The 144179-nt window shown below is 39.0% G+C and overlaps 3 protein-coding genes across 4 annotated transcripts; 1 reads left to right on the forward strand and 2 right to left on the reverse strand.

The window, feature by feature from the left end:
* Positions 1–16125: 16125 nt before the first annotated feature.
* ODAPH (odontogenesis associated phosphoprotein) lies at positions 16126–24713 on the forward strand. Its single transcript, XM_039230991.1, has 3 exons — positions 16126–16192; positions 23954–24092; positions 24237–24713. Exons 1-3 carry the CDS (start codon positions 16126–16128, stop codon positions 24331–24333), a joined length of 303 nt encoding a protein of 100 aa, XP_039086922.1. The 3' UTR covers positions 24334–24713.
* Positions 24714–39945: 15232 nt separating this feature from the next.
* Positions 39946–92045, reverse strand: CDKL2 (cyclin dependent kinase like 2). Its single transcript, XM_039231015.1, has 14 exons — positions 91623–92045; positions 88990–89189; positions 68597–68791; positions 66671–66849; positions 64608–64720; positions 63232–63371; positions 54421–54509; positions 52062–52197; positions 50669–50967; positions 49982–50075; positions 47083–47206; positions 46453–46559; positions 43400–43488; positions 39946–42087 (listed from the first exon to the last, which is right to left on the reverse strand). Exons 2-13 carry the CDS (start codon positions 89155–89157, stop codon positions 43423–43425), a joined length of 1710 nt encoding a protein of 569 aa, XP_039086946.1. The 5' UTR covers positions 89158–89189; positions 91623–92045; the 3' UTR covers positions 39946–42087; positions 43400–43422.
* A 12356-nt stretch (positions 92046–104401) lies between these two features.
* Positions 104402–133525, reverse strand: G3BP2 (G3BP stress granule assembly factor 2). 2 transcript variants are annotated; one of them, XM_039230944.1, is made up of 12 exons: positions 133145–133525; positions 121814–121932; positions 119246–119327; positions 118336–118509; positions 117320–117410; positions 116371–116473; positions 115672–115852; positions 114596–114694; positions 109787–109889; positions 108468–108596; positions 107805–107923; positions 104402–107320 (listed from the first exon to the last, which is right to left on the reverse strand). In XM_039230944.1, the coding sequence occupies exons 2-12, from the start codon at positions 121906–121908 to the stop codon at positions 107048–107050; spliced, it is 1449 nt and encodes a 482-aa protein (XP_039086875.1). In that variant the 5' UTR covers positions 121909–121932; positions 133145–133525; the 3' UTR covers positions 104402–107047. The 2 variants fall into 2 exon arrangements, with proteins under 2 accessions (XP_039086875.1, XP_039086877.1); XM_039230946.1 differs by lacking the exon at positions 114596–114694 and having other exon boundaries at positions 133145–133389.
* Between the last annotated feature and the right edge of the window lie 10654 nt (positions 133526–144179).

Below are 144179 nucleotides of genomic sequence, written 5' to 3' on the forward strand. Positions count from 1 at the left end.
ACCTGGACCAAGTTCCTGAACCTCTCTGAGCATTTACAAAGTAGACAGTTAAGGCTTTCGTCACCCAGTTGTGGAGAGAATTTTATTTCATTGTGTGTGAAGCATAAAACACACAATGAGCTTTCCATACATTGTTTTTCTTTCTTTAAATCCCATGCCAGAAGCATGGAAAAAGGAGATAAGAACAGGAAGGCAGGCAAAAGCAAGAAGGGAAATGCATTTAGCAGGGAAGGGTCGGGATACAGTCAATTGTGTGCCTTAAATACCTTTCCTCTCTGTGGGGGCTCAAAAGCAGGTAAAGAACACTGCCCTGCTGAGAGAGAAAACTTAATTCATCATTCTCTCCATCCTCCCACCTCAACCCTGAAAAGCCATTTAATCCAGATTAGATATGCTTCATTTATTCATTTGTTCATTCAGTTTCATAAAGCATCCTGTGCTATTTAAAATATGGTTCACAGACCAGTATAAGGAGTTTGCAAAGAATGTAAATCAACTAAGCCACGGAGCACACTGTTTGTTTAACTTTTTTTTCATAGGAAGACTTTTTTTTCCATGAATGGAGCAATTTCAGTGGTTGACATTCTGGAACAAGTGGCTTATCTCATGCTGTACCAGTAAAGAGTTCCCAGGCTGGCTACTTTGAGTAGCACTATCTCAGGTATCAGGCACTAACTAGTCTTTGAACTAATCTTAGTTCCTTTGTGGTAGTTGGCAGCAAAGGAGTCTCCAACACATTCTTGTCAGATAATAAATTTCCCAAATCCTTGTGGCAGAGCTTGTGCACTTGAAAGATAATAATCACATCTGACTCAGCGGACCTGGCCTCATGCTTTTTAAAATAGAAGTGTTTTATTAAACAGAGATAGCGAAGTGTACAGGCTGTGCAGGATGCTAACCACAAATACAGATGATGAGCGCCTTGTGGAGAAGGACATTCAGCTACAGACTTGCCAGCAAAGCGTCCTCAACAGACCAATTAAACTGAACGGTGCTGGTGCTTATGAAAGAGGTAGATTTTATAATGGTACACAGTGTGGCCAGGCTGCACAGCCGAAGGAAATTACCTGAAATCCTTAGGATTTCAAAAACTGTTTTGTCTGCCGTTCTCACCATGACACTTAAGAATAGAGAGTATCTTACGGAGATGTACCTTTCACCTTTCTGTGGCCATCACCATTATTTGGCCATATTTTGTTGAAAAGATGGGAAACAGTTTTAACCAGCAATAAGATAGGGCTGTCCAAAGGCTCACACTTACCAAGGCCCCATAAGGACTGGGAAATTTTAGAGGGAAATGAAAATGTATTCTACAATATAAATCTCAAAACAGTTTCCGCAAGTTATTTTTAAATGTACCTTACAGCAAAGAGACTCTACATGTGTCCAAAGACAGCTATGAGAATTTTTCAAGGGCAAAAAATGTAAAGCAACTCAAACTCCATCAAGTGGTGATAAACTCCATCAAGTGGTGATAAACTGTGGTATACCCATGCGATGCAGTAAGAAGCAACAATCGAAAAGAGATCAATCCGTGTATTGGAAAGAAAAGGCACGCTTTAAGTGAAAAGAAATAAATGGCAACTCAAAATATTATCCCATTTACATAAAATTTTTTGAAACCCTCCTACAAAAGTTTCTAAGTGTGTGTAAACATATAGAATCAAAAGATATATGTCACACTGTTAAACGTGGTTACTTCTAGAGAGGGGAGCATAGACTTCCTGTGAAACACAAAGAGAAAAGGGGAAGAGGAAGGAAAAAAGGAAGGGAAAGAGAATTATAACAACAGCATTCTACAAATGAAAATCAACACCATTTCGTCTCTGAAAAACTGGGGGCTGGTTGTTACCAACTCTCATCATCTCCTAGAGACATTGGCGAAAGTTGAATCCAAGTCTTGAATTACTACCACTTCCTGTGCCACCTGGGTATTTCAAAGCACTCTCTCAAACCCCTACCAGCTTAACTACTGAGATTTACAGAAACCACTGTCTGGGTAGGTGTGGTTACAAGATTTTAGTTAGCCTGCCTATGACTGGTCACCTTGCAGAACCCTAAAAAAACATATAATGCCTTCATCCCCTGTCAGAAACTTCCAGACAAGCTTTCCAAAGGACTCAGTGTCTCAGAAAACTAAAACACAAGATTGCAGAGTTGGATATCTGAGAAGTATTGCAGTCTCACAGAGCTTTTCACAATTTTCATAAATCTTCGGATTTTTTGCCTTTTCTTTGTCTTGTTTCAGATCTCCAGATTCTAGAGGAAATGTTTGTCCGAGGCAGAAAATTATTATTTTGCAGTAATAATGATAGCTAACATTTACAAGGTGCCAATTTCTATTCGAAGTGCTTAAAAGTCATTAATTTCTTTAACCTCCCAACAACCCAATGAGGTAGATACCATTATTTTCATTTTATTTATTTTTATTTTATTTTAGAGAGAGAGCATGGAAGTGGGGGAGAGAGTCTGAGAGAGAAAGAGAGAGAATCTCCATGCTCAGCCTGGAGCCCAACCCAGGGCTCAATTGATCCCACAACCCTGGGATCATGACCCAAGTTGAGATCAAGAGTCGGTTGCTCAACTGACTGAGCCACCCAGGCGCCCCTATTCTCACTTTATAGGTGAGGAAATTAAACAGAAAATTTAGGTACCTTGCCCAGGGTCTCACAGCTCATATGATACATATTTTCATCACTATACAAAGAGACACGTTGTCAACCCTGATCTGTAACACCAAGCCCAGGGATTCCAATTTACTAAATGTTGAATTACTGTTATACATTCACAGCCCTGCAGGCTCGGCTTCAGTCATTTTGTGCAGAAGCTCCAACTGGGGCATTTAGAAGCTGAAAGATAAAATGCGAACTCATTCCGTGTCTGAAGCTGGGGAAAGCCCAGAGTTACTCATCACCACAATCTGCATGTGTCTGATGCTACTGCCAAGCATAAACAAGGTGGCTGAGCACTCAGGGTGAAGTCACCTTATCACACACATAGGCAAGACACTCAAGCATCCATGCTTTTTGCCTGCGCAGGAGTCTGTCTAGTCCCCTGGTGTCTCTCAGCTCTCAGGAAGAATGCATCAAATGCTTAATACGTTGGTCCTAGTCTCTGTCAGTGCCTTACCAACTACTAGAACAGAGAAAATTTTCTACTCTGTGTCTACTTCTATCGTTTGTTAATATCTCTTCTTTCCTAGCAACACTAGGCTTAAAATAGAATCTTTATTCCACATGTGCTTTGCTACTGTGAGACGATGTTCATGTTCGTTATATTTCAGAATTTTAGCAAACCACATGCAGTACACTGTATGGTCTCAGGTACAGCCAGACCCAGGGGTTCAAATGATGTCCTTATAATCTGGTATCTCTCCATTCTGTTCTATCAAGCAGGCTCGCCCTTCAGGTAGGCATATCTGTTCCCAACTTCAGGTTCAAAGGCAAGATGTGTGCCTCTTTTCCAGCGGCTCATACAAAAGTCCCAGGATTGATTTTAACTGGGGCTGGTTGATTTGGCTTGAGTCCAATGCCCATCCCACAACAATTGCTGTGGCCATAGGCATGCTGTGCTGTGATTGGCAGGCATAGGTTACAGACAATCCAGGAGACAGAAGAGTAATGTTAGTTCCGTAGAGGGAACTCAGAAGAATTGGGATGATTCTGGGCTGAGCAAGCAAAACAAGGCAATAGAGCTCAGAGCAGAGCATGGGCTCTGAGAGGTGTAGTGATAGGGACGTCACCTCAGAGTGAAGATTTTTGTGTTAGTAAATCTCTTTGTGTACAGCTGTCCACCAGGACAAAGGGGAATGGTATATAAATATTTTGGTCAATGTGATGACTGGGGTGGATAAGGCTACCCCTAAATACACAATTTGGCAGGGCACCGGGTGACTCAGTCAGTTAAGCATCAGACTTCAGCTCAGGTCAGCATCTGAGCCCCATGTTGGGCTCTGTGCTGACCACTCTGACTCTGGAGCCTGCTATGGATTATGTGTCTCCCTCTCTCTGCCTCTCTCTCTCTCAAAAATAAATAAACATTTTAAAAAAATACACAATTTGGCTAAATGAATTTGGCAAACAGAATCATTTTATCATTGTATTTAGCACCAAAATTAGATTCTCTTCCTGGTCTCGTGACAGAATCATTCTCTTCCTGTGCACTAGTCATTTGCATTCATTCATTCATATGCTCACGCATTCATGCAGCCCAGAAGAATCTTCTAAGTATCTGCCACATAGAAAGGACTCAGGCTCACCCTCAAATAAGTGACACCCTTGGAAGGTGAATCTTCTAAGCAGATTCTTTTTTTTTTTTTAATTTTTTTAATGTTTTATTTATTTCTAGGAGAGAGAGAGAGAGAGAGCGTGAGCAGGGGAGGGTCAGAGAGAGAGGGAGTCACAGACTCTGAAACAGGCTCCAGGCTCTGAGCTGGCAGTCAGCACAGAGCCCGACGCGGGGCTCGAACCCACGAACCGCGAGATCACGACCTAAGCGAAAGTCGGATGCTTAACAGACTAAGCCACCCAGGCGCCCCGAATCTTCTAAGCAGATTCTAATTGTTCTCTCCCTATGGACTGTCCCTCTGCCCACTAGTCCTGTGAAGTAGGTCCACAGTGCTTTCAACATTTCTGAGAAAATCAACGAACATTTAAACAGGGTGATTTTTTTTTTAACTTTTTATAATGGAAAGCTCCAAACAAAAGTAGAGTATAATGAACTCAAATGCATTCGTCATCCAACTTCAATGATTATTAAACATGGGCGATCTTATTCTATCCATACCCCCACTCACTTCCCATCCTCTCGATTATTTGGAAGTAAATCCCAGACAGCATCTAATCTGTAAATTTATCGGCATCTGTCTCTAAAAGTTAAGGATTCTTTTTTTTTTAACAAAGTCATTTATCATCACATCTACAATAATCCCTTAATATCATCAAATACACAGTTCGCATCCCTAATTGTCTTTTATTAACTTGCATATTTGAAACAGGACCCAGATAAAATCCCTACATTGTAATTGGTTTGTATGTCTCTTCTACCTCTTTTTATTTATTTAATTTCCCTTGAAAAGCAATTGTTTTAACAAATGAGTCTTTGTCCTGCACTACACGGGTGAATTTCAAGGGTACTGTCACAAGGCTTTCACATCGATAAATGGACAGCCAGGTGTCAGAGCACACTTAGCCCAGGGACTAAGAACAAGAGCTCTGGAGCCTGGGTTTCTCTTGTGGGTCTGCCACTTATTAGTCACATGACTTAACCTCCCTGTGCCTCAGTTTTCTCATCTTTAAAGTGGGGGTGATGATAGTACCTATCTCATTGGATTGATTTAAGGATTTAATGACTTGATGTATGTACAATGATTATAACAGTGATGCTTAAAATACAGTGAATAATAGACAGATGAGGAAACTGAGGGTCATTGAGGCCGTGAGGTCCAAGCTCTTACAGCTAAGTGGGGGCAGGGCAGGGACTAAAACACAGATTTATCCCACTGATTTAATATTGTTTCAAACCACTGATACACGGAGGCTCTGTCGTATAGTGGGCATGACTCTAACCCTGACCAGGAGTTTATTGCCATTCTGTCGTTAAAGCACCAGGATGACGCCAGGAAATCTGTCCAGGACTGTCTCCTGCCCTGCAAAACGCAGGAGCTGGAGATAGGCCTGCCGCGCCTCAGGAGAAATCCCAGCAGAAGACCCCGCGGCCAGGCGAGCGGGGGAGCCAGGCGAGCGGGGGAGCCAGGCGAGCGGGGGAGCCAGGCGAGCGGGGGAGCCAGGCGAGCGGGGGAGCCAGGCGAGCGGGGGAGCCAGGCGAGCGGGGGAGCCAGGCGAGCGGGGGAGCCGTGCGGGCCGCCACAGAGGAGCACCGTCACGTCAGTGCCAAACACAGAACCTTGAGATCCCGCACAGGAACATCTGTCCCGCTCCTGACAGAGAACCCTGAGGCACCCCAGGCCTCTGGGAGATAATCCTCACAGCTACTCCCTCCGCTGACTCAGGAGGCAGGCCCGGCCCGGCCGCGCCCCGTGCTACCCGACACACGGAATCCGGGCGGCGCTGCTCTCCTAGTGGCGGCCTCCTGGGTTCCTGGCCGCGCCGTGTGAGGGGGAGGTCTCTCCCTGCCAGCGTCAGCGGTTTCTGCAAGCGGCAGGCAGCCTCGCCGGACACAACTGCAGCTCGCCGTTGCTTCTCCCAGGCCGCCCGGGAAAACAGGCCCGTTAGCACAACAGGACTTGCAGAGATGAGCGACGCCAGGCGCCACCGGCCCATTCCCCTGGCGGACATCCTGCTGGGTCCCTGAAAGGTCCTACAAGCCGTAGATGGTCAACTAGAAGAGGCCAGCTTCGTGAACACTGCTGGTCCAAACTGCTGGGATGGGGTGTTTCCCCTCTCAGACTGCCGGCTTTCGCTTCAATTAATGTAGAGGCATGGAAGGCTGGTTTATACCGTCTCCGTTTGAGCATCTAAAACCAAAAACTGGGGCACGTGGGTGGCTCAGTCGGTTAGGCGTCCGACTTCGGCTCAGGGCATGATGTCACCGCTCAGGAGTTCAAGCCCCATCTCCGGCTCTGTGCTGACAGCTGGGAGCCTAGAGCCTGCTTCAGATCCTGTCTCTGACTCCCTGCCCCTGGCCTGCTCGCTCGCTCTCTCTCTCCCTCTCCCTCTCTCTCAAATATAAAACAAAACAAAATTTAAACTAAAAACCACATTTGTTGTATCCAAACACATATCTTCAGAGTTTGAACTCCTTAAAATTCTAAGCACGTTTTTAAACCACCAAGAAAGAGGGCAAGAGAGACTGAATGAGGAGCAAAGCAGGACAGTCACCACCAGGAGAGTATCCCCAAAATAAAGAGTTTCGGCCTCAGATAAAAGAAAGGCTGTCCTGAGCCAGGGAGGGGTTGCTCTCCTCATGGGCATCTGTCCGAAGTACGTGTGTTAGAAGCAGTGCAACGCTCACAGACTAGCCTGAAGTTCCTAAAGTTCTGCCACACATCTCTGGTCAAGGAGCACTTGGCTATGCCTTTCATTATCCACAAACACCAAGGTTCTTCTTAAGAGAATTTGATGTAAGTCTCTTGCTGTGTGCATGACCCCTAAACCTGACCAAGCGGCATGTATGCACGTGACAGTGCAAGAGAGAATATGGGTGTGTGTTGGTCAGCGTTCTCTGGAGAAACAGAACAAATAGGATGTGTTTGAATAGAGGGGAAGGTTTACTTTGAGGAAGTGGCGCACATAATTATGGAAGCAAACCCAAATTCTGCAGGGTGGACTGGCAGGCTGGAGACCTAGGGAGGAGCCGATCCTACAGTCCACGTCCCAGGGCCGGCTGCTGCAGAGTCGCCTCTTGCTCTGGCTCAGGGAAGGCCGGTCTTTTGACCTGTTCAGGCCTTCAACCATTTGGATGAGGCTCATTCACAGTATGTGGGAAATCTGCTTTACTCAAAATCCACCCATGTTAACGTTCATCTCATCCAAAAACATCCTCACAGAATCGTTATTTGACCAAACAGCTGGGCACCATGTCCTAGCCAGATTGACACGTGAAAGTATCACCACCTCACAGCGTGCAAGTGGGAAGAAAAAGGAAAGAGGCGCCCGGGTGGCTCAGCTGGTTGACCGTCTGACTTCAGCCCAGGTTATGATCTTGCGGTTCGTGGGTTAGAGCCCCACATTGGGCTCTGTGCTGACAGCTCAGAGCCTGGAGCCTGCTTCAGATTCTGTGTCTCCCTAACCCACACTCTGTCTCTCTCTCTCAAAAATGAATAAATATTTTAAAAAGAAGAAGAAGAAGAAAGAAAAAGGAGATTAAATTCCCCTGAGCCCAGAGCCAAAAAGCAGGGCATGGCAGACAGCTGAGACCCTGGGCAAAGCCACCTTCCTGCCCTTCCCTCCTCCCCCAACAGGGCCTTGCAAGACAACAAGGTGCACGAACACCTGTACACAAGCAGAGGCCCTTCTCCCCAGACTCTAGCATGTATCCCAAAACAGTTTACTGAATGCTCACTATATGCCAGGCACTGTAGCTCCAAATAAAATCAAGGCTCAGTTCTTCTGTATACTTAAAAACGGTTAAAATGGCGGAGCACCTGGGTAGCTCAGTCGGGTAAGCAGCCGACTCTTGATTTCAGCTCAGGTCATGATCTCACGGTTCATGAGTTCAAGCCCTGCGCCGGTCTCTGCACTGGGGGTGCAGAGCCTGCTTGGGACTCTCTCTTTCTGCCCTTCCCTGGCTCTCTCTCTCTCTCTCTCAAAATGAATAAATACATTTTTTTAAAAAATGGTTAAAATGGTAATTTTTATGTTGTCTATTTTATCACAATTAAAAGGGAAGAAAAAGACTGAGTTCTTGCCATCAAGGGTCTCAAAGTCCAGAGAGAGAGAGAGTGCGAGGACAGATACAAGGCACCATGTCAGTGTAGGGGGTTACCCTTGGTAAGACAGGGCAGCCGGAGAAGTCAGAGCCCACACGGAACAGAAACTACACCTCGCTCATCCGCTCAGCCTGTCCTTTCTCTCCCCTCTGAGCAGAGCTGCTTTGGACACACCGCCAATCAGGCTGCAAGGCAGATGCTTCTTGGTACCCAGATATGAAGATCTCACTTCTCCAGTCCTGCAGCTTCAAGGTGCCACTCCACATGCTAATAACTTGTCTTACGTTAGGTGCTCACAAAAGTACAAGTGTATTTTTACTCACCTGATTTTTTCATTATGGAGGAAGCAATATTATAATAACTTTATAAAATTCCACTACAGTCTCACCACCTGATCACACCGAACCTCAGCAGTCAAACGCTCAGACCAAAACTAGGGTGTTATCTAGGACTCTGGTGTCTCTCACTACCTCCTTCCAATCTGCCAGCAGATCTTGTCAAGTCTACATTCAAAACATGTCCAGAATCTTCTGATTTTGTTCCTCTCCACCCCAGTCTGGGTCACCATCGTCTCCTCCTTATGCTTCTGCTATTCCATTCTCCTTTGCCCCCCGATGGCCTATCCTCCACACAGTAGCCACAGCTGTCCTTTCAAGTGTAAGATCATGACATGCCTCTCTGCACAATCTTCCAATGGCTTCCTGGTTCCCTCAGGGACATGATCTGGCCTCCATTACTCCTGGAGATCATCCCCTAGTCTGCCCCAGCTACAATGGCCTCCTTGCGGTTGTATATTACATGCCATGCCTACTTCTGTCTCAGGCCCTTTGTGCTGGCTGTACCCTCTGCCTGATACACTCCCCTCCAGATACCTACATGGATAATTCCCTACCTCCCTCAAGCCCTTGTTCAAACATCATCTTCTACTTAAAACTGCAATACTCTCCAAATTTCCTACCCTGATTTTCTTTTGTTTTTCTGTAGCACGTATTACAGACTCTTCTAAACATTCTAATGTATTCTAACATGTTATCTAATGTACCCCCTTTGCTATGCTTGTGGTATATGCTGTCTCCATCCCACTAGAATGTTAACTCAAGGAGAGCAGGTAGTTTTGTTTCTTTTGCTCACAGATGTATCCCAAGCCCCCGGAATGGTGTCTGACGCCCAGTGGGCACCCAATAAACAGTTGTTGAGTGAATAATTAGAGCAAAGTACACATTCTCAAAAAAACACTCCCCAGCCCCAAATGTCCTGCTTCTCTGGGCTCCAAACCAGGGAAGGAAGTGACCTGAGAGACTTTCCTCTAAAAATTTCGCAAAACCTTCTTAGACTAATGCTTCTTCTGTGACAACACATGTCACTGCAGTGTATTTAGAAACTTCTTCTCAGGGCAGCCTAGACACAGACACTGGACAGAATGAAATCGGCAAGCGAGTCCCTCTTGGGACATTTGGTTGGAACAAGTTCACATGCCAAGATGTGGCTGAACTGTATGACCCCCCCCCAGTCACCAACAGTCATTTCCTGACACCATTCCCCCCAAAGCATTGAAAATATGACTGTATTTGTAGCAGCCTCTGACATTTAGTAACAGAGAGTTGTTCTCTTATTTTTCGCAGGAACATCAATTAGCCTGTGCCTGTTAACAGACATTCTGTTTAAGGGACACATACTGGAGACGGACTGTGGGGTGGGAAGGTCATGTGACACCGTAGGTGTAGTCGACGCAAATCAAGGTGTCCCAGGCCCTATTATCTCCACCTCTGTTCTTCTAGTAACTGCTCCCACTTTCCCTTCCCCAGCCAGCTGACCCAGACTGGGCCAAACAGAATTCTTCCTGGGGTTATTTCTAAGTGGTACTGACAGGGGAGAGCCTTCTTCCTCACAGACCGTTAAGCCAGAAGGATATAAAACAAAAGAATCCATTAAAGTGAAAATATTAATCCATTAATGAATTAGTGAGCAAATAAATGAATGGGTTATTAAAGTAATGTAAGCATATTGAATTAGAAGAAATAACAAAAAATAAAAATTAGAAGAATTTTGATGTCAGGAAAGTTCTAGTTCTGAATCTCAACCTTACCATTTAATATCTTTGAGTCTTTGAGAAAGAAATATAACTCCTCTTGAGTCCTACGTCACCTCCTCATAAAGTTTGTTACTATAACACTAAACAAACAACCAACAACAAACCACCTAACACAAACCAAGCTACGGGGGCCCTTCTCTTCAACTCAGCGTGTTGCGGAAACCTGAAATCAGATTCATGTTCCCAAAGCTCAATGAGTCAATCTCTGATCACTGGGTTTAATTCACAGAAAGCTTTATTACCAGAAGGGCAGCCCAACAAGAAGGCAGGGAATCAGTCCCAAGTCTGCCTTGCCCTGCTAAGCTTAGGAACAGTTATGTCTGATTAGCAAATGATGTGGTGGTTAGGGCAGGAACTGGATGGGCCTTGAAACTCCTCCAGGAGGTCTTGAAACTCCTCGAGGTGACACGCTGTCCTCAGTGTCCTGGCACCATCCAGGGGTCCTAGTCCCTTACCTGTTAACCTCACATCTACCATCCGTTCTGCAAGACAGACGTTATCAACCTGCACCCCATGCCTGGTCCCTGTAATTAACCTCAGGAAGCAGAACAAAAGGACAAGCTTAATACTTCTTACAAGGTGGTGAAGGAACGTACCCACGTGCAGTGCGTGAGGTTACCACGGAGGGAGAAACTAGAAAAGATACAAGCGAAAAACATACCTAGGTGCAAGTGGGTCTACAAGAGTGATGTAAAGCCAGGATAGCTTTTTTTTTTTTTTTTTAATTTTTTTTATAGTTTATTTATTTTTGAGAGACAGAGAGAGACAGAGCATGAACAGGGTAGGGGCGGAGAGAGATGGGGACACAGAATCCAAAGCAGGCTCCAGGCTCCAAGCTGACAGCACAGAGCCCAACACGGGGCTCGAACTCACAAACTGTGAGATCATGACCTGAGCCAAAGTCAGATGCTCAACTGACTGAGCCACCCAGGCCCCCTCATGATAGCTTTCTTGACATTGAGATTGGACATCAGAATCTCACTGATTAGCCTTCAACTAAATGAGAAAGTGGTCATTTACGGATTTTTAATGTATATGACTGCTAAGATAATTACCAAAAGTACTGCATTTGAAATAAGCTTCCAGAAATATTTCCTTTTTGGGGGCACTTGGGTGGCTCAGTCGGTTGAATGTCCAACTCTTGATTTTGGCTCAGGTCATGACCCCACAGTCATGAGATCAAACCCCAGGTTGGGCTCTGCACTAGGTGTGGAGTCTGTTTAAGATTCTCTTTTTCTCTCTCTCTCTCTCTCTCCCTGTACCCTTCTGCATCCCTACCCCTGCTAAAAAAAGAAAGAAAGAAACATTTCCTTTTTTAAGGCAAATAAAGATTTTTTGCAAATTAATCTAATCTCACAACAGCTTCACTGATTTTCTGATTATTGAACACTAGGTTCCCCTCAATATATAGCATGCCAATAAGTAAGATATGGCAAACTTACTAACTCTATACATCACCAATGAAGAAGTAAGTTAGAATTTTATGTGAAATAAGAATTCAATGAGAGTTTTAAAAATCTGTTCCTTTTAATCTATTAGCTATAGGGCACTATTAGAGATCTCATTGAGGTCCTTAGTTTTGGCCTCCTGACCTTGTAGTTGTAGTCTTTAAGCAAGAGGACTGTAGGCTTACCCCATCTTTCTAGGTATCCATTAAAGAATGTCTGTTTTAGTATTGGCTGCAGAAAAGTTTGAAAAATTAAACTGGTGAGGAAAGGCAGAGCCCAAACTTTTCAACCCTACTTCAACTGCATGCGCTTTAGCACAAGTGCAACTTAGTTGTATCAAGGAGAGGGTGTTACCTGGCTCCTTGTGAACATACTCCTTTCTAGTTCTCCAATTGGCTTTGACCAAAGGGAGAAAATTGATTTTGCAGGTTAACAAGAGTGTGACTGATTTTGCAACTGATTTGATCACCCGGTGTGGACAGAAAGTCTTCCTCTTAGTACATCTGTGTTTCCATTCCAGTGTTCTTTTTATCCTGAAACGTGTTCCTCCTTTGTGGCAAGTGTCGAAAGGCTCAAGGAAGTAGTCAGCACACTTCCACACGAGGTGGCTCTAAACGTTATTTATTTATTTTTTTAACAGCAGCATTATTGGCATTTGGGGCCAGAGACTACTTCGTTCTGGGGGACTGTGACAAAAATGTCTCTAAACATTTCCAAATGTACTCTGGGAGAGGGGGGAGCAAACTCCCCTCCAGATGAGAACCACCAACCTATAGAGATATTTTCATTGCTTACTTCCTTGGAAGAGCAAGACAGAGCTGAGAATTAGAAGCAGAGCGCTATGCCTGGAGTGGGATCTAAGTTAGAGATTGATGGGAGATGGAATAAAATCATTGATTAAAATAAATCAGTAATACAATGTTGAATATTCACCTAAAGTCTTTGGATTTTGTTTTTTAGGCAACAGAGTATCATGAAAGGATGTTTAGAAAGTGGTATAATTAGATTTTCATTTTAAGAACATTTTCTTGATCTTCGAAAGAGAGGAGATTGAAAAGACAATAGCTGTCACAAAGCTCGGACATGATAACTATGTGAGATAAGCCTTCAAGGTGGAAAGGAAGTACCAGCCCTGCCTGCGGATCCCACTGGCATCAAGGCTCAAAGGACAGATAATGCTCACTTCCCATGTTTGCTTTCAGATGCTCTTCAGTTTCCATATCAACATCATCATGCGCAGCTTCCCTTGCAGGGCACCGTCTCAGAATATTCCCACTTTATACATCCTGAGTTTTTTTGGGTTTTTTAGTCTTATTTGCCATGGGTGCTAGCATGTACCACTCCTCTTCTTTGCCTGTTTTCTCTTCACACGGGTTTACACTTTCAAAGGAACATGGGAGAATCTGATCCGTGCCACCCCCAGGGCAGACGACGTAGGCGGGGAGCTCAGCCCCATTTACATAAATATCTTTTGAGTCTCCCAGAAAATATAAAATAAATTTGGGGTCTGGTGGTTAGATCCCATGCATTCGGAATTAATATCTTCTCAAAGAGAAAGGGGCAGAGTCAAAAGCCAATGTCACCCTCTCTACAGGGTGTTCCTGGTGGGCAGGAAACCCACCCAAAGGGAATAATAATCTATAGTGTAGGGCACTACCTGAGACCTCAGTTGATTGTTTGGTAGACAAATTTACTTTTGGCTTCTTCTCTCACACCACGTCTCTTTCATTTTGTTTTACATTATCAGCAGAACAAAGTTTTGTTTGTTATATACATGAAAAAAACGTTTTGTTCCTTTTAAAGCTCCATCTCTTTATAAATCTCAGGACAATAGATGCAAACAGAAGAAACAATTGCACCATTTTGCTTTTGTTATTTATTTCATCAACACTTAAACTGAAAGCTCATCAGAAATCCAACAGAGAAAAGAATCAGAAGAAATAATACAAATCTCCATCAACTAAAAGTTTGCTTAAATAATTTAAGTAAATCCACAAAGAAGAACAGTGGGCAGTAGTTAGAGATTACATGGATCTCATTTTATTGGCATGGTAATGTGTCTTCAATGCAGGGGATAAAGTAGTATATGATGTGGGGCTGCAAGTGAATGGTCAAGAAAGATTTCTTGAAATCTTTACAGTGCAAAGAGTACTTTTATTATAGCACAGGGAGAGGACCCCGGGGCAGAAGGGTGAAGCTGCTTGGTGCTCAAGGGGGAGGGGACGTGTAGGGAGTATAAGACCATTAATGTCTTCTTCGAATTTCTACTCATAAAGCTACTTTCACAAGATTTCTCTGGTGCTTATCATTCAGCTTGATATTAACTATCAGGGAAATTTACAAACAGTCATGAGTCATTGATCCTTATCGGAACAATGCAAGCTATCAGTCAGCTTTCTGGGCTAAAGGTGAACATTTTTCTGCTTCAGTCCCTCATCAGTATATGTAATACCCAACCCGCTGATGTAAAATTACAGATTTCTCTGCTTCATCGCCTCCAGTACTTCCTCTCTCTTAATACTCAAAACCCTTTATTGTTATCCCTCAGTATTTAATGTCCCTGCCTGATCATAAGCTCCATGAGAGCAGAACCCTGTTTAGCCCCAGCACCTACACCCAGTGTCTGCCACATGATACATGATCAATAGAGAGAGAGCTACCCAATCAGTGTGTCTATGACCTGCTTCCTTTCCAAATTGTCCATTTAATCATCTGTCTTAGAATTTTGCCTAGGATCCTCATCAGGCCCGTGGAATTTGCCATTTTCTAGTTTGTGAGTATCTGCATTCTTCCTCAGCTTTGGTCCTCAGTTTGCATGAGCTCCCCAGATAGATTATTAGCCCTTGGAAGCCAGGGACTGTGTTCTGTTTTGTTCTTTCTTCAATGCCCAGGAAAATGTTCTCAGAGCGGAGGCCTGTTGAGTGACTGAATGAGTAGACAACTATTAGCTCCTAAGAGAACAAATTAAAAACTGGAGTCATTATCATTTACTAACAACCCTAACGACTCCCTTTCATGGGCCAGGCACTGTGGTCAGAGCTTCAGGTCAGTTACCGCTTCTATCCATCACCACTCTGAGGGATATACGACAAGGCCCATTTTACACAGGAGGCACCCGCGGCTCCTGAGTCTCAGGGACCCACCCACATAGGAAAAGACGGCATCAAGATTGAAGCCAGTTTTCCCAGCTCAAGAACCATGCTCTTACTCATGGTGCCCATCCCTTCCCATCCCTCCTAGACAAACAGAACTCTTCTCTCAGGAAACAAACCAGGCACAGAGGTATTATGTCCATCATAGGGATAATATAATGAATCAGAAGGAGCCCTGGAAGGACAATGCACTGAGTTCATCTACCAAAATAGCCATGTTTGGGGGCGCCTGAGTGGCTCGGTCAGTTGAGCATCTGACTTCAGCTCAGGACATGATCTCACAGCTCGGGAGTTCGAGCCCTGCATCAGGCTCTGTGCTGACAGCTCAGAGTCTGGAGCCTGCTTCAGATTCTGTGACTCCTTCTCTCTCTGTCCCTCGCCTGCTCATGCTCTGTCTCTCTCTCTCTATATGTGTGTCTCTTTCTCTCTCTCAAAATAAATAAACATTAAATTTTAAAAAATAGTCATGTTTGTGTAGACAGTGACTGTGATGGTTACTGGAGGAGACAGTTTTCTGACACTGCCGCCCTTGGCTTCTGGACAAAAGCAGAGAAGAAAGAGCCATAATCTCTGACTCAAGGCCTGTGAACAGCCTCTTCAAGCCATCTGGGTCAGGAAGACTTTGGACAATGCCTTCCCTATCTTGTTTGGCTTTTTTAAGTAAGTTAACCATGCAGAGGCAAGCACTGCTGAGTATTCACTAAATAGATTCTTCCTCTTGCCCAGAGAGACCCATAGAGCAAGCAAAGAGAGGGCACAAAAGACAGAGAAATTGGAGGGAATTAAAAGGTTAGTGAGGGTGTGGTTGTCCTCAATTTGACTCCAAAGGACAGAGGAATGCCGTTTGGCTGTCATTCCAAGAAGCTTCTGGTTGATAAATACTGTCTGGTATTTCCTTGCTGATTTCTTACCCTCACACCACAGGCCCTGATCCCTGTGGTCCACTGAGCAAATGCAAATTACCTGAATCATGCTGCCGGTGACTCAACGGCTCCCCTTTAAAGCAACCTGAGTTCGGGGCAGTGACTGCTCAGGGTGAAAGCCATGGCTCACAAACTCTGCTTCTCCTTCTGGCTATTGGTCTGCTGGGTGGTGGTAGCTGTGGCGGAAGGTAAGGGTTTTGTTCTTATTCTATTGTGGGTCCCTAATTGGTAACTTGTGTGAAAAGGCAAGATTTGGCTTCATAACTATACATATCCATGAACTGGAAATAATTTTGTCCGCTCCCATCAGCCTGTGTGGTTAAGAAGAAAGAGGCTAAGTGTTGTCATCATCTGAAGACCTTGGTCTTAGTCTCAGCCCTAACTATGTGACTTTAGACATACTTAGCCTTTTTAACATCAGTCTCCTCATATCTGAAGTGACAGTATTAGTAATTATTTTTGTGGGGGTTATAAGGACAAAATGAGCTTTCGTTCCAAAAAGTTCTTCAAGCTCAAAACGCTATACATTACTAGTTGTATTGTAAAGCTAACAGTTTCCACCCTGAATTATGGCAGTGTCCACCTCTTGCTATCCCCAGCAGCACAGTAATTTGCACATGGTGGCTGTTTAATCTCTGTCTCTTAATTGCTTTAATTAATCACATCAAGGCAGCTGCATCTCGGTGCTACCGAAGTGGGTATAGCTTTCTCTAGGATCATATTACATTCTGCTTCTCCACTGCTCCTATTCTCTTTCCTTTCCCCCCATTATAAGATTTCCCAGGTGGCCTGAGCTTTAAAATTGGTTTGCAAACCCCTGGGGAAAAGAGAGAAAAGGCTAGGGGAAAAGAGGAGAAAGGGGAAGGAGAGAAGGAGATGCTGGGGAACCTGGGTCTAATGTTGTTTCACAAGTCACCTTAGTTCTACAACTAGATACTGTTCAGGGAGGCGAGACCCAGAATCAAACCGACCTCCCTGAGAGCTCTGCAGGGGCTCAGCCAGACCCCAGTCATCTCCCTTCCCCCAAAGCTCACATACAGAGGAGAGGGGCAGAGACCCCCGGGCTGGGGGTGAGATCACGGGAGATCACTTGCCCAGCCCCTGCATGAATTCTGGCAATCAGAAGGCTAGGGGTCATCACAAATAACACCTGCCCCGTTCCCAAGACCAGACCCCCACGTACCACCTGTTGAATATGACATCTAAAAGAGGCATCGTAAACCAGAACTGGCCACCTACCTGACATCTTCTTTACAGAAAGTGAACTACTCTTCAGGAAACTTTGTAAATAGATAGCTGAACAAGTTATAATGAGGTTCTAGGTGTGTTCACATCTAAAAATGCACCAATTAGGGTCGCCTGGGTGGCTCAGTCGGTTAAGCGGCCAACTTCAGCTCAGGTCATGATCTCACAGTTCATGGGTTCGAGCCCCTGGAGCCTGCTTCGGATTCTGTGTCTCCCTCTCTCTCTGCTCCTCCCCCACTCGCACTCTCTGTGTCTCTCTCAAAAAACTAAATAAACATTTTTTCAAAAAGCACCAATTAAAATGTGAGATCTGACTTCTGAATTTGACTTACGCTTCCCCACCCACTCTCCCTCAGACTGGCATCAAAAGTCCTTCAAATGCAGCTTCGCTCTATCCACGCAGCCCTGGCTCCAGCCCGCCGCTTGCCTGTCTATGCCATGGCTCTGCCCTGTGTGGGTGTCCAAACCCACCCTGCCCTCACCTGTTTATTGCATGATGCCATATAAATGTAGCTATGGTATTACTCCACAAAGGCTTTTTCAAGATGCATAATTTAAAGGGGCACTGGGGTGGCTCAGTCGGTTAATTGTCCTACTCTGGGTTTCAGCTCAGGTCATGATTTCATGGTTCGTGAAGTCGAGCCCCACATCAGGTACTATGCTGACAGTGCAGAGCCTGCTTGGGATTCTCTCTCTCTCTCTCTCTCTCTCTCTCTCACTCTCGCTCTAGCTCTCGCTCTCACTCTCGCTCTCTCTCTACCCCTCCCCTGCTCGCATGCATGCTCTCTCTCTCTCAAAAATAAATTTTAAAAGAGAGACACAAAATTTAAAAATTGCTCTCTCTCTCTGACATCTCTAAATTCTTATAGCAGTTTGTACATTATCCATGGCATGTACCGCATTCCGCTCTGTAGTACAGACCCACGTATTTGTCGCACTTCTCCAGTGCAGGCCCTGTGTCTTCATTATCTCTGCATTTGTCACAACACCTAACACAGTAACCTGCACACTGTTGAAATGACTGGCTTTATAGCACAGAATTGAAATAGGCCTTTGTGACACTTTCTGGGCTCCAAATTCTTTCCCTGTAGACTCTGAGATTTTTCCAAAAGAGCCAGTCATTCTGTGAGTCTACAAAATAAACTGAGTTGCGGTTATTGTGAGTAAAATCAGCAAAGGACTTATATTCCTTTCTAGTTCAACTCTGAAAGCACATGAGAATTTTTCTATGACTCCATGGGTCTTATAAAGGAAGAACTGCATACTTAAACATTATGTATGAAGTTTACTTCTCTTAAAAATCAGTAAAGTTCATTACAAACCAGCTATTATCTGCCCAAATAACCACAGACTACAGGTAATTGTTTTGTTGGTTTTTTGTTTTTTTTTTTTAAGAAAAAGGACTTCTCATCCTTACTTTTTAAAAAAAGTACTAGTTGTTGGTATGCTATGAATTTCATGTCTAGACTATAATAAACCCACTCAAAATTGATATCCAAACTTCAGGCGATACTTTAGCTTGATTTTTTATTATACTCTAATTTTAAATGTGAGTTATTATGGCAATTTTTTCTGGGACTGAAATTAAATACGAACTTCATAAAAATCTACAGAGAGAAACCCTCAACATCTGTCTGACAATTCATTCAATTTATCGACTATGTACTGGGCCCCCCTCTAAGCCAGATATATTGTAGGTGCTAAGGACAGAGCTATGACCAACAGAATCAACAGTCTTTGTTTTCATCAAGGTCCCATTCTAATAACATCTGTACCCTTTAGTCCTATCAGTAGCACACAGATTTTATATATAAAGTATAACCAGATGAGCCCAAGAAAGTGGGCCTTGTGATATAGAATCCTTCCATGATATCCAAGATTAATAATAACTGTAGACAATAAAGTATTTGTAAAAAAAAAAAAAGATTAATAATAACTGTAGCTAACACCAACTAAATGCAGACCGTGTGTCAGACATGTTCTGAACACTTTACATTTCTTATTTCAGATAATGCCACAGGCCAATTAGATAGGTAGAATTATTTTTTCCATTTTATAAGGAAAAGGACACTCAGAAAAAGTTAAGGAACCTGTCAATGGTCATACAGTTATTCAGCGGCAGGGCTCAGGGAGCCTAGTTTTAGAGTCTATGCTTTGAAACACTATGGTCTTCTGCCTTGTACAATGTTTTCAATCTACATTTATATTTTTAATGTTTATTTATTTATTTTTGAGAGGGGAGTGAACAGAGAGAGAGGGACACAGAATCCCAAGCAGGCTCCATGCTGTCAACACAGAGACCCATGAGGGACTCGAACCCAAGAACTGTGAGATCATGACCTAAGCCTAAACCAAGAGTCAGACGGGTAACCGACTGAGCCACCCAGGCACCCTTCAATCCGTATTTAAACATTTGACTTACTCTGGTCTGATTAAGGTCACAGAAGGGCTCTCATCTTTGACATTCAGTACCTTTGGTGGCATGTCTGTATGTTGCATATTGAGAAAGATTTATGTATGGTGATTTCATTATCCCTGAGAGGTGGGGAGATGGTAACTTTTGCAATTATAGAAACAGATTTCTCTCAATCAACTCATTTCCACAGCAGGCACTGTGCTAGGGATGAGGAGATGTGGTCTACAGGTTGGTCATGTGGATGGTCCAGTGGAGGAGGAATATAACCACAGAATAGTAATCACATGACTGATGAGTATTCTGAAAGTGGACTCCCAGGGTGGTATGGAAGCATAGTGCCAAGGGTCTTAAGCCAGCCTCCAGGGTAGGGAAGACCTCCCTGAGGAAATGAGGCATGAAATCTGCGTAGGAGTAAGCCAGCCCAAGAGGACAGGAAATGGTGCTTAAGCATCTGGAACCAGCTTGTTAAAAGCCCAGGCCCAGTAATGACTTTTGCCAAAGTAGTTTTTCTGGAGTAGAGAAAGCACAGTCAGGTTCCAGTAGATTAAATATGGAGGGCAGGGTGGGGTGCATGTTGGAACCGTGTAGATGTCTCTTTGAAGTGAAACAGGAACCAGAGAAGTTCATGGCAGATCACTGAAGTTTTCTTTTTGAAATGCAGCTAAGTAGTCTACTTACAAAGGTAGAGAGGCTTTTGAAGAGAATTCTTCAAATGAATGACGAAGAATGAGAATTTTGAAGGGGCTTTCAGAAGAGTGTCAAAGGCTGGTGTTAGCTCAGCCAAAGTTGGAGACAGTGAATGGCATCAATCTCCTCACGCAAATGTGTGGTGTTAACCTGTACAGTTTCCCAAATCAATCCCTATGCTTCCCATATTTTAGAACCATAGGGACCCTTGTGCTAGTCAACCAGTGACCTGAAATAGTCATCATGTGCCTAGTTTGCCCGAAGAATGTGGTTTTACATGGTCCTGCCCACATTCTTGGGTTGGTTACTGGAACAAGCTTGTATCTTGATCTGGAGCCCTTGGAAATTCCCAGAAGAGAGCTGGACAGCACAGAATCAGAGAAAAGTTGCCTAGCAGGCTCTAACAGCCCCTAGTCAGCAGGAGGGTTTGGAGAATAATCTCAGGTTTGAGAAATGAGATGAGCACAGGGGTGGGTGGTTGATTTCTTGTTAACGCTGGAATATAGCATACTGAGTGGTAGAGCTCAGGCCTATCTAAGTCTGGTCTAATAACAAAATGTAAAGATGGAGCTTATGAGGAAAGCTAGTTTCTGGCACCTGGGTGGCTCAGTTAGTTGAGCATCTGACCTTGATTTTAGCTCAGGTCATGATCCCAGGGTCATGGGATAGAGCCCTGACTCAGCTTCTGCACTGAGTGTGGAGCCTGCTTAAGTTTCTTTCTCTCTTTCCCTCTGCCCCTCTCCCTGGCTCACGTGTGTACATGCGTGCTCTCTCTCTCTCAAAAAATAAAATAAATCTTTATTATTTAAAAAAAGTTTTTTTAATCTTTATTTTTGAGAGAGAGAGAGAATAAGAGCTTAAGCAGAGGACAGACGGAGAGAGAGGGAGACACAGAATCTGAAGCAGATTCTAGGCTCTGAGCTATCAGCACAGAGACCAATGCAGAGCTAAAACCCACAAACCTTGAGATCATGCCTGAGCCAAAGTCAGGTGCTTAACTGACTGAACCACCCAGGTGCTCCTAAAATAAATCTTGAAAGAAAAAGGAGGAGGAGGAGGAGGAGGAGGAGGAAGGGGAAGCTAGCTTCTCCACTACTGACTGGATTCTCTGCAGAAAGCTTTCATGTTACAAAGATTCAGAACTGATCTAATTGTGTAGGAGGAAAGAATGAGTGATGTGGGATTTAAACATCTTTTGTGGTTTTGAAACATCTTAATCTAGTTTCAGTCATAGGATTTCAATACTCAGTAGCCTGGGTGGGAATGGAAGAAACGGTCAGTGTTTCATTCAAGGAGCAGATACCCATTCAAGGTAGCTTAAGAAAAGAGTAGAGTAGGGGCACCTCACTCAGTTGGTTGGGCATCTGACTCTTGATTTTGGCTCAGGTCATGAACTAACCATCATGAGATCCAGCTCTGTTTAGGATACTTTCTCTCTCTTTCTCTCAGTGTCTCTCTCTATCTTTCCCCCCCTCCCCCAAGTACATGCACATGCTTTCCCTCCTTCTCTCTCAAAATAAATAAACTTTAAAAAGGGCACCTGGGGGGCTCAGTTGGTTGAGCATCTGTCTTCAGCTCAAGTCATGATCTCACACCTGATGAGTTTGAGCCCCAGGTCAGACTTTGTGCTGACAGCTCAGAGCCTGGAGCCTACTTCATATTCTGTGTCTCCTTCTCTCTCCACCCCTCCCCTGCTCACACTCTGCCTCTCTCTCTCTCTCTCAAAAATAAATACACGTTTTTTAAAAATTTTAAAAAGAGTGGGAGGAGTGATTATTATAAGAATATCTCCAAGAACCTTAAACATAGCCAGGCTTCAGAGGGATCAGCCCTAGAGAGTCAAGAACCAAGGCTACTCTTACCACCCACTCTGTTACCACATGGTCACTTGTATCTCTTTCTCTAACCACTTTACATCTTCTGTGGAAAGACTGGCTTCTCTGTTTACTCATCATTCAAGTGGCCAAACAAAACTTAACACACCAATCCCTGTCCTATACCTTCCACTAACATCTTCCACTAACTGTGTCTCTTTGTTTAAATCCTCAAATGAGAATCTGATTGGTCACTGACCAGCCAATGAATGAGCTGAGTGTCTATCAGCCAGTCAAACAGGCATAGCCAAAGATATGTAGGACTGACCTTTCCAGGGATTGTGGGTAAAACAGAATCTCCAGAAGGGGCTATAAACACAGGCAAGCAATAGGTGTACACAACCTGTACCCTACACAACCAGGAAATTTGAATTCAGTTGTTCTAAAGGTAAGCGGAATCCAGCTCTTTTCAAGTGCCTCAGTACTTTCAACTTCCTGTGGGAAATTTGTTTCTCCACAATTTACACCTAGCAGCCCTTTCCAGACCTGTATTGACAAGTTTCTAAGAAAGTGAGAGAATAATCTTCTGAAGAGAAGCTTACTTTTTCATAGCCAATTCAACTGGATGATACAGAGAAGAGTCTTCTCTGTAGAGAAAACCTTGACAGTTGAGCTTGACCTAAATTTCTTCTCAGAAACTAATTTCATCCTGGTTCTTAGTACTTGCTCCCCTGCTGTGTGTAGATGCCCTCCCGCCTTCCTCTTTAGGGAATGAGTTCACTGCTAGCAGAAGTGAAGCAGATCTCCTGGATGAATAGCCTTCAGGGGAGGGGAGGAGCCAGTTAACATTAATTTTCTTAACATTAATTTTAATGTTGATGGAGGTACAGACTGATCACATTTTACATATACACATATATGTATGTCTGTATGTATATAAACATGTATGTACATATATGTCTTGTAAACATAAATGTGTGTGTGTGTGTATCTCCATAAGCACATAACAACCATTTGGAACAAGATCAAAAGAATTCTACTTTAAAAAAAAAATAATAATAAATAATAAATATAGAATTCTACCGTTTCCACAAAATAACACCTACCCTAACCCTAAATTAATTACTGAAACATTTTTTTAACCATAGATGAAAACTCCTTGTTCTTGAACTTTATACAGTGGAATCTTACAATATGGGCTCTTTTGTGTCTAACTCCTTTTGCTCAGCGTAATAACTGTGGGATGTCTCCACGTCCCATGAATATATATATAACAAAAAAGTCTTCTTTTTTCTTGCTCCCTTTCACTGTATACACATGGTTTGTTTAACCACCCTCCTATTGATGGACACTTGTACTGTTTCCAAGCTTAAAAGCTATTATGAATAAGGCCTAAGAAGGGGGGGTGGGCAGCTGACTGGCTCAGTTGGAAGAGCATCTGACTCTCAGTCCCAGGGTCATGAGTTCAAGGCCCATGTTGGACGTGGAGGCTGCTTTAAAAAAACAGTAATAATATGAGTATGAACAAGGCCTCTATGAACATTCATGAAGTAGTCTTTTGAAGACATATGCACTCATTTCTCTTGGGTAAATTCCCCAGAGTAGGACTGCTGGGTCATGAAGTGTGTTCATGTTTCATTCTGTTGGATCTTGGCAGTTTTTTTCAAACAAGTTTGGAGATCTCTCTGTTTCTCTCTCCCAATCCTTCTGCCCTGCCGCCACCTGAAATATCTCCCTTCTGCTTCCGTTATCGGCCCATTTCCTGACTTGTACCCTTCTCCCCACAGGACAAAAGGCAGTCGCCACTCCTCTTGGAGGCTCACAAGATAATGGAGGACCTACAGACTGTGAGATCTTTACGCTCACCCCTCCACCCACCATAAGGAACCCGGTGACAAGGATCCAGCTCGTGCCAAAGACACCCAAGTGTCCCTTTCATTCTTTTCCACGACGAGGGCCTAGAGTCCACATTAGGTTTCCAAACAGACCTTTCTTTCCTCGGAAGTGTATCCGCCGTTTTCAGTTTCGTCCGTTTTTTTGGCCGTATGGTCGCCTTACTCATCATTACAGGTATTTTCCCAGAAGAAGGCTGTGGAGGGGAAGCTCCTCTGAGGAAAGCAGAGAGAAAAGAGAAGCCCCGAACATGCTGATGCAAAAGAGAGTATAAAAAGATTCCTGCTTTCTTTTTCCAAACTAAAATGACTGGACTTAAAGATGAAATATCTTAAACACGACGGACTAGAAGTCGTTCTTCATGCTGCATGGGAGATATTGGCTTAGAGGTTATTCGTTTGCAAAACAGGAGTGACAACTACATTACTCTTATCCCCAACTTTTTTAAGATCACAGGATATTCATCCAAATAAAATCCTAAAATGGGTAGTTCCAAGAATTCCTGTGCAGACTGAGATGCCAGAAGAATCAGCTGGTCTCTTCTAAATTAAAGTGAAAGCATTTAAACAAATTGATATAAACCGAAGGAAGACATTAATGACACCCTTTTTATTCACAGGAGAACTTACAGAGCACAGTGCATTTATAAAGTGAACTGTGAAGGAAATTATAGAAAACTGAAAGTTTAATTTTATTCTTATTCTCTGTTTGGCAATGGTATAGACTAGTGGCTATTTATTCATTTATTTTTTACCATATTTTTTTTTACCGTATATATTTCAGATGTACAATATCATGATTCCACATTTGTATATATTGCAAAATGATCACAATAAGTCCAGTTAACAACCATTCCATACACAGTTACAATTTTTTTTCTTAAGATGAGAACTTTCAAGATCCACTCAGTTTTCTAACGACGACAATAAAAGAATTATAATCATTAAAGCAAAACAAAGTTATGGGGCATCTGACTAAGATAATACCTTGAAGATATCATAAACTAAATTACCTAACTTAAAAAGCTACTTTTTAATTGTAATAGCTAGTTACTTTAATGTTGACTTTTTAAGCAACCAGTTAAAATTAGTTTGATAAGTATCTCACTGTTTCTCACCTTATCGTCATATGGATACTAGCTTAAATTACTTATTACTTATTTCCCCTAGAACTTTCAATCGGGTTCCAAGCTCAAAGTCTGATTAAAAGTGTACATGGATGATTTCACTCATATGTGGAATTTAAGAAACACAACAGATGAACAGAGGGAGGCAAACCATAAGAGACAAATACAGAGAACAAACGGAGAGTTGCTGGAGGGGTGTTGGGGGGGATGGGCTAAATGGGTGATGGGCGTTAAGGAGGGCACTTGTTGGGATGAGCACTGGGCGTTACATGCAAGTAATGAATCTACTAAATAAATCTACTAACATAATTCTACTCCTGAAACCATTATTACACTATATGTTAACTAACTTGGATTTAAATAAATTAAATATTTTTTTTCAAAGTTTACCTGGATGTTCTTGTAACTCTAGAGCTCCACAGACATAAGTTACATCAACTATAGGAAGCTGAGGGTGCAACAGAAGCTAACAAATCCCACCCATCTCATTCTTTGGGCATTACTGGAGCCATTCTGTGAAATACTGCCTCCTGTCTGCGCCACTCACCTTGCCTGTAACATCGGAACCCGGCTTTTGCCTATGTGGTCAGGGGCTTATCCCCGTTCCTCCCGAGAATGGCATGCAAAAGTTGCTGTCCCTGCCACTGCTTTTACAAAGGGAAAAAAGGAACATAACGACATAAGGTCGCTGGGAGTGTTGGCTGGGAAATGGAGAGACAGAGAAAATCATCATGCTGTTCCTCTTTGCTAGGTGAAAAGACAAAAAGGAATAAAAATATTTTCTTCACTCACTTCTTAGCAAATTTTCTTATAAGAACAGATACTTGCTTCAAAATGACAAGCTTGCATAAAACCTGTATTTGAGGGGTGCCTGGATGGCTCCATCCGTTAAGCATCTGACTTCAGCTCAGGTCTTGATCTCACAGTTTGTGGGTCCAAGCCCCGTGTCAGGCTCAGTGCTGACAGCTCAGAGCCTGGAGCCTGCTTCAGATTCTGTGTGTCTCTCTCTCCCTCCCCTGCTCATGCCGTCTCTCTTTCAAAAATAAATAAAATTTAAAAAAAATTAAACAAATAACTGTATTTGAAATCCTAAGAAACTCTGTATTTTGTAATAAACTTGCTCTCTCATTTGCTTTCTTTTTTGATTCATGGGGCATAACCAGAAAACGGCCAACCTGGGGCAAACCTGAAGACAGGTAAACATTTGTGTTTGAATCTTACCTCCCTTTCTGGATCCTCTATTTCAGCGCTCTATCACAGCGCGCTCCCGGCTCCCCACTCCCGTTCCCGAGGCACCCCATGGCTCACAGGGCTGCCAGCTGCCCAAAGAAGCCTTCTTAGACTGGGCTTTCTCTCCCCCCAAACATTAAAACTGTTGCCAACCAGGGGCACCTGGGTAGCTCAGTTGGTTAAGCGTCCAACTTTGGCTCAGGTCATGATCTCACGATTCATGGGTTCGAGTCCCGCATCAGACTCTACAGCTTAGAGCCTGGAGCCTGTTTTGGATTCTGTATCTCCCTCTCTCTCTGACCTTCCCCTGCTCATGCTGCCTCTCTCTCTCTCTCTCAGAAACAAATAAAACATTTTTTTAAAAATAAAAAAAAAAAAAGAAACTGTTGCAATCCAAAACTCAACTGCACTGAAATCTAGTCCATGGAGACATTGCTGGGACACCTATAAACCTCAGGAAACCTAAGACAAACTGAGGTGTCACAGCTTCAATGCCTCGGTCACTGCATCTGTTAGAGAAAGCAGGTTGCCCCGTAATTTTTCATAGCGAGGACTTTTTCCAGAACAATTCTGGGTATAATTGTAACATTCCTACCCCTTGAACATGCATAGAGTTGCCTGTATGAAAAGTAGCTTACACCTGTAATTTAAAACGTAGGCCTTCACGACTTAAAAAAAATTTGCATCCTTTTGTCTAATAAATGTTTCTTTAAAAATACAGGGATGCCTAGCAGGTTTATTGCCTCGGGGAGATTGTTTTCATCACTAACACCTCAAAGTGAATTTATGCATCAAATGTGTTCCTCTTAGCATGTAAGTGGGCTTTGTGCTTTTTTTTTTTAATTTTTTTTAACGTTTTATTTATTTCTAGGGGAGATAGAGACAGCGTGAGCAGGGGACGGTCAGAGAGAGAGGGAGACACAGAGGGAGACACAGACTCTGAAACAGGCTCCAGGCTCCGAGCTGGCCGTCAGCACAGAGCCCGATGCGGGGCTCGAACCCACGAACTGCGAGATCATGACCTAAGCGAAAGTCGGACGCTCAACCGACTAAGCCACCCAGGCGCCCCTTGGGCTTTGTGCTTTTAAAGCAATGGAAGGGTGTGATGCATCTTGTGCTTTGTGGCACGAAGAGCCTCTGCATGTCTGAGGTTCCAATTATGCTAAAAAGGCCTAACCTGAATCTAATCATCAGACAAACCCAGACTGAGGGACATTTACAAATCACCTGCTGTGTCATCTTCAAAAATGTAGCTGTCATGGCAGACAAAGGTCACAGGAGATTAAAAAGACATGATAATTAAATGTCATGTGTGGTCCTGGAGGTGGGGCGGAGAGGGAGAGATTGCCAGAAAGGACATTACTGGGATCACTAGCAAAGTTTTTACGTGGCCCGTGTATTAGGTACTAACAGCCTTATGTCAGTGTTAAATTTTCTGAATTTGTTGATTATGTAAGAGAACATCCTTACATAAAAAGATGAAGTACTTGAAGGTAAAGGAATATGATTTCTGCAGCTACACCTCAGGCCATTCAGGGGGCAGCCAAACCAGGGGAGGAGGGACATGGAGGCTGCATGTGGTCTGCTACCAAATGACTGGTTTGTGGCACATTTAAACCCTGGGTTTTGCTACGCCCCTGATTAATTAAACATGAAAAATTAAGAAAGAGATGACTTACTTTATAGATGTTACCTTATGGCATTTGGAAAAGCATTTGAGGAGGTGTGCGAGTTTGCTGGGACTGCTATAGTGAAAATGCCACAGCCGCAGAGCAAAGGAAACAACCCACAAAACTAATAGGCAACCAACGGAATGGGAAAAGATAGTTGCAAATGACATATCAGATAAAGGGTTAATATCCAAAATCTATAAGGAACTCCCCAAACTCCACACCCGAAAAACAAACAACCCAGTGAAGAAATGGGCAGAAGATATGAACAGACACTTCTCCAAAGAGGACATCCAGATGGCCAACAGACACATGAAACGATGCTCAGCATCCCTCCTCATCAGGGAAATACAAATCAAAACCACACTGAGATACCACCTCACGCCAGTCAGAGTGGCTGAAATGAGCAAATCAGAGAACTCTAGATGCTGGCAAGGATCTGGAGAAACGGGCACCCTCCTGCACTGTTGGTGGGAATGTAAACTGGGGCAGCCCCTCTGGAAAACAGTGTGGAGGTTCCTCAGGAAACTAACAACAGAACTCCCCTAGGACCCAGCAATAGCACTGCTAGGCATTTACCCAAGGGATACAGAAATGCTGATGCATAGGAGCACATGTACCCCAATGTTCATAGCAGCACTCTCCACAATAGCCAAAACATGGAAAGAGCCTAAGTGTCCATCCATGGACGCATGGATCAAGAAGATGTGGTTTATCTATACCATGGAATACTACATGGCAATGAGAAACAATGAAATCTGGCCATGTGTAGCAACATGGATGGACCTTGAGGGTGTTATGCTGAGCGAAATATGTCAGGCAGAGAAGGACAAATACCATATGTTTGCACGTATAGGAGGATTAGGAGGAACTTAGCTGAGGAACAAGGGGGAGAAGAAGGGGGGAAATGGTGGGGGAAAGGGAGAGAGGCAAACCATGAGAGACTCTTGAATGCTGACAAAAACTGAGGACTGATGGATGTGAGGGGGTGGGGAGGGAGAAGGGGCATGGAGGGCACTTGTGGGGATGAGCACTGGGTGTTAGGTGGAAACCAATTTGACAATAAACTATTTGTTAAAAAAATAAATAAATAAATAATTTTAAAAAAAGAAAAAGAAAATGCCACAGCCTGGGAGGCTTAAACAGTGCAAATTTCCTTTCTCACAGTTCTGGAAGCAGGAAGTGCAAAGTCAAGATGTCTCAAGGGTGGGCTTCCTCTGAGGCCTCTCTCTCTTTGGCTTGCAGATGGCCGCCCTCTTGCTGCCTCTTCACGGGGTCTTTCCTTGGTGTACGGGTGTGCTGGTGTCTTTCCTGTGCGTGCAGGTTTTCTCTTCTTAATAAGGATATCTATCAGATCGGGTATCTCCAAATATAGTCACACTCTGACGTACTGGGCATTAGCACTCCAACATAATCAATGTCAGGATAAATTCAGCCCATAACACGAGGCACCCAATTTTGAAAGCAGTGAACTACAAACTCCAAGAACAGCTGCATGATCTAGAGAAAGCTGGCTTTGATTTTAAAGAAAACCGTGGGAGAATTGCTCAGGTACTTTTATACAGAAAGAAAGGAAATCAGCATTTTCCTTTTTTAAGCAGAGAGCAGATTTGATTTATTTTTGTAATAAAATGTGAGTAGCTGTCAAGTTCCTACTGGCGCATCCAAGCTTGTTCTAAACAGCTAAGAAACAAAGGCACCAAGGATGGGAGGTGCGGAAAGAGTGGGCGCAGCTGAAACCATGCACTGGGGCGAGCGGCTCTATATACCTCAGCGCCTCCTACGGTCAGCAGCAGGTAGAACCACTGAGTCATCATGAAATAGCTCTAAACTGGAAACACAAAGTCCATCGACAGTAGAAAGGATGAATAAATTGTTATTGTATCATACAGTGGAATACCACACAGCAAGACAATGGATGACAGCTTCACATCACAGCATAAATGAACCTCGCTTCATGTTGAGGGAAAGAAGTCAGATACAAAACAATACACACAATAAGATTTCATGTATGTGAAATTCAGGGACAGGCAAACCTCACCCATGGTGACAGAGGTCAGAATAGTGGTGATATTTAATGAGTTGGCTGAGTAAGGACAAGAGAAGGTCTGCTAGGAGCTAGAAATATTCCATCACTGAGGGCGCCTGGGTGGCTCAGTCGGTTATGTGTTCGACTTTGGCTCAGATCATGATCTCATGGTTCGTGGGTTCAAGCCCCGCATTGGGCTCTCTGCTGTCAATACAGAGTCTGCTTCAGATCCTCTCTCCCCAACTCTCTCTGCCCCTCCCGCTCTCTCTCTCAAAAATAGATGAACAGTTTTAAAAAACAAAAAGAAAGAAATATTCCATAACTGGATCTAGATGGTGTTCACTCAGGTGTGTGCGTTTATAAAAATTCATCAAGCAGTATACTTAAGATTTATGTATCTTACTATATGTAAGTTATCAGTTAAAAATTTTTAGGGGCACCTCGGTGGCTCAGTTGGTTAAGCGTCCAACTTCTGCTCAGGTCATGATCTCACGGTTCATGGGTTCGAGCCCCGCGTGGGGCTCTGTGCTGACTGCCAGCTCAGAGCCTGAAGCCTGTTTCAGATTCTGTATCTCCCTCTCTCTCTGACCCTCCCCTGCTCACTCTCTCTCTCTCTCTCTCCCTCTCTCTCAGAAATAGAAAAAAAAAATTTAAAAAATTTTAATGCTGTAGAGGTGACTGGTTGGCTCAGTCAGCTAAGCATCCAACTTCAGCTCAGATCATGATCTTGCGGTTTGTGGGGTTGAGCCCTGTATCCGTCTCTGAGCCGTCAGCTTCAATTCTGTGTCTTCCTCTCTCTCTGCCCCTCCCCTACTCATGCTCTGTCTCTCTCTGTCTCTCAAAAGTAAATAAACATCAACAAAAATTCTTTAAATTTTTTAATGCTGTAGTGTAAAGAAAATCAGTAAATATATGCTAATTATAATTGTAGATTTGTTTATCAAACAAGCATTAAAATATTCTATTTTCTGGTAGATAGCAAGGTTGTATAAAGTAATACTTCACTGAAAATAAATCAGACCAAGAAAGGAAAATACTGTATAATATCAGTTACATGTGGAATCTAGAAAAGCGAAACACTGAGACATGGAGAGTAGAGTGGTGATTACCAGGGGCTGAGGAGTGGCGAAATGGGGAAATATTGGTCAAAGAGCATAAACTTCCAGTCATAAGATTAACATGCTCTGGGAATCTAACATACAGTATGGTGATTATAGTTAACAAAACTGTATTTTAGATTTGAAAGTTGCTAAGAGAGTAGATCTTAAATATTCTTACCACAAAAACAGAAATGGTAATTATGTGACAGGATGGAGATGTTAGCTAACACCACTGTGGTAATCATACTGCAATTTATGTGTGTCAGATGATCATGTCATCCACCTTAAACTTACACAATGATAATGTCAACTATATCTCAGTAAACGGCAAGGGAGCAATATTTCACTGAAACATCACCTCCTAACAGCAAGCAGAAGACTGCATATTTTTTAGTATATAGCAATAAACATTTGTCTTTCCCAGTTAAGGCAAATTCCAACCAGAGTAGTTTGAACAGCCTTAAATATAACCTTATACATTTATACAGTTGGTTAGCCAACGAATCACAAAAAGAGATTAACAGTCATTCCAAACAGAAAATCTCTCTTACAATTTCAACATGGGAAATTTATGATAAGCATGAATTGGACAGTAGCAGTTCAATGATTTGTACAGTAGGGACAGTGACAAAGTATGACATCTGAAACCTCCTGACACAGATGTCCAAGTCCTTACGGTGGCCTGCATGACCTGGACTCCCCACTCCTGGTTCCCCCAGCCTCTTCCTCTCTGACCTTATCTCCTACATCTCTCTTCCTTTATCACTCTCTGCTCAGTCACACTGCCTGCCTCACTCTTCCTCAAATAAACCAAGCATATACCTGTTAGTGAACTTTTAAACTTCCTGATATTTAACCCTAATAGCTTCCAAACCAGCTTCCACATATCAGGGATTTTAAAATCTCAGGATTTTAAACCTCAGGATTTTAAAATCTTCTCCAGAAAAGGGGCGTCTGAGTGGCTCAGCTGGATAAGCGTGCAGCTCTTGATCTCAGCTCAGGTCATGATCTCACTTTTTGTGAATTGGAGCCCTGAGTCAGGCTCTGCCCTGACAGGGGGGAACCTGCTTGAGATTCTCTCTCTTCCTCTCTTCCTTCTCCCACTCATGCATGTGCGTTCCCTCTCTCTTTCTCTCAGAAATAAACAGGCTTTAGAAAATAAAATAAAATCGGTGCAACTGGGTGGCTCAGTCAGTTGAGTGCCTGACTTCAGCTTGGGTCATGATCTTGCGGTTCGTGCGTTCGAGCCCCGCTTTGGGCCCTGTGCTGACAGCTCAGAGCCTGGAGCCTGCTTCAGATTCTGTGTCTCCCTCTCTCTCTGCCCCTCCCCCACTTACATTCTGTCTGTCTGTCTCTCTCAAAAATAAATAAGCATTAAAAAAAATAAAAGATGAAATAAAATAAAAATAACAACATAAAATAAAATAAAATCTTCAGGAAAAAAGGACCTCTATTAAGGAGATACATACATCCCTCTTATAAAATAGTTACTGTCACCCGTGTCTGCTCTCAATCTTCTTTTAGGAATTTTAACATGAATATTTCTCTGTTTCACTGCAGATAAAATTTCTCTTTTTTGGGAATTTGTTAGATAACTGGTCATAAAGGCAACCAGAGATAGAGAATCCACCAATAATAATTGCTCAGTCATTCTGTAATTTCATCAGGCTTTTATTAGCAACATCTATCACTTAAAAACAAACAAACAAACAAAAACTTGAGTCCAATCCTCTGTAAAGTTTTCTTCCAGGCCAAGGCAAGACATACATGTTTCCTAGGAAGGCTAATCATCTGAGATGCCTCTTCAAACTATTAGATTTTATATATCTGTTCACCAGTCAGGAGAAACTGATTTTCTGACAACAAAATTAATAACAAACTTTGATTCATGTTCTAAACAGAAGGGTTATTACATGTTCAGTACATAATAAACCCTTTACTTTCTTTAGAAATATCTTTCAAAATTTCCTTCACTTGGAGAATTAGATGCCTATCCTTATTCAGAATAGAGGAAGCTTTCACACAATCATTGTAATAAAATTGTGTTTGAAATGTGTTTTAAGGTTCTGTTTCCATGTTGGCAAAGTATTTCTCATTTTCTGTAGTCCCTTTTCAGTTTTCCTTGGTGATGTTTTTCTCAAATCAATATGTTGAGAAGCACATTAAGGACTTAAGTTTTAGACACAAAATAGATCACTTATTTCCTCTAAACAACATGTTCTACTTCAATTTCTGAGTTCTTGTAGACCAAAGGCTGACTTATACATACCAGCTGGCTGATATCAAGGTTGGAAGTGTGTCTGGGGCTGCACCACACAAACTCCCCATGATATATGCCAAAAGAAATAGCCAGTGCCAGGGGTGCCTGGGTGGCTCAGTTGGTTGAGCATCCGACTTCGGCTCAGGTCATGATCTCACGGTTCGTGGGTTCGAGCCCCGCATAGGGCTCTGTGCTGACAGCTCAGAGTCTAGAGCCTGTCTTTGGATTCTGCATCTCCCTCTCTCTCTGACCCTCCCCTGCTCACACTGTCTCTGTCTCTCTCAAAAATAAATAAAACATTAAAAAGAAAGAAAAGAAGTAGCCAGTGCCAGTGTGGACTTCCAAAATCCCATTCATTGTAAGCATTGGCTTACATTCTGCTGCTTGTACAGAAACCACACTTGAAGCCCATGCTTCTAGTGAATCACAAAATGCTCTGAGCCCTCCTTGGATTAGCACTATTGGAAGTGGCCTGATCGGCCCTCCTTGCCATTCTGCCTTTGCCCTTCTGCTCACATTTCATCACTGTGAGGCAAATTTCCTCTCATAATTCTCCAACTTTTTTTCTTTTAGTCAGGATTTTCAGCGAAGTCCACAGCGCTGCCCTACCACCTCCATACTCCCATCAGCCTAACCCTCCTCCAGCCATTGCTTCTGCCTTCTGAGTCACCAGCCGCCTGCTGACATCAGGGGAGCACTGACACAGCCCCAAAGCCCGAGATACATGCTTTGGTCTCTTCTGCTCCCACTGTGCCTTATAAACCACTGGGACTGGAATACTGGAGTGTTCAACTGTCAGTGGCCACTAGAGTGCGCCACTCCACTGGCAATACCACGTGATGGACTTGGATCACCCCTACCCTTCAAATAGATTAAGATCTCATGAATATTGGGCCCTTAAAAATGGAAAAAGAAGACCTTTTATTGCATGGACAAAAGGAATGGATAAATACCCCTCAGGTAAAGTTCATCACAGGCTTAGCATTTTTGCCCTTGTGAAGGACAGGCTAAGGCTTACAGTGAGCGTGGAGTACAGTGAGCGGGGCTTTACTGCCATCTCCTGGACCACGGCTTGGCAGCACTGGGCAATCTGGGCAAGAGGCCAAGGAGTAGGGAGGGTGCATTTTAGCGAATGGATTTAAGGCCAACTGTAGCAAACCCTGAGCTCAGAGCTTTCATAATTATCCTGATATAATTCCTGTCTACCCAAGCAGAACTGACTTCAACCTCTACCCTGGAAAGGAGAGGTGCTTATCTCTTACTTATTTCCTCTCAGGGCCCAACAGAAGAATGGGGACGCGACCACCTTACTTAAAACGACAAGTGTATTTAAAAGTACATTCTGCTGGCTGGTACTGGGGAAGACAGTATGGAGGTTCCTCAAAAAATTAAAAATAGAACTACCATATGATCCAGTAATTCCACTACTGGGTATTTATCCAAAGAATACAAAAACACCCATTGGAAGGGATACTTGCACCCTTATGTGTATGGCAGCACTATTACAATAGCCAAATTATGGAAGCAACCTAAGTGCCCATTCAAAAATGAATGGATGGGGCGCCTGGGTGGCTCAGTCGGTTAAGCGTTCGACTTCAGCTCAGGTCATGATCTCACGGTTTATGGGTTCGAGCCCCGCATTGGGTTCTGTGCTGACAGCTAGCTCAGAGCCTGGAGCCTGCTTCAGATTCTGTATCTCCCTCTCTCTCTGACCCTCCCCTACTCATGCTGCCTCTCTCTCTCTCTCAAAAAAAAAAAATTTAAAAAATTTTTTTAATTTTAAAAAACGAATGGATAAAGAAGATATGGTACAGATATATACAATGGAATATTATTCAGCCACAAAAAGAATGAAACCTTGCTATTTGCATCAACATAGGCGGATCTAAAGAGTACAATGCTAAGCAAAATATGCCAGTCAGAGAAAGACAAATACCATATGATTTCACTCATATGTGGAATTTAAAAAGCAAACAAAGGGGGGAAAAGACAGAAAGACAAACCAAAAACAGACCCTTAAATAGACAACCAAAAGAGGGTTACTAGAAGGGATGTGGGTAAGCAAATAGGTAAATAGATAAAGGGGATTAAGAATACACTTAACAGGGCACCTGGGTGGCTCAGTCAGTTAAGCGTCCAACTTCAGCTCAGGTCATGATCTCACCGATGGTGAGTTCAAGCTCCACATTGGCCTCTGCGCTGACAGCTCAGAGCCTGCAGCCAGCTTCAGATTCTGTGTCTCCCTCTCTCTCTGCCCCTCTCCCACTCACGCTCTGTCTCTCAAAAATGAATAAACGTTAAGAAAAAATTTTTAAAGAGTACACTTATCTTAATGAGCAATGAGTAATATATGGAATTGCTGAATCACTATATTGTACACCTGAAATGAACATAACATTGTATGTTATCTATACTGGAATTAAAATAAAATTTTAAAAATACATTCCACTGGCCGGGTTGCATTTCCCAGTACAAAATGATTTTTTTTAATTTTTTAATGTTTAATTTATTTTTGAGAGAACCCTTGAGCAGGGAAGGGGCAGAAAGATGGTGACAGAGGATCTGAAGCAGGTTCTACACTAACAGCAGCAAGCCTGATGCAGGGCTCCAACTCATGAACCATGTGACTGACTGAGCAGAAGTCAGACACTCAACGAACTGAACCACCCAGGTTCTCCCAGTACAAAATAATTTTGATGTGGCTCAGTCAGTTAAGCATCCGACTTCGGCTCAGGTCATGATCTCATGGTTCATGGGTTCAAGCCCCGCGTTGGCTCTGTGCTGACAGCTAGCTCAGAGCCTGTAGCCTGCTTCAGATTCTGTGTCTCCCTCTCTCTCTGACCCTCCCCTGCTCATGCTGTCTCTCTCTCTTTCTCTCAGAAATAAATTTTAAAATTTTTTTAAAAAATAATAAAATAAAGTATACCTTGAACCAAATTCTATTATCTTAATTTGGAATTTGGGTTTATTTTCAGAAGGTAGGAAAACATTTACAACGGAAAATCTCCAAAACTCAAGCTACAATCTACTTTACCTTTTTTAAAAGACCTTTAATGTCTTTTATTCACAGAAGGAGGAAAACAAATGACTGATAAATATACAAAAAAGAAACTTGTATAAAAACATGTGTGACCTTGGTAGTAAACAAGAAAATGTAAACTAAAGAGATAATTTTCACCCATCAGACTGGTCAAAATGGAAATTATTAGTAATATCTAATATGGTCTGGGTGTGAAGAAATAGACCTTCTCATCCACTGTTGGTGGGAAACGGGACAGCATTTTTTGTAGTACAGTTTGGCAGAAGCAGTCAAGATCTAAAATGAAGCCTCCCTTTTGCACCTCCAAATATCCATCTCTGCTGAGCATTGTGATTGTTCCTCCAGCATCCATTCTGTGTATATTTTCCTAGCTTTGTAGAAGAGCCAGGTGGTTCTGCAGGTAAACTGTCATTGGCCCAAGCCAATCAGAACAACCCTGTTTCCTTCTGGGGCTGTCATTATGAATTCAGACAAAGGAATTTAACAGAGGTCAAGCCAATAAGTGCATGCCATTCCCCTGGCTACAGTGCTTGATTCACAGTGAGCAATATCCAAATTTGGCTTGAGTGAAGTGAAGTTTTGTCTAGTGGCTAGAAAAACACACTTCTTCTTCCGTAAGTGAATGAAGAAGCATGTGACTCCAGGAGTCTAATCCCCCAAAGTCTATATTATCTAAGCAAAAATTTTTGCATTCATTCCAGTTCTAAATAACCATACCCATATATTTATTTCAACAAACACACACGGCTCTACCATTGATTGAGTGGGTTTGACTAAATTCCTTACATCTTCTAAGCCAAGTACCGTCCCTATAAAATACGGCTTACATTCCTTCCCTCATAGGATTATTATTACTATTGTCATATACACATCACTGTGTGAGATGGTGTGGAACAAAGGTAGATAAATAGGATGTTCCCTATTCCTATTCTTTACCATAAAGAATAGGTATGTGTTCTCAATCTTTAGAGACACAGAAAATTTAGTGGGGGTGATGACACTGGATTATTGTTCTTGCCCATGGACCTCAGAATCAGGCCCTAACTCTTCTGGAGGGTCTAGAACAACTTAGTAAACAGTTTTTCTACTAATATATGTATTATATATTTACTATCTATATATCTACTTATATCATATACTTATATCATATATATATATATATAGTTGTGGGGGACAGATAGTTGGTATACACGTAAGCAAAAGGAATGATGAGGCTAAAAACAAGTTGGGGAGGGAAGGAATAGCCAGTTGGGACACTGTTGTCGTGGGGAGGAGGGATAGTTTTAAACTCTAGCAGCTACATTAATAGAGATTACTTTCCAGATCTAGAGGCAAGGAGATAGCTGAATGGAGATAAACTGACAAAAATTGGTATTCTCATGACCGAGAGATCCTCCCTTGACTAGAGACAGAAAAACATGCTGAATGGGGATATTTTGGTTTTATTTCCCTGATTCTTCCTTATTTTAAATTCATGTTAACCAATAATATGTTTTCTAAAATTTTGCCAGAATCTTCCTCACTTCTACAGATGACCCTGCATGCCAAAGTAGAACAAGAAAGGATTGAATAAGGCTATGCAATGGGGGGAAATAAAATTTCACTGAAAACAAACGAAAATAACAATTTGTGGATGGATTTTTTTAAGAGAAAATTTCTCAGTATATATATATATATAGTACATTCAACATCAGGTATCCACAAACATCGATAAACACAAAGCTCTAGGTCACAAGTTACATACAAGTAATGAGAAGTGATGTCAAGATTTGTGGTAAGATACTTTTCAGAAGGAAATGTTAAGAAACAAATACACTGTATATTAATTACAGTTTCAAGTTTTCTCATGTCTAAAGCTAAAGAGAAAAAGTAAGGCCCTGTAAAAGCAGTGAATAAAAAAATTACATTTTAAAAGTCCATTACCAATATAAGAACACGACACAAAACAATAAAGAAAAATCCATTTAGTCCAAATCACTTGAACCAGCCTTAAAGCCATAGGAGCAGCGACCCTTGCTGTCTCTAATTCTCTGCCAGGGGTTCAGTTTTATAGAGGAGGGCTTAGAAAACAAGTTAATCACATTCTTCAGTCTGGTCTGACTCAGAGTTTAGTGCAGATGGAGAGTTCTATCGCAGCACAAATCAGATAAAAGAACGAATAATGAAAGAGTCACATAAGGAAACATGACTTCTTTGTTCCCATTTCAAAAGGAAGTCAGCTATTCTAACCGAGCAAAGTATTCTCAATCAGGCGAAAGCTCTAAGCCTCAGTCTCTTACAACTTCGACCAGGCAGTCTTTACAAGACATGTTACTTTATGAGCAGGCAGCTTGTATCATGTGCTGTATAAAATAACTAACTTGCCAACATCCAAAAAACAAACAATCCAATTAAAAATGGGCAGAAGACATGAACAGACATTTCTCCAAAAAAGACATACACATGGCCAACAGAAACATGAAAAGATTCTCAACATCACTCATCATCAGGAAAATGCAAATCAAAACTACAATGAGATATCACCTCAAACCTGTCAGAATTATCAAAATCAAAAACAAAGGAAACAGCAAGTGTTGGCAAGGACATGGAGAAAAAGGAAGTCTCATGCACTGTTTGTGGGATGCAAACTGGTGCAGCCACTACGGAAAACAGTATGAAGTTCCTCGCAAATTTAAAGTTTGGGCTACTATATGATTCGGTAATGTCCACTACTGGGTATTTAGCAAAGAATATGAAAATACTAATTTCAAGGGATATATACACCCTTATGTTTAATTGCAGCATTATTTGCAATAGCCAAATTATGAAAGCAGCCCAAGTTTCCATCGATAGATGAATGGATAAATAATATATATACACATATACATAATATATGGAATATATATATTTAATATATATGTGGAATATTATTCAGGCATAAAAAATAATGAAATCTTGCCATTCACAAAAACATGGATAGATCCAGAGAGTATAGCGTTAAGCAAAATAAGTCAGGCTGAGGAAGAAAAACACCATATGATTTCACTCATATGTAAAATTTAAGAAACTAAACAAAGGAAGGGGCAGGGAGAGAGACAAACCAAACAGTAGACTCTTAAACAGAGAACAAACATAGGGTTACCAGAAGGGAGGTGAGTTGGGTGATGGGTGAATTAGGTGACAGGGATCAATTACCATGATGAGCACTGAGTAATGTATAGAATTGGTGAATCACTATATTGTATGCCTGAAACTAATAGAATACTGTATGTTAACTATCCTGGAATTAAAATTAAGAACATAATTTAAAAAAGATAATGAACTTGCCACCTCTGTATCAAAGTTTCCAAAAAAACTAACAGATAATTTCAAATTTATTTGTTAAGTACCATACAGTGCTATACACATTATTTGTATTTTCTTACTTAAATAAATGCAAATAAAGCCATCTATGGAGCTCAGTAAGATATAATATTTATTCATTTTAAAACATACATCCACACAGCAAGCCCATTTCTCTCCACCAATACATATACATATTTCCTATTAGGTTTAATCATATTCTTCTAAGGAGAGCAAAGTAATCTTAAGCTGAAAGAAAGAATTATTTTGGTTCCATACCTATAGGCCCAGTTGGCAAAAACTTCTTTCTCAAGTAGTTCTGCCAAGGATCTAACCAGATATGATCCTTGAATCTCAACTTGCATTTCCAGTAAACTGTTTTTAGTTCTCTAATTCTAAAGTTCACAAAATTTTTTAATAGGCAAAATATACCAAAAGCAAATACAGAGACAAAAAGGTAATTGATCCTACATCCTCAGACATTGAGTGATATGTTTACACTGATCTTTAAATAAAAATAATATTGAAATAAGCTGGAAAGCCACTTGACTTTGAAGTATTGTCTGCTTTCCACACTGTACAGTCTACTGGCAATATTTTTTAATTAAAAATAAAACAATATCTTAATGTGAAACCTATTAATGCCAATACATTCACTGTCTTTAGCATGTTAGGCATACCAATCTAGTCAAACATCTGGTCAGAGGTTAAAAATAGAGCTTCAATATCAAGACCAAATTTTAATGGAACCACCTACAGACTTCTACATTGGAATCCTCCTTTTGCCTCCTCCTGAATGTCCTGCTCTTTTGAGGACAAAGTATCTAAGGTCAGAATTTTACTATTAAGCTCCTCAGAGTAATAGAGAAGAGGGCCGGTTAAATTCTTGGGCTAAGTTTTAGTCAATGCCTTTTGGAAGAAAACAACTCACTGTTAACTGGTTAAGGCAAAACACCCACACAAATTCTGGTCCCCTTAACAACCATTCTCTAAAATGATAAATTCAGAGCCTGACTGGCACCCTAGAAGCCAAGAGCCAAGAGCCAAATTGACTTAAGCTTCCCACCTGAAAGTCATGGACTGGGGCATGAGAAAAGATGTGTAGACTGTATGTAGGTAGATATTTTTGCATGTTGGTGAAGAGCTTTCGGGAGGGCCTATGTGTTTGAGTAAATGAGAGGACAGGAGCATCTCTGCGTTCTGTCTGATATCACCTTCAAACTGTCAGTGGACAGGAGTGAGGTCCGTAACAGTGGACATTTCCTCTCCAAAGCCTCTTCAGCTGGCGAGTTCAATAGTAACTGGCCTAGAGAACAGTAACCAGTCCTAGTCAATCAGTAACACTGCTTCCCGTCTCCCAGTTTTGTATTTATATACTTCCCTTTTCAGGAAGAGGTGTAGTCCTCAACTCCAAGGTATGCCTACAAAATTCTCCTTCACCATTATTACTCCACAATCATGTTCCCGCACGCAGGAGCACGAGCACCAGAATTTTACAATACAGAGGACTACCCGATGTCAGAATCATACTAAGTCATTAGAAATAAAAGGTTTCTTTGAGACATTTGCACCAGTATGGTTCACAGAAAATCAACAGAGAGGCTAGATTCCCATAGTAAAATGATCAAACATCAATCACAATAATCACAGAAACCAAAGATATACGTCTAGCCATAGAGAGCAGTTACGTATCTCCTTAAAGCCTAGAAACAAGCCATCTTTTTAAATGTATATTAATAGGTAAGTTAGGGTAAAGGAAACATTTTCTCTTACTGATCCTAGTTTTTCATTTCTTCAAGTGATCGTAGTTTTTATCCCCTACCTCCACCAAACTCAAGCCTAAGCAAATGCGTACGTTTATACAGATAACACAGAAAGTTCAATGCATAAGTAACATAACCATTGTTTCTCTCTCCCTTTTTAAACTCATTTTTAATCTTGGGTAATTTTAAATCACAATCTACTAACAGTAAATACACATTTGTGGAGCAAGAACCATATCACTGCTCCTCCATTGGGTATATCTTGAAATGGAAACAGTGGCTTTGAACAAGGTGATAGGATAGCAGTGGGAGAGGGGCACTTGTTCAATCTTCCTTCGAAACACTTGGAAGTCTTTGTCTTTTTTCTGCTACAAGGCCTTTCCCAGAAAATGCAGGCAGTTCAGAAGTAAATGACCAAAACCACAAATCTTTGTAGGATATCAGCACTTTTGTCACAAGAAGGTGTCTTCTCAAGGGCTAGAGCGGCATCTAAAAGCACAGGGGGATACAGGCAACCAAAGAGTTTACAAAAAATCTTCCTAGAAAGTGGTTTCTATCTCACCTGCTTTCTCACATTGAATATATTTATAATATTGTAGGTATCATACAATCTAAGAAATTTTTAGACCATAAACATCAAAACCAATATTTTAAAGACAACCTTTAGGACAATGATCAACCAAAACTGTCATTGTAGCACACCATCTCCTTTTACGTAAATAATGACTAGTTTTGACCAAAGAGATCCAAGTTTTATAGAGGCTACAGTTTATACGGAATGTGTCATGAGTGCCTCGCAAAGACTTCTCCCAGCGCCTGGCGCCTGTGCCAGTGAGAAATCAAAACCTAAGATTTGTTCACTTCACAGTAACTTCACACTGGATGTCACCAACATTCAAAATGCTTTGCGGAGGTTAACAGGTTAATTCCAACAACACATTTAGGAGAGTGTGGGATCTTATTATGATCACATTTTACAGAGTTCATAAGATATTAAACATTAGATGACTGGTCTGAGGTCACATAGCAAATTGCCACTCAAAAGGTCTGATCTTTGGTTTTCATTTTTTAGTTATATTTAAAAGGAAGGCAATCCTGTTACCATTTAAAATTGACATTTAATTTTTCAGATCACTGTTGGTATCTAATCAAGTAAATTCTTAATTTACTCTGTCTTCTTTTTTAAAAAATTTGTAACATATTTCTCCTAGGGGTAGGTCCCCAGTGGGGTGGGAACGTGTGGGTCCTGTTCTTGCTGTGTAGACACATGGTGCAGGCCTGGAGCCTGGAGCTCCCTTTTTTTTTTACTGCAGTGGAGTAGCAGGCCAATAATAAAGTCCATCAGAAGCAAAAACTGTGTGTGTGTGTGTGTGTGTGTGTGTGTGTGTGTGTGTGTGTGTGTTTGTAAAGGAAGGCAGAATAGTGCTGATCCCCCTTTATTGGGAAAAAGATTACCAAGCAATCATTTCATCTTTCTTGCTTTACGAGCCCAAAGGGCAAATGACTGATAAGGGAGATAAGTCCTTCCACCTCACTCGTCACCCTGAATTCACATTACTGGATCTAATAAAATTCAGGAGATTAGTTTAAGGGCAAGAGCTGTAAGCTCTATGAAAAGGCATTTCATCCCAAAAACAAATACTACTTCTGTTTTTTTAAGTGGCACAATTCTTTCTTACCAGGTGTTCTCACAGAATCAATCACTGGAGAATGTCTTAGCAGCAGAATTTGGCCTTTAGCAAGCTACAAAATATTTCCCATGGAAGATTACTTAGCATTAAGTATGAGAAACCAGACATACCCAGTTCAGAACCAAAATGACTCTCAGTGCTGGTGTTCCATTCGAGGCAAATCAGCCTCTGAATCATCTGACAGGGGAGGTCCTGAAACCTAGAAGTTAATAATCGAGCGTTACAGGTCTCAAAAATTGTAAAAGTCCCACTCCCCTCAAAATCCCAATTCTTGTTTTTCAAATATCAGGTGTTTAGAATTAACTATTCATAGCTCAAGCTCTTGCACGGAAGATGATGAAGTAAGGGGCTGTTATTCTTTGACCTCTTTGTTGATACGTATGTTAAAAGATGCTTCTGATGTGCCAAAGTAGTGTGAGCCCACTACAATCCATCTCTCCTACTCACCACAGACAAACAAACAAACAAAAAACCTTTAGGAAAAACATGAAAAACCACTGGAGATTAAGGAGAGGTGTCAAAAGTTGGAAACGCGGTCCTTCACATGGGGGTAGGTTTCCAATTCTGTTTGTTTTTTGCTCCTGTGACTTTGCCCAAAAGGCAGGCCCTAGTGTCAGAGTAGCAAAGAAGTGGAAGAAGCTCAAGGTCTGAAAGAAACTCCCTTGTTATCCCAGAGCAACCAGGGAGGAGAGTCCCTGCAGAATGTGCAATGCAAACAAAACTTCAATGACTGCCTGCGGAAATAAAACGTCAACGTTCTCCAGAGGATCATAACAGGACCTTGAGGCTACACAACGTAACATTAACAGTTTCCAAGATACAATCAAAGTTATTGGTCACCAGAAAGATCCAGGGATGTGTGTGATCAGTTCTCAAAGGATGTGGCAATCAACAGATGCAGAAATATATATATGTTATATATGTATATATATATAACTTAATTAAGTTTATAAAGTTCCAATATTTGGGCCATCTCAGGATCAGTATGAATGAAGAAACAGAAATTCTTAGCAGAGAAATATAAGCCCTAAAAAGAACCAAGTGGAAATTTTAGGGTTTACAAATACAGTACCTGGGGGTTGCCTAGGTGGCTCAGTCAATTAAGTGTCTGACTCTTGATTTTGGCTCAGGTCAAGATCTTACAGTTCATGGGATCAAGCCCCATGTTGGGCTCTGTATGATCATTGCAGAGCTTGCTTGGGATTCTCTCCCCCTTTCTCTGCCCCTTCCTGCTCATATACTTTCTATAAATAAATAAATAAATAAATAAATAAATAAATAAAACAGCATCTGAAATTTAAATATCTCTCTGGAGGGGCTTAATAGCAGAAGGGAAATAGCAAAGTAAAGAGTCAAAGAACTTGAAGATAAATCAATAGGAATCACCCAATCTGAAGGGCCAAGATAAAAAAAGAAAAAAAAATTAAAGAAAGCAGAGTCTCAGGAACTTGTAGAAAATACCAAGAGGTCTAATATCTATGCCATTGGACTCTCGGGGGAAAAAAAGAGAAAGAAATTATTGAAGAAAAAAAATTTTTGGAGAAATAATGACCAAAAACTTCCCAAATTTGGCAAAAGAGGTAACTTTACAAATCAAGAAGCTCAGCAAATGCCGGACAGGATACACTTAGAGAAAACTATGCTTATACACATCTTATTCAAACTGATAAACACAAAATGATGAAGGTAAAATCTTGAAAACAGCTAGAGAAAAATGAAACATTACATACAAACAATCAAATGTCCAAGAATGTTCCCATAACGTGAGAGTGCAAGGCAAGCCACAGCTTCTGCCAGAAAGCCTTTTGCTTTCAGTCTCTGGTTGTTTTTCTTACCACTGACATCTTCCACATATAAACTCATGTTCTTTTGATATGAATTTGTGTTTTTCACTACACCTACTTTCTCCTTTATTGTATCTTATATACACTTAGGAAATGAACAAATAAACTAAGAGTAAAAACGCAGATCCATTTTATTAATATAAAAGGAATAGTTCAAGTCAAGCAAATAAAAATATTGAAGTATGAAGGCACCAAAGCCTTTCTTCCATTTCATGAGACGACATTTGGTTATGTGAACCCTGAAAAGTGGTTTTGAACAATAGTACACTCAGAGAGCAAGTGAAAAATTTTGCACCTTTAAAATCCACATTAAATTTAAGTTTTAGAAGTATACAAGGAATCTCTTGAGACATTGGAGTTCCTAAAAGTAAAATTTGTGATAGTAATTAATCTTCACGCAACAGGAATTTTTTTAGTTTTGATTATATTGCTGCAGAAATTGTTAGCAAGAGATAAGGCAAAGTAATAGCAGTCACTACATCTTTTTCTCAAGATCACTATGTAACTGCCTCTATAATTTGTTATCCTCAACAATATAATTCCCTTTGTTTACAGAGCTCTACCAAATTATTTAACGTGCAGTAGTAAAAGAAAGCATCCACATATATAAGGAGGCAACATACAGGTGTTGTCTAGGAAATGAAAATACTTAAATGAGGATAGAGACTTCAATTCCAAAACAAAATTGTCTAGCATCAAGAAGAGGTGAGACATCTGTAAGTAGAACAACGCATATCCAAAATTTATACTAGTTGTGGTTCGCTAAGGAAATTGAAAAGTTTGCGAGTTTTCTTAATGTGAAAATGAGTGATAGGATGCTTGTGAAAGCAGCAGAAACATAAATATTCTGTAGAGTGAAGAGAAATTATAGAAAAATAATTATATATCAAATAGCAAGTCTTTAACATGCACAGAGTAAGTTGTCTTGGGGAAAAGTGTCAAATAGAGGATACATTTTAAAAGGATAAAGGCAATTCAAAGAATGAAAGATACGTTATATCTTGGGGGTTAATGCAGTGAAATACTACTATAAATTACCACAAAAGTTATATGGAATCCATAGCAAGGCTACACCCATACACATATACACACATACTTTTAATCTATAAAAATTGATGACTATAAGCTGGAAAATATCTATATAAGTATATATGTAATAAAGGTACAAAGTGCAATGAACAGTAAGACAAAATTTGACAAATAAAGTTGTATGGATCCCACCAATAAACCTGTCCAATCCTTAAGAGCAAGCTTTCCTTAAGATACTTAAAAAGGACATGAGACCCAAGTTCTACCCAATCTGTAGAGTATTTCTGTACCTGATGTAATGCAATACTGGGGTTGTGCAAGTCAATAGCGGCCAGAGAAGGAATTCGAGATTCTGAGACATTTTTGTTCTCCTTCCTTATTAACCTGGAATTTCGAGCTAGATAAAAATAACCATAAATACATTTTAAAAATTAGACATTTGTATTAGTTTTCCACATTCTCTATCTCGTCCCTCAGTATATATTTAGTGTACATGTTTACATACATAAGTCTGTACATATTTACATATGTAAATACATAGTTACTACATTTTATTTTTAATATTTTATTAGTTTACTTAACATACATTTTATTTATTTATTTTTTAAATAGTTTATTGTCAAGTTGGTTTCCACATAACACCCAGTGCTCATCCCCACAAGTGCCCTCCTCCATGCCCATCACCCCTGTCCCCCTCCCCCCCACCCCCATCAGCCCTCAGTTTGTTCTCGGCATTCATGTTATTTATTTTTTAAGTTTTTATTTCTCAGTAATCTCTACACTTAACATAGGGCTCAAACTTACAACCCTGAGATCAAGAGTCACATGCTCCACTGAATGAGCCAGCGGACACCCCAATTTAACATAAATTTCAAATAATGTAAACAAAAAGGCTGAAAAAGTAAAAGCATTATACATACCTATGCCTTCCAAGGCTCTTAGTTCAGGGAGATGATTATAATTCAGTTCAGGCAAATGGACATCTGTCTTTGAGTATTCCCTTCTTTTCTTATTAGCCTGAAGTAGGCTCTTTTCACTTGTGACCTAAGATCAGAATGATTAACACAAGTGAATTCGCTTCCAGGTAAGCTTGGCTTGCCCCTTTTGTAACTACCATATTGATTTCCTAATATCTAGGAATTTAAGAATAACACAAAACTTCAGAAGTCCTTGAGTTTCTTTATTTGGAATTTTCTACTTGCTCTTTTAATAGAGTAAGTGCTAAGACTCTTGGTTCAAATTAGTTATAAAATAATTAGTTCAAAAAAATTGTCTGCATGTCCAAAAAAATAATGAGTTCAAACTACTAAATTTACATATTCAAAGAGTGACAAAATATATAATAGGTGTTTATAATAAATAATTCACATCTCAAAATTAAAGGTTGAGACAGGGGAGAGGTATTGGTCTTTAACGTAGGTGTTGAATAAAATTTAGGCTTAGCTCTGCCTCCATTAATTTTCATTAGGACTCAAGTGTGTCTTCTCTCCATTAATCTCGACCTCTTTTCCTGACTGCCTCTTAAAAGTAAGGATAAACAGAAATAAGATATAAAATTAATAACCAGTGTTGATTATGCAATGCCTGAAAGAAGGCTGGTATCAATTCCAGCAAAATGCTATTGAGCCAGGTACTCTGAAAAGCTTTGCTGATCAAAGTAATCTTCCAAAGCAGACCAAGCATGTAAAATACAAAAATATCTATAAAGAAATCAGGAGATATTTAAAAAAAAAAAAAAAGGAAACTACTATGGATATAGAAATTGTGGGCCAAGAATAATTAAAGGAAAAGCAAATGTAATGCCCAAATCATGAGAGATATGAAAAGAAGGCCATTATTTTTCAGCTCTGAGGATAATGAGAAGGGTAGATAAGGGAAATTTGAGAGAAAAATACTCCTTTGGGAATATATCCACACCTCCCATTCCCTGGCACAAGAATTCATTCACCACATTCCGGAGGCATTTTCTATGGTGCTAGATACGTTTTAGGTGTAGGGTAGAGCTGTAAGGAAAACAAAGCATATATTCCTGCCTTGGAAATGTACATTCTAGTTCAGGAGACAGACAATATGTAAGTAAGTGAATATAGAGGTATATGCAATGGAAAAAAATTAAGCAAGGAAAGAGAAAAGAGAGTAATGGGAAACAAAATGAATTCTAATATTAGGGAAGACCTTACAATAAGTCTTCATATAAGCCAAGGTGGAGAAGCAGCAAATTCTTCAGTTCCTCTGGGGGAAATAATGTTCTAAAGCAGAGGAAATAACAAGTGCAAAAGGCCAAATATAGGAGCATCTCTGGCCAGGTTCAAGGAATACAAGGGAATCAGTGGGTTGTAATAGACTGACCAAGAGTGAGAGAAGCCAGGGGCACCTAGGTGGCTCAGTCAGTTAAGCGTCTAACTCTTGATTTCAGCTCAGGTCATGATCTCACAGCTTGTGAGATTGAGCCCTGTATCAGGCTCTGCACTGGCAGTGCAGAGCCAGCTTGAGATCTTCTCTCTCCCTCTCTCTCTCTCTGCCCCTCCTCTGCTCACACTCTTGCTCTCTCTCTCTCTCTCTCAAAATAAATAAATAAACATTAAAAAACAAATAAAATTTCCAAGAGAGAGAGACAGAAAGAGAGAGAGTAGTCAGGGGTGGAATAAGAGGGATGGGGACCTGAGTCAATCAGTGACTTAGAAGCCCTGTTAGGACTTTGGTCTTTACTCAGAGATGACAAGTCAATGGAGGATTTTGAGTGGAAGAAGTGATGATGATGATTTAAGTTAACTTTATTTTTTAAATTTTTTTCTTAAAAATTTTTAAACATTTTTTATTTATTTCTGAGAGAGAGAGAGAGAGACAGCATGAGAAGGGGAGGATCCGAGAGGGAGGGAGACACAGAATTCTAAACAGGCTACAGGCTCTGAGCTAGCTGTCAGCACAGAGCCTGATGCGGGGCTCGAACCCACGAACCGTGAGATCATGACCTGAGCCGAAATCGGCTGCCCAAAGGACTGAGCCACCCAGGCGCCCCTAAGTTAACTTTAAAAAAGAAGCATTCTGGCAGTTACGTTGAGCATAATAACACTCCTTTGAACCTTCAGAACACCTCTGAACCTTGTGCATGCTTCCATTCTTATAATATGACACTGTTTTAATTTGTTTTTCCTTTATTAGACGATGGTTCCTTGAAGAGAGAGACTGATTCATCTCCAGTGTCTCATAATAATCAATAACTATTTGTTAAATGAATAAATAGAAAACTTTCCTTTTTAAAGAATGTTTATTTATTTTGAGAAAGAGAGAGAGAGAGCATGAGCAAGGAAGGGGCAGAGAGAGAGAGAGAGAGGGAGAGAGAAAGAATTCCAAGCAGGCTCCACACTGTCAATGCAGAGCCCAATGCGGGACTCAAATCCACAAACCAGGAGACCATGACCTGAGCCAAAATCAAGAGTTGGACATTTAACTGACTGAGCCACCCAGGCACTAGATACTTTCACCAAAAATCTGATGTGAGATACAATTTACCTTGTCACCTACTCTACAAAAGAACCGATCACCAAGTATTAGGTTAAGAAAATTTACTGTTACTAAAAATATTAAACAGATGTCATTTAAATAATACATTTAATCATCTCGACTTACAAAACTTACTTCAACTTTAAGACTTTCACATTTATGATTGTGACAGGTTGGGATGTATAATTAAGGTTCCACTCAATGATATGTCTCCAAATAAGATTCTCAGTTCTTCACTATTATATTTAACATTAACAGAAGTCTAGAAATGACTAATGCTTGCTCTTCTATCACCGGGAATAAAAGTTCACTTACTGATGTGGTCACATTAATATTATAAATGCCTGATGGAGAATGTTTATGTGGTTTAACAAATGGAATGCAATACTTCTTGGTTTTCTCATCCACTCTGCAATGACAACAACAAATTTGTTAGAACCAGCAGTAACTATTTTTTCAAGCACAAAACCAAAACCATATGACACAAAACTAAGTGAAATGCAGCTTAATCAGCATTTAATGACTATTCATAATCATACAATGTACATAATTTTGGTGAAACATTCTGTCCTTTACCATTCCCTTCATGCCTCCCACCTGGCTCCCAAGTCCAACCAAATAAATTACTTTCCTTCCAGAAAAATTTCCCAAATGAGCTTCTTTGTACCACCAAATACCCACAGCCATACCATGTAGCAGCAGACCCTCAAAACCAATGATTTCATTTATTATGATATCCTCCTTTCACATTTTTAGACTAAATAGTTATAGACCCTCCTCACCTTCCATAGTATAATCCACTTTCTTAGGACTCAGATGAATTTTTTTTTATCAAATGCTAATAATTTTCATCACACAGGCCAAAAGCCTTTTGAAACAGAACGCTTACAAGAATGAAGAGCAACCAGAAGCCTGAAAGCAGAATGTGGCTGAATCGACCAACACTCACAACTTGCAAACATACCCTTAAACGTCACTTTGCTTTTATTTCCTAACTTATACCTGTAGCTCTGAACTCCTGGGATAGTCCCCATTCCAGAACTGACACCTGCAGCCACCGTGGACTGATTGTGCGTGAGCGGGGGAATTGCCACGCCGGGACTTCTGGTGTGATCCATGCTGCCGGTGCCGCAATCTCTGAGGCTTGTAGAAGGCACTGTTTTGGGGTGGCTCGTCCCATTGTCAGGGAAACAGCTGGCATTTGAAACTCGACTGACTTTTTCAACTTTTTCTCCATCCATTTTTGACCCTTTTATTTTAAAGGCTTTAGAATCTTTAATTTTGGGATCAGCGTTGGTATCCTGACCATTAATAAAAATGTTAAATCATTAGTGATCTGAGGAGAATGAAAAATTACCTCTTCCTATAAAGAACGGGTCAACTACAGTAGAATTCCATAAATATCATCTTCTCGTCCCCCCGTGTTCTTTTTTCTATCTATGGAATTAAAATTTCACCCAGGATTCTTGGTCAGACATTTATTTTGAATAGGAATGCAATTCACACTAGCTCTACTATATATCAGATTAATACGATACACACATATATCACATGTATATATAGTTCAGTAGAAAAATGTGAAAGAGTAAGTATGACTACTTTTGTTCTTATACATCTACAGTCAGAAAATACACAGTTGGGGGGCGCCTAGGTGGCTCATTCGGTTGAGCGTCCGACTTCGGCTCAGGTCATGATCTCATGGTTCATGGGTTTGAGCCCCGCATCGGGTTCTGTGTTGACAGCTAGCTCAGAGCCTGGAGCCTGTTTCAGATTCTGTGTCTCCCCCTCTCTCTGACTCTCCCCTGCTCAAGCTGTCTCTCTCTCTCAGAAATAAATAAAACATTAAAGAAAATAAAAAGTTAAGAACTTCTTCTTTTGGTTCATTTGAAAAAATGGGAGTGGGTTGTTGGAGGATTGGGATTACCTTACCAAGAACAGATTCTGGATAACCTACATGCAAATGTAAACTTCAAATAAATTAAATACCCAAATCTCAATTTTGAAATGCTCTACTTTATACAAAAAAATTTTAAATGATATTTTTCTCTCGTATCATTTAAGGGGAAAAATGGTATGTGCATGTGCTTGTGTCCATGTGTGTATATGTGAGTACATGGGTCTAAATGTTCTTAGATGACTATGACTTCCTGATAAGACCTACTGCATAGTCTGGTACACACTCTGGTACACAGTAGGCACTCAATATATGATATGTTAAAATAGTTTTGCAAAAGGTAATGTCTATAGAGAAGGTATATTTTTACAACTAAGCTAAAAGTTAACAACTTGTTTACTACTCAGGAAACTGCTGTTTTCATTTTCATTTATTTTCCTCCAAAAATTAAAGGACATATTACATTTAAAATTTAATACACATGAAAACGCAGACATTTACCTGTACTACAAGCGTTTTTCTATCTTCGCCTATGGAATCATCTTTTTCCTTTTCCTTCTTTCTGCTTTGGGATTTTTTAGATAAAGAAATATTTCTGGCATCTTTCTGTACTTTTAACTGAAGTTCCTGAGAAAACCTACATAAAAATACATTTGTCAATACAATAAAAGTGTAGAGGCACCTGGGTGACTCAGTGGGGTAAGCCTCTGACTTCGGCTCAGGTCATGATCTCGTGGTTCATAAGTTTGAGTTCCTTCACTGCTTGCATGCTCTCTCTCTCTTTTTCAAAAATAAACATTAAAACGTTTTTAAAAAAATAAAATAAAATTATATAAGACAGATAAATCCAGAAAAAAATCATTTTCAAGACATTTTCTTAAAATTGAGTATTAAACTAGAGTATGTTATTTAAAATGAGAAAATTTATTGGGGCACCTGGGTGGCTCAATCAGTTAAGTGTCCGACTTCAGCTCACACCATGATCTCATGGTTCATGAGTTTGAGCCCTGGATCAGGCTCTATGCTGACAGCTCTGAGCCTGGAGCCTGCTTGGGATTCTGTGTCTCCCTTTCTCTCTGCCCCTCCCCCACTCGCACTCTGTGGCTCTCTCTCTCAAAAATAAATAAACATTAAAAAACATTTTTTTAATGAGAAAAAGTATGGCCTAGATTAGCAGGTCTCAAAAGGTAGTCTGTAGAACCCTGGGAATCCCTGAGAACTTTTTGGGAGGTTCACAAGGTCGAAGCTATTCTTACCTTAATAGGAAGATGACTGGCTTTTTCTCTACATTAACACTGGCCTTGATGGTGTGAAAGCAGTGGTGGGTGAAACTGCTGGCACCTTGCCAAGGACTGAAGCAATGGCACCAAACTGTACTAACAGTTATTGTGTTCTTCATATACATACACACATTCTCAGTTAAAAAAAAAAGGCAGTTTTGCTTAAGAATGTCCCTTATGAAATAAAGAAGTATTCATTTATTAAATCGAAACCTCTGAACACAAGTCTTTTTTCATATCTTGTGTGAAAGAAGGGGATATGTGTGAAGCGCTCCCGCTATGAGCAGAAGCGTGATGGCTGTCTTAAGAAAAGGAACTGTGTTATTGTTTGAGATACAAACTCAACTAGCTTCTTCTTCCGTGCGACATTTTTTACTTGAAAGAAAAGATAACAGAAAACTATAGTTATTCAGACTTGGAGTATTCTGCAGACATTTTCTTTTGAAAAATGAACAAAGGAAAACAACTGACAACATTTATGTTAATGATAAAATTCAAATTTTTATGCAAAATTAGAATTTCTGTTAAACTTGTGCCAGTAGTGTGGCCCTAGCCGATTCCGAATACTTAAAAAGACTTTTCTGATGAGACAGAATGTGACTTTTTGATACTATCTAATGAAATATGTTACCATTTTAATGATCTACATTATTTAGCAAAACAGTATTTTCCTAATGACTAATAATGATGTCACAAAAGTACACAAGGCTAAAAGATCTATTCAAAGTGCAAGAAGATAGATAAATGGATTTTGATGTCACAGGGTAAAGGAAGTTCACTGATATGTTTCAGATTCCACAATACAACCAACCCTTAAGAAACTACTACTGCCAAGTTTTGGCATAGTATCAAAATTTTGGTTATGGAATCAATAAAGAATATCCACAATCAGCCAAAAGGGCTATTAACATACTCTTCCATTTTCCAACTACATATGAATATGAGGTCAAAATTTCTTTGTAGATCTCAATCAAAACAACATATCACAACTAACTGAATGCAGATGCAATATGAGAACTGAGGTATCTTTCATTAAGGTAAATACTAAATAGATTTGTAAAAATAGAAAGCATTGTCATTGCCACTCATCTCACTATTTTTGGTTTTGTAAGCTGCACTGATGCCAGCAGCTAACACAGCACAAGAGACCTCACCGGCAGCTCTGGTACTCACAAGTTCGGCACATCAAGGTCCCAGCACAGCACTGGAGACAGTGTCACATGACTGGGTGTGGTGTGAGTACAGTGGCAACAGGAGACGGTACCTTTGCAAATGCATCCATACCCAAGATGAAGACATCACACTTGTAGCAACACACAAATCAGTGACCTGAGTGGTAGATGTCCCCCATAGGGAGACAGAAAGAAAAGCATGATGTAACTCCTTCATGAAAACCAAGATCCCTAATTTAGTGAATGCAGGGGACCACTCCTAGGAACTGCATTATTGCTAAGGCTGAATAGAGGTAGGGTGGTAAATATTTAAGATCATCTAAAAGCAGGTGTGTACTGAAATAAGAGAAATACCCTTATTTTAACTCTAGGTTGGGACATCCTGGAAAACATGAGCCTATACTATACCTCTCAGCAAATCCATCCATATGAAAGAAATCATGGTGCAGGAGCTCAGCACAGAAGGGTCTTTTGTCGGGGTCAATATGCAAGCATTTCTGGAAAACCAAGGAATACATACAGCTTATATGAAAGAAAAATTGCTTATATTTAAATTTCTAAATATAGAAAAATAGAAAATCACTCTTTATAGTCAATGAACTTTAAAAACATAATAAATGATAAAGAAAAAAATACACATCTAGACAATGACCACTAATGGTTGCTAATATCACAAAAAGAAAGACTATCAGACATGTAATGTCTCTAGATGGAAATATACAAACCTCTTATGGCATGGTCTTGCCAAACAACCTGATTCTGATCAAGTTCTAGCTCTAGTTTATAAGAAATACAAGACAGAGGAGCATATTAAAATATAGTATGTGGATAATTCTAAGGGTCAAACAACCTACTCTCTCTAACAAATAAATGGCAAGGTTTAAACAAAAATGAAAAGAGATAAAGATGAGCTTGTAAATTAAGATATATCAACCAATTGTGATCTATAGAACCTATAGACTTCATGTAGATCCTACTTCAAACTATAAAAACAAATTATGAGAAAATCAATGAAATTTTGAGCACTGCTTAGATGTTTTTTAATATTAAGGAACTATTATAAATTTTTAAAATTTAAAGGCCTTGCAGAATGGAAGGGAAAGGGCCTATTCTATGTACATCACTGTGTTAGATACTTCACACAGATTATTTTATTTTAATGCAAGTCTTGTTCTGATTTATTAGAACCACTTAATGTTAGGAAAAATGGAAGAAACTCAATAAATAGCTTTAAATTAACAAAAAAATTTTACAAATGATTATGGTATTTATAAGTAAAGTAATATAATATCTGGGACTTACTTCAAAATGCTACCAAAAACAAAACTGAGGAGGGTGACTACAGGTAAAAGAAGACTGTCAAAAAGTTCATCGTTGCAGCTAGATGACAAATACACAAGGTTCATTGTACTACTATTCTTTCTATGTTTCTATGTTTAAAATTTTCTGTAATAAAATGTTTAAAAGTTATAGAATTCTATTATAAGGGACATAAATTGGATTATAGTTTTACCTTAATTCCCTTTAAATCTCTATAGACAGATCATAAAGCTGGTCTCAATGAAAACTTTTTAAATCTGTTAGAAGATTACATAGAAAAGTAGAAATGTATCCTTCTAAGAACTTCTTATAATTGTTTATGAGCTTAATAAACTTTTATTAATGAATTATTTAATAACTTAAAAAGCAAAAAATATCTTGAGTAAATGTAATATGATTTTGGTGTTTTAGATATACTGCACTTATTTTATCAATATTTCAGAACAGGCTTACTTAATAACAATTTTTTAAGCTAACAATTCCATAGTGTCCAGTGAGAATTTCCCTAATATATTCCTCAACTACAAGGCAAAGGTGATGATCATTTGTAAATTAGCTTCAGCAAATCTAGTGGCTAAGCAGAAGCCTCCTTAGGTCATGATCCTATCCCCTATACATTAATAATGTGCTAGCTCTTGGGGTGCCTGGGTGACTCAGTCAGTTAAGCTTCCAACTTTGGCTCGGGTCATGATCTCGCAGTTTGTGGGCTCAAGCCCTGCATCAGGTTCTGTGCAGACAGCTAAGAGCCTGGAGCCTGTTTTGAATTCTCTATCTCTCCCTCTCTCTGGTCCTCCTTCTCTCTCTCTCTCTCTCTTTCAAAAATAAATAAACATTAAAAAATAATTTGTTAGTTCTTTACCTTTCTTTTTATTTACTTATCCTAATTTTCTTCTCTTTTCCACTTATCAGACTTGCATTTCAAATGTTAAACATTAAAAAGATCCTATTATGAGAATGTTTTCATACTCAAAACATGCTACATAATGCTAAATGATTTCTTAAAACAAATAAAATTTTCAGGCCTTGGGGTACCTGGGTGGCTGAGTCGGTTAGGCATCCAACTCTTGATTTCGGCTCAGGTCATGATCTTGCAGTTTGTGGGTTTGGGCCCTGCATGCGGCTCTGTGCTGACAGTACATCCTGCTTGGGATTCTCTCTCTCTCTGTCTCTCTCTCTCTCTCCCTCTCTCTCTCTGTTCCTCCCGACTTGTGCTTGCTCTCTCTCTCAAAATAAATAAACAAAATTCCTTTAAAAATTCTTTTCAGGCCCTTCTCTCTGAAGATCTCCCTGCCAAATTATTTAATTTTTTTAAACTCTTAATGTACAAATATTACAGCCACCAGGGCCCAAATGCAGTGCACTGGCATTGTGGCATGGATATATACCTCCTTTTAATGTGCCAGTAATTGGTATGACGTCCCATACCAAAATGTCTTATGAGAAGAAATAGAGATGAACAATAAAGTGATAGCCAGTTCCCCCTCTACTCTACAATCTGGGAGAAAAAACTTTCACCCAAGGACAAATCAGGGTTACTCCAATGAACAAATCGAAGCACACCTGGTGGAAGGTCCAAAAACTCACCACTACAAGCAAGGAGGAGCTCTGCAGAGGACTGACCAGTGGGACAGAGCAGTCAACACGCAACAACAGAGTGTATGCAACACATTCTAAAAACACTTCCTGAAGTGTCAGGCCCTGGACAGTGTATGACCCTTTTAATATAATAGTACTCATATATAGTACTTTATACAAATATAAAATAGTACAAATAGTACTTTAATATAATGCAGGACACAGAACAAGCTATTAAACAAATAAAAGACAAAAACCTAGCCAAAATGATGAAACGGAAGAATTCTCCTCAAGAGAAAATCCAGGAAGAAATGACAGCCAGAGAGTTGCTCTAAACCGATATAAACAGTATATCTGAATAAGAATTTATACTAACAGTCATAAAACAAATAGCTGACCTTGTAAAACGCATAGAAGACAGCAGAAAATCTACTGCTGCAGAGATCAAAGACCTAAGAAATAGTCAGTAAATTAAGAAATGCTATAAATGAGATTCAAAATTAACTAGATACAGTGACAGCAAGGATGGAAGAAGCAGAACAGAGAACAGGTGAAATAGAAGATACAGTTATGGAAAATGATAAAGCTGAAAAAAAAAGAGGGAAAGGAAATTATTAGATCACCAGGGGAGAATTAGAGAGGTAAATGATTCCATGAAATGAAATAATAACCCTATCATAGGAATTCCAGAAGAGGAAGAGTGAGAGAAAGGGGCAGACGGTTTATTCAAACAAATTATGTCTGAGAACTTTCCTAATCTGGGGGAGGAAACAGGCATCTAAGACCAAAAGGCACAGAATACTCTCTTCAAATCAACAAAAACGACATATCATAGGTCAACACCACAACATATCATAGTGAAACTGGCAAAATACAAAGATAAAGAGAGAATCTGAAACCAGGTATGGACAAACGGGCTTTAACCTACAAGGACAGACACATAAGGGCAGTAGCCAACCTGTCCACTGAAACTTGGCAGGCCAGAAAGGAGTAGCAGGAAATATTCAATGTGCTGAATAGGAAAAACATGCAGCCAAGAATCCTTTACCCAGCAAGGCTGTCATTCAGAACGGAAGGAGAGATAAAGGCTTTCCCAAACAAACAAAAACTAAAGGAGTTTATGACCACTAAATCAGACATACAGGAGATCCTAAGGGGGACTCTGTGTGTGGAAAACAGCACAGACTACAAAAGATCAGAGGCATAACCACAAACATGAAACCTACAGATGGCACTAAATCTATATCTTTCAATAATCACTCTGGATATAAATGGACTAAATGCCCCAAACAAAAGACATAAGGGTATCAGAATGGATAAAAAAAACAAGATCCTTTCTCATTGCCATGTAGTATGAAATCTGGCCATGTGTAGCAACATGGATGGACCTTGAGGGTGTTGCTGAGCAAAATAAGTCAGGCAGAGAAGGACAAATATCATATGTTTGCACGCATAGGAGGATTAGGAGGAACTTAACAGAGGACCATGGGGGAGAAGAAGGTGAGAAATGGTGGGGGAGAGGGAGAGAGGCAAACCATGAGACACTCTTGAATGATGAGAACAAACTGAGGACTGATGGGTGTGAGGGGGCAGGAGGGAGATGGGCATGGAGGAGGGCACTTGTGGGGATGAGCACTGGGTGTTATATGGAAACCAACTTGACAATAAACTATTTGTAATAAAAAAAAAAAAGAAAAAGAAAGAAAGAAAACATTTTTAAAAAATTAAAAAAAAAAAAGATCCATCTATGCTGCCTACAAGAGACTCATCTTAGACCCAAGAATACCAGCAAATTAAAAGTGAGGGGATGGAGAACCATCTATCATGCTACTGGAAATCAAAAGAAAGCCAGAGTAGCCATACTTATAGCAGACAAACTAGATTTTAAAACAAAGACTGTAACAAGAGTTGAAGAAGGGCATTATATCAATTAAGGGATCTATCCATCAAGAAGAGCTAACAATTGTGGGGCACCTGGGTGGCTCAGTCAGTTAAGCATCCAACTCTTGATTTTAGCTAAGGTCATGATCCCAGGGTCATGGGATCAAGCCCCACATTGGGCTCTGTGCTGACTGTGCAGAGCCTGCTTGGGATTCTCTTTCTGTCTCTCCCTCTCTTTCTCTCTCAAAATAAATAAACTTAAAAAAGAAAACAAAGAAGATCTAACAATTATAAATGTTTATGTCCCCAACGTGGAGCTCCCAAATACATAAACCAATTAATCACAAACATAAACAAATGTATGAATAATAATACTGTAATTGTAGGGGACTTTAATACTCTACTTACAGCAATGGACAGATCATCTAGGCAGAAAATCAATAAGGAAACAATGGCCCTGAATGACACATTGGACCAGATGGACTTAACAGATGTATTCAGAACTTTTCATCCTAAAGCAGTAGAAAACACATTCTTCTCAAGTACACATGGAACATTCTCCAAAATATATCACATACTGGGTCACAAAATAGCCCTAAACAAGTATAAAAAGATTGAGATCATACCATGCATATTTTTAGATCATAACACTATGAAACTTGAAATCAACCACAAGAAAAAATCTGAAAAGCCCCCCATTACATGGAAGTTAAAGAACATCCTACTAAAGAATGAATAAGTCAACCATGAAATTAAAGAAGAAATGTAAAAATACATGGAAGCAAATGAAAATGAAAACACAATAGTCCAAACTCTTTGGAATTCAGCAAACGCAGTCCTAAGAGGAAAATGCACTGCAGTTCAGGCTTATCTCAAGAAGCAAGAAAGGTCCCAAATACACAGCCTAACTTACATCTAGAGGAACTATGAAGGCAGCAGCAAAGAAAGCGTAAAGCCAGCAGAAGAAAAATAATAATTATTAGGGCAGAAATAAACAATATAGAATCCAAAGGAACAGTACAACAGATTAATAATCTAAGAGATGGTTTTCTGAAAGAATAAACGAAACTGATAAACCCTTGCCAGATTTCTCAAAAACAACAACAACAACAACAACAACAAAAAAGAGGACCCAAATAGATAAAATCATGAATGAAAGAGGAGAGATCACAACCAATACCACAGAAATACGAACAATTATTAGAGAATACTATGAAAAATTATATGCCAACAAACTGGACAATCTGGAAGAAATGGACAAATTCCTAGACACTCACACACTACCAAAACTCAAACAAGAAGAAATAGAAAATTTGAACAGACCCATAACTAGCAAAGAAATTGAATCAGTTATCAAAAATCTCCCAACAAATAACAGTCCTGGCCAGGTGGCTTCCCAGGGGAATTCTACCACACATTTAAAGCAGAGTTAATACCTATACTTCTCAAACTGTTCCAAAAATAGAAATGGAAGGAAAGCTTTCAGACTCATTCTATGAAGCCAGCATTATCTTGATTCCAAAACCAGACAAAGACCCCACTAAAAAGGAGAATACACATAAAGATCCCTGATGAACAAGGATGTAAAAATTCTCGACAAGATACTAGCAAATTGGATTCAACGGTACATTAAAAGAATTATTCACCATGATCAAGTGGGATTCATTCCAGGGCTGCAGGGCTGGTTCAATATTCAGAAATCAATCAACATGATACATCACATTAATAGAGGAAAGGATAAGAATCATAGGATCCTGTCATTAGATGCAGAAAAAGCACTTGACAAAATACAGCATCCTATCTTAATAAAAACTCTCAAGAAAGTCAGGATAGAAGAAACATACTGAAACATCACAAAAGTCAGATGTAAAAGGCCCACAGCTAAGATCATCCTAAATGGGGAAAAACTGAGAGCTTTCCTCCTGAGATCAGGAACACAACAGGGACATCCACTCTCTGTTGTTTAACTAGTGTTGGAAGGCCTGCCTTCAGCAATCAGACAACAAAATGAAATAAAAGGCATCCATATTGGCAAAGAAGCAGTCAAACTTTCACTCTTCAGAGATGACATGATACTCTACATGGAAAACCTGACCACCAAAAAACTGCCAGAGCTGATACAGGAATTCAGCAAAGTCACAGGATATAAAATCAATGTAAAGCAATCATTGGCATTTCTATACATCAAGGATGAGCAACAGAAAGAGGTATCAGGGAATCAACTCCATTTACGATTGCATCAAAAACCATAAAATACCTAGGAATACACCTAACCAAAGAAGTAAGAGATCTATACACTGAAAAGTGTAGAAAGCTTATGAAAGAAATTGAAGACACAAAGAAATGGAAAAACATTCCATGCTCATGGATTGGAAGAACAAATATTGTTAAAATGTCAATAGTATCCAAAACAATCTACACATTCAATGCAATCCCAATCAAAATTGCACCAGCATTCTTCACAGAGATAAAACAAACAATCCTAAAATTTGTATGGAACCACAAAAGACCCTGAATAGCCAAAGTAATGTTGAAAAAGAAAACCAAAGCTGAAGGCATCACAATCCCAGACTTTAACCTATATTGCAAAGCTGTAATCATTAAGACAGTATGGTATTGGCACAAAAACAGACACACAGACCAATGGAATAGAATATAGAACTCAGAAATGGACCCACAAGTATACGGCCAACTAATCTTTGACAAAGCAGGAAAGAGTATCCAATGGAAAAAAGACTGTCTCTTCAGCAAATTGGGAGATTCTCCAGGAGAACTGGAGAGCAATATGCCAAAGAATGAAACTGGACCACTTTCTTCCACCATATACAAAAATAAATTCAAAATGGATAAAAGACCTAAATGTGAGACAGGAAACCATCAAAATCCTACAGGAGAAAACAGGCAGCAATCTCTTTGGCCTCAGCCATAGCAACTTCTTACTTGACATGTCTCTGAAGGCAGGGAAATAAAAGCAAAAATGAACAATTGGGACATCATCAAGATAAAAATCTTCTGTACATCAAAGGAAACAAAGAAAACTAAAAGGCAACTGATGGAATGGGAGAAGATATTTGCAAATGACATATCGGATAAAGAGCTAGTATCTAAAATCTATAAAGAATTTATCAAACTCAACTCTCAATAAAAACAAATAATCCAGTGAAGAAATGTGCAGAAGACAAAAGCAGACACTTTTCCAAAGAAGACATCCAGATGGCCAACAGATATAGGAAAAGATACTCAACACCACTCATCATCAGGGAAATACAAATCAAAACCACCATGAGATACGACTTCACACAAGTCATATTGGTTAAAATTAACAACTCAGGAAACAACAGATGCTGGTGAGGATGTGGAGGAAGGGGAATCCTCTTCCACCGTTGGTGAGAATGCAAACTCGTGCAGCCATTCTGGGAAAACAGTATAGAGGCTCCTCAAACAATTAAAAATGGAATTACCCTATGACCCAGTAATTGCACTACTAGGAATTTATCCAAAGGATATAGAAGTGCTGATTCCAAGGGGCACATTCACCCCAATATTTATAGCAGTGCTATCAACAATAGCCAAATTATGGAAAAAGCTCAAATGTCCATCAGTTTAATATATATAATTTAATAAATATATATATATAAATACACACACACACATATACACACACACAATGGAATACCATTTGGCAATGATAAAGAATGAAATCTTGCCATTTGCAACAACACGGATGGAACTGGAAGGTATTACGATAAGCAAAATAAGTTGGTCAGAGAAAGACAGATATCACATGACATGATTGCATTCACATGTGGAATCTGTGAAACTTAACAGATGATCATAAGGGAAGGGTAGAAAAAATCAGATAAAACAGAGAGGGAGGCAAACCATAAGAGACACTTAAATACAGAGAACAAACTGAGGGTTGACGGGGGTGGGGAAAATGGGTGATAGACAGTAAGGGGGACACTTGTTGGGATGAGCAATGGGTGTTCTATGTAAGTGATGAATCGCTGGATTCTACTCCTCAAGGCAAGACTACACTGCATGTTAACTAACTTGAGAATAAATTAATTTTTAAAACCCAAAACCTAAAAGCAATATTGGGGCACCTGCCTGGCTCATTCAGTGGAGCATGCGACACTTGGTCTGGGGTTGTAAGTTTAAGTCCCGTGTTAGACATAGAGCCTACTGGCAAAAAAAAAAAAAAAAAAAGGGCAGGGGTAGTGGGGAGAGGCCTGGCTGGCTCAGTCAGTAGAGAATGCGACTCTTAATCTCAGGGTCCTGAGTTTGAGGCCCATGTTGAGGATAGAGTCTACTTAAAAAAATAATAACAAAATAAAATCAATAGATGAAATTGTTGACCTAAAAGATAGACTAGACAAGAAAAAGAGAAAACCATGTCTCCATAATATGAATTCATTGTAAGAAAGTAAAACGTATGATTACCTTTGCTAAATCTATCACAACTTCAGAGAGCTTGGGATAGCGTCTTTCAAGAGGTTCTGTTTCCTTGATTTCAGGCAACCTTACTCCAGCAAACACAGGATTTTTATAAAACAGCTCCTGGTGTCTTGGAATTAGATTACCTGGAAGTGAGAACAGCACACATCTCTGTCATTGTACATCATGATAGAAATGGCAAAGAGACAGGTGACGTGGCATGGACAAAAGAGTAGAACGCAGCTTATGGACTTGGACTTGGGGCTGTCTCAGCATGCAAAATCAACCAAAAACAGTGTTCCTATGGTGATGGCACCTGGCAGTCTTCAATAGTGGTTTTGACGTAAGTCAACTCAAGAAAATTAACATTTGTATCTCAACCTACTCATTTAGAAAATTCACAAGCCACTATATATAGAACTGAAGTCATGAGGGAGTGTAGGAAAAGGGTAGGTAAAGAACATTTTATAATCTTTTAGATATAAGTACCAACACTTCATTTCTAACAACAAAGCATAAAGTACTGATCAAAACAATGAAAATATTACTCATCATATGATTAGAATCTATATAAATCAGTTCTACCCTTTAAGAATTTAACTTGAAAATGAAAATAAATGGTTTTAATTTTAAAAATTTAAATTTTTTTTCAAAAATTTTAAAACCTACTGATTTTGTACCTGTGTCTAAGGTCTGACTTGAGCACTTTTATCTTTTTCTTCAACTTTAGTACCTAATCTAGTATAAAATACATATGAAAATTCTGCTATAAGAAACTACTATATTGCTTATGGAATTTCTACCTTGGAAACTTAAAATCCAATATTTAAATGACCCCCCCCCAAGTATTTTCCCATTATTTCCATTTTCCAAGATCTATCTTCCAATATGAAGTTGGTATTTCAACAAATGTAAGACTTTGATAATCTAGCTTTAAAATTCTGCCCAAAGCACTAACAGCAACAGTCATATCTGCAACAAGATTAAACTACCTAAGAAGCCTTTGTCTCTCAATTTGAAGATGAGGATGAGGGTAATGTCATATTTCACCAAACACTTGCTAACCCACACCCCAAAAAAAGATCATTTGCATCCTCTACATGTGATTTACTGAATGCAAAAGTGCAGAGAAAATGTACAGCCTTTGCTCTTTTCTTTGTACAGTGGGGCAGGAGGGTGGATGAGGCATGAATAAGACCATTTGTCAGACAAACCAAAGCCAGGCTGAGAATGAATATACATAGATGAGATTTTTCTATTTGCTCCCTACCTCCACTTAAAACACATACCATCTCTAATATACTAACAACTAGTAAAATCAATACAAACAAAAACATAGTGGGAAAACCTCTAGAATTTAAAATGCAGATGTATAATCTTACCTAAACACGTCATAATATGATATAGCTGATCAATATCAGAATCTCCAGGAAAAAGGGGTTCCCCCATGAGCATTTCAGTTACCAGACAGCCAATGGCCCAAACATCAACAGCCCTGAAATAAAAGCAGTGTGGTATAATATCTGGCATCCTACTATGTTTATTGTGACTATATCTGTTCTGAATATTACTATTTGGTATTTTGGGTATTGAGAATAGTAGGAATAAGCTTTAAATTACTCATAAAAATACATTTCCCTATAAATTTCAAGTACTAATTCCCAATTTTACTTAAGTCAGATTTCCAGAAACTTCAATCACACAACAAGAAGGAAAAGGCTTCTGAAAAGTCAAAACTGTTATTATGTGTACTTTATTCTGGAAATAAGCCTTTTGGGTTTCCATTCAAAGCCTATTCATTCTTTGTTTATACATGATTCTAACAAGGTTGATCTGTCTATCCCACCATACACTGAAAACAGCACAGGAGAAGGTTGTTGGGAATACATATAGTAATAACAAGGGGAACTACAAGCTAATGGGGAAAAACAGAAACATTATCTTAAAAATCAGACACAAAAACTTAAAGAAGAATATGCTGGTGTCATTCACATAGGTACGACTACCTTGAAATTGTTTAAGGTCATAGCTGAATTAGAAAATGGTATAGAGGGGCATCAGGGTGGCTCAGCGTTAAGCGTCAGACTTCGGCTCAGGTCATGATCTAATGGTTCATGAGTTCAAGCCACGAGTTGGGCTCTGTGTGCTGACAGCTCAGAGCCTGGAGCCTGCCTCAGAATCTGTGACTTCCCCTCTTCTCTGTCCCTCCCCTGCTCGTGCTCTGTCTCTCAAAAAAATAAACATTAAAAAATATTTTTTAATAAAATAAAATGGTATAAAAGTTACAGTATAACAATAAAATGAGAACTCAGAGTAATCAAGAAAGTATTAATGATGTGTGCATTGAAAACACAGAAAGTGTAGAAAACATTTTTTAATGTTTATTTATTTATTTATTTATTTATTTATTTATTTATTTATTTTTAGAGAGAGATGGTATGCATGAGCATGCAAGTGGGAGAGGGGAATGGGCAGAGAGAGAGAATCCCAAGCAGCCTCCGCACTCTTATCGTGAGGCTGGACATCGGGCTGAATCTGACAAACTGTGAAATCATGACCTGAGCTGAAATAGGAGTCGGGATGCTTAACCAACTGAGCCACCCAGGTGCCCCTAGAAAACATTTTAGAAAGATTTCTAACAAAAGCAATGAGTTACCATCCCTTTGTCTTTGAAGAATTCATTTATGCAGATAATTCATGCTTTAAAAACATTCCACTCTATGTTTCTATCCCCACCCTTGTCAACTCCACCTTGACTCATTCCAGCAGTGTCAGACTTATCCAATTAATGTTGTCTTCCTTAATAAGTGACAAATACATCTATTTCCAAACCATTGTAGAAAGCAGACCAAATACACACACAAAAAAAACACTTACTCACCTTGATTTCTCTACCTTTGAAACAAGCATGTTCACCCCAATTCACTGTATGCACACACACACACACACACACACACACAACATTTAAAAGGGAAGCACCAAAAAGAACAAGTAGTCATAAAGTTGCCTAAAAGTAAACTTAAGAAACACAACAGATAAACAAAGGGGAAGGGGAGGAAAAATAAGATAAAAACAGAGGGAGACAAATCATAAGAGACTCTTAAATACAGAGTACAAACTGAAGGGTGCTAGAGGGGTGTTGGGTGGGGGAAATGGATAAATGGGTGATAGTCATTAAGGAGGGCACTTGTTGGCATAAGCACTGGGTGTTCTATGTGATTGATGAATCGCTAAATTCTATTCCTGAAATCATTTTACATTATGTGTTAACTAAATTGGCTTTAAATTTTTTTAATAAATAAATAAATAAATGAAGTTCCCTAAATGTAAAACTTACTTTCAGTGTTAAAGGGATCTTTCATTATATTAGAAACACATTCCGTTTTATCAAGAAAAAAGTGTTAAATCTGCTCTCCCGGCTCCACCCCCTTTGTTGATGTCTTACTTGCCATACTTGACATCACCGACCAACAGTTCTGGAGCTCTGTACCATCGGGTTGCCACATAATCAGTGTAAACTTCCCCAGGGGCTGCCAATGTTCGTGCAAATCCAAAATCACATAACTTGACAACACCAGATTGGGAGACTAATATATTCTCAGGCTTTATATCTCTGTGTATAATCTAAGACAAAAAGCAAAGTATGACATATCAATTGGCACATCAAGCTAAGTACATTATTTTTTGAGCACCTGCCATGTGTATGGTACTGTTTTTGTCTCTATAACGACTACAAACAAAAGCATATAAAATTCTTCCTGGCTTTAAAGAAACTGGGACCTAGCTGGTCAAGAAAGAACATTTATGTTTGAAATTTCACTTAAACAAAGGTATTGGATGAAATATATATTACTAAATACCAAATCAATTGTTCTGTTAATGACTGCTCTCAAGACTAAGAGAGTAACACTGTAACTGAAGACTAGAATAGTCATGGGAAATTTTTATGAAAGATAGGTGTCTAACTCTATGTGTGACCTGGATAAACACAGAAATGGAAGGAAAATCCAAGTGAAGGTAACAAGAAGAGCAAAAAAAGCAAAGACGAAAATAGATCAGGAAACTCTGGGGAAGCGTTTTTCCTAGAGTAGAGGCTATATATTAGGGTGGAAGGCTGCCTCAACCTCCAGCCTGGGGAGTCTGAGTTGGTGCCAAGGCCATGGGAACCCAAGGAAGTGACATAACCAATATGGTATTTATAGATGTTGGCCCATAAACAAACTAAATCAGAAAAAGGGACTAAAGGCCAGGAGTAGAGCAGTGGGACAACTATCCGAGGATAAGGGCCCAAATGAGGCTGGTGTTCCGAGGAATGCAATGGAAAGAGATTCAAGTCAGAAATATTTTCAATCAAGAATCAACAGAAACTAGGAAGTAATCTCAGATATTTTACGTAAACCTGGGAATCTAAAATAATGGTGGTTCCAGCAAAAAAAGAAAAGTCTAGAAAAAGTTGGTTCTGATGGAACAATAAGTAGTTTAGTTTTAGGCATATGGGCTTTTAAGTGGATTGTTGAGCACTCACGTGGAGGCAATTAGAAATGTAAAAAGAGTAAAATAAGGTCAGTGGTTAAGATTTCTAAAGGAGAGACGGCGGAAGGAGAAAACAGGACAGTGGGGGAAATACAAAAAACTCTACAGCTAGATAAAACAAATAATCAGGCTTCATTCTCTAATATAAATAAGCTTCATTTGAATTTCTTAAAAATATATTTATTTTAGGGGCGCCTGGGTGGCTCAGTCGGTTAAGCATCCGACTTCGGCTCAGGTCATGATCTCGTGGTTAGTGGGTTTGAGCCCTGCGTCGGGCTCTGTGCTGACAGCCAGCTCAGAGCCTGGAGCCTGCTCCAGATTCTGTATCTCCCTCTCTCTCTGACCCTCCCTTACTCACGCTCTCTCTCTCTCTCTCTCTCATAAAAACACTTACACACACACATACACTAAACTCTGGTTTAATATGCACAGCTGAAGTATTTAAAGTTGAAATGTACTGATGTCTGCAACTTACTTTCAAATGCATAAAGAAATAAGACAGAGTAATGGGTAGATAAATGGATGACTAGATGAATAAATGTGTAATAAAGCAAATATAGCAAAATGTGAACAAGTATAGAGTCCACATGGTAGTTATATGGGTATTCATGGACACTCTTTCAACTTTTCGGTATAGCCTAAAATATTCATAATAAAATGTTGGGGGAAAGGATACAGGTTATTATGAAACATGAAAATTGGCAATATCAAAGTAACACAGTTCATTTCAATTATTTTACTCGTCCAAACTTTAGGTTAGGTAAGTGTCTCATCAATTAAGTGATGGTATCTGGTGAGTTAATCATTGGCAAAATCATTATTTAACCTAAATACTTACATTGTGACTGTGACAAAATCCAATTCCGTTAATAATCTGAAACAAATACTTCTGAACCAGTTGGTAGTCTAGTCCATTTGGACAGAGCTCCAAGTCATCAAGAATTGTATGGTCAACAAATTCAAAGACTAGGTACCATCGTTTTTTTTTCTTACACACTTCCAACAGATTCACCAGATTTTCATGTCTCAGTTGCTGTTGTAAAAAAAAAAAAATGCAAACTCATCTTTTGAAGACCAAATCATGTAGCAATTAGTCACAATCTAAAGTCTTAGCATAGGGACACCTGGGTGGCTCAGTCGGTTGAGCGTCTGACTTCGGCTCAGGTCATGATCTCACGGTTCATGGATTTGAGTCCTGAGTCAGGCTCTGTGCTGACAGCTCAGAGCCTGGAGCCTGCTTCACATTCTGTAACTGACTCTCTCTGACCCTCCCCTGCTTACGCTGTCTTCTCTCTCTCTCTTTCAAAAATAAATAAAACATTAAAAAATTTAAAAAAATAAAGTCTTAGCATAAGAAAAACGTACAAATACAAATCAAAACCACAATGAGACACTACCTCACACCAGTCAGAATGGCTAAAATGAACAAGTCAGGCAACAACAGATGTTGGTGAGGGCGTGGAGAAAGAGGATCTCTTGCACTGCTGGTGGGATGCAAACTGGTGCAGCCACTCTGGAAAACAGTATGGAGGGTCCTCAAAAAATTAAAAATAGAACTACCCTACAACCCAGCAATTGCACTACTAGGTATTTATCCAAGGGATACAGGTGTGCTGTTTCGAAGGGGCACATGCACCCCAATGTTTATAGCAGCGCTATTGACAATAGCCAACGTATGGAAAGAGCCCAAATGTTTATCGATGGATGAATGGATAAGGAGGATGTTATATATATATATATATACACACACAATGGAGTATTACTCGGCAATCAAAAGAATGAAATCTTACCATTTGCAACTACGTGCATGGAACTATAGGGTATCAGGCTAAGCAAAATTAGTCACTCAGAGAGACAAATATCATATGACTTCACTCATATGAAGGCTTTAAGATACAAAACAGATGAACATAAGGGAAGGGAAGCAAAAATAATATAAAAACATGGCGAGGGACAAAAACATAAGAGACTTTTAAATATGGAGAACAAAGAGTTGCTGGAGGGATTGTGGGGGGGGGGCTAATGGGTAAGGGGCTTTAAGGAATCTACTCTTGAAAGCACTGTTGCACTATATGCTAACTAACTTGGATGAAATTTTTAATAATTAATTCAATAAAAATGTTTAAAAAAGAAAAACATAAATAAAATTCATAAACAGTATAAATTGTTAAAAATATATTTTGGTTTTTCAATTATAGTCAAAAGACCATACTGTCCCATTCTCCTCTCAGATAATACAATAAAGCCAATGAGAAAAAAAAAAAATGTAGCTCCATCTTTGATGGAACTAAGCAGGATCTAGACCCCTACCACTACAAATGTGGTAGGAATGCCAAATCCAGTCAAGGTGAAACAGAAGTTTAGGAAGATACCAAGAGATCACCTGTGGCTAAAAAGCTGGTAGAGCCAAGTAATCCAAAATTGGTAACATACCCTGAAAAGAAAAAAACAAAAACAAAAACAAAAAACTCCTTCTTTGCTCTAATAGGAACAAGATTCATAGGCTGTCACTGAAAGCAACCCTAGAACTGAATGGCACCAAGAAACACCAGGGAACAGAGGCCTGAACAATCACACAGAAGCTCATTTGCTGGAAGCAATCTCTTGGTGAGGCCAAATGGAAGGCAAAACACCTCAGTTTGAACAAATCAGCAAATATAAGGATAACAGAAGTCAATCCCACAGATCAGACTTGCATTGTAAAGAACATCATTGTGAACCATGGTGCATTTCTACTAGTCTGAAACAAGATCATGGCCTCTCCCTTAAATGAACCTTCTACAAATACCAAGTCCAGGAAGGGCTCACTTTGTTGCAAGTTAAGAAACAATCAAAAAGAAACCAATCCAGGACCTATTCAAAGATACTGGAAGAAAAGAGCAAGAAAGAAGGAAACAGGTAAACATTCACCAGAAAATGTTGCCAATATAGGCCTAAAAACCCTCAAGGAAAGAGTGATCCAGGAACTTTACATCCAACAAAATTGCCATTCAAGTAAAAGACAACAGTGAAAAATATTGAATATGAACAATGAATTCACTTGTGTGGAACTAAGTCTTAATAAAAACAGGCATCACAATCACAAAACAGAAAGTGAATGTTTAAAACCTAACAAGGCACAAACAATATTACTAACAAATAGAAGAAAGAAGAAAAGATGCAAACAAGAGTGTATGTATGTTGATTTCCTTGTCAATGGGTCAAAATTGTATTTTTAACATGAAATTGTAAATTACAAGGCCAATTATATTTACAGGTTTAATGGTAAAGAAGATAAACAAGATGGCTTTGAAAATCAGATAAGTTGGGGTGCCTGGGTGGCTCAGTTGGTTAAGTGTCTGACTCTTGATTTCAGCTCAGGTCACGATTTTAAGAATCATGGTTTCAAGCCCTGTGTTGGACTGTGAGCTGACAGTGCAGGGCCTGCTTGGGATTCTCTCTCTCACCCTCCCCAACTTGCTCTCTCTATCTGTTTCTCAAAATAAATAAATAAACTAAAAAAAAAGAAAGAAAATCAGATGAGTAAGTGGGAGAGAAAAGGAAATAGAAACATAATAATTACTTTAGGATTAAGTATATTATATAATGTTATAAAGGTAACAAATAGTAAAAACTAAAACTTTTGCAAATTATCAAAGGAAACACATCACTATTTTAGAATAATTTAGAGATTATATAGAAAAGTATTGTTAAAGGTGCACTGAAACAGCATAATATTGCAAATAATAATAACTAATAGTTACATACTGTTTACTGTGATCTAGACACTATTCTAAGCACAAAAACCCTATGAGATAGATATTGTTATTAGTCTGATTTACAGATGAGGAAACTAAAGCACACAGAGGTTAAGTAACTTGTCCAAGGTCACACAGCAATAATTGCTAGAGGCAGGATTAGAACCCAGTCACTACTGTGGTCTCTGTCTTTTCCCGACATTTTATTTTTGCTTACTTCTTTCTTCGAGTCCAGAACATCAGCTGCGTAAGCACACCCAGACATGTAGCTGATTTGAATGCAAAATATTTAGATTTCTTATAAAACTAAGGCCACACTTCCTGTTACATCATAACTATAAATGGGCTAAACTCACGTATTAAAATAAAAGATTCCAGATTGAATCACAAAGCACTTTCCAAATATATCACTGGTTAAGTGAATTAAGGTAAATCTATACAATGAAATAAGCGGCAGCAATTGTAAAAAAGGCAGTTTTATGTCTACTGATACACAATAATTGCTAAGATACAATAAGCGAAAAAAGCAAGATCAGGTCAATGAGTAGACTATGTTTCCGTTTAACACGCATATACACTGCTCCATATACATCCATATTTTTGGATATGAATAAAGTCCTTCTGGTAGATATAGTTGCTTACAAAGAAATCACCAGCATACAAAGGTGGCAGGGAAAATCATTCCAATTTTAAAGCATAAAATTAACAGAATATTTATGTGTTACCTTTTCAAAAATTAAAATAAGTAGATACAAAAATAAAATATGTATCAATGTGTTAAAAGATAAACAGAAGCACATTAAAATTTATGTAAGAATTTTTGAGCAAACATCAGTTTGCACAGGGCATCATCAAACTGAAAGAGGTTAGGAGCATTCTACCAGAAGAAGCTAAGGGAAAGGCTTATAGAGCAGATGCAGAAGCAAGGTGAGGAAATTATTTGGTTGGCTATCTTGTAAGTGGTTGCTTTATTTAGGAAAGCCTGGTTTGCTGTTTGTGAGTAGTTGTTTTTAAGTTACAGTATCTTAACTTTGAGGCATTTACAGAAATTGACTCTGGCTTAAGTTTCATTCAGTTTGCTCACATGGGCTGCCAAGGCATTACAGCCATGCCAGTCTAATGGCCTCCTTGTTTGCCCTTTAACAAGCAAAAGCTTTTTATCATAAGCACACACACACACACACACACACACACACACACACACACAGACTTTTGGTAAACTTAAATCTAAAGAGCTATGGAGAATTCTGGTTTCTGATTCTGTGTGTAAAGACCTTGGAAGTCTCTACTCCCTCCTAACAAGTAAAAAGCAGAATACACAAAAATCAGCAACTCTTCTTGGATCCATAAGAGAAGCCACTGCCCCCAAGATTGGAGAGATACACAGGAAAGTACAGGGAGTTTGCTGACTGAAGCGGACTCACAGGAGGAAATCTTTGCAGGAACCAATGCCAAGGCAGGAAATCCTGAACTGTAATTGACAAATTCCTGGAGGCACGTGAGGACAACTCTGAAAGTCAAAAACTCCAGAGAAACCAAGTCCCAGAGGGGCCCCCATGATATTATAAGATTATCTCTAGGAGCTCAGCCAGATTGTCGCAGTAAATTTTGGAGAAAAATCTCCTCCTTCCATGGGCAGAGGAGAAAAGAACCACTCTGAAATAGGCCAGAGCTCTGTTCTTCTTCTTTTTAAATTTTCTTTAAGTGTTTATTGTTTGAGAGAAAGAGACAGAATGCAAGTGGGGAGGGGTAGAAAGAGAGGGAGACAAAGAATCCAAAGCAGACTCCAGGCTCTGAGCTGTCAGCACAGAGCCCGACACAAGCCTGGAACTCATGAACCAAGAGATCATGACCTGAGCCTAAATCGGACACTTAACCAACTGAGCCACCCAGGGGCCCCTGAGCTCTGTTCTTCTTAACAAAGCCTGCCCTGGGGGTGCCTTGATGGCTCAGTTGGTTAAGCATCTGACTCTTGGTTTTGGCTCAGGTCATGGTGTCACAGTTCATGAGATTGAGCCCCTCATTGGGCTCTGCATTGATAGTGTGGAGCCTTCTTAGGATTCTCTCTCTCCCTCTCTCTCTGCCTCTATCCCACTCTCTGTCTTTCTCTCTCTCTCTCTCTCAATTAATAAATAAACATTAAAAATAAAAAAATTAAAACAAGGCCTGTCCTCAGCAAAAATTGGTTATGCAGAGTCTAAGCAGCTGTGGTATTATCAGAGCCTAAATGGCCTGGGGAAGGGAAATACTTGGGAAATACTCAACTTCATCTACTCTAGCCATCCTGTCCTACCTAAGGAAGGGAGAAAAAACTGAGAAACATTTGTGAAGTTCACCATTTAGAGGTACAGGCACAATAAAGACTGAGACCTATAGGTCTTTTTCATAGGACTATAAAACTCTTCCCCTCCCTCTCACCTCCACATTCCTAAAGCCTATTTCCAGCAGTTCCTTTTACCTAGTATGTCATGCCCAGCTATCAAGAAAACAGTCCAAAACAAAGGCCACCTGGGTGGCCCAGTCTCGATTAAGCATTCGACTTTGACTTGATCTGTGATCATGATCTGTGAGTTTAAGCCCTATGTCGGGCTCTGTGCTGACAGCTAGGAGCCTGGAGCCTGCTTCAGATTCTGTGTCTCCCTCTCTCTCTCTGTCCCTCCCCTGCTCACACTCTATCTCCCTCTCTCCCTCAAAAATAAATATACATTAAAAATAAAATCACATAGGAAAGTAGTACAAAGGCAAAAAACAATTTGAAGAGAAAGAACAAGCACTGAAACCAGACATGGCAGGGATGCAAGAATTTGAAGCAACTATGATTGGTATGTCAAGGGTTCCAATGGGTAAAGTAGACAGCATGGAATAACAGATGGGCAATGGAAGCAGAGAGATGAAAATCCCAGGAAAGAACCAAAAAGAAATGCTGGAGATAAAAAGCACTAACAAAATGATGAGTGTCTTTGATGGGCTTTTTTTGTAGACTAGACACACCTGAGGAAAGGACTCTCTGAGCTAAAGGATATATTAACAGAATTCTCAAAAACCAAAAAGGAGAGAACAGAGACAAAGAAAGAAAGATACAAAGAAAGAAAGAAAGAAAGAAAGAAAGAAAGAAAGAAAGAAAGAAAGAAGACTATCAAAAGACTATAGGACAACTATAAAAGGTACAACATACATGTAACGGGGATATCAGGAGAATGAGAAGAAAGAGAAAAAGGAACAAAAGAAGTGCTTGAAACAATAATGATTGACAGTGTCCTCAAAAATTAATGTCAGATGCTAAATCACAGATCTAGGAAGCTCAGAGAACACCAAGCAGGATAAATGTCAGGGGAAAAAACAAAGAAACCTACACATAGGTCTATCATTTCCAAAACATAGAAAAATCAAAGATGGAGAAAAAAGTCCTGAAAGAAGCCAGAGGACAAAAAGAGCTTATACAGAAACAAAATAAGAAGTGCATCCAACTTCTCCTCAGAAATCATGCAAGTGGGTTCCTGGGTGGCTCAGTCAGTTAAGTGTCTGACTTCAGCTCAGGTCATGATCTCACAGTTTGTGAGCTCAAGGCTCACATCAAGCTCTCTGCTGGCGGCACAGGTCCCTCTTCAAATCCTCTGTCCCTCCCCTACTCACAAATGCTCTCTCTCTCTCTCTCAAAAATAAATAAATATTTTTTTAAAAAAGGAAGAAAGAATGAAAAGAAACCAAGTAAGCAAGAAGAGTGGAGTGAAATATTTAATCTTGAGAGAAAAAAATCACCAATCTAGATTTCTGTATCTTGCAAAATAATCTTCAAAAGTAAAGGAGAAATATTTTCTCAGACAAACAGAAATTGGGGAAGTGTGTTGCCAGTGGACTTGCCTTGTAAAAAATGTTAGAAAAAATTAGAATGTTAGAAAAATTTTTTTCTAACATTTTTTAATGTTTATTTATTTTTGAGAGAGAGAGACAGCGCACTAGCAGGGGAGGGACAGAAAGAGAGGAAGACACAGAATCCAAAGCAGACTACAGCTGCACAGAGCCTAACACAGGGTTCTAACTCAGAAACTGTGAGATCATGACCTGAGCTGAAGTCTGATGCTTAACCGACTGAGCCACCAGGCACCCCTAAAAGAAATTTTTTAGGGAGAAGTAAAATAATATAGGCCAGAAACTCTGATCTACATAAAGAAAGGAAAGGCATCAAAGAAAGAGTAAGTGAAGGTAAAATAAAAACTTTATTTCTCTTATTCTTAATTGATCTAACAGATAACAATTTGTTCAAAATAATAATGCAACAATGTATTTGATTACATATACTTATGAATACATCTTTTTATATATATGCTTAGGTATGCTTATATAAGTAAGATGAATGGCAGCAATGATATAAGAGACAGGAGGAAGAAATTAGATTACTTTATTATTATAAAGATACTCATACACCTGTCACGTGGTATAGGATTTACTGAAAGTGAATTTGGATTAGTTGTAAATGTATGTTGCAAATTGTAGGGTAACTATTTGTAAAAAAATGTTCAAAAAGATATAAAGAAGTATAACTGGGGTACCTGGGGCTCAGTTGGTAAGCATCAGACTCTTGATTTCAGCTCAGGTCATGATCTCAGTTTGTGAGACTAAGCACCGTATCAGGCTCAGCACTGATAGTACGGAGACTGCTTGGGATTTTTTCTCTCCGTCTCTCTCTGCCCCTCTTCTGCTCATGTGCGCTCTCTCTCTCTCTCTCTTTCTCTCTCTCTCAAAATCAATAAATAAACTTAAAACAAAAAGTATAACTGATAGGTTAAGAAAGTAGAAAAAATGGAATCATATTAAATACTCAATTACAACCACAAAAGGCAGAATAAGAGTGGAAGACAAAAATAGAAACAAAGAACAAGGTCAACAACTAGAAAACAGTAACAAATATGGTAGATATTAATTCAGCTTTATCATCCTTTGAATGTAAGTGATCTAAGTGTACCAATTAAAAGATGGAGATTTGCACATTAAGTATAAAAATACATATGAATTAAAAATAAGTGGGTGGAGGGGCACCTGACTGGCTCAGTCAGTAGAGGATGTGATGCTTGACCTCAGGGTTGTAAGCCCCACGATGGGTGTACAGACTACTTTTAAAAATCCTTTTTAGAATTAATTAAAAACTAAAAGTAAACATATGGAGAAAATATACCACACTAATCAAAAGGAAGCATGAGTATCTTTCAGACAGACCAAATGATGAAGTAAGAAAAGCTATTAAAGATAAAGGAGGGCATTACCTAATGAAAAGGGTATCAATCCTCCAAGGAAACATAAGAGTTCTTAATGTGTATGTGCCTAACAACAGAGCATCAAATTTACTAAATTTACTAAATGAGGTAAAAACTGATAGAACTGCAGAGAGAAATAAACAAATCCACTATCATAACTGGAAATGTCAACCATTCCACTCTGAAACAGATAGATCCAGCAGGTGGGCAATCAGTAAGGGTACACACACACAGTTGAACTCAACAACACCATCAATCAACTGGATATAACTGACATCTATAGACTATCCAACAATAGAATTCACATTTTTCTCAAGGTCATATGGAGCATTTACCATGATAGACCATACTGTAGGCCACAAAACACACTTTAACAAATTTAAAGTAATAGAAATCACACAATATCTGCTCTTGTACCATAGTGGAATTAAACTATAAATCAATAATAAAAAAAGATAACTGGAAAATCCCAAAATATGTGGAGATTAAACAACACATTTCTTTTTAAAATTTTTTTTACATTTTAATTTATTTTTGAGAGACAGAGAGCAAGGGCGAGTGGAGGAGGGGCAGAGAGTGAGGGAGACACAGAATCTGAAGCAGGCTCCAGGCTCTGAGCTGTCATCACAGAGCCTGATGTGGGGCTTGAACCCATGAACCATGAGATCATGACCTGAGCCAAAGTCGGATGCTCAACTGACTGAGCCACTAAACAACACACTTCTGAAATGAAAACAGATTATCCATTCCACCTTTCTCTTTCTCTCTCTCTTTTCTTCTTTCTCTGTGCTTTTTTTAAACAAAAAATTATTATTTATTTATTGGTTTTTTGAGTGAGAGAAAGAGAGCACACAAGCAAGTGAGGGGCAGAGGCAGAGAAAGAAAGATAATCTTTTTTTTAATGTTTATTTTTTAGAGAGAGAGAGAAACAGAACGTGAGTGGGGGAGAGGCAGAGACAGAGACACACACAGAATCTGAAGCAGGCTCCAGGCTCTAAGCTGTTGGCACAGAGCTCAGTGCAGGGCTGGAACCCACAAACCGTGAGATCATAACCTGAGCCAAAGTCAGACACTTAACCGACTGAACCACCCAGGTGTCCCTGGGCTTTTATTTTTTGAAAGCTGATGACTACCACATTTGATAGGGGCAGACTAGGTAGTTCAGACCAACTTTCTTATTAAGAATTCTTAAAAAGTTGGACAAAGTATTTTTAAATCTTAAACATATAAAGGACTCAAGAAGAGAGTGAGGAATTATTGCACCAAAATCAAGAACAGGAGAACTCAGAGTTAATTTCAGTACTCAAATCAAAGCTGATTTTGCCATCAGGTAACATACGTGGAACTGAGTTTGGATATTTGTGGCCTATTGGGGCTGAAAAGGAAGGCAAAGTCAAAGTCCAAATGCATTTCCAAGATGGGGTCTCTGAAGCCCAGTTTAAGCTGACACCCTAAGGACTACAGTGTCCTAGTAAAAATGGACAAAAATGAACCAGTCCTCACTAGACTTTACATCATCTCTAACAGTTTAAGAAACCTCAAACCTTGAATTTATATTAATGTACTGGACTGGGAGCATCCCCACACACCTGGCAGAAGTAAATGAATATCCTCTCTGGAGGAAGATAATTTTATTATTTCCAAGAAAATAAGACACTATAAAAGCAAGAACCTTGAACTTATTAAGGAGGTCCTGAGCTGGTAGTGTGTCTATACCAGACCAGGGAAAACTTTAATGTATTAATAACTGCTAACTAGTAAAGGTACTTAATTACAAACAGGGTTAAAAGGACTCTAAGGTATATTTCAAAATAGCAAGTACAGAGTAGCTATTACTTTCAGGGCTGAGGGAAAGTGCATAGAAAGTGCATAGAAACATTAGAAGAGCCCCCAGCCACCACCAAGGCTGAGATTCAGACTTCATTCGAGAGAGCGTGACTGCCACAGATTGCCAGTGGTGAAAAAAATTTGCCACGGGACACAAGCCAGAGATGAAGGAAGAGCAGCCAGTTAGGTGGGAGAGAAACTTACCAGAAAGTGGAAAGTGCAGGCAGGCAGAGCTGGTCATGTGAGCTACTGATGTGAGCTGCTAGGCCTCCCATATGGTGATCTCACCCCAGAGCCAAAACAAAAAACAGAAACAAACAAACAAAACAAGACCAGAACCAGAAGGGAAGCCTCTTCTTAAGGACTATAGTGCCCTTCCATGCCCTCTATTGTCAAAGCCTAGTATCACACCAGCTGGCAAAAGAAATGTTTACAGAGTCCAGCTCCACTTCCATGAGGTGGGGCAAAAAGGAGTGATTTGAAGCTGAAAGGCAGTAAACTAATTAGCAGCACAGTTTTCATAAATATGGAAGAAGAAAATTAAAATCTTCCCAGGAAGTAAAAATCTTCACGTTAGCCTCAAATTATTCCTAAAAAATAATGTTTCAAATGTAATCTCCAGCAGAAAAATCAAAGACAACCAGGCATACAAAGAAATATGATAGCACAAGTAAAAACTATCAAAACATAAAGAAGACCAAAGCAGATGCAGAATAAGTTCAGACACTGGAATTATCAGATAGAAGCTACTCTGCTTTAAAAGAAAAAAAAAGTCAGGGCGTGTAGGTGGCTCAGCTGGTTAAGTGTCCGACTTCAGCTTATGAGTCCAACTTCGGCTCAGGTCATGATCTCATGGTTCATGGGTTTAAGCCCTGTGTCAGGCTCTGTGCTGACAGCTCAGAGCCTGGAGCCTGTGTTGGATTCTGTGTGTGTCTCTTTCTCCACCTTCCCCTGCTCATTCTCTCTCTCTCTTTCTCTCAAAAATAAATAAAAATTTTTAAAAAAGAAAAAAGTCAATCTCAAAAAATTGAGGAAACTTGGGGTGCCTGGCTGGCTTAGTTGGTAGAATATGTAGCTCTTGATCTCCGGGTCATGAGTTCGAGCACCATGTTGGGGGTAGAGTTTAAGTAAGTAAGCAAATTAATTAATTAGTTAAAATTAAAACAAAAAAGCAAAGTTTACAATAAAACAAACAGAACAGGGCACCTGGCTGGCTCAGTGGGCAAAGAATGCTTGATCTCTGGATTGAGTGTAGAGCTTACTTAAAAACAACAACAAAACTTGAAATCATAAAATGCGATATAGTAGATTTAGAGCCAGATAAAAATTTTAGAACAGAAAAGTATAGTAATTTCTGCTTACAATAACAGTAGACTAGGTAATTTATAATAAATAGAAAAGCTGAGCAAAATATATAAAACCACTATTCTAAGGCACAAAAGAGATGAGATAATAAAGAATATCTAGACTAGGCTCTTGAAGACAGAGACCCAGGGAAGTAAGCCAAGCAATTAGTGTTATTGTTATTGTTTTTTAAGACCCTGGAAACCCACCATTTCAGAGAGAAAATTATGCGTCTGAGTGGCACTTTTGACAGTCTTGTGATGTAAGGTAATAGTGATTGGTGTTCAGGGGCCATCAAGATGGAAAGAAGGGGGATGGCCCTGATGAAATCCTCTCACTTTGGGTTGGCTCGGAAAGTCCACAAACTATGATAAAGGTGAATAATAAATCATGTCTCTCAGGAACTACAACTCAAATTCAAATTATGTAACTTCCTCAAATTGGATTAAGACGATGGCAGAATGTTAGATTTCCTGGAGTACCCTCAAGAGCCTCCTAGAAGAAAATGTGACTCCTCTCAGGAAAAAGAAAATATCATCCAGAGACTCAAACTATGTATACAATTTTTTAAAATTAACAGAGGTGTATCAAAAAGATAATAAAAAACCAAGAGAAAAAAAGCAACCAATTGAAGTAAACATATGGGAGATCCAGATAATAGGTATTATCTGAAGACTAATTTAAATAGTTGTGAAAGCACAATAAAGAATTTTGGCACCAAACTGGAAACTATTAAAATCCAATGGAAATATTCAAATTGAAAATTTTATCTTTAATTAAGAAATCAGGGATGTCTGGGTAGCTGAATTGGTTGAGAATCCAACTCTTGATTTCAGCTCAGGTCATGATTCCCTGGTCATGAGATGGAGCCCCATATCAGGGTCTGCATTGACATCAGGAAGCCTGCTTGGGATTCTTTCTCTCTGCCTCTCTCCCTCCTCAAAATAAATAAATAAAGATTTTTAAAAATCAATGCTTAAGTATAAAAGTAGATTGGAAATTAGTTGAAACAGAATTACTGAATTGAGGATAGGTCAGATGAAAATATCTAGAATGAAGCAGGGAAAAATGAAAGGATGAAAAACATAGCAAGAGTGTAAGAGACATTGGCGAGGTCTAATATATGAAACTGAATTCTTAAAAGGAGAAGAGTGATAATAAGACAGTAGCAATACATGAAACAATAATAACTGAGAATTTTCTGAAAGTGACAAATGACATTATTTTACAGATGCAAGAGACATAAAGTCAAAGCAAATAAATAAAAAGAAACCCACATCAAGGCACATTATCATAAAATTGCTGAAAATCAAAGTCAAAGAGAAAACCTTAATGCATCCAAAAGAAAAAAGGACATACTAAGAAACATCTGACAACTCAATGGAAGCAGTGAGAACCAGAGAAACACTGGAATGATATCTTAAACACATTGAATGTAATGAACTGCCAACTTAAAATTCTATATTCTGTGGAAATAATCTTTTAAACAAAAAGTAAAATAAAGACTTTTTTTCAGACAAGCAAAAATGGACAGCATTTCTTACTAGTAGATCTGCTTTAAAGAAAATAATGTTTTTTAAAATTTATTTTAATGTTTATTTATTTTTGAGAGAGAGAGAGAGAGAGAGAGAGCAGGAGAGGGTCAGAGAGAGGGAAACACAGAATCCAAAACAGGCTCCAGGCTCTGAGCTGTCAGCACATAGCCCCACACAGGACTCGAGCCCATGAACCACGAGCTCATGACCTAAGCTGAAGTCAGACGCTTAATGAACTGAGCCACCAGCCACCCAGGGTCCCCATAAAGAATGTTTTAAATACAAGGAAAATGACCCTAGGTAGAAGCTCAGAAATGTGAGAATGGTTGAAGAGTAATGGGAAGGGTAAATATTAGGTATATCCTAATAAATACTGATTGAACAATTTGGGGAGGGATGTAAATATAGGGAGAATTGAAAAAGAAAACCAAAGCAGGAGGCATCACAATCCCAAACTTCAAGCTGTATTACAAAGCTGTAATCATCAAGACAGTATGGTACTAGCACAAGAACAGACACTCAGATCAATGGAACAGAATAGAGAACCTAGAAATGGACCCATGTATGGCCAACTCATCTTTGACAACATAGGAAAGAATATTCAATGGAATAAAGACAGTGTCTTCAGCAAGTGGTGCTGGGAAAACTGGGCAGTGACATGCAGAAAAATGAACCTGGATCACTTTCTTACACCATACACAAAATAAAACATACACACAAAAAAAACCTCAAAATCAATGAAAGACCTAAATGTAAGACAGGAAGCCATTAAAATCCTTGAGGAGAAAGCAGGCAAGAACCTCTTTGACCTTGGCCACAGTAACTTCTTACTCAACACATCTCCAGAGGCAAGGGAAACAAAAGCAAAAATGAACTATTGGGAGCTCATCAAAATAAAAAGCTTCTGCAGTGAAGGGAACAATCCACAAAACTAAAAGTCAACTGGCAGAATGGGAGAAGATATTTGCAAATGACATATCAGATATAGGTTGGTATTCAAAATCTATAAAGAACTTATCAAACTCTACACCCAAAAAACAAACGATCCAGTGAAGAAATGGGCTAAAGATACGAACAGACACTTCTCAAAAGAAGATATCCAGATGGCCAAAGACACATGAAATACAAATCAAAACCACAATGAGATACCACCTCACACCTGTCAGAATGGCTAAAGTCAACAACTCAGGCAACAACAGATGTTGTTGGTGAGGATGTGGAGAAAGAGGATCTCTTTTGCACTGCTGGTAGGAATGCAAACTTTCCAGAGTACAGCCATTCTGCAAAATGGTATGGAGATTCATCAAAAAATTAAAAATAGAACTACCCCACAACCCAGCAATTGCACTACTAGGTATTTATCCAAGGATACAGGTGTGCTGTTTCGAAGGGACACATGCACCCCAGTGTTTATAGCAGCACTATCAGCAATAGCCAAAGTATGGAAAGAGCCCAAATGTCCATCGATGGACAAATGGATAAAGAAGATGGGGCATATATATATATATATATATATATATATATATATATATACACTACTCAAGCAATCAAAAAGAATGAAATCTTACCATTTGCAACTACATGGATGGAACTAGAAGGTATCATGCTAAGTGAAATTAGTCAGAGAAAGACAAATATATGGCTTCACTCATTTGAGGACTTTATTTTTTTTTTAATGTTTTATTTATTTCTAGGAGAGAGAGAGAGAGCGTGAGCAGGGGAGGGTCAGAGAGAGAGGGAGTCACAGACTGAAATAGGCTCCAGGCTCTGAGCTCGAACCCACGAACCGCGAGATCATGACCTAAGCGAAAGTCAGACGCTTAACCGACTAAGCCACCCAGGCACCCCATTTGAGGACTTTAAGATACAAAACAGAAGAACATAAGGGAAGGGAAGCAAAAATAATATAAAAACAGGGAGGGGGAGGGGCGCCTGGGTGGCTTAGTCGGTTAAGCGTCCGACTTTCGCTTAGGTCATGATCTCGCGGTTCGTGGGTTCGAGCCCCGCGTCGGGCTCTGTGCTGACTGTCAGCTCAGAGCCTGGAGCCTGTTTCAGTCTGTGACTCCCTCTCTCTCTGACCCTCCCCTGCTCATGCTGTCTCTCTCTCTCTCTCTCCTAGAAATAAATAAAAAAATATATTAAAAAAAAAAAAACAGGGAGGGGGACAAAAACATAAGAGACTCTTAAACATGGAGAACAAACAGGGTTACTGGAGGGGCTGTGGGAGGGGGGATGGGCTAAATGCATAAGGGGCATTAAGGAATCTACTCTTGAAAGCATTGTTGCACTATATGCTAACTAACTTGGATATAAATTTTAAAAATTAATATAAATAAATAAATATAGATAGAATTAAAAATACATAACAGGAATATCGTATATATCTATAGTGATTCACTAGAGTGAATATGACTGTGAGATACTGGCACAAACTTAGATTATAGACCAATGGAACAGAATAAAGAGTAGAAAAGACATTCCTACATATAAGGATATATAGTAAATCAGGAATTCAGAGCAGTAGAGAAAAGTTATATTTTCAGTAAATATTTCTGGGATAAACTGGACATCCATAAAGGCAAAATAAGACTTGACTGTGTTATACACCATAATTAAGATCAATTCTAGGTGTGTTGAAATATAAGTATGAAGGGGAACCTGGGTGGCTCAGTCGGTTGAGCGGCCGACCCAGGTCATGATCTTGTGGTCCTTGGATTCAAGCCCCACATGGGGCTCTGTGCTGACAGCTCAGAGCCTGGAGCCTGTTTCAGATTCTGTGTCTCCCTCTCTCTCTGACCCTCCCCTGCTCATGCTCTGTCTCTCTCTGTCTCAAAAATAAATAAACGTTAAAAAAATTTTTGAAATATAAATATGAAAACCAAAGCTATTAAGTTTCTAGAGATAGTATAGAAGGATACCCTAATCTCTAAGTAGTAAAAGACTTAGTAAGCAGATATAAATGGCACCAACCATAAAGGAAAATATTAAAAATTTTACTACATTGAAATGAACAACTACTGTTGAGTAAAAATAACATTAAGAGAGTGATAAAAGAGCTTCTTAAGAGAATAATAATTAAAATTAAACTATAGTGGTTAGGAATGCATATTTTATAAATGTGGGGGAAAAATCATTGTAGTGATTAACATGCACATCAGGATAGTGGAAGGAGAGGAAGAGGGAAGAGGCTAGTAACTGGGATAATACAAGAAAAAGGTTGTTGGCAGTGTTTTATTTCTTGACCTGGTGGTGGTTCTGAATGTTTGCTTTCTAATAGTTCATTGAGCTATAATTATGTTTTTGTGTATATCTAAATATGGGCTAGATTTCAGAATAAAAAGTCACTTAAAATATAATACCCCAAATAAATGACTCAGTGATGGAGATTAATCATACTGAGGAGAAAATTAGTGGAACCAGATGATGAATCAGAATAAACTATGCAGAACAGTGCATAGAAAGACAAATAGACGAAAAAAAAAGTAAAACAAATAATTCAGTGAGAAGATTTATGTCAACTAAAGTCCTAAAAACAGAGGGGAAAGGGAATGAGTTGGAATAATAAGTGAGAATTTTCTGTAATTAAAGAAATCATATCATAGATTCATAAAGAACCCAATCCCCAATGAACCAAGATAAATTAAAACATATCCAAGCAAAAAAAAGATATCCAAACTATAATGGATACATTATAGTGAAATTTCAGAAAAACAAAATCAGAGAAAAAATTTTAAGTAGCCAGAAAACAAAACTAACTTAGGCTAATTGAAATTAGGATAGTTGTGATCGGGCTAGAGGAGGAAGGCAATAGTGCTGGGAGAAGACATAAGTGTGTGGGGGTGGGGGGCTTATGGAGTGATTTTAATGTTCTCTTTCTTGACTTACATGGTGGTAATAAGGAGTTGTTCAATTTTTTTAAAAATAGAGATGATTCTTATGGGATACACACTTTTCGATATTTTATGTCAATAAAAATCTGAAAGGAAAAAAGATCTAGACATAAAAACACAAACTTATAGGGGCACCTGGCTGGCTCAGTTGGAGAAGTATATGACTCTTGATCTCAGGGTTGTGGATTTGAATCCCATGTTGAGTATAGGGATTACTTAAAAATAAAATCTAAAAACAAAACAAAAGAACCTTAGAAAAGAGCAGCAGTTGGGCAGCAGTTGGACTGAATCTGACTTTTCAGGAGCCACAATGGAAGCCAGAGGACAAACAGTGTTATCTTCATTTTGTTGAAAGAAAACACTTGCCAACCTAAAATTTCATAACACAGCAAAAATATCTTTCAGGGATGACAGCAAAAAAGACACTTTCATGCATACTAAAATTGAAATGTTTTATCTACAGTAGATCCTCACAGAATGAGATCCTAAGTAATATACTCGAAGAAGAGAAGAGGTCCCAGACAAATGGCCAGGGATGCAGAAGAAAAGGAAGAACAAAGATAGTTATAGGTAAACATAAACTATGAACACTAAATAATAATTATGTCTTGTGATGTTTAAAAATATGTGAGAGTTAATATATGACAATGTAAGCATATAAGATGGAAGGGAATAACCAGAGATAAGTATTGTGAGGAATTGTATTACCTGGAAGAAGAATACAAGTACTAGACAATGTTAGACTTCAACAAATGTCTAGATTAACCACTAAAAAGTGAGAAACAAGATACAATTTTCAAACTATTAGAGGGAAATAAAGAAATGACATATGTATGGGGCGCCTGGGTGGCTTAGTCGGTTAAGCGTCCGACTTTCGCTTAGGTCATGATCTCACGGTTCGTGGGTTCGAGCCCCGCGTCGGGCTCTGTGCTGACTGCCAGCTCAGAGCCTGGAGCCTGTTTCAGTCTGTGACTCCCTCTCTCTCTGACCCTCCCCTGCTCACGCTCTCTCTCTCTCTAGAAATAAATTAAAAAAACCTTAAAAAAAAATTAAAAAAAAAAAAAAAAAGAAATGACATATGTAATTAATCCGAAGAAAGAAAAGAGAAAGAAATGTAAAACCAGTAAGACAAATGGCACATATTAAGTTGGTAGATTTATACTGAAATATATCAGAAATTACATTACATGTAAATAGACTAAATGTTTCAATTAAAAGTCAAAGATTGTCAAACAGAATAAAAAGCAAAATGTTACCATATGATTTTTAACCATAAGATACATATCTAAACAGGGGCGCCTGGGTGGCTCGGTCGGTTAAGCACCCAACTTCGGCTCAGGTCATGACTCACGGTTTGTGGGTTCAAGCCCCACATCAAGCTCTGTGCTGACAGCTAGCTCAGAGCCTGGAGCCTGCTTCAGATTCTGTGTCTCCCTCTCTCAGAAATAAATAAAAACATTAAAAAAAAAAAAGATACATATCTAAACAGGGGCGCCTGGGTGGCTCGGTCGGTTAAGCACCCAACTTCGGCTCAGGTCATGACTCACGGTTTGTGGGTTCAAGCCCCACATCAAGCTCTGTGCTGACAGCTAGCTCAGAGCCTGGAGCCTGCTTCAGATTCTGTGTCTCCCTCTCTCAGAAATAAATAAAAACATTAAAAAAAAAAAAGATACATATCTAAACAGGAACTGGGATGAGATGTCTGGGTGGCTCAGTCAGTTAAGTGTCCAACTTCAGCTCAGGTCATGATCTCATTGTTCCTGAGCTTGAGACCCACATCAGGCTCTGTGCTGACAGCTCAGAGCCTGGAGCTGCTTCAGATTCTGTCTTCCTTTCTCTCTGCCCCTCCCCCACTAACACTGTCTCTCTCTCTCTCCCTCTTTCCTTCTGTCTCAAAATGAATAAACATTAAAAAATATTAAACAAGAATTAAGAACACTTCAAAATAAAAATGTAGAAAAAGATATACTATGCAAACACTAACCAAAATTAAATTAATATAGCTTTACTAGTTTCAGATAAAACAGATTTTAAGACAACATTACTTATTAATAAGTTATTTCATGGGGTGCCTGGGTGGCTCAGTTGGTTAAGCATCCGACTTCAGCTCAGGTCATGATCTCACGGTTTGTGGGTTCGAGCCCCACGACGGGCTCTGTTCTTACAGCTAGCTCAGAGCCTGGAGCCTGCTTCGGATTCTGTGTCTCCCTCTCTCTCTGACCCTCCCCTGCTCAAACTCTCTCTCTTTCTCTCTCTCTCTCTCTCTCTCTCAGAAATAATTTTAAAAATTTTAAAAAAATAACAAGTTATTTCATGATGATAAAACATTAGATTCAACATGAGTATATAATAATTCTAAATCTAATGCTCTAATAACATGGCCTTTCCATTTATAAAGTTAAAAATTAAATGAACTACAATGAAAAACAGACAAATCAATAATCTCAGAAGAAGATTTTAACACATTTCTTTTCAGTACTAAATAGAAAAACCATACAAAAATCAGTAATAATTTCACAGATTTAAATAACATAATTAAACAGATTTGACTTTATGGAATACTTTTCAAACACACAAAGAATTTTTTTTTCATTGACTTATATACTCTGAACCAAAAAAGCAAGCATCAAGAAATTTGAAAGGAAAGAATGTTATGCAATATATACTTAGATTACAAGGAAATTGTGGCAAAAATACCCAGGAAGGGAAACCTAGAAAACTTCCACATATTTAGAAATTAAGAGAAATTTGGGGCACCTGGGTGGCTCAGTCAGTTAAGTGTACAACATCAGCTCAGGCTATGATCTCTCAGTTCATGAGTTCGAGCCCCACATCAGGTTCTGTGCTGACAGCTCAGAGCCTGGAGCCTGCTTTGGATTCTGTTTCTCCCTCTTTCTGCCCCTCCCCTGCTCATGCTCTCTCTCTCTCTCTCAAAAATAAATATTACAAATTTTTTAAAAAAGAAATTAAGGAAGGGAGAAAATATTTTGAACTCCTAATCAAGCTGCTCTTGGAAATTTATAGCCTTAAATCCATACCGGGGGGGGGTGGTAGTCTGGAAATTAAAGAAATAAGTATCTATCTCACTAAATGAAATAGAAATGACAGACACAAAGGTGTCTGGCTGGCTCTGTTGGTAGAGCATGCAACTCTTGATCTTGGGGTCATGAGTCCAAGCCCCACATTGGAGGAGAGTTTACTTAAAAGAAAATATAAAACAGTGATGATCAAACATTGGTTCTTTATAAAGAGAAAAAAATTGATAAACTTTTGGTGAGAATGAATATATATATATATATAAAGAGAGAGAGAGAGAGAGAAATCACATAGCAGGCCCAAGACTTCATGGAACCTAGAGTGACCTTTTGGACCCCAAACACAGATAGATAGATAGATAGATAGATAGATAGATAGATAGATAGATAGATAGATAAAGAAAGAAGCAACAAATACTTTAAAAATCATATTTATATTTATGGGATCAATGAATATGCATAAATAATCATTTCACTTGTTTTTGCCAAAAAAGACATTTATGTCTTAAATGTTAGTATGGAAATGAATATAAAAACAGTAGTTTTTTCTAAAAATGTAACCTTGATCAAGAAACAACTATTTTTTTAACTCAATACAGATATTTACTCACCTTTAGTAACTTGATTTCTCGCATAGCAATTTTTTTAACCATTTTGTCATCATCGCTTTCTAAGAACTTCTTGATGGCCACAATTCTTCCACTATCTTTATTCCGACACTTCATCACCATTCCATAGCTCCCTTCTCCAACCAATCCTAGATTCTCATATTTTTCCATTATTAATTCAAAACCAAAAGGAATTCTTCCCGCTGTGGAACCCAAAACATAGAGTTAGTAATGCTGAGTATATTAATTTCTTCCACCTTTCCAGTAAATGAATCCTTCCCCACTTGTTTTCCATATTAGAGCGGTCACTGTGTCAATGGCTGTCCTGTGCTGACTCACAACTTCTTATTGTTTCCACATCTAACCTGTTTTCAAAATGTTAACATACATTTCATAACAGACAAAGCAAATGGAAATAAAGCCATTAAATTTAAATTATTAGATGCCATGTTAATGAAATTCAATACATTTGTAATTCAGATAAAGCAATACTTGAACCATCATTCAATATAATTAAAGCTTACTTTAGAAAAACAGTTCCTTTTCACTCAGAGGTGAAAAAGTATAAGTGAGTTTGGCTTTTTGTTTTGTTTTTAAGATTTTATTTTTAGGTAATCTTCACACTAAATGTGGGGCTTGAACTCACAACTCTGAGATCAAGAGTCACATGCCCTATGAATGGAAACAGCCAGGCGCCACAATGAGTTTGCTTTTAGTGAAGATCAAATTTATTACTTTTTTTTTTACATCAGGCTTAAAAAAGCAATTGAAAATCCTTATGCATTTTCTATTCAATTAGGAAAAATATTTGCTCACAAAATGATCATTTACCAAGTTAACACTTAGGAACTTTCATAAACTTTTTTTTTTTTTTTTTTACTTTTTCTTACTGTAGTAATTAAATTCCCATATTGAACTTACAAAATAACAACAATGGCATCACAGTATATAAGCAGATTTTTTAAAAATTAAATTTTGGTAGTACCTCATACAATATTTCAAAAATACTTTTAATGATTACTCGCTATAAGTATGATCATTTGAATTTTATGTTTAGAATTCTTTTACATCTCATTAAATGGCATTTTCTGGATAGCAGCAATCCTAATAATGATTAATGAAGGATCAACAATTATTCCACTACATATTTTGGTATAGAAAAAACTTTTCAGTTCAAACACAGATTTTAATTCACAAGGTTTGATTGCCATGAAATATAAAAGCTAATAAACAACAACTCTAAAGTAAAACTTATTTTTTAAATCTGATTTTGAAATTAAATTCCAGAAGCAAAGAATAAAAATATTGTCCTTACTCCCAACACAGTTCTAAAAGTTTTAGAAGAAAAAATAATCTTTCAGTAACTATATATTCAAGTGATGATTCATAGCTGAATTTTTTAACTTAATAATACAAAAATACTCATTTATAAAATGTGGGGGGGGAAATCTCTCACTTATTTTATTAATTGTGTCCTTATGGCAATCTAAAACTAATTTACCCAGATTGTGAATTACAATGTTTTATTTTCTTCCCTATTAGTACACTGCTAACAAAAAACAAGACAAACACCCTCTTTGTTCTAGCAAACTGGTAATCCATTGTATACATTTTCAGGAGTTCACCTTAATAATTTAGGGTTTTATAAATATATATGTAAGTATATATATATATATATGCCAGTAGATTAATCTTCTGGTTTTCCACGTATATCTATGCTTATATATTAATCTTCTGGTTTTTCATGTATATAAGCGTAGATATACATGGAAAACCAGAAGATTAATCTACTGGCAAAAAAGATGAAAATAAATTCCAGTCAACACCAAATCTAGTTCTTTCATTATTTTACTACTAGCTTTGATAGTAGATTCTATAAACTGTTTAGAGAGCAGTGTCCCCAATGCTAACTTTCCACATTTTTGATGTATTAACTTCCATTTAACATCTATTAACTATTTTAAATAAAACTTTAAATAAAATGTGAGTTTGGAAAAAATTCTCAGTGTAATTCTATCTCTTCTTTCCTGAATATTTTTTTTTTCTTCCATTAAGACAGCATGCTTCCTTAAGGACTAGACTTTAGGTTTATCATACCAAGGACAGAAATAGCTGGACTCTATCACCTGGATCATTTTTAAACATTTCTCAATTGGTGTCCTCAGTATTCGAAAATGCAAAGTGAACAAAATTAAAATTACCTTAGGCATGTCTGAGATGTTCTGAAGCATATCACAAGCTAACATTAGGCGAGTTGATTACTCCAAGTTTATTCTGGAAACCAACCACACATTTAGTCACAGCACACTGAACACACCTGCTTTTTCAAGCAGCCCTGCCCACAAATACCTTAAAAGTATGGCAGCTTAAAAAGCCTCTTGTTTCCTGAATCAGTTACTCATAAACTATAGCTTTTCATGCCTTCTACGCCTGTGTGTAAGGGTAACACAAACTGAAAGGATGCCTGGCCAATTGGCAATGCGGTATTTCCGGATATGTGCCATGTAAGCATATAGTTCGAATCCCAAAAACTTAGATAATAAAAATAATGTTTATTTTGCTAAAGACAACCAGATTGAAATCTATCACAGATCAAACAACGGGATAATCGAAGCTTTTAAAAGTACTATACTTACTGTTTCTTTAAAATCCTTTCTCATGGAAAGACCCAAAGGTTTTCAACTTGGAAACAGATTTGAGGTGAAATGCATCTCGCTCGCAGGGCTGAAGGATGCTGACTAGCAAACCAGCAATTCCGGAGCTGTTACGATTTCTTCTGTGGACACAGTCACGGGTCCTGGGTGAATCAGGCAGGGAGGCAGATTGGCCTCGGCCTGCGGCAGGCTCACACTCCGGAGGACCGCGGGCCGCATGCTGTCGTCGTCAAGGCAACGACCTCACTCTGCCCCAACCATAGGCTCAGCCTCCAGAGAGAGATACAGCCCAGGTCGGAATGCGTCCACGGCAGGCACCAATACGCCTGTTGGCGCCAAGACCCGTAAGAAATTAGCTGGGTGAGAAGGCACCGTCTGCCAGCTCGGAAGGTGCCCAGTCCCTGGAGTCTGTGAACCTGCGTGGCTCCTGCAAGCCCTGGATGAAGGCGTTGGCCACCGAGCTGCAAGGGGGCGGGTTCTCACCCGCCCGGCCCCGCCCGGAGTGCGCCAAGCCTCCCGTGTTCTGATTGGCTGGGCTCTGTCGTCACGAGCTACGATTGGCTCAGCGCCCACCACTCTGCCCCTTCACCTGAGGCTCGGCCCAGGTTCGGTTCACTGAAGCGCAGACGCCAGCATCCACACATGCTTCAGTTCTCGAATAGGGAGCACATCACTGCGATCCCGGTGTTCATGGAGAGGATAGAATGGGTGGTGGTTTTGTAGAAAACGGATGGGAGAGACAAGCACAGCTTCGTCGGCCCCGGGCCCCCGGCGCTCTCATCCCGAAGGCTCAGGCCTGACCGCGGTTAGGTGCTTCCTTTCCGGTAAGGGCAGTGGGGCCCGGCGGGGCAAGGTAGGGGATGAGGGTGACAGTCTAGGAGGTGATGATTATTAGGTGAGGCAAGGTGAAAGTAGGTAGGTGACAACACAACTGATGTTAGGAGGAACCTTGGGAAGGACACCTTGGGCACCGAAGTGAGGGATATACTTTTAGTGGAGATAATGGAAGAGGGAGAATAGACACGAATGAACGAAGAGGAAAGGGGCTAGGGCGGTCGGGGAACTAGAAGAAATGTACATTACTGGCGTGTGGCAGCCAGAATGGGGCGAGTTGGGGTTGAGATGTTTCAGGCACAGACCATGGCCTTGAGGCTAGATCCACGACCAGGCAAAATTGGTGGGTCAGAATTACCCACAGGCTTAAGCCACATAAGAAAGAGTATTTCTCGTCAAGTAATTTGGGCTTTAGGCCATACCCCTGCAGTGAAGGGGCCTTAAGCACGCAGTTACTTTCACATTAGGTCATGAAAACTAAACATTTTATAATCGTATTTGTTCTCTAGAACACCTTGATCTAGTGAAGAGAGTGTCCCGGAATAGCAGATATTTTTACCTATAGTCAATATTAAGGTAGTAATCCCTTCTTGTATACTAAGAAATAAATATTCTTATTCATAAATCATCTTTTGTGAGTTTGGTTAGTGTGAATTAATCTGCCAGTGCTTGATCACCTTGGTCGAGCTGCATAAAATCTATTTCTTGAATCTGTAATGAGGAGCCAACCTAGGACCTGGGTATGGAAAGAATACAATTCTTGGGTCAATCCAAGATGTCTTAATGTAGCAATTAGCTCTATCCTTGGTTGTGACCAAGTGGGAGGGAGCCACCGATTTTGTTGCCTCTATAGGCTATAACAGAATCTCATGAACTGTTACATGAAAGGCAGACCCCCTTGTATAAAGTGGCAAATCAAAGTTTGTTGAGACGGAAGCTTGAGAACAATACCACCAAAATATTTTCCTTTTCCAACTTTACAAATATATTCAACAACATAAACATATAAAGGCCCCTCTAGGCAAGAGGTCCTGAACCTTAAATAACCCATTTATATCCCAAAGGGAACCAAAAGGATAAAAGACTAAAAATACTAGATTTGGTGAATAGACAATGCTTGAGAGAACAGTTTCAAAAAGAACTGAGTTTGAAAGCCAACTGTGAAGGGCACATATGGTATTCAACACTTCTACATCTTGGATAAAGCCCCCGGCAGGTTTGCTGAAGAGGAGGTAGCATTATGTAGAAGCAGGGTTGGGCTATTGCTTATTTTTTGGTGGGGGGGAATCTTTGTAGGGGAAAAGAATGGAGGGAAGCTTTAAAAAGGCAAGAAAGGAAATAATGAAAAGCCAGAACAGGTGGTGAAGAGAAGGTAATAAAGTGTGAAAAGGTCTTAATCTTGAAGAGGCTTAGAGAAAGAAAAGAAAAACTGAGAAAAGTGTAGGACAGATACATTAGCTGGCCTAGATCTTTTTAAAGAACTTCATTTTTGCTGAAAAAGATAATGATTGAGGCTCAAGGCTCTGAGAGCAGAAATACCTTGAAATAAGTAGTTACAAAAAAGTCATTTTGCTATGAAAAGAATACAAAATAGTAAAATGTGCCCAGTTAAGCCTAAGTTTACAGTGAAACCAGCTGACTCTGTTTTATAGGATTTTGCATCCCCAGGGGCAAGGATGAAGGAAATAGATGGCACAGAAACTAACTCTTAGAGAATTGGTAGTACAAGGAGTTTAAAAAATCAAGTATGATGGAGGGGTGCCTGGCTGGCTCAATCAGAAGAGAATGTGACTCTTGATTTCAGGTCGAGTTCAAGCCCTATGTTGGGTATAGAACTTACTTTAAAAATTTGTTTTAAAAGGAAATCAAGTATGATGGAGAAAGAACCATTGAAATGGCTTGCCATGGGTCTCAGCTAGATAGGAAGACATATTATGACAGAAGTTAGCTAATAAACTGAAAATACAAAAGCACTGAAGGAATGTAGGTCACATAGGCATATAGGCATGACGTTTAGTAGTAGTAAAATAGGAGAAAATGTTACTGTTAAAGCTATTTGTGAATTTAAGACCTTGGAAGTAGCACAAGATGATGATAATCAGTTCTAAAGCATGTTCTAAGGGGCACCTGGGTGGCTCAGTCAATAAGATCACAGTATGAAAAGTGATGAACTTTTTATGAAAAATCATAACATGAACTACTCAAGTAAGACAACAGAAGAAGAGTTTGAGGACATTTTAATCTCTAAAGAAAGTGAAAATATTCTAAGAATCTAAAGAATAGTGTGTGGGAGTGAATGAGATTGACAATGAGAGAGAAGAGCTTGACATATGGCAAAAAAAGCAAAGGTTAAGAGACTAAGGACCATATGACCCAGCAATTCCATTCTTAGGTATATACCCAAGAAAAAATGAAAACATATGTTCACATAAAAACTTTTACACAAATGTTTATAGCAGCATTGATATTCATAATAGCCAAAAAGTGAAACTCAAATATCCATCAACTGATGAGTGGATAAACTATGGTATAGCCATACAATGGAATATTATTCAGCCATAAAAGGAATGAAGTACTGACACATGCTACAGCATGGATAAATTTTGAAAACATTATGCTAAGTCAAAGAAGTCTGACATGAAAAGCCATGTGTTGACTCCATTTATGTAGTGTCCAGCATAGGCAAATCCATAGAAACAGAAAGTAGATTAGTAGTTACCAGGGACTGAGGGGAAATATGGGAATGAGGAGTGATTACTAGTGGGTATGGGATTCTTTCTAGGGTGATTAGATAGTGGAGTTAGAGAGTGGTCATGGATATACAATCTTGTGAATATACCCAAAGCACTGATTTGTACACTTTAAAAGGATGGATTTTACATATGTGAATTATATCAATATAAAAATAGATTACAGGACAAGAAATATGTGACCTCCTAAGAAATCTTTTTCCGTAAGTTTATGTATTTTAGCTTACAGTAGCTCAACTCTTCCTCACATCAGCAATCATCCTATTAAGTGACACTTGGCAACAGTCATTCTCTACATTTCTTGACATCCGAAAACGATGTGCTTTGGTCAATTTCTTGCCAAAAATAAAACAAACAAAATACCTCTCACTTAGGTCCTATGAGACACTGATTTATCATAGGTTTTTGGCATCACTTCAAATGAGTCACTGAGTGAATAGAAGGGCCATAAAATTGCAGACTACAAAAAGTAGTCTTTATTTCCAGTATATTAGAGAGCGTGCACCTGTGAATACATCTCTCCATTCTATGAAGAAAACAGACTGACTTATTTTGAAGTTCTGGTTCTTTGTTAGAAGGACGCTTGCCATAGAAGAGAAAATTCTGCTCTCAACCTAGAGGTTGATTTGATGACCTCATTACTACATATGAAAGTGATTAGGACGACAATCAAGTTTGAAAACCTAAAGTACAACTACCACTTGCTTTGCCGAATTCAACATACATGTATATTGTAGCAGTGTGAACCTGGAAATTCATTCCTCAAATGTGAAAAATATACATTGTTTGCACTGGCAACATGCCTCTTGATATTCCATCTCCCGCTAGCCTCTACCCCATTCCTCGCTGTTAATCCTTATAGCAAAACCACAGAAAAAGTCTTATTTGTTTCTTTGTTTGTTTGTGTTTTTTAAGTAGGCTTCTCACCAGTGTGGAGACCCACACAGGGCCTAAGATAAAGACCTGAGCTGAGTTCAAGAGTCCAACGCTTAACTGACTGAGCCACCCAGGCACCTGGAGTCTATTTGCTTCTTACCTCTAGTTCTCTTTCCGGCTTTCATCCTTATCACTTCACTGAAATAGTTCTTTCCGAAAGTCACTATGGCTTACATCCTGCCGAGGCCATCTGTGCTAGAGAGTACTGTTCACAATAAGCTGTTTCCTTTTCCTGTACGTATTATGGTTTACTTATTTTCTGCGATCTCCATTGAGGTTGGGGTCATGTGACTTAATTCAAGCCAATGGAATATGAGATATCTACCATTCACAGTCTTTTGGCCCATAAAATTCTCCATTCAAGATCCTTCATATTCCTGTTCTCTTTCAGCTGGCTATAAGAAAGATGGCTACAGCGTGATCTTGAAGTCACATGTTAAAGCTGGTAGAGACTTCATTCACCTATGTTCCTAAATGACTCCACGGTGGAGATCCCAGACCAGTGGCCTCTTCACTACCACTCTATTTTTTATAGGAGGAGTAAAAAAGCTATTCTGTTTGTGCTATTAGACATGTTGGGGGTCTATTTATTATAGCAGATAGCCCAGTTTAATTAATTTGCTCTCTTATTTGACCTGTCAGCAGCATTTGATACAACTGCCTATTCTTTCCTTCTGAGATAAATTCGTGAAATGTAGCTTTCCATGACACCAGTTCTTGCCATACTTTGTCTCTCAGTTTCCTTTGTAGGCTTCTCCTGTATTAGAAGCCTAAATGTTGAGAGTATCAGAGGGCTCAGTCCTCAGCTTCTCTTTTGTATACTCCCTTCCCAGATAATCTCATCTTATCCAATACCTGCAAAGACCTATATTGACCACTCACAGCAGTGAGCTCTCCTCCAAATTCCAAAATCAAACCAGCTGACATTTCTTCCTGGCTATCCAATTGACATAGGAAACCTAACATGGCTGAGAGAACTGTTAATTTTTCCCTTTACAATCTACTCTTGTTCCTTTGATATCTCAGTAGAGTACCACTTTCCTCTCAAGTTCCATCAAAATCCCAGGGATCATCCTTGAACATTATCTTTCCCTCACAGTCAGAATCCAATCCATAATTAAGTCTTGTAGGTTCTATCTCCATAATACATCTTATTAGCTAATCATTTGTCACCATCTTCATAACTGCAACCCTAATCCAAACCACCATCACCATCACCTGACATCCCTTCCGGACAGGCTTCACGCTAATTCAGATCACATCACTTCCCTGTTCAGGTCCCTACAATCCCTGTACAAGAAGAAAATCCAAACTACAAGGTTACCCACAATTTAACTCTTATCTTTTGATATCTGCTGTTATGTGCACACTGGCCTTATTGCCCTCGAATACACCAAGCTCCTTCCAAACACAGGATCTGTGCAATTGTTCTTCCTTCTATTTGGAATGTCTCCTACCAGATCTTACCAAGGCTGCCTTTCTTCATTTTGGGCCTCAAATGTGCCTCTTCAGAAAGGCCTTTCATCATCACCCTCAGGAACTGCCCATCTCCGGTCACTATGACGTTCTCCACTAGTTCTACCCTCTATTAGTTATGTGATCTCGGGAAAGTAGCTGAATTAACTTTCTGTAATTAACTCAGTGCCTGAATTAACTCTTCTGTAAAATAAACAGCATTCCTTCTTGTAGGATTACTGCTGGGACTAAAGGAATTGTATTGTGCCCGGGACTTATTAGGATTGAAATTACTTTTTTTTTTTTTAATGTTTATTTATTCTTGAGAGAGAGAGAAAGCACAAGTGAGGAAGGGGCAGAGAGCCAGAGAGACACAGAATGTCAAGCAGGCTTCTGGCTCTGAGCTATCAGCACAGATCCTGACGTGGAACTCGAACTCACCACCAACTTTGAGATCATGACCTGAGCTGAAGTCAGATGCTCAACCAACTGAGCCAACTCAGGCACCACTCTTTTTTTTTTTTTTTTTAATGTTTACTTATCTTTGAGAGAGAAAGGGAGGGAGGGAGGGAGAGAGAGAGGGAGAGGGAGAGAGAGAGAGGGAGAGGGAGAAGGAGAGGGAGAGGGGGAGAGAGCGCGAGAACAAGCAGGGGAGGGGCAAAAAGAGGGGGAGACACAGAACCCGAAGCAAGGAAGCTCCAGGATCTGAGCTGTCAGCACAGAGCCCCATGCGGGACTCCTACTCACAAACCACGAGATCATGACCTGAGCCGAAGTCAAGAGTCAGACACTTAACTGAGCCACCCAGGTGCCCCTGAAATTACTTATTTCTATGTTGTTGCGGCCTTCCCTCAAAAAATACAAGTTTCCAGAGGGTAGGCTGTACCCGCTGGATTACTAGCCAGCACCTAGGAAGATTTCTGGCACATACTAAGATTCTGATATTTACTGACTGCTGTGTAAATCCTTCTCACTTCTCTCACACGTTTGTTACTGCTTTGAAACATCACTCTAAGTCATTTCCGAGAAGGCGTCATGTACTGAAACGTCACTCACATCTGTTCTCTAAGTCACTATCCTCATCACCAGTATGCAAGAATTTTTTTACCTCTACAAGTTTAGTTCACCTCTTTAAAAACATTAAAAAAAAAAAACTTCATAGGGTAATCAGATTTTAAAATATATGTAAAATCATAGGCCCTCAAAAATTAATCCTTTTTCTCAGCTCAGAGACTCGTAATATTTAACAATGATTTGACTTCTCAATGACTTCTTAAGTAAACTCTACCCCACCTCCTGACATGGGGCTCAAACTCCAGACCCGGAGATTGTCACATGCTCTACTGATTGAGCCAGCGAGGTGCCCCTGCAGCTGTTTGACTTCTATTCCGATTTTCTACTCTGCCTCATTACTTACTGCTGTGCTTCCTGAATGGAGTTCCTGATTAAGGGATCCTTAGTTTTAGGATCCGACTAATGCTGGAGGCTGTGATTTTACAATTTGCTAAAATAAAACCAGGATAAAAATGCATTGCATTCAAAGTTTAAATTTCTGGTATTTAAAACCCATTTTCTAAAATTAAATAACTCATCCTTTAAGGCAGATTGACACTTGTGGCTAATGCAGTGTTTCAAATCATTTCATACTAGTATGACTGCAATATCCTTTCTGAGCTTCAGTCTCCTTGGCTGTGAAATAGTTGACTACTCTTAACCTGCCTAAATATTAAATGAGATATAAAGCTACCAGAAATGTGTTCATAGTATATCTTCAAATATTATAGAAAACTCATTTTAGAAATAAAAATGGGTGTAAAGATATTTTACCGGTTGTACTGTTTTAAAGTGCAAGTGTCTGGTTCTCATTGATTTAGATCTTTATGCTATCCAGAACTCAAATCCTTCTCAATTCCTTTCATCAAAATACCTCCTAAATTCAACTGTCAAAAAATAACCTAAATCTATTTCCCTCCCTCAGACAGAAGTCTTTTCTTTTTTTTTCAGACAGAAGTCTTGAAATACAACAGCATATCAGTTTTCCTTCTTCCATTCTTGTCCTCCGTCTATTCTTGACATGGCATTATTCTATCACTCCCATACTTCATTTTCCTTAATGGTTTTCTGTAGCAATTAGGAAAAAAAAACCACTTCAAATTCCTTACCCTGGTTTTAGGTGATCTAGTCCCTGTATCTCTCCTACCCCACACACCTCTTACCATTTTTTTTTTAAATGTTTTATTTATTTCTAGGAGAGAGAGAGACAGCGTGAGCAGGGGAGGGTTAGAGAGAGAGGGAGTCACAGACTCTAAAACAGGCTCCAGGCTCTGAGCTGGCCGTCAGCACAGAGCCCGATGCGGGGCTCGAACCCATGAACCGCGAGATCATGACCTAAGCGAAAGTCGGACGCTTAACCGACTAAGCCACCCAGGCGCCCCACTCTTACCATTCTGCCACCTCTCAACCCTACTTCACCTACCGCAAGCACTTCGCATTACCTTCCATGCTTTTCCAATTTTCCAGGCTTTACATTAGCTGATCCCTCTGGCTGGAGTGCTGGAATGGGTGACTGAAGAACACCATTCTAAAGCTGGCACCCACTTGCTAGGGTCTTAACCTCCCTTCATGCTTTGCATAGCATTTACAACTATGGCTTCTCCATTATCAAGTAAATAAGCCTAGGGAGAGCAATGGATTGTCTTATTCGCTCATGTAATTTCAACATTAAGAACAGAGCCTGGGGGTGCCTGGGTGACTCATGGCTCAGGTCAAGATCTCGTGGTTTGGGAGTTTGAGCTCTGCATCGGGCTCCATGCAGACACCTGAGCCTGGAGCCTGCTTCAGATTCCCTGGCTCCCACTCTCTGCCCCTACTCCGCTCATGCGCTCTCTCTCAAAAATAAATATTAAAAAAAGAACAGGGCCTGGCACACAAAGGTACTCAATCAACACTTCATCAAATGTTAAATGGTTTGTTATGAAAACAATGGTATAATAGGGCACCTGGGTGGCTCAGTCCCTTAAGTGTTCCACTCTTGATTTCGGTTCAGGTCATGAGACTGAGCCCCATGTCAGACTCTGCTGAGTGTGGAGCCTGCTTGGGATTCTCTCCCCCATCCCCCACCCCCTCAAAAATAAACATCAAACAAAAAGCACAAAAAAACAATAGTATAATAAACTGTATAAAGGAAAATAGTATAATAAAGTAAATGCCAAAGTATTTACAGGGACCATCTATATGGATTAGACTAAGAGTTCATTCTTGTGGATTACCTGTATATTTTACAATGTGCACTTTAAAAAAAAACTGCAATAACTGGCTATTTCATATATTGTTTTTGAAACTAAAAGGCACAAACCAAAATTTTACACAATCCTAGATAACTTGATCTTTCCAAATCCAAGGTCTCACTAGGACTCCTGCCTCTTCACCCAGAAAGCCTGTTTTTCACTTGTGTTCCACGTACCATTTTATTCCTCCAATTATGCAACTGAGAAACCTAGAATTCTTCTTAGATAATACCCTTTCCCTCACCAAAACCTGGCCATTTTACCCCCCATGTCTTTCAAATTCTTCAAATTTCTAACACCAGTAGTCTAGTACACCTCAATACAAACTAGTACTACACTTTAGTATCATATCTTTTGACTGAAATACTGGCCATATCCATTCACCTGATTTAATCAATTTGTCACAGAGCTCCTTCAGTTTGTTTCCTCTGTAGCTGGAGATATTTCAAAATAGAATTACCTGCCTCTACTTGTTAAAATCTTCAACTTCAAACTACTCTTAGGATTAAGACCAATCAACCAAGGCCCTTGTCGCCCCCCCTTCTAAATATGCACCCACACACTTCTTACAAGCCTGAAAAACTGACAGGAGGGAGACAAGGGAAGTTTTGAGAACATGAGACTTCAAGTTTTTCTACATGAAATAGGTCAAAAAAATGAAATGCTCGTTATTAGAGTCAGGTATGCGTAAATCATTTAGAGAAAAGATATTACTTTGGACTTCCGAATTTAGAATTTTCTAGGACTTCAAAGGGGCACATGGCAAAAAAAAACAATTTAAAAAATGGGCTTCAGGGGAGTGGACGCTTGGATGGCTCAGTTGGTTAAGCACCCAATTTTGGCTCAGGTAATGATCTCACAGTTCGTGAGTTCTAGCCCCATGTTGGGCTCTGTGCTGACAGCTCTGAGCCTGGGACCTGCTTTGTATTGTGTCTCTGTCTCTGTCTCTCAAAGATGAATAAATGTAAAAAAAAAAAAAAAAAATTAAAAAAGTGTGTTTGGAACACAGGATAGATTGACAGGAGAAATGGAATAAAGTCAAAAGTACTAACAGTGGGGCACCTGGGTTAAGTGTCTGACTCCATTTGGGCTCAGGTCACGATCTCATGTTTTGTGAGACCGAGTCCTGCGTCAGAGCAGACCCTGCTTAGGATTCTCCCTCTCCTTCTCCCTTGTGCTCTCAAAAATAAACAAATTTGAAAGAAAAAAAAGTAACAATACTTGCAGAGAACATTACACTTTTAGGTACTTTATAGATTTGACTCACTGGGAATCCTCACAATCACCCACCTTCCAGAAGCACAGAACAAGGATCAACCACTGAATGGTGGAGTTCCCATTCAAGCCCAGTTGTCTCCAAAGCTCTCCTCTTGACTATTTTATCATATAGTAGCTACTGAATGGACAATCTATTGAAGTTGTGCCTGGCCTAAATGAAACCACCCAAAGTTTTCCAGGAAAGAGACTGTGAGTACAGAAGGGATTTGGAGGGGTTGGGAGATGGTAAGATAAAGCACAGAAAATGAGCAATTAAAGGAATATTAATGTCTTGTCACAAAAGTGAGAGCATTTGGGGCGCCTGCTTGGCTCAGTTGGTTGAGCATCCGACTTCCACTCAGTTCATGATCTCATGGTTGGTGAGTTCAAAGCCCTACGTCGGGCTCTGTGTTGACAGCTCAGCGCTTGGAGCCTGCTTCGGATTCTGTGTCTTCCTCTCTCCCTGCCCCTCTGCCTCTCATGCTCTCTCAAAAATAAACTAGCTTTAAAAAAAAAAAAAAAAAGTGAAGGCATTTGAAGTAGGCAGCCAACTTTACCACAACTATTAGAATGAAAAAAAAAAAAAGAGATCCAAGGACAAAGAGATCAATTAATTTGGCAAGAGAAGCATACAGAGTAATCTTCCTGTAGATGTTTAATTCTAAATCTGCATTTATAGCATTTTGCCCAGTATCTGCTCATGCTAAAAACTTTCCTATTAATTCTGAAGCATATTAAACATGTGTATAAATAGATTTGAAGATTTTAGTCTGTATTTGTCAAAAATACCCAGAAACCTTATTAGTTAGGAATTATTTGGCTTAATGACATAAATTATTTTAAAATATTACTCCCTGTATGAACCTCCTGAAATCTATCACAAAGGGAAATTTCTGTCGTGATGTAATAGTATTCATCTATCCAGTAACTTTAAAATAATTTAGGGGCATCTGGGTGGCTCAGTTGGTTAAGCATCCGACTTCAGCTCAGGTTCTCACGGTTCGTGGGTTCGAGCCTCACGACGGGCTCTGTTCTTACAGCTAGCTCAGAGCCTGAAGCCTGCTTTGGATTCTGTCTCCCTGTCTCTCTGACCCTCCCCTGCTCATGCTGTCTCTTTCTCTCTCAGAAATAAATAAAAAAAAATAACAATTTAAAAAATAAAATAATTTAGAACTATGGCATCAAATTAAGCAAGAGTCTACTACTAAATAGAAAGTCTTATGGAACACAGAATGAAAAGAGGAAAAAAAGGGTCTTTATTCTTCTGTAGTTAAAATATAAATAATGAGCAAGTTGTCCTAACTTAAAGGGAAAATATGAACATCCATCCACTAAATTTTCTTTCACTTGCCACAAACTATAGCATGATATCATAATTGAAATGAAGTTCCTTGTGTGGCTAAAATGTTCAAATATTTTATTCCACATCAATTTTCTAGACCAAATGAGAATTCTTTGCTTCAAATGTGGTTGTTTTCAATATAGTATGGCATTTATGTTTTACCCCTTGTAAAAATTGTTTTTACCCAGCTATAAAGTTAGGTAAGTTATTACATTATAATTAAAATTTAAAAAATCTTAAGTCTTACTTCCTTGACAATACTGAAATCTGGCTTCTCTCCAGTACAAACTTGTGAAGACTGAAGAAATCTTCATAAACAACAGTAACAGGAAAAAATCATTTATAACCATCCCTTTTAACAAAACTAAAGTCTCAAGTTCTAAAATTAAGTATGCATTAGGACCTCACTTTTCATTTGAAATATACACTTGTAAATGTGACTATACTTTCCCTTTAATATTCTTTTAGAGCTTGACAAATTTGTTCTAATTTCTGAATTGGTTTACGTCCATAACTTCAGATAACTTCAATCTTCCCATCCCTTTTCCTTCCCTTCTGATATAGGAGGTAAAAATCCTTTGTAAAACTCAAGTTTTGGTTTTTCTTTAAATAAATGTTTAGTAAGTAATCTGCTTTAGATCATTCTCACCTTCCTTGTATTTCATTATTGTTTGGATATTCTTTAACTTGTATACCCCAGTTAGCTATGTGAACTGGGATAGATCTCTTAACCATGTTCAAGTCTTACACTAAAATATTTTACTTTTTTATACATCAAATTTCACAAACAAGCAGCAGTTGATTTTAGAACAATTCCTTATTTTTCCTGAGGCGATATGAAATGCAAAATGAAGAAAATACTATGGAACACAAATCTACAGATTAAATTAGGGACATAGATAAATGCTGCAGACATCAGTAGTTTATTGTTTGTTTAGTCCAAACACATTCAAAATGGAAACTCAAAGAATACTTTTCCACCTGAAACAATTAAACTAGATTCTACTAGCATATAATGCTTAACACATTACAGCAATAAAGATGGTAATCCATTGTCTTCTATACCTACTAAAGCCAAGATGGTAAAGCCAATTTGGTTGCAATAGTGTCATAAGGATAGAATATTACCATCAAAAAAAAAAAAATTAGCAAATAACAGTAATGGTCAATGAATATTTTTACTCTGGTTCACTGAAAAGGGGACAAAATGTTAAAAGTCCACAGTACTGCAGGTGAACAATCACCATGTAAACTTCTCCATGTGATGGTTTTTTTTTCCCCCATGGTATGTAAAGACTGAAGCTGAATGGCTCTTTACTCTAATTTTCTATTACACTTAACATTTGTCATTACTTTTGGTGCCAAGAAAGTTTTCATGGGTGACGGGGCAATATCCTAGATTGGAAATTATATATATATTTAAAAAGGTAAGGACAAAGAAATAAAAGAATAGAGGGAAAATATGCTATAAAAAAAACCCGAAACACTGACAATAAACCACTTACTTAAAAGTAGTTTGAATAAAGGCTTCAAAATGCAAAAGTAATTTTCTGGTAAGAACTTCAAGTACTATACATCAGAAAGTGTAAAAGTGTTCAAACAGGAAAAAAAATCTTTAAGTCCCCACCCCCCCAATGGAAACTATGAGAAATCTGTGTCCCCCAAATATATGCAATAGTGCAAGAATTTTCCCCAAACATGGAAGACCTCTTTCAAAGGGGAAAAAAAGGAGAGATTTCACTTATATTGCCCAGTACATGAAAAAGAAAATATGTGCATCATTTGCTAGTTTACTAAATAGCAAACAGTCCCATAATTCAGAACCAGTTTGCTACTATGTCAAGTGCATTTTTTGTTTTTACGAAGATTGGAGAAGTCTTCCATGCTAACAAGCAGCTTTAAGTGGTCACACTTAATTTACCTCACTCCTAGCCTGAAACATCAGAAACTGTTATGTACCAAATGCTCCAAGCATAAAATTGGATATCCTTTGCCATACTTGCGGTTTACTGGAACTTGCTATAAAGACAGACAATAATCCAGCAGCTACAAACTTTGCTCACAGAATTGTTTAGAGATTCATGTAAAAATAAAAGATGCCGTCCCAGACTTAAATTCAGAGCCACTCGGGTGCTGACATCAGTTCAAGAATTGTGCAAAATGAATGACAGTTCCCTGCCCCCCAAATAGAAAATGCAAACACTTAGGAGCTGCTGTTCTTTTCTCTGAAAATTGCAGTATCCTCACTTCAGGTTTACTTGCCGTTTGTGGAATCTGACTGCTTTTAAAATGTCATAAAAAATGTACATCAGATTGATTGACTTTTCCAAGCACCTCTGAAGTGATACGCTTCAACGTTCACATTCATGCTATGAGAAAAGTCAACAAGAGACTTACTCAAATGACTGACTTCCTCCTTCCCTCTCCCTCCCAAACACACAAGACTCCCTCCCACAGAGAACACAAAGTTGTTAACTGAAGAACAAGGTAAATAAAATGCTAGTCAATTTACTGATTTTAAAGATACTGCAATTTTTATACACTTCAATGATTTTTCAACATTTTGCAGCTGTTTGGCTTTGCAGCACAGCAATTCATACACTATACTGTACAAAATTACCAGCAAGACTGGAATGATGTATTAATAGAAGGCACCATCATGCTTATTACATTACCAGAGAACAAAAATACGGTAAAGACAATTTTCACTGTACACAGCTTAAAGAAAGGGAAAAGGGGAGGAGGAGTGTGTTGAGCAGCCAGCCATTTCTGTACTGAAGAGGGGCAGGTAGAAAAATCTTAGATATGGAGCTACTAAATCTGGTCTAATATTCAAGACCATAGCATTTAAAGTTCTGATTTTTGTTATTTAGTTCATAACTAAATGATTCCCTTCTGGAATATACTTGTAGTCTTGTTAAGGTTTATGTTTACACACGCTGGTCACAGCAAGCAGATAAAATGCCCTCATCATTTCACAAACTATTCTCTACTGGAAAAAGAGATGAAAGATTTTTTTCCCCTGTTGCCTCCTGTTGCAGATGTCAATGTTAATGAGTTCAGAGTACCCATTAGTGCATTTTGATGAGTGCATAACAAGTTTTTGTTGGGTTGTATTTTGGGGGGAGCCAAGAAAAAAGGCAAGATTCTCCAATTGCACAAATTGCACTATTTGTGTTTCCAACATTAATAGGCAGAAACAGTAACACTTAAACAAAATGTGCAGCAGAGGATTTTTTTGACTCAAAGGACCTGAATTCAGTTGGGCATGTCCTTCTAAGTTCATTTTGTTGTAGACAGTTTAAGATATGGTCATTTCTCAGTCCTTAATTCTCCACGTCTAGATTTATAAATTAACAATGTGAATCCTGTTGTGAAATTGGGGAAATAATGTCCACCTCAATTTAACTGATAACCAAAAGATGCTTTTCACATCAAAGAAATGATCAAAAAGGCTGTGTCACATTCCAAAGCCAAAAAAAATTAACAAGAATGCAAACACGATGAATAATGTACCACTGCCAAGACTTTGCCAACAGTGGAGCTTCAGCGACGCTGTCCTGTGAAGCGGCCTTCCATTTGCCCGGTTCCTCTTCCAGAGCCAAGTTTCTGTGCCATGCCACCTCTTGGAGGAGGTCCTCTTCCATCCCGGTCACGCATCATTCCACCGCCCACTATTCCACGTGGACCACCAGGACCTCGATCATTGCGTCTGATATCCCTGCGATCATCACCACCACCTCTGGTTTCTCGCTCTCTTGCAGCTCTCGTTTTTTTCTCTTCCACATTTAAGCGTACTTCCCCTCGAAACATAATTGGCTTTAAAAGGAGAGAAAAAGATTTACGTGGGCAGGTTAGACAATACTGATGTATTCCCTTACTTACATTAAGTAGAAAAAATCCTAGGGGCACCTGGGTGGTCCAGTCAGTTAAGCCTCTGACTTGATCCTGGCTCAGGTCCTGATCTCACTGTTTATGAGTTCGAGCCCTGTGTCAGGCTCTGCGCTGACAGCGCTGAGACTGCTTGGGATTCTGTCTCCTTCACTCTCTTGCTCCTCCCCTGCTCACATGCACATGCGCTCTCTCTCAAAATAAACTTCAAAAAATAAATAAAATAATCCACATCTCAGACATTAAAACTACTAACATGTCTTTATTCTTTGCATTAATACCATTTCTAATAAACTACTTTTAGCTTTATCATTAAGAAAAGATTTTCTATGGCTTTAAAATGCACCAAGTTAGTATTACATACAACAGAATAATAAAGTTTTGAACTATGTACGCCCTTTCAGTCACTTACTTTTGCAATTAAGATTCTCTGAACTGGTTCAGAGTCATCAAAAACCACAAAACCAAAGTTTGGAAGCTTTCCCCCAACACCCTTGGTATTGATGCGAAGTTCCACAACGTTTCCAAAACCTGTGAAAACATATATTACACCAAGGGGATTAAATATTTTAATAGAATACTTTGCAGCTTTAACTGTTGAGAAATAACCTTAATCTACTTGAAACACTTCAAAATAAGCTGCAAGCTGCTACGTCCAGTGACAAATGAAGTACATTCACTCATATAAGTAAGGATGCTCACAACTATCCCGACCGTTTGTTACATTACTCTTCTGAATTAGTTCTTTCAAAAGGAAAGTTACCTGCACAGCTTCACAAAGACAAGGGTATTTTCTACCTGACTTATATTTGCCAAAAGAATCCCATCCTCAAATTTAAGAACTCAATGAACCCTTTCTTCTAATCTGTGTAACTAGGCCAGTCAACACTAAGTACAATCATGGGGAAACATCTAAGATAACCTTCTACTCAATTCTGATCAATTAAACTAATTGGTACCTGGAGATATACAGAATATACACACACACACACACACGTTTAAAAAAAAGTTATTATTATGAAAAAAGCTCTAATCCCTCTGCTTAATTTTACAATAAAGCAAATAAACTACTTACTCATGAAGAATTCTTTCAGTTCATTTTCATCGATATCATGTGGCAAGTTACCAACAAAAAGTTGATGACTGTCTGGATAGCGAATTATTCTACGGTTGTCAGATTCATTCTGTTCAATATCTCCTCTGCCTGAGAAAAGGAACAGGACAGACATTAAAGTTTATAATATATAACAACCAGTGCAAAGCAATGAATGTATAAAAGATATTCCTGTTTTAGTTTAATAAGATAGTGAGCTCCTTGAACAGAGGTGGAAGTGCCTATTATTAGTAGGTTAGTTACAAAACAACATGACACTAAGTATAAAGTAAGGGTATTGACTAGATTACTAAAATTCCTTGTTCTAGATCTACTGGTCTGATTATATGAAATTCCAACATTAGTACAAGTATTCCTCCTTAACCAAATTCTTGCCATCATCCAGGAACCAAAAAATTTCAGATGAGATGTATTTGTTTAGTATTTTGAAATTTACAAAATTACATTTGGTTGTATGAAATTATAGCCAAATCCGTAAATTTAATAGTAACAATATCTCACTTAAATAGACTATAGACATATTAATGTGGTCAAATTTATACAGAAAATTCTTATTTGATCCTCTCAATAACACAAAGAACACAATGAGGCATTTAAGAAAGGTATCACACAAGAAAAATTTGTGTAGTAACTAAATGGCATAAGAGAAGCTCATAATTTAAGGATCTCACCTAAGATCATAAGCTCAAGTAATAGCAAAACTAGGACAAACCCCAGTTCACATGACTCTGGTTTAGTAACAGATCATTTTATTTTACTCTTGTGGGAAAAATTACATAGGCTATTGATGGATACAATCTCCCACCTCCTCCCAAAAGCAATCTAAACATACTTAAAGAATTCAAATAGAGGTGCTACGTATATTAGCTAACAATGGAAACAAGTCAAAAATCATGGCAACTTACTTAATACCTAAGACAATCAAAATAAGAAGAATCGGGGTGTGCTTACTGTTTATCTGTGAAGAGATAAGAGTGCTAAGTAAGAGAGTAGGTTATTGGCAGCTCGGTTTTGAATTCTTAGAACCAGTGACAATAACCAAATAAAATCTGTCTCAAAATTTTTACACTTTCAAAATACATGTCTCCATCACATGTCAACTAATCCTCCCCTAAAAGTCCGTTGTTCTACCCCAGACTGTACTTTAGCAAGTTAAACCTTTAAAGAAATTTGGTATTAAAAGAAACTGTATATAAAACACATTATAGTTTTTTAAAATTTCAGTCTTTTACAACTTTCCAAGTGCTAAAATGCTGAAGGCCACAGAAGGGTTGACTCACCTGGTCTTGGTCCTCTAGGAGGGAAACCAGGTCGTTCTCTAGGTCGTTGTTCACGCACACGAGGTGGCTGAGACTGAACTTCTGGTTTAGCTTCAACTCTTGGCTAAAATACAAGGAAAAAAACCCCACATTATAAAGAACTCATTCCATAGGAGACGAAATAACTAAAGCAACTACCAGCAAGTCACCAGCAGACATAACGCTAATCTTAAGTTTAGAATATTTTTAACATAGTGTTCTATGTATGTGAATAAATTTTTTAAAGATATTCTGTACCAATCTAGGACTGTAGGGTACGTTTGTTTTCCCATTCAAGGATATAGAACTCAAAATAAGCTGCTTTTACAACCACATTTTTTTTTCAATAAATTTACATCCACATTGAGACAGCATTAAAGTTACTGCTACAAAAATCACAAAAATGCAAGATGAGTCACTCCATGTGAATGCATATGCAAAATAAAGTCATCTTTATTGTACACAAAACTATGACATATACTTTCTAATTATCTAGTTTGCTGCCCCTCAAATGTTAACAGTGCTTAGCCAATATGTTCTTTTTCTTAAATAGTTTATTGTCAAGTTGGATTCCATATAACACCCAGTGCTCATCCCAAAAAGTGCCCTCCTCCATGCCCATCACCCCCCCTCCCCTCCCCCCCCACCATCAGCCCTCAGTTTGTTCTCAGCATTCAAGAGTCTCTCGTGGTTTGCCTCCCTCCCTCTCTCCAACTATTTTTCCCCTTCTTCTCCCCCATGGTCCTCCATTAAGTTCCTCCTAATCCACCTTTACGTGCAAACATATGGTATTTGTCCTTCTCTGCCTGACTTATTTCGCTCAGCATTACACCCTCAAGGTCCATCCATGTTGTTAAAAATTTAGCCAATATGTTCTAAACTCCGCCCATAAATCTTAAAAATATTTAGATAGTTCAAAACATACAATTTTGCTTATTCTAAGCAACAAAAAAATACTACCTTTAAGTTAAAATTAAATAAGACAGAAACATGTGTAAAGCACCTCAGAATCAAGGAGTCCTTTAGCACCTTACTGTTCTTCCATATAGGAAAGGTATGCAAGACCCCAACAATTTTCTTTAACTGCACCCGAAGGGGGTGGGTCAGGCAGAGAGTAATAGAACTTTTTAAGATGCCTTCCAAAAATTTCTGCTAACTGCTAAAATTACACACAAATAATTAAAGTTAACTATTTTAAAACAAAATAACATCCACTATTACCTTTTCCTTAATTCAGTGGTATTTTCAATATTCTCAAACTCTTCGGGCCATCCACTGCTCAAGTATTTATGGTCCAAGGAAGGGATAAAATATATGCACCTTTAAAGAGTGCTGAAAACACTCAGCAGGATATGAAGAAAATGTCCTCAAAGTCAGAAAACTAGTGACTTCAGTTATGTCTTTATGACTGATCATCTCTGAGGACCTCAGTCCAGCCAGTGTCTCAAACTCTTTCATCACTTATATAACTATTATTATAACTTGCAAGGTCATATTCTGATACAAAGAGTTATACTTCTTCCAAAAATGACAATTTATTGTAAATGATTTCACCCACTGTAATCAAAAGGTACATTAATTCCTACCCTAGAAGTTTTTAACAGATTTGTGTGTCTCTTTCCACACTGTTTTTTTCCATGAAGACTTCTCATTTCCCTCAAGATGAAGCTGCTCCCCAGGGCACCTGGGTGGTTTAGTCGGTTAAGCAACCGACTTGATTTCGGCTCAGGCCATATCTCATGGTTTGTGAGTTCAAACCCCGTGCTGGGCTCTGTGTTGCTTGGTAATTATCTGTCTCCCTCTCTCTCTGCCCTTCTCAGGCTTGCACCCCCTTTCTCAAAAATAAATACATAAACATTTAAAAAAAAAAAAAAGGTGAAGTTGTTTCTCATGTTCTAGAATTTTGCTATTTTATTTATTTTTTTTACAAATAGTTTATTGTCAAATTAGTTTCCACATAAGAATTTTGCTATTTTAAAAACAATTTCAACTCTCTCCAGTTTTCTCAATTATTTTTTACATGTATTTATTCCTGTAAGGACTATGTCCTAATTGATTTCTACATCACCCAAAAACCAAGCACAGTGACATTAGGCAAAGACGGTCAATAACTATTGGTTCATTTAAAATTAAATTATATTTTTAGTTCATTAGCATGTAGAACAATGTTCTATGCCTGAAAAGGAGACCCATGTTATAGACCTAAAACCACTGATATCTACATTCAGAGTTTAATACTATACGGTAATTTGACCTGAAATGTGATGCCGTAAAAAAGGCAGTAATGTAAAGTTTCACTAAGGAGGCCTAAAAGTGCCAACAATTAAAGAATATACATACTCTAACAAAGTTTAATGAAGCTAATGTACTTCATTAAATGAAGGAAATTAATTAAAATAGCAAATGTACTTTTTAATTTAAAATTCTCAGAAAAACCTCAGATTCACTGAACCCAAATGTTATCAAAGAACTTAAGAGGTGCCCTCACTGACCTGATTTAAATTATTTTCCAAATTGACTACCCAAACAAAAATAACTACATGTACCAAAATAGAAAGGTTCTTCATTATCCTTTAAGGATTTAAAACTTAAAACAAATATAATAAATAGTTTCCAACGTCTTTCCAATCATTCATAGTGATGTAGCAAACTGACTGTCAGGAGATACTTGATGATGCCAACGCAAAAAATCCATACAGACCAGCATTCCTTTCAACAATTGATTTAATAGATGTCAACTAAGCCAGCTGTGAATTCATAATTAATCAGGCTCAATTTCATAATTAAAACTATTTACTCCGAAAAGATAAAATGGCTAACATGCTACATACTATACTTTAGAGCCTTAAAATTAATTCCATGCAACCAGAAAGTATGCTCAGGTGACAAATCCCGCAAATAAAAGTCAAACAGAATTATTAAATGAAAATGGAACCACCAAATCAATAACAGCAGGTAAAACCACAACTAAGTTCTTCAACTGAACATAAGCTAGTTACATAAACTAAGCCTTTTTACCATGAAATTAACTTACCTACTTCCTAATTAATTTCTACCAATATCCTAAAATTAGATTTCTCTTTTTATTAAACTATGCTAAAAGTGATAAAGAAATGGATACTACACCAAAATAATAAAATAAAATTGAAGGATTTATTAAATCTAGTGGAAAAATAATGAATCCATTCTAAATATAGTCTAAAGAGTAGAAAATTCTCTTAAATAGAAGTTTAAGTCGTACATGTTTAAAAATGTCTTAATAAGGGGATGGGCTACAAAATACAATCTAGTCCTCCTACAATTAAAAAAAATCTTCCCCTGGGCAAAAGGCTAGGATCTACTGTAATTTAGAAATGCCTTAAATACAGTACTCCTCTTTAATGTGAATGGAGATACACTGCCCTCCAACAGGCTAAAGAAATCTATAGGTTTACATGAGTCACAAAAGGACTCTGGTGTCCAACTACATAAATTCAAAGCCCAGACCTAGGCTATTTATACAGCTGTCTGACCTTAGGGTGAAGTACTCTGGGCCTCAATTTACTCATCCGTGAAACAGGAATAGTAATAGTAAACACCCTCACAGGGTGAGGATTAGATGAGAATGAATAAAAGTGCTTTGCACAATGCCTGGCACATACTGAAAACATAATAATCATTAGCTATTTTAACTTTTAAGTAAAAGTTTAAAATAAATGTAGCCAACACTCAGAAGATGAAGTCACAATCCAAAGGATTCCAAATGCAAATGTGATAAGAAATCAAGCATTTCAAAAGAAAATTCAGAAGTCACACTCATCAGGTCTTCAGATGGGTTGAAAATCACAACCAACACTTGACAAATTAATTTTCTTCAGTAAGACAGAATTCTGGTTTGTGACCTGCCATTATTCAACATTTCCTGAATATGTTAAGTGAAAAAAAAAAAAAGTATCCTGAAGCCATGTGTTTTGCTATTTTATGTAGCTGACTATGTGTACCAACACCATAAAGACTATCTAATGATTACAAGCTACTTTTTTTGAAACCTCAAAGTTTCACTGTTTAGAACATGTAAGAGGTTAATGTGCACTAACCATTTTAAATGTAAATTTTCTAGTGGAATGAAGTCTGACTCAAAATGTAGGAAAGAACAGAATACCCGTTAGCTATGCTACTGAATTAACTAAATTCTAATTAAGTTTAAACCATACCTAATAAACACATTAGGTAGCCAGTGTCTTATTTTCAATGTTTTGAAAGTTCTGAAATGGGTAAGATGATAAACAGATGAAAAGCAGAATACTGAAATGATCAGTTAAGTGAACACTACAGTCATAAGTTGGTACAGGCTTCAATTAAATGGAGTGAACCACTTACAGACTGAGAGCTTAGGCAGTGTACTTTTTAAGTTTTCTATTTTTTTAAGCAATGATTTTTATAATGCCACACTACTTTGTGCCTTTCCAAATTTCTTCCCTAAAATATTTTCGCTAAATAAAATTTAAAACTTTAAAAGGAACATTTTTTTGTTATTTTAAGAAGCCTTTTAAACGACTATATCTATATCTATCTATCTACAGATATGTATATTGGTAGAACCAACTTAATGTGTATTTCACACCCAAACCCCAAATACTACCTATGCAGATGATGGAGATTTGGCATTTAAAGTGGGTGCACTGACATTTAATACAGTCTTTTGTATATTTAATCCATAATTTCTGATTGACTCATTTAAAGAAGTATAAAAGAGATAAGCAATTGGCAATGTAACAAGGATACAATCCAATGTGTTCACAGATTGGTTACCTGTGAGACTGGTGCTTTAACATGGGGTGGAATTCCAGAGGAAGAAACAGTACCACTAGGAGGCAGGTTTTTACTGGTCACTGAAGCCCAGGAGAAAGCCTGCAGGAAATGCAACAAACCTAGACTACTAATCATGGAAAACCACCAACATTCCTATAGGGAAACTTCCAAATATATACTTTCTTTTCATTTCTAAACTATTGTTCTATATTGAAGGACTCCTCAAAAGAAAGGCACACACACACATGCCAGTCTATGTGCCAACTTTCAAAATCTCATTATGCAAGATTATCTGTTTTGTCTGAACTACTAAATAAATCCACAAGCACGTTCCTATAGGCTCTAAGGAGATGAACAATGGCAAACAAAACCACTAACTACACATGCTAGAAAAATAAGAACCTCATAGAACCAATTTCTTCCCCTTTTGGGGGAAGATAAGGTGTGTGATGGTGTTGAGGGGAAGGATAGGAAAGAAGAGAGTACTCACTGGAAACTTTAACAGACATTCACAAATTGAACAAGGAATCTCCTCCTCTCACTACCCAAATATACTTTAACCTTCTACTTTACAGAAAGATAAAAGATGTTTTAGGTAGGCTTAAACGATACACTATGGGTGTTACTCATCTTTCTAAGATCATTTAATTGGTGTTGTAAGGAAATTGCTCCCATTTAAACCAGAAATAACAGGTACCTCTTCTTTTAATAGGCCAACTTGTTTAAGTTGGGAAATTGCATGACTCCAGTTGCATTCGTGCATAGAGAACTTCTACAGAATGGAAGAGCAACTTTCGGCTATATACATGGACTCAAATAATTTCATTAAGAGACTAACCACTGCACACAGACAAGGATTAATTGTTAAGTTTCACTCTTAGGGATATTTTGAGGGGGGGTGGAATACAATGAAATTACCTCAGGATTACAAAAAACCCCACAGCTTTCATATACATAAAAAAGCATGGTTTACTATATTAAACAATTTAACATAACAGAACAAAGGTCATGCTTCATTAATGGCACCAAATATAAAAGTGTGATGTCACAGGCCTAAAGAGCTCCTTTGATCTAACCTTTGGTGGTTCCTGTGGCAGAGAAACGGGTTCAGCAGGAGGAGGAGAAGTAGACTTCTCCTCTAATTCTTCTAAGTTCTTCTCCTCCACTTGTGGCTTTAGTTCTTCAGTCTTTGTTTCAGATTCTGGCTCAGGTTCAGGTTCATGAGAGGACTCTTCCAAAGGCTCCTCTATGCCATTACTATAATAGAATAGTTTATTCATTTTTCAGCATGATGGAAACACTCAGTTTGAATAAAATGCAGTATTTCTCTAATCTAATGCACATAACTAGTAATACACTGTTCTGAAGCAAAGTCCAGTAAGAACTAGAAGGCAGATATGAAGAGAGAAGGGCATGAGTCTTGCACAGCATTTCTTAGATTCTGCCATTTTCAAATGGGAATAATGAATTACTAAAAATGTTTACTTCAGTACTAACTCTAAATAAATCCCATATTTATAGAAATAAACTGTCCTCTCTCCATGTTGTCCCAAATATTCTACATCATCAGTAAGTAATCAATGTTTGGGGCAAAACCATGTTCAATCTTTTATATAAATAAAACAATTTTTTCCAAACTTATATACATGGTACTCAAATACTGGCTTGACAAGTAGCTTTATCAAAAATTTACTTCTAACAATAATTCTAGAAAAACCACATTACAACTACATCATAATTTAGGGCAAATTTGGTCTTGCAAACACTATTCTTACGCCACAGGATGAGCTTCATAGTAACCACTATCAGCATTTTCTTGCACAGGTTCTGGTGATGGTTGCCTTTCTTCTTGTTCCTCTTCTACCTCATCTTCTGATTCTGACAATATATAATACACATAACAATTTCATACACAATATTTAATGTTCAAGGAAGTTATATAATGGTTTAAAAAACTGGCCTATGTCTTATTAAGTCATTCAACTGCAGTATTTCCAGCTGGCTCTCTTAAAAACTGAAGAGCAAGCAAGATGAAATTTGGTATTTACTCTATTTTTAGAAAAGATCCAGGGGCACCTGCGTGGCTCAATCGGTTAAACGACCGACTCCTGATTTCATCTCAGGTCATGATATCATGGCTTCTGAGATCTAACACATTAGGCTCTGTGATGACAGTGTGAAGCCTATTCTCTCTCTCCTCTCTCAAAATAAACATTAAAAAAATAAAATTTAAAAAGATTATTAAGAAAATATAGGAAATAAATTATATTAAAGCCTAAACTGTTTCCTTTGTCACAGTTATTCAGTAGTACAATAATGATAAGAAAAGGAAACAAACTAATATATATAAATGGAAGATCAAATAAATAATTATGGGATAGTCAAAAAAAATGACAGGCAACAAGGATACACTAAGTGGAAAAAAGCAAGCTCTGAACCAACAAAACTGCACTTTTATAAAAGTAAGTATTGCTAAGGATAGGATTCAACAAAATTCTGTAATAGGCACCAAACTCTTGGTTATTTACAGAGGATGAGATTGAAATTTCACTTTCTATGTCTGATTTTTATATAATTTCATATAATGAATTTATTTCTTTTTAACAAAAAGGAAAAAAGGGGGTTTGATTCAGTTACAATACAGGCAGATTTCTCTAAAGTTTTGTGCTTTTCATGTCTTTAAAGAGCACTGATAGAATCCTTCTATCTTGAAAGTACTCTCACCTTCATCAAGTTCCGGTTCAGAATCACCAAATACTTCATCTTCGTAACGAAACATATCATTGTGAACATAAAACTTATTTGGAACAGATCCCTAAAGGAAAACAAAATCCAAATATTTCATTAAATACCCATATATATTTGGCACTGCACAAAAAGAACAAATTAGGTGGCATATGCATTATCTATTTTAACACTATAGCGGTTAAAAAAATATACATAGAAGTATGATGTAAAAATGTGATTTTCTAAAATTGAACATGCTATATTAATATAAAGTACGATATAAAAGATCAAATACTGGAACTCAAGAAATGGCTACTCAATAGAAGAGAACTAGGACTAATTAACAAATGAAACTTTTCCATTTTAACATAACTTATTTAATTTTTATTAATTATTTAATTTAATCTTATTTAATAAGATACTTTTTTTATTATTTACGTAATCTTAGTAATCAATTTAGACATTTGTATCAGCATAACTTTCACTTCAAAATAAGTGAAAAAAAAAATAAATAGCAAAGTGTATACACACAAAGCTCAAATTAAAGCTGACCCTGAACACTACAAGTGTGAACTGCATGAGTCCACCTATGCATGACTTTTTGATAAATACAGTACTGTACTGTAAATGTATTTTATTTTCTCTTATGTAATACCATTTTCGTTTTTCTTACTTTTTATTATAAGAATACAGTATATAGAATACATATAACATACAAAATTATGTGTTAACTGTTTAGGCTATCAATAAGGCTTCTGGCCAATGACAGGCTATTAGTAAAGTTTTTGAAAAGTCAAAAGTAATATGTTGATTTTCAGTTGCAGGGAAGACTGATGCCCCTACTGTTGATGTTGCTCAAAGGTCAAATGTTTACGTTTATCAATGGGTCCAATACCAATTTCTCAAATATAGCTACATGCTTATCTAAACCTTTCAGAAGAAACTCTGGACACTTCAAGCAACTATTAACAATCAAATCATACAAATGAAAATTAAGTGAAATGAAAACTTACTTCAGGAGCCAGAACAAAGGTCTGCATAAACTTCCTCTCTGGCTGTCCACTGTTAGATAGCAAACCCATGACCTGGACAACTACTCCATCACTCAAGGTTGCATGAGCATCCACGTGACGGATTTTAGTATGACATTCACTGAAGTTCAGAGACAATACTTTGTGGTGTATGTCCTTCAAATAGGAGAAGAAAAGAAGACATATTACTCTTATAATATTACATTACTTAATCTACAGACCTTCACTGATTTCCTCACAACTCCAGAATATTAACTACTTAATCTTTATGTCCCATTTGAATCTATTCCACCATGATTTGCATTACTGCCAAACTGATGTTCCCAAGCCATCATTTTCAAAATGTCACAGCTCTCTCCCACTATTCTGTATTAAGTATTTAGTCATTCATACAAACTTTGTTGACTGTTCCTTGACTTCACTACTAATTTCACAACTGATTTCACTTTACTGTGTGTTTTCTGGTGCATTTCTTCTACTTTCAATTTCCTCTTGTTTGGTGAGGCCAAATTCTGTAATTCAGAGTCTAGCTAAAGTCCCACATCTTCCATAAGGTCATAAGGCACATATGGCTCTGTGCATCCCTGGAACATAAAGCTTAGCCCAGATTTGTATAAACTTAATACGTTGTTCTCAACTGTTTCAGGTATAATACATATCAAGGATAGATAATATTCTATCTTCTCCTTTATATCCAACCCACTGTAGTACCTTGTTTCAAACAAAACAGATATGTATAAGAACTGAAAGCACATTTAAAAATTATTGTAACATAAATTCTAGTTACAACTAAAGACCACTTTCAAGAAGAAATTCATGGGCACTTTTTAAGGCTATTTTCAACACTATCTTAACATAAAAAATCTAAAATGTGTATGTAATTGATACTTACATTTTGGCCATAAACAGCCTCCTGGGGCTTTCCACTAGCATCTACTCCACCATGAACATATGAAGAATTCCTCCCATAAAACCTGTAAGGCCAGTGATAATTGATTAACACTCAACTCTAAGAGGCAGCAGAGTTCTGGTGTAAAACAGACATAGCTTATATGTCTGGCTCCATCCCTCATTAGTTGTGAGATCCTGATAAAGTTACTTATGGTCGGTAAGTTCAATTTCCTTGGTCATCAAACACACAGTAATTACTCCATAAGGCTGTTGTAAGGATTAAATGATTAAGGACAGAATTTTTAGTGTTCCTGGCACACTGAATACACATGCAATCATTTGCTATTCTCATCTAATTCCTATCCCATCTATTTTTTTAGGTGGAAGAATGAGATATTCAAAATACATTCTAATACTGTTGCTGCAGTAAGTAACTGACCCAGCTTTCCCTTCAAATACAAAAACTAATTTATCTAGATTTGTTTGGGAATCAGATGCTGTTTAATATTCTACTAAATTCCAAGTGATTACTAATTCCAAAGGCTTAGATTAAAACAGTTTAGTCAGATTTAGAGTAATTGAAATAACTTAGAGACCAAATAAGAAAAACCTACATTATTTCAGTATCTATTATCTCATTAATATATTATACTGCTCTTAAGTACATGATAAACTATTCTCTGCTTTTATCTAAAACAATTAGAATATCCTCCTAAATTAAGGTTATCAAACACACAAAGTTAATTTTTTCATAAAGACAGCTCAGTTCCTATTGTTAATGAAACATGTAAGACTTCCACTATACCAAGCAAAGTACTCAGCGTATTACATATATTAACTCACTGATGCCCTCACAATTTCATGAAATAAGCGCTATTATGTAAATGAGCAAACTGAGGTTCAGAAGAGGTTAAATCAACTCTCCTAAAACTACACACCTATCAAGTGGGGTAGCTAAGACATGAAATGAACCCAGACGGTCTGGCTCTATAGTCTATGCTTTTAACTACTATCTGTATTTTTAAGTTTAAATTATTTTCTTGCATGTACCACTGGCAAACATGTAAATGTCTACCATTTTTCTGGAGGACAATTTGGGTGTTAAGTGTATGTAAAAAATGTCTTAGAAATGATAACATTAATTTAAAAATTCTATTTGTAGGAACTTAATAACTAGGAATGGTGCACAAAGATGCATGTGTAAAGGATACTCATCACAGTTTGTTAAAAAGTAAAAAGTTATAAACTAATTTTTATTCATAGGATAATTTGATTACATAAATGAAGTATAAAACAAGTTTGTACCTTTATCTGAAATGATGGAGAACCTTAATGTCACAACAAAAAAAGCTTCCTGCTTAATATCTACATTATACAAACACTAAATTTCAGATGAGGAAAGGTCCTATTAATTCCATTTTCCCCTCTCCATTCTAAACTCCTCTATATACACTGTCAACAAGAATGTCTTTTATTTCTATAATTAGAGGAATGTACAGGTACTTACTTTTGGATTTCTTTTCTTTGAGGAAGGGCATTAGTTATAGAAACATGTCTTGAATAATGCAAGGCATATTTGAAAATTGAACTTTAGAATGTCCAGCATACTTATAAAGATAACCTAGCTAAAATAATCTAATCCTTTTAATAGCTTTTCCCACATGAAGTAGCAATGATTTTTTTTTTTAATATTTTTTTATTTATTTCTAGGAGAGAGAGAGAGAGAGAGAGACAGCGTGAGCAGGGGAGGGTCAGAGAGAGAGGGAGTGACAGACTGAAACAGGCTCCAGGCTCTGAGCTGGCAGTCAGCACAGAGCCCTACGCGGGGCTCAAACCCACGAACCGCGAGATCGTGACCTAAGCGAAAGTCGGACGCTTTACCGACTAAGCCACCCAGGCGCCCCTGAAGTAGCAATGATTTATTCTTTAACTCATGTGGCTGGTGTGTTCTACAACAAATATTTGCAAAGTCTAATCCTTACAAAAGTCTCACTTATCTTCCCCCCCTGCTAAAATACACAGGAAGAACAAAAATTATAAACACTACTTATAATATAAGTAAATTTCATTTCAAATTCTGGAAAAAAATAAGCTTACAGATGTCCAACTCTTGCCAAAATAGTAAACAAGGCTACTGTTGCTGTTTTACCAAGGAATAGTATTTGGCAGACCAATCAGAAAAAATTCTCACAAGTATAGTCACTTAAATGATTCATTTTCTAACACTGCTATAAGGAACTTAAAAGATAACTTACATCCATAATTTTAAACTATAGATTAGAACCCATCAGTTGGACAAGCCCAAGAAAAACACTTCACATTATACACATGTACACAATTGTATAAAATACAAAATACTGGAGAATTGTGCATGTGTGTATAATGTGAAGTGTTTTTCTTACTGTAGACTTCATTTTTTAAAAAAAATTGGTTTTAGCCATCAGGTAAAATACTGGATATGATCTGCAAAGAAATAATCAGAACATGAGACAGGAAAGACGAAATATACATAGTCCTATTCAAGAAAAGAATCGAAATAAAAATACTAAATAATCAATTTAGAATTTACCTGTGTAAATATTCTGGAGCTTTATTCAGCAAAGTATAGTATTGCCTCACAAACTCCCGCCCTACAAGCAGCGGACTGGGCTTCTCCATAACCATTTCTTTGCTGCACAATGTCAAATGCTAAGGGAGCAAACACAAAAATGGTTAACTATTAAAAAGTCATCTTCATAAACTTTCAGGAAGGAAAATTTCTTAGCCATACAAACAGGAAGAATATTAATGCATTTGTTTAAAAGCAATTTATAACAACAAAATAGTAACTTCCCAACAACTACTGGTAAATTCCAACATTCACAGTTCCTTCGTCTCTATTCCTCAAGGTGGGGTGGGGGGGGGAGCATCTCACAGTTCTTTCATTCCCAAGAGTGTACTACGCTGCCTCACACAATGAACACCATAACCAAGTCTTTCTGTCCACTATACCTTTCTCCTTTGCGGAGTATAATCTATGTCCTTGGATTCCAATATTTTATTTTTTAAAACCAGACAGAGAGCACTAGTTAGGACCTGGAGATTACACTTATCATGGAAAACTACTGACTTGTATCTTCTTTGTATTCTTTCTCCTTGGAATTATTTCACTACCTTCAAAATGATAATGATTACCATTAAAAATCAACAATAAATCTAGGCACCTGGTGGCTCAGTCAGTTGAACATCTGACTCCTGATACTGGTTTAGGTCGTGATATCGCAGTCATGAGACTGAACTCCCGGTAGGGCTCTGGGATGAGTGTGGACACTGCTTGGGATTCTCTCTCCCTCTCTCTCTCAAAATAAATAAATGAAACTTAAAATAAAAATCAGGTATCAACCATAGCAGAGCCTACAGGGAAGACTGTAGCTCTATAGAGGGGCTCCTGGGTGGCAAGATCAGTTGTGTCCAACTCTGGCTCAGGTCATGATCTAGCGGTTTGTGGGTTCAAGACCAATGTAAAGTTCTGTGCTGACAGATGGGAGCCTGGAGCCTGCTTCAAATTGTGTCTCCCTCTTTCTCCACCCCTCCCCTACTTGTGCGTGCGCTGGAGCTCTCTCTCCCTCAAAAATAAAAAAAATAAAAACATTTTTAAAAGTTAAAAAAAAAAAAAAAAAAGACGGTAGCTCTATACAATCCTAGTAACTCCCAATTCAACTTTCACATAATGTGCTCTCCTTTTACAACTGTCCTGAAATAGTAAACAACAAATCTGTTTTAAATCTGTTTAAATTTTTAAGTAACATCTTACTTGCTTTCAAAATTAGTGAACTCAAAAAAAAAAGTGAATTCACTGCTTCCAGTGGCAGGGTCTGGGGATAGCAGTGGTAAGAAGCTCCCCCTGGAAGAGCTAAAATGAAGGCCACAGGGGAAAAATCCTCTGACCACAGGAGGAATGGAGAAATCTAGCAGAAAGTAAGCACTTCCTTTTGTCTCCATCAGGAGATGGTGATCTTTACTGCTGTTTAAAACATCTGGTTCTCTGCCATAAAATCTGTTGTCACCAATCTCTATAAAGAAGTGTTTTGGAGCCTTCTGCACATTCAAGAATAAACACAGTTTCGGGAAAAAAAGGAAACAAAACACATAGTGGGGCTCATCTCTTTACTTCCTGTTACTCAGCCATTTCTACCTTACTCTGAGGTCAGAGTAAACCCAGCCTAGAATTCTGCCAGTCTGCTCCCCAGTCTTCTGTTCTACCTTGACTTCTATACCACTTACAATTAAACCAACTCATAAAAAGGAGAAAAGAAAAAAAATCACAAAGCGGAATCAGAAACCATTAGTTTCTTCCCAAACCTAAAACTTCCAATAAGAATTAGCAAACCCTAATGCATAAAAGAACTCTCATTTGGTATTTATTTAAAGCAACAAAGCTAAACTACACACTATTTTTATTTTGAATGATGACGAAGGGTGAAGTACTTATCTAGCAAAATTAATGTGAAAATTATACATACTTTATTTTTAATATTTTGAGAGAGAGAAAGATATGAAAGAGTAACAAGCAGGCCTCTTGCGCTGAGGTAAAGTTAATCTCACAACTGAGACTGTGACCTGAGCAGCTATCAAGAGGTGGAAATGTAACCAACGGAGCCACCCAAGCACCCCTTAAGTTTGTGTTTATAATTCACGCAAAGCCAATGTATATCACAATCCAGTCAAGCCGGGGGGGGGGGGGGGGGGGGGACCAAATTACACATTCAGAATAAACGTGATAATAAGAACAACTGTGCAATTTTTATTATTCTCGGCAAAGTACTCAACTCATACGTAAGCAAACTCATACGTAAGCAATTTCTGGGATTTGAGTCCTTCCATTTCTTTTTTAAAAAGGATCAAAAAACAAACCTCTGAACATGAGACTAAGAAAAAGATTTTAACTATCTAAGCCTATGACAGAGATAGCTTTCCAATTTCCTGATTTACAAACTGAGATATGATCTCTGGTCAAAACTACAAGACGATAAAGTTCAACAAAGATAGCCAAGATTAAAGGTTACTTCTGTACAAAAAGAATCTTCTTCATGTGGTTGTTAGCCTCTAGCACCTCCAAAGACTAAGAGCAATTATCATCTAACATCTTTTTGGATAAATTAAAATTCCATGTATTAAACCCCACTTTTTCCTATAAACATTTGAAAACGTGGAGATTTGTGTCACACTGGGATGCACAATGTAAATTCACTTTTCCTTGTCAATTAAAAATAATCAATCCTGGGGCACCTGGGTGGCTCATTTGGTTAAGGGTTTGACTCTGGCTTAGGTCATGAACTCATGATTTGGGAGTTCGAGCCCCGCGTTGGGCTCTGTGCTGACAGCTCAGAGCCTGGAGCCTGCTACGTCTCCCACTCTCTCTCTGCTTCTCCCCTGCTTGCTGTCTCTCTCTCCCTCAAAATAAACAAACATTTAAAAAAAAAATCAATCCTATTTATTCATCCAAATACCAACATGATTCAATCTGGTTTTCCAGATATAATTTACAGAGCCTCAACTATTTGAGATCATTGTACTTTCCAACTTTACCTCACTTAAAAATCCCTGTATATCTTCAACATCTTTTTATTCATTCTTATTTCTTAAAATGTTTCCTCTACATTTGCCTAGACTAATTCCTGAAGTATATCCACTCCAGCTCTCTTGGGAAATTGCTCTATACCAACTGGCACTATCTTTTCTGAATCTCTTAATACCAGTGAGAGGGAAGTGGAGGACAGAAAGAAAATTAACACATATACACAAGTTAGAGAAAAGAACGTCACATTGGGCTTCACCTTACAATATACTTCAATTTCAAAAGAACTTAAAAAAAAAAAAAAAAGGAACCAGTTCCTTTGATTTTTTTTTTTTTTTTTTTTTAATCAACAAAAGGAACTTTTGGTTCCTTCCTTGATTAAAACTTCAGCTTTTAGTTAAGTACTCAGATTTGTTTGCTCACTTTTTGGTTAAAGGTTCAGTAAATCACTAACTAGTATAATAGAGCTGCCCCTAAAGCACACAATCTCAGGCTACAATGTCTAAAATGAGCTGACAATTCTACTCTACTTTGTACAAGTTGAATACTGGATGAAGAATAAATCAACATTACAGGAAGGTAGATTTAGTTTCATATAATCCCAAGAATAACCAGAATAGAGCTACTTCATAAACAGCCGGTCAATGTAGGTATTTATCCCAGAGATACAATTCTGCACAATTTAGCAGAAATCTAGTAAAACAGTCTATGTCTAACAATGTTTAGGTTGCTCCAACACTAGGATTCTAGAAGTCTACTAAACAAGAACTAAGTCCTTTGATTCCTATTCCAATACTCACTCCACATCTTCCTATCTTTAATGATTGAAACCCTATGCATTTATTTGGGCCCAGATATTGTCCCCCTGAAAATATTTCCTGATTCAATAGACTATTACTGTCTTTCCTCTGGATTCTCAAAGTACTTTTTATTAATCATATTGTTCCCTAAATTACGAAATGTGCATTAGTCTTCCTTATCTCTCCTCCACTCTCAAGTGTTATAATCTGAGCTCTCCCTTAAATATAATGCTCCAGAAAGTCACAATTCTGAAAACTCCAAAGACCTCCCTCTCCCTCAGTCTTCCACTTGTCTACATTAGCATTGTTGATAGCCTACTCCTAAATGCTTCTTGATTTCTAGGATAAGGCAACTTTCCTTCTCATCAAAATGCAAAAGTTCTCAAAATTCTGTCTCTCATATCTACCTAAGAGGATAGCTAATCTGTAGCATGAACTCAAATTTTACATTTTTAATTCCCTGCTGAATACCTACATGTAACCTCATAAGTTACCCAATATATGCATCCCTTCCCCAGATACACATAAAAGTTTTCCTTATTTCTGGTTAATGGTACCACCATCTTCTTGGCTCAAATGCTCAGTCCTAAGTGATTTTCCTTCTTTAAGCTTCAAACAGTGAAATCCTAACAACTCAAGTCTTTTGCATTTATCCCATCCTTTCGGCTCCTACTGAATTATCACTCTTACATCTTCAAGTCTTCAAAGCTTCTTTATCATGTGCAGCATTCATTACATAAAGGAAAATCCAAACATCTGCATTCATTTTGAAATATAAGGCTTTACACAAAAATCCAGCCTGAAATTCATGGTCCTGACCAACTTTTCAAATTTGTCTCCCATCACATCTCTCACCTCTGTAACAAAGTCTGTGCTCGAAGAACACTATGCCACTCACCATCATTCCCCAAACCTGAGATTTTCATTCTTTAGGCCACTGTCTTACCTCATTCAACGTAAGCTGGGTGAATAGGTGGGAGAAGACAAATTCTTTCAACAGTTATTGAATGTCCACTCTACATGTGCCAGAAATCATGCAAGGAAAATAGTGAACATGAAGGACTTGATCAGCTGCTCCAAAGAAATTTAAAGTCAAGTTGGAAACAGAAGTCCTAAACACAATTATGTGATAAATGCTACAGCCCTACCACAAAGAATATACCACTTGAAAATTGGAACAGGAAGAAATTGGACATGCAGAAAATGAGGAAGTGGATATTCCAAGCCAAAGCTAAGAGAAAAGAATTTTTAGGGGATGACCATCTCCACAAAAACTTCTGCCACCAAATCTTTCCCCTATTCATTCTTCAAAAACCTGCTTAAGATCTCATTCCCATCTCCCTCTGGCTTTCTGGGCTAGGTCCATCAGGCAGGATTAACCATTTCTTCCTCTTAGTGTTATGTATCTCTTTTAGCTCTTATTAATGCATTTAATCCTAAGAATATGTGCACATGTGTATAGGCACACCCTTCTATTTGGAAGACTCCTCTGTGCTGATGCCAAGCATAAGCCTGGCAGTGTTATGCTTCCAGCAGATGCTCAGGAGACAGTTTTTGTAGCATCCACCACTGCTATGCACAAGATAGGATTAAAATATCTATTCTGATACTGAAGTATCTGTTTAAAGTATCTGATTAAAGCATCTGTTCTGATACTAAAGACCTCCTAAAAAAATAGAAGCAAACTACTAAAATACAAAGATATTTCAATAGCTAATGAATAAAACTATAGAGAAATGTCAGTGAATAGATTAGACAATTAAAATCATTAAGCATGCAATTTTAAGCCATTTTTAAAGTTAATCATCTATGAACATGGGCATATTTATATGTAAATGTATGGTATACAGTCACCTACATGAATACATGCTACTCCTGTAGTATGAAGTTAGAGAGTTTTGATACTAAAGGTCCAAACAATCAAATACAGTATAGCAGTTTGGGCACAAATACTTTTAAGAACTTTTAGAACTTTAAAATCAGAATTTAAAGCTCTTAATTTTAGAACTTCTAAGAAATTTCAGGGGTGCCTGGGTGGCTCAGTGGCTGGACATCTGACTTTGGTTTGGGTCATGATCTCGTAGTTTGTGGGTTTGAGCCCAATGTCAGGCTCTGTGCTGACAGCTCGAAGCCTGGAACCCGCTTTGTATTCCGTGTCTCTCTGCTCCTTCCCCGCTTGTTATGTCTCTCTCTCCAAAATAAACAAACATTACAACTTAAAAAAAATAAAAAATTGATCAGCTACATACAGAAAGAGTAATAAAGAGCTTACTGCCTAGGATCCTAACTAAGGGGCACTGCACTCTCCAACATCAAGGTTTTCCAAAAGGTGATTTATAAAACACTTGATATGCTTACCTGATAGAATAAACTGAATGCCAACTATAATATAAAACATCAATTCACGTGCAGTCATTAAAATACTTTCAAAGACAAGAAAAACCATCAAAGAGACCACACACTGAACACAAAATTTACAAGGTACAATGTAAAGGCTATGCATGCACTTGGGCAAGAAAATGAAACTAATTTTTTAGATCTACTATAGCCAAAGTTATCAGAGAAGATTACAATAGGAAAGACAAGGGAGACTGCATGGTTCAGTCCCTTAAGTGTCTGACTCTTGATTTAGGCTCAGGTTACGTGACTTCACGGTTTATGGGATGGAGCCCCACTTGGGATTCTCTCTCCCTTTCTTTCAGCTCCTTCCCCACTCACAACACTCTCTCTCTCATTCTCTAAATACATAACTTAAAAAAAAAAAAAAGATCCCAAGCAAAATAATTTTGTATTCCATCAGTTCTCTTTAATATCAGGGATCTCTGAAATGGCATCTCCATTCTTATTAAAGGAACTTCTCCATTATCCACAGTGATAAAAATGGCTAGATCTACATATAATCATAAAATCTTTAAGTGTTAACTTCAAACACCTGCCTGCAACCATCACAGTATATAAGCATCAAATGGCACAATCAAAACTTCAGTCTTTGAGGAGCCTGGAGTGTCCTGACCGCCATTTATAAAAAGTGATAACTGCCCAAGTAGTTGGGGGGGGGCAGTGGGGATTTCACTCACTGCAAATTACTGACATGAAATTTCTTGTCACATTTGGTGGCTATTTCAATGCTTGGAGAAAAAATAACCAAAATGAAAATTGCTAAGAAGCTGAGCTACTATGTCATCTTTTTCAAAAGTAGGTAATCAGGAAACCCCAAAATATGACAATTACAAAAATTTTTTAATCTACAAAAAAGATTTTTTCAGCCTGTAAGATTACAGGTACTGTATCTTGATTCCTATAAAAAGAATAAGAGCTCTAGTTAACAGGAGGCAGTTCCTTACCAGAAAAAAACTATGTGACCAAAGGCTATGTCTATGCTAGGACACAGCTAATTTATACTGGTACTTAACTACCTTTCTCCTCTAGAGCCCCTTACTCAGACCTGGAGTCACAGTAAGTAGTCGGGCCTAATCCCTTTGTTACTGAGCCATAGACTATTCCCACTCTCAACTTCTAATCACATAATACTGGAACTTCCTGAAACTCCAGATGACTTTACCAATCAAAACAGCAATGAATCTTCCTCTTTTTTTAAAACTTTTTTTTTTTTTTAAATTTTAAATGATCTCTACATCCAACATGGGGCTGGAACTCACAACCCTGAGATCATGAGTGGCATGGTCTAGGGGCGCCTGGGTGGCTGAGTCGGTTAAGCCTCGGACTCTTGATTTTGGCTCAGATCATCATCTTATGATCTCACCATTCGTGAGCTGGAGTCCTGAATGGGGCTCTGCGCTGACAGGGTGGAGCCTGCTTGGGATTTCTCTCTCCTTCCCCAACTCATGCTGTCTCTGTCTCTCAAAAATAAATAAACTTAAAAATTTTTTTAATGAGTGGCATGTTCTACTGACTGAGCCAGCCAGTGAACCCAACAATGAATACCTCTTTAGGGCAGAAACCCTCAATTTGTTGTGGCAGACCATAAAATGAAAGCATCACAAACCAGATCTAAGTACCAGTGGCAGAAATAAATAAAACGTAGTTGTGGATTCAGCCTTTCCTCACGCCCCAAAAGTTAGGAGGCAAATTTTAAAGTTCAGAAGCTCTTAAAAGTGACCAAGCATTACGGTGTCTCTCTTACCTCCCCTACCCACATGCTCTCTCTCAAAAATAATAAACATTAAAAACAAATTTAAAAAGGGTGGGGGGCACTTGGGTGGCTCAGTCAGTTAAGCATCTGACTCTTGGTTTCAGCTCAGGTCATGATCTCATGGATTGGTGAGATCAGTCCCACATCAGACAGAGCAGAGCCCTCTTGGGATTCTCTTTGTCCCTCTCTCACTCAAAAAAATATAAACATTAAAAAAATGAAGAGCTCCAAGTGCAAAAATATAAAAAATTCTTTTTTAAGTCCAACTGGTAGCTTATTTGATACTGTTGGGAGAAGCTAAAATGCAGAAGACCGTAACAAAAAAGGAAAAAAAACCCAGAGTCATCCCCAAATACCCACAATGATATACCAAAATAAGGTAAAATATCTAGAAATTAAATGATATGAATATGTTGAGGCACAGCCATCAAGAACGGAGTCAATTGCTTCTGAAGCCAGTCCAGGGTTTTGGGAGGAGAACCAATTTGTCTTAGCAGCTCTTAATCAAATGTCTACCACCGCAGAGTAACGTTAACAAAGTCAGTTTTATTGATGAAATTCTACTGAATTTAAATTCAGAAGCAACCCTCAAGTTTGTACCTATCAAACACAGCCTTTAAAAGGGGTTATTCCTTGGGGCGCCTGGGTGGCTCAGTCGGTTAGGCGTCCAATTTCAGCTCAGGTCATGATCTCAAGGTTAGTGGGTTCAAGCCCTACATCGGGCTCTATGCTGACAGCTCAGAGCCTGGAGCCTGCTTCGGATTCTGTGTCTCCCTCTCTCTCTCTCTCTCTGACCCTCCCCTGCTCACACTGTCTCTCTCTCTCTCTCTCAGAAATAAATAAAACATTAAAAAAATTTTTTTTTAAATAAAAGAGGGTATTACTTGGGCGCCTGGGTGGCTTAGTTGGTTAAGCATCTGACTTCATTCAGCTCAGGTCATGTTCTCAAAGTTCTGAGTTTGAGCCCAGCATCAGGCTCTGTGCTGACAGCTCTGAGCCTGGAGCCTACTTTGAATCCCATCTCCCTCTGTATCCCTCCACGTTGGTCGGGGAGTGTCTCTGTCTCTCTCTCTCTCTCTAAACTAAACAAAAAAAAGGGGGCGGTGGGGAGTCATTCACCACCTCCGTATCAACTCTGTGTAAAATGTGGGGGAAAAGTCTTAAAGCAACCTAAGAAAAAAATTTGAATCCTTAAAAAAAAAGTTTATAACTTTTAAATATGTTTTTTAATGTTTGTTTATTTTGAAAGAGTGTGTGTGTGTGTAGGGGGGGAGAGGCAGTGAAAGAGGGAGAGAGAATCCCAAGCAGGCTCCTGCTGTCATGACCTGAGGGGAAATCAAGAGTTGGACACTTAACCAACTGAGCCACTGAGGCGCCCCAAGAATCTTCAATCCTGATAATGGGTAATCAATAATAATAATTCTTCATAATAAGGAAACTGTTAAGAATCTAAATGCACAATTAGTTATTTACAGATTTCTCAGCAACTGTTAATGAAATTTTTATTTTTGTATCTCATAAGTAAAATATGGGCAATGAGTATTTCCTGCTACCAACAGTGCCATTATTACTGAAAATTCAAGAATCGGATGCTCAGCTAAGAGAACACCATTTAGACTAGCAAATTAAGACTTATTTTCTTCTTTCTTCTACTTCTGATCCCTAAGAACCCCACAAGCATTGATTCTCTTCACTCTTAACACTTCTTCACCACTAATATTTTAACCCCAAATATTAAAAAACCTGAACCATAACAGCTCTTAATAGGCAATCTATTTGAGGTCCTTATCCTCCCTACAATCCCTCGACAGCATTTCAGAATTAAAAGTCTCTAAAGATTAAGTTATAACATAAGGATCCACCATGGCTAATCCTAAAAATTTAAGAAAACAGGAAGGTACTATCACCAAAGAACCTACACATAATCCAGGTCTAAGTTCAAACTAATCATATCGTCTATCTTTTAAGACCAGGAATTTTGGACATCAAAAGTATCACTGGATACTAAAAGGGCCAAATGTTTACTTAGAAACTTTGTTCACATGCCTAAGGCTATATTAACTGCCAAATATGGAGCTGGACAAGGAATTCCCATCTTCTTTCCCTCTAACATACGGGGTTCCCTAACTGCGGTTTATGATTCACAGATCCAGGTAAAGGCTATGCTCACATTTGGAGGACTAGCACGGTGTGTGGAGCCTTGAACCTAAAAACCAGTATTTTCAACCCAATTTGAAATCATAACAATTATATGGGGAGGTGGGGGTCAACTTTACTATCATTCCAGCTTCCGTGCACAAGTTTTGTTGTTTTTTTTTTTTAAAGGAAGCAAAAGTACCTACCGTCAAAAAAAAAAAAATCTGTTAAGAAATTAGGTATGCGTTGGGGAAAAAATCTGATCTATGCGGAAAACTGTAAATGCAAATCTATATTCGCTCCAAATCGGCACAGAGCCATCTTAAGAAATCCGCTTTTTAAAGACGCAGATAAAATTCAATCAGAGTCGACTGACAAAAATCAACACAATATAAGGAAGCTTATGTTCGCCTCCTAGACTATCTTCCCGCCCCCACCCAAAAGTGGGGGAAGAGGAAGAAACCCATTTCCCAACCACTCAAAACATCTTTTCTACTCCTGAGTCAAGAAGGGATTGCCTGCATAAAAAGAGTAGGAAGACGTGCGTTATATATAGAGCCCAGATTTCTGAATACGTTGGGAATAAACCCAAGGAGGGCGGGAGGGAGGTCAAAGACCGCGGAACACTAGATACTGGGTAAGCAAAGCGGCGGCTGCCTTCAAACCCGGATTCTGTTTCGGTGCACAGAAATGGTGCCCGGAGGCCGCTACTTTCGCATCTGCGTCGCTTCTGCCTCCGCCGACACAGCCTCTTTTCCCCTCCCCCACGGGCGGGGCGGCGACGGCCTCCCCGATCCCTTGAAACCGGGAGTAAGAGACGCAAACGGCTCGGAGACCAGGCTGGTGGGCTCCTCACCCAAAAACGTCCTCTCCAGAAAGCCCACTCCTCCACGTCCCGAATTACGCTTCCACCAGAGCGCCTTTGGGAGCTGCTGCGTCCCCTTTCCCAGCTCGCCACCTCATCTCCAACAAATCCGGGCCCCACCTGTGCCGCGGAGCCCTCCGTCTGCACAACGCGCGCCAGTCACCTCCCTTCCCACGCGGCCTCCCATCCCTCACCTGCGAGGAAATGCTCGGCTTCTTCCACGCACACAACGGCAGCGTAGGCAGCCGGCAAGAACAATGTCTCTCTCTACCCGGACACCTCCGACACCGGGGCTCACGCACAGTACGGTTGCCTCGAGCCGCGGCGCGCGAAGGGAATGTCCCCTTCCGACCACCACACCGACCTCCCTTCCCGGCCCCCGTACACACCTCCAACCAACAGCGGCGGCGGGTACGTCGCGCGGAGGTCAAGAGGAGAGTCGCCGAGGACCGGCTGCAGTAGATTCTTCTCGCTCGCAGCCCCCTCCCTCCGACAAACCTGAAGCCTCGGAAGCCGGAGAGCCGCAAGCTCGCTTCCCTCACAACCACCTCTTCCCGGGCGCCAGGCGCTGCGGCGAACGACAAGGAACACGGACGTCCCGCCCCCTTTGCCGCCGCCCCCTCTTATTGTTTTACCCCTGCCGAAAGGGCTGGGGAACCCCCCAGCACGACTTCAGCCAATCACGCATCTCCTCCGCGAGCAGGACCCAACCTTCTCGCGTTTCTCTGCGGAGCACGCGCAGAACGCCGCCGCGCTCACGTACTCTCGCGCCCAGAAAGCCGGGGAACCGGAACCGGCCTGGAGCCGCGGCAAGAGTCCGCTGATTTGACGTCACAAGGAGGCTGCCTTTCTACTGCCCTAAGGCTCTGGCCTCGCCGCCCTTCGGAAACGCACCCGAAGGGGAACCGGTCACTGCTGCGCTGTGTCTTTTGCGCCGTCTTTTGGAGACCGATACGTCTAGTCCCCTTTGATTATTAATGTTAAAAGGAAAGGAATTTGGTGATTTTCTCTTTGAACTAGGTGTCTGCAGGCTGCTGCTCTAGACGAACGTAAAATGCAGCCAGTGGTTTCAGCTGTTTGTACCCTAAATTCACCTATCTTATTAACCCATCCTAGGAAATGGAGGCTTTAAACTCCACCGAGAAGGTCAAATTCAGCCTAACAACCCAAAGCAATGTATGTTACGGGGCCTACTAGGTGCTAGGCCCTGGGATGTAGAAAAATATGCTGTGGCCTGCACAGTGGGGAAAATAATCTATTTCTTTGTGTGCCTGGTATGTAGTTAGGTGTTGCTAAATACACACTAAGGGTTTTCCATACTGAGGCCTCTAAAAAGGCTGAAATCTCAGGAGATAGCAGGATTACAGCCCTGTCCTAGATCCATGCCTAGATTTGGCCCCAGGGCGTAGCTGGGAAAACACTAGCCGCTGACAGTGGTGACCTTGATTCATGGAAAAAGCCAAGTCTTACAGTCAAGGAAGCCACTTTGCACCTTAGTTCTGGTGATGCTTCTCAAAGAATATCGAGGCAACAGAAGAATTTTGGAAGGAAGGGCTGAGGAAATGGGAAAAGAAATGGCAAGTAGGAAAGGAAAGAATACATTTATTACTCGCCCCTGTGCCAAACGTAATGCGGTCGTAGACATTTCATCAGCTTTTTTAATCCTTTAAGAGCAACTTTAAAGTATTTTCCGCATGTGCAAACTGAAGTTTACGGAGGCAGTGCCAACATCGGAACCTCCAAAAACTACATTATTTTTATCTTAGTTACCTTAGTTCATTTTGTTACACGAAAAATATTTGAGCAGACCGAAACTTTCAGGAAATGAACTTTGACTTTTTTTTCCTTTAAAGCAGAATATATTACATGTGAATTACCCTTTAAATCTAATACTTAATGTACCAGGCACTCTTCAAATTCATTTATGTAATTGTTTCAGCATAACAATAACCCTATAGAGTAGTTAACTATTTTTGTGCCCATTTTACAAATGAGGAAGCTGAAGTTTAGAGCGATCAAAAAACTTGCCAAGGTCACACAGCTACTATTGGAGCTGGGATTTACACAGTCTGCCATCACACCCCCAGCCCTTAATCCAAGCTATAGAATATGCTCACTGTATTAACTGCCGCGATTACTTATCTCCTCTACTGCTGATTGACATTTCCATTGTTTCCAGTTGGGGATTCTTTTTTTTTTTTAATATTTTTTATTTATTTCTAGGAGAAGGAGAGAGAGAGAGGGAGCGTGAGCAGGGGAGGGTCAGAGAGAGAGGGAGACGCAGACTCTGAAATAGGCTCCAGGCTCTGAGCCGGCAGTCAGCACAGAGCCCGACGCGGGGCTCGAACCCACGAACCGCTAGACCATGACCTAAGCGAAAGTCGAACGCCCAACCGACTAAGCCACCAAGGCGCCCCTCCAGTTGGGGGTTCTTATGCTCAACCACTGTTATTCTTCAAGATCAGGTATCCTGAGGCAAAGGTACGAAAGTTTCTCTAGAGGAATGATTCTCAAAAATTAACCTCCATCAGAATCACCTGGAGAGCTTGTTAAAACAAAGATTGCTGAGCCCCACTCCCAGGATTTCTTATTCAACAAGTAGGTGTTGAGGCCTGAGAATTTACATTTCTAACAAGTTCCCAGGTGATGTAGTTGCTGTGTAGTACCCACTTTTTAAGGGGTGCCTGGGTGGCTCAGTCGGTTAAGTGTCTGACTTCAGCTCAGGTTCATGATCTCACGGTTGGTCAGTTCGAGCCCAGCATTGGGCCCTGTGCTGACAGTCCAGAGCCTGCCTTGGATTCTGTCTCCCTCTCTCTGCACCCCCCACTCATCCTTTGTCTCTCAAACACAAATAAATACTTAAAAGTAAAAAAAAAAAAAAAAACAAAACAACCCACTGAACTACAACATGGGTTGGGAAACTTACACTGTAAAGGACCAGATAGTAAATATTTTTAAGTTTTGGGGGCCACAAATGGTCTCTGTTACATAACCCACCCCACCTCCCTTTTTTAATCCTTTACATATGTAAGAAACATGCTGAGCTCTAGGGCTATCCAAAAAACAGGCCTCAGGTAACCCCTGCTCCAGGGTAAAATTATTGAGCTATCTTTAGTTTTAGTAAAAAACCGTAAATGGTTTCCTAAGTGGTGATTTTAAGTCCTAAATATCTCTCAAGTCTGTGCCCTTTGAATGCGTCTCCATACCTAATAGCCTCTGCTCAGGTTCAGCCCCCTTTCATCTTTCCAGAATGACTGCAATAGTCTCCTAATGTCGCAGCCTCCATGAAACACCCCCTCCCCGAATATACTATAAGGCAGGGAGACCAGTATGAATTGCATTCATTCAGTGACTCAGACCAAAAACCTTTAAGTCATCCTCGACTCTCTCTCTTTCTCACACCACACAGCCATCAATAAACTTCTATGCTCTCTACCTTCGACATTTAATCTGGATTAAACACTTATCACTATCACTGCTGTCATCATAGTCCAGGCCACCATCGCCTACTGAAGCAGCCTTCCACTGGGTCTTGGTGCTTCCACTCTTATCCTTCTACAGTCTGGTCTCACAGGCACAGCAATCAGATCCTTTATAACTGTCAATCATGACATCTTCAAAACCTTCCTTCCAAAGGCAACCCAATAAAATTTCAGGTCCTGTCTGGCCTACAAGGCCTACCTGATCTAGTTCTTATGTTACTTCTACCTCTTCTCTTGCCACTTTGTCTCTTATACACTCTACTCTTCCTTTGACACGTCAGCCATATATCCTGTCACAGGCTGGACCGTGGATTTGAACCAAGGCTGTGAAATGGGCACCTGGGTGGCTCGGTTGGTTAAGCATCTGACTCTTACGCTCAGCTCAGGGCTTGATCTCAGGGTCATGAGTTCAAGCCCTCTGTTGGGCTCCGCGCTGGGCGGGAAGCCAACTTAAAAACAAAAAACAGGGGCGCCTGGGTGGCTTAGTCGGTTAAGCGTCCGACTTTCGCTTAGGTCATGATCTCGCGGTTCGTGGGTTCGAGCCCCGCGTCGGGCTCTGTGCTGACTGCCAGCTCAGAGCCTGGAGCCTGTTTCAGTCTGTCACTCCCTCTCTCTCTGACCCTCCCCTGCTAACGCTGTCTCTCTCTCCTAGAAGTAAATAAAACATTAAAAAAAAAATTTAAAAAACAAAAAACAAACAAAAACCATCTGTGAAAAGGCAAAGCAAACTGCATCTACTGATTTCTCCAAGTGCTCCTGCTGAAATAACTCGCTCAAGCATTCTAAAGGTGAGTTAGGGAGGATTTTCCGTTACACAAACTATCCTTAGGATTTCAATTAACCTAACACTGCTTAAACAGTCTACAAGCTTATCTAAGCTGTATTCTATTGTTATTTTGTATTCATTATATAATCTATAGTTCCTAGATTCTCTAGATTTTGTTTTTAAATAAATAGAAGTCCAACGGTAGTCTGTCCTGCAGTGTCCACCACCCTTTAAGACTCCTGGGATTCATTCATTCAGTAGGGACCACTGAGTGCCAATGTATCAGGCAGAGCACTAGGCTCAGGATCAGGCAAAATTCATTGAAACACAGCATCTTCAGGGAACTGGGAGAGAAAGGAAGAGAAGGAGGGAGGGAAAGAAAACAGAGGGTACAAGAGGAGGAAAGAAAAATAGAAAGAGGGAGAGAAACACAGTAAAAGAGGGAGAGAAAGGCAGTAGGGAGAAAACAAAAGTTGAGGGTACTGTTAAGTGATCTTGCGCTAGGGATATTGAACAGCACTTTGCACTTCACAACACTGAATATTTGAATTTATAATTTACTATCTGAAATTTCCCCTCTTGTATACATGCACCCTGTAAATTCCTCGGGGGAAGAAGTCTTGTTTCCTCTTTAATCCAGCACCTGGTACTAGCAGAGTAAAAGTGTCCCTGTAAGAGTGAATGGACTAAGTGACCATTTGAGAGCAGAAGGAGGACATGACAGTCTTTCTCCTGGACTCCTAGTATTTGTGATGTTTTTGCAACCTACCTTTTTTTTTTTTTATGTTTTTATTTTTGAGAGAGAGAGCGCACAAATGGGGGAGAGACAGAGAGCGAGGGGGACAGAAGGGGACAGAGTTTCCGCAGGAAGCGATGCGTTGACATCAGGAAGCCCAACACGGGGCTGGAACTCACCAACGAGGAGGTCATGACCTGAGCCAAAGTCAGATGCTCAACCGACTGAGCCACCCAGGGGCCCCTGCCCCAACTTCCAAAACAGTATATGATGTATTTCTATTCTTTCTTGATGAATAATAATTTTAAGACTGTAGATTTCCCCCTTGCTTATAGTTTAGGCCACATCCCATAGATTTTATTCACTACTATTGTTATTCTAAGTAGTTTGGAAGTGTAGTTTACATCTACTTTTTTGATTCAGTTATTGTTTAGAGAGGGGTAGTTGAGATTTCTAAATAGTTTCAATTTTAAATTTAAACTTTTTACTTTTACTGGTTTTAGTGCTTGTAGTCTGACTGGCACGTACATTTCTGTGCTTTGCGGAATCTGTTGAGACTTTTCTTGGTGGCCTAACTCTAGGCTACTGAAATCATTTTTTTTTATGGTCTCTTAATTTATTTTTCTCTTTCTAGTAGTTGTTACAATACATGTTTAACTTTTTATTTTGAAATAATTTCATAGATACTTAAAAGTCAAAAATAGTAAATGAATTCCCATATGCCCTTCACTTAAACTCCTCAAATGTTAATATTCACTACATTTGTTTTATCATTCTTATTGTCTCTCACTCTCTCTATCTCTCTCACTCTCTGTCTTTGCTCATCTCCTGTAGGCTGTCAATTCCCTGTGGACACTACTTTGCAATTGTTTTTGCCTCATTCTGTGTCTAGCACTGTGCTTGATGCATTGGCACTCCATGGTAGCTAGTGAATGAACAAATCCAGGAGTTTCAAAGAAACCTGTAAGTGGTTATCATGGTTACTCTGAGATAACTGGTAGACTCTCATGTAACCACTATCCATAAAAGCATCTATGAAGAGACTCTACTTTAAATTTTTTTCTGTTTACTCCTAAACACTTCAGTGTGTATTTCTTAAAAGACAAGGACATTCTCTTATGTGACTACAATAATCAAAATCAGAAACTAACACTTATACAATACTATAATCTATAGACATTCAAATTTCATCAATTGTCCAACTAATATCCTCTTTTTTTTTTTTTAAGATTATTTAAGTACTCTCTACACCCAATGTGGGGCTTGAACTCATGATCCCGAGATGGAGAGTCACATGCTCTACTGACTGAGCCAGCCAGGTGCCCCTCAACTAATATTCTTAATGGCAAAAGAAAAAAAAATGTTTTCTGGTCCAGGGTACAGTTCAGGATTACAAAGCCACTTAGTTCCCATGTCACTTTAGTCTTCTGTAGTCTGAAGTCGTTTCTCTGTCTTTTTCTTTTATGAGAATTATATTTTTCAAGCACAGGACAATTATTTGGAAGAATGCCCCTGAATTTGGTAATCTCTGATGTTTCCTTATATTTAGATCTAGGCTGTGCATTTTTGGCACAAATACCAGAGAAGTACTGTTCTGCCCTTCTTAATTCATTGTATCAGGAGGCATCTGATGTCCATTTGTCCCATAATGATGATGCTGGCTTTCATCACCTGGTTGAGGCAGTATCTGCCAGGATTTTCCACTATACAGTTACTACCCTCCCCCCCCTTTTAAATGTTTATTTATTTTTGAGGGAGACAGAGCATGAACAGGGGAGGGGCAGAGAGAGAGGGAGACATAGAATCTGAAGCAGGCTCCGGGCTCTGAGCTGTCGGTACAGAGCCTGATACTGTGACATCATGACCTGAGCCAAAGTCGGACTCTCAACCGACTGAGCTGCACAGACGCCTCTATTTTTCCCTTTGTAATTAGTATTTTGTGTAGGGAGACAATGTATACCACCCATTTCTCATCATCCTTTTATCCTACCAATTTTAGCATCCACCGATGATTCTTGATCAAATCAATTTTTGTTCTGGTGGCTGCAAAATTGTGATTTTTCTAATTCTATCATTCTTTCTACATTTATGAGCTGCAGTTCTCCTATAAGGAAGACCTTTCCTTCTCTACCATTTATTTTTTTATTCTTTTATTTATATCTTTGTGAACTTATAGATTCCTATTTTATAATCCAGTATTTTTAATATTTATTTTCATGCTCATATTGTCCCCAGTTCGGCCAGTGGAAGCCTCACCAAATTAGCTTTTGTGCATTAAACATTTGACATTATTTAGCATGTAAAAATATATTTTCAAAAAGTGAAACGGGTTTAAGAGAAGACAGTGGAAAGGAGAAAATCTGAGAAGTATATACGTGCCAGAAAATGTAATGGTTAACTAGGTGCATGGACGAAGAGAAGCGTAGGATTGGGATGCTTTGCTGTTCTCCAGATGACAAGAGAACCATAGGTAACATTCACTGAGAAGGTGAACACAGACTTTGGTGAATGTTCTTCCAAATGTTTTTCTATCCATTTTCTTATATAAATATACTAGCTACTTAATTCAATACTTTCTGACCAAATGCCACCTTAGAAAGGTTTTCTCTGAACACTGAATCAAGAGGAACCCCTCTCCCCCCCCCGCTGTCCCATCTCTTACCCTGCTCTATTTCTGTTCGTAACACTTCTCATCACCTGGCATGTATTATTTGGGGGGTTTTAAAAATTGTTGGCCTCCCCAATAAACTTTCCATTTTTAAGGGCTCAGGTTTGGTCTGTTCTGTTCCAAGATGTATCTGTGTCACAAAGGATGCATTAAAAAACAATTAGTGAATAAATAAATGTGTGCTTATTACATATAAAGAAAGAGGGGTACCTGGCTGCCTCAGTTGGAAGAGTGTGAAACTCAGTGCGTGTGACTCTTGATCTTAAAGTTGTGAGTTCAAGCCCCATGTTGGGTGTAGAGATTTGTTAAATAAATAAGGACTTAAAAAAATCTTTTCTTTATAAAAAAAAATTTAATGTTTATTAATATTTGACAGAGAGAGAGAGAGACAGAGTGTGCGCAGGGGAGGGGCACAGAAAGAGGGAGACAGAATCTGAAACAGGAACCAGACTCCGAGCTGTCAGCACAGAGCCTGACACGGGGCTTACACTCACAACCCGTGAGATCAGATCATGACATGAGCCAAAGTTGGATACTTGACCAAATAAGCCACCCAGGGACCCTCTTAAAGAAATCTTTAAAGAAAGACACAGAGAGAGAAACAGGATCATAATTAAACACTGTTTTGCAGGACACTACATTTTTGTCTCGATAGTCTAACTTGGGCATCCTTTTATGTTAGTACATCGGTCTGCTTCATGTCCCCTCCCCCAAAGGTTACATTGGTGAGGAAGACTTTCTAAGCTTAGAGGCAATGAATCAATCATAAAGAAAATTATGAGGCTATAACCAAAATAAATACAAGCTATGTACCTGCACACTTCTGTCACAAATTTGAGTCAAAGGACTAATAAAACTTGGTAAGAAATCAATATGAAAACCTAATCAACAAAACTGCAAAGGATGTCCAATTTATAGGAAAAAGCACATAGAGTTAAACATATATAAAGAGCTGTTAAAATAAAACAATGGCAAATCATAAATAAATGTTAATATTTGTAAATGAAAACATGGAATATGCAAAACCAAGTCCCTTTAGGGGCGCCTGGGTGGCTTAGTTGGTTAAGCATCTGACTTTCGCTTAGGTCATGATCTCACAGTTTGTGGGTTCGAGCCCCGCATCGGGCTCTGTGCTGACTGCCAGCTCAGAGCCTGGAGCCTGTTTCAGCCTGTGACTCCCTCTCTCTCTGACCCTCCCCTGCTCACGCTGTCTCTCTCTCTCTCTCTCCTAAAAATAAATAAAACATTAAAAAAAAAACAAAAAAACAAGTCCCTTTGTACATTTCTGCAAAGTAAATTTGCCCATTTGTGCAAGTAAATATTAAACTTTTTAAAAAAGCAATTTGGCAAGACATATCAAAACCTTTAAAATGTCTGCACTTTTTTAAGCCAATAATTCCACTTCTGTGTATTTGTCCCTCTTAGGATGTGCACCAAGAAGTTCATTGTGGGGTCACCTGGCTGGCTCAGTTGGGGACATATGCAACTCTTGATCTTGGGGTTATGAGTTTGAGCCCCTTAAATATTTTTTTAAAATGTTTTTTATTTATTTCTTATTTTTATTTATTTCTCTCTTAGGAGAGAGAGAGACAGCGTGAGCAGGGGAGGGTCAGAGAGAGTGGGAGTCACAGACTGAAACAGGCTCCAGGCTCTGAGCTGGCAGTCAGCACAGAGCCCGACGCGGGGCTCGAACCCGCGAACTGTGAGATCATGACCTAAGTGAAAGTCGGATGCTTAACCGACTAAGCCACCCAGGCGCCCCCCCTTAAATATTTTTAAGACTTAAAAATAAAATCTTAAAAAACATCACTGTTATATTCTTTATTTTCATCATTTAAAAACTGGAGGCATCTTAAATATAAATTAAAAAAATAAATTTGAAAAAACTGAAGCATTTTAAATACCCAATAGTGAATGGTTACATAATTCACATATTCCTAACACCTCTATATCTAAACTGTAAGTTCAAATATTCAAAAATTCATTTTTATGTTACGTATCTATGTTTCAATCTTAAGCCAAACATGCTTCTGATGCAATCTTAAATCAAAAATATGGCACTCAATTTGCTATTAATAGGAACATGTTTTTGGTCAGCTTAATGTTTTTCTGTACCTACTTTTTTAGTGTCATATGTTAATTTCGTAGTAAAAATATTATTAAACAGTGAAGACATCCCTTATACCTAAGGTATGGTTTTAATTTTTCATTCTCGCAACTCTCCTTTCCCTCTCATAACATGCACATAAACAATTTACATCATCTGACTAGCAATATAAACGGTACGACAAAAGATATAGGTGGTACCACTGAGATACTGCCTCACACCGGTCAGAGTGGCTAAAAAGGACAAATCAGGAGACTCTAGATGCTGGCGAGGATGTGGAGAAACGGGCACCCTCCTACACTGCTGGTGGGAATGTAAACTGGTGCAGCCCCTCTGAAAAACAGTGTGGAGGTTCCTCAAAAAATCAACACTAGAACTCCCCTATTACCCAGCAATAGCACTCCTAGGAATTTACCCAAGGGATACAGGAGTGCTGAGGCATAGGGACACATGTACCCCAATGTTCAGCAGCACTCTCAACAATAGCCAAAACATGGAAAGAGCCTAAATGTCCATCAACTGATGAATGGATCAAGAAGATATGGTTTATCTATATAATGAAATACTACATGGCAATGAGAAAGAATGAAATTTGGCCATTTGTAGCAACATGGATAGAACTCGAAGGTGTTATGCTAAGTGAAATGAGTCAGGCAGAGAAGGACAGATACCATATGTTTTCACTCATAAGTGGAACAGGAGAAACTTAACAGAGGACCATGGGAGAGCAGAAGGGGAAAAAATGGTTAAGGAGAAGGAGGGAGACCAACCATAAGAGAGATTGATGGGGGTGGGGGAGAGGGGAGAAGGGGTGATGGGCATGGAGGAGGGCATTTGTCGGGATGAGCACTGGGTGTTATATGGAAACCAACTTGACAATAAACTATAAAAGAAATAAAATGCTTCCAAATATTTAAAAAAAAAAAAAGATATAGGTGGCAAAACAAAAGAAATGAATAAAGAAGAAATCAGGGGCACCTGGGTGACTCAGTCTGTTGAGCCTCCCATCTCTTGATTTCAGCTTAGGTCATGATCCCAGGGTTATGGGATCAAGCCCTGTGTTGGGCTCTACACTGTGCATGAAGCCTGCTTGAGATTCTCTCTCTCTCCTCCCTCTCTCTCTCTCTCTCCCTCTCTTTCTTCTCTGCCCCTCCTCCACTCACGCTCATTCTCATTCTCTCTAAAAAATAAAAAGTAAAAAGAAGAAATCAGACAAATCAGACAAAAATCTACCAATTGATGTTAATGAAGAAAAGATGCTGCCAGACATATGGGATGACTCTGATACATGTTTTCCTATCCAGAAAAAAAAAAAAGGGAGGGTGGCTTGGGGACACCTGACTGGCTCAGAAGGTTGAACCTGAGACTCTTGGTCCCAGGGTTATAAGTTCAGGCTCCATCTTGGGTACAGATTATTTTAAAATAAAATCTTAAAAAAAAAAAGAAAGAAAGTTAAGAGAACCAGATCCAATCATTAGCAGGTAAATTTCTAAAAAGAGTAAAATTACTAGCATTATACTGACTCCTGATTTTATTAGGGACTTCAGCATAAAACACTTGCCTGTCATTTTAATTTACAAAGCTTTTCCTTTGAACCTTCTTCTTTGACCATTTTCAGCCTAACTGGATTTTAAAAGATCAACCAACCCCAGTATCTCCATTTTA

The sequence above is a fragment of the Hyaena hyaena genome, unplaced genomic scaffold (genome assembly GCF_003009895.1).
Source record: "Hyaena hyaena isolate Hyena2069 unplaced genomic scaffold, ASM300989v1 scaffold_54, whole genome shotgun sequence".
Lineage (NCBI taxonomy): Eukaryota > Metazoa > Chordata > Mammalia > Carnivora > Hyaenidae > Hyaena > Hyaena hyaena.

Excerpts from the sequence above, each read along its gene's own strand:
- G3BP2 (XM_039230944.1), bottom strand. The coding sequence starts at position 121,908 with ATGGTTATGGAGAAGCCCAGTCCGCTGCTTGTAGGGCGGGAGTTTGTG. Across the intron at positions 117,411-118,335 it reads CCTTTGTTCTGGCTCCTGAA|GGATCTGTTCCAAATAAGTT; the intron begins GTAAGTTTTCAT and ends GTTTTCCTTTAG. Across the intron at positions 115,853-116,370 it reads TATGAAGCTCATCCTGTGGC|TAATGGCATAGAGGAGCCTT; the intron begins GTAAGAATAGTG and ends ATTCTATTATAG.
- CDKL2 (XM_039231015.1), bottom strand. The coding sequence starts at position 89,157 with ATGGAAAAATATGAGAATCTAGGATTGGTTGGAGAAGGGAGCTATGGA. Across the intron at positions 50,968-52,061 it reads GAAAAACGCTTGTAGTACAG|GATACCAACGCTGATCCCAA; the intron begins GTAAATGTCTGC and ends ATTAATGGTCAG. Across the intron at positions 47,207-49,981 it reads ATATTAATGTGACCACATCA|GTCACAAGTGAAAAGAGCCT; the intron begins GTAAGTGAACTT and ends TTCTGATCTTAG.
- ODAPH (XM_039230991.1), top strand. The coding sequence starts at position 16,126 with ATGGCTCACAAACTCTGCTTCTCCTTCTGGCTATTGGTCTGCTGGGTG. Across the intron at positions 16,193-23,953 it reads GGTGGTAGCTGTGGCGGAAG|GACAAAAGGCAGTCGCCACT; the intron begins GTAAGGGTTTTG and ends TTCTCCCCACAG. Across the intron at positions 24,093-24,236 it reads CTCGTGCCAAAGACACCCAA|GTATTTTCCCAGAAGAAGGC; the intron begins GTGTCCCTTTCA and ends TCATCATTACAG.